Here is a 116,723-nt window from a genome sequence, read left to right on the forward strand (position 1 = left end):
TCACTCCATCTTTCCCTAGGATTTATGACTCTGTTCTTCCTCACCATGATCTCCAAATTTTATGCTCCTCAGTTCTTTGCCAGGTCATCACCTCATTCACTGGCTACACTATTCTGAATTTTGGTCAATCACTTTAACTGTACACTTGCCACCTTCTTCTATTAATCATGCCTTGCCAAATCCCAGTCTTAGATTACTTGAACCACCTGAATCCTTCACTCTTGTTCGTGTGCTGCTGAGCCAAGTTGGAGAAAAGTCCCAAAAATTGTTGACTGGGTCTGCTAAAATTTTGTTACATGGTGATCTTAACCAGTCTTTTACTATAGCAAGGGAATTCTTTTATACCTATTATATTCACCCTCCCACCCCTCACAAATGTGTACTTACAGTAAGTACCATAATTATGTTTATTGACAATCTTATTATTCCTCTAGCCTCCCAGGTTACCCCCTGCTCCCTTTCTACTGAGGTTCTCAACTCATACTTCACTGAAAAAAAATGTAGCCATTCACCGAAGACCTTTCCTTTATCTTACATCAGGAAGATATCATCTACCACTATCTCTGGCTTCACCCCTGCCTCTAATGAAGAGATGCCTTTTCTCCTTGTCAAGGCAAATCCCTCTCTACTTACATCCTTCATCCCATCTGTCTTCAGCAGACTGATGCGTCTTCTCTGTCCCTCCCAAATCTGTGTCTTTTTGTTCAATGGCTACTTTCATGTTGCCTGCAAATTCACTCTTCCCCAATCTTTAAAAGTCCTCATATTTTTCACTTTATGCATTCTGTGGTTCTCCCCATCCCCTCTTTGGGTCTATGTCTTCTCGCACAACATGACTAATATGGCAATGTTTTGCATGACTGAACATGTATAACCTATATCAAATTGCTTACTGCCTCGGGGGTGGGGAGGTGAGGGATAAATGAGATTTGGAACTCAAATTTAAAAAAAAACATTAAAAATTGTAAAGACAAAGTATTTTTTAAATACCCTTCACTTGATCTTACTCCCCTTGCTAGCATCTTTTATCTCTTCTCAGCGAAATTCCTTTAGGAAGGCATCTGCAATCAATGCTTCACTTCCACCCCTCTTGATTCTAAACCCTCTGCAGTCTGGCTTCTGGTCTCATTTCTCTGTAACTTCTTTTTTTTTGGGGGGGGGGGTAAGGCAAATGGGGTTAAATGGCTTGCTCAAGGCCACACAGCTAGGTCATTATTAAGTGTCTGAGACCGGATTTGAACCCAGGTACTCCTGACTCCAGGGCCGGTGCTTTATCCACTGTGCCACCTAGCTGCCCCTGTAACTTTTTTAAAGTAACCAATCCCCTCCCCTCCCTGCCACTTCCAATTTTTAATTACAAATCATCTGGCCTTTTCTCAATTCTTCTCTTTCTTGACCTTGCTAGTTTTTGACTTTTTGGATTACTTTTTTCCTGGATACACTTTTCTACTCCTCCCAAGGTTTTTGTGATATTGCCTTCTCCTGGTTCTCCTCCTGATTGCTCTGAGCCTCATTTTTGGTACACTCTTCATCTATTATCACACCCACTAACTGTTAAGATTCTTTTCCTCTTTCTGTAAAGTTCCCTTGATCTCATTAGCTCATAAGGATTCAAATATCTCTATGCTCTATGATTCAAAAATCTGCACATCTGGTCCTAACCTCTCTCCTGTTAACCATTCTCATGTCATTACCTCTTGGACATCTTGAAGTAGACATCTCCTAAGTATCTCAAACTGAACATGCCTATTACGGAATTTATTGCTTCTCCCCAAATTTTCCATCTTAAATTCCCTATTATTCTTCAGAGCACCAATATCTGTCACCTAGGCTCAAAACCTAGATGTCATCTTTCTCTTTGTATCTTCTCTCCCATGACATGGTTGCTATTCTGGTACAGACTCATCATCTCATTCCTTAACCACTGCAGGTGATTGATTACCTTACCCTTCTCAGGTCCCTATACTATGCAATGGGTAGAGTGCCAGCCCTGAAGTCAGGAGGACTGGAGTTCAAATCCAGTCTGACTTTTAACATCACTTAACCCTGATTGCCTTACATCCAGGGTTATCTCCCATCATCCTGATTCATATCTGGCCACTGAACTTTGATGGCTCTGGAGGCTTGCCATGACATCCCTTCCCCAATGTCACGTTCTTCAAAAATAAAAGACAAAACAATAAGAGCCATCTTTTTGGCTTCCTGCCTCCAGTCCAATTCTTCCTCCACTCAGCTGTCAAAACAGGTCTAACCATATCATATCCCCTACTCGGAAAACTTCAATGACTCCCTATTACATCCAAGATCAAATATAAAAATCTCACTTTCAAAGCCCTTCACAAACCTGGCCCCTTCGGACCATTTTAGTGTTTATACTTTTCTTCCCTCTACAAAACTAGGGACCCAAGCTTTTTCACTATTCCTCAAACTCCATCTTCCAACTCTGCACCTTTCATAACTGGGGGGCTCTTCCTTATCTAGCCTCTGAGGAAACCTTCTCTGGTTCTCCCTACTGCTATTGCCTTTCCTTTGGGATTATCTCCCATTTATGCTCTATCATGAACGTATAGTTTTTGTTGTTTTGTTTTATGTTGTTTCCTCCAGTAGAACGTGAGCTCCTTGAGCACAGAAACTTTATTTTTACCTTTGCAGCTCCAGCACTTAACAGAAAGTCATAGTGAGTGTGTAATAAACACTTATTGATCGAATAAGGTGGATCAGCTCATCAGACTTACATTTGTTCCATTCCTGTATCCTCTACATCTCTGGGTCTTTTCATTCAGCTGAACCTTCTTTTATATCCTGTCTCTCCCCCCAATACTTATATAGCTTATAACTTCCCTGAGGACTTGGACTATTTCATTTTTTGTCCCTATCTATTACCTTGCATGTTAAATTTTTTTTTCATCTTGCACATTTTAATAAATATATGATTCAATTGAGTAAATTAGTTTCTCTGCCTTTCTTTCTACAAATGCTTCTGGCCCCAGTTCAGGTCTCTGACCCTGCTCCAATCAGCTGCACACTCAAACTCCTTGTCCTGACATCTCTTCTGCTTCTCAGTCTCTCTCCAGATATTCAGTGGGACTGTGCTTCCTGATTCAGGTTCAGAGCTATTCAGATGGACACTGACATGCAATCTGGATGCTGGTATTAACATGCCAAAAAGCATCACTGTCAACTAGCTTCCCCACTGCTCTCATTCTAAGAAAAGCCAAGGAAATTGGGCAAAGTGAGGGGGGATCTGAGACATCATCAATAATAAGAGAAGACTCAGCACAGACAAAAAGGAAAAAAGCTTTGGAACTTTATTCTCTTTGATAATCTTTCAACTGAAAATGGTAGATTTTGTATCAATATTTCCAGAAATGCACAAACCTATTCACAGGGAAATCTGAATTTACAAAGACATGAAATTAGAACTACATGAAATAATAATACAGGATGTTAACTTTCTACTTAGAGTAAATTTCAATAAAAATCCTGGTAAAATTATGTTTGTTTCAGGTCAATTAGCTCAGAATTCATAGAATGACTCTTGAGTTAACAGAAATTTTTATTTCCGTATACAAAATTACAATACACAGAACGTGTACAAGTACAATACAGTTTTAAATTGTTAGTAACTATCACCTAGAACAAAAATCTTATAGTAAAAAAGGACATGGAAATTAAAATAAGTCAAAATTTTTAATTGAAAAATTTATGACAAGTTCTAGAAGAGACACTTCAAATTTTTACCATAAAATTGCTATTTAAAAAATGAATTTGGTTAGGAAGAGGAAACAGGTTTTCAAATCATTTTAAATCCCAATGGATCTAAGTAAAAAGGTAACTCCAATGCGTCAGGTTGAGAGGTAGAGAGGTGTCACTGTAATCACAATCTTCTATTGGTTCCAGGTTTTCTGAGGTAATTAGCTGTGTGTCAAGTTGTAAAAATAAGAATATTGGCAAACATGACAAATTACACTAATGACCTCTTTCCTCTCATCAATAGGTCCCAAACTTAATTAGATGCATCCGAATTAACACTGCCTGGGTCCCCGGCAGGTGAAGTGATAGATGATGGGGTGGTAGCATCCTGCCAGCTGCCATTTGTCTGGAAATAAATAGAAGATTAATGGAGAAGGGAAGTCAAAATAGGGCTAATCATGTGTCAGCAACATAAGAGTCTTCCTGCCCAGATCTCAGAACTAGGAAAGGGTAGGATCAATTTTGTCCAATGAAACTGTTCTGCTATATGCAATGTCAACATTTTTTTTCTTCTTCCCTTTCAGAAAAAACATTTAAGTACTGAGCTCCTCAGTCCTGTAATTGGACTATGAGGCTTGAAAAATGAGTAAGGAGCTCTTGAAATTAGCTTTTTGTGGCAGAAGACCAATACAAAACCCAGAGAAGATGGACTTTTCTGGGTGAAGAAACAACGTCAAAAGAAGATCTAGGGTCGGCTAGGTGGCTAAGTGGATAGAGCACCAGCCCTGAGTTCAAATCCGGCCTTAGGCACTTAATAATTACCTAGCTGTGTGGCTTTGGGCAGGCCACTTAACCCCATTTGCCTTGCAAAAACTAAAATTATCTAGCCACCTGTTTTGGCAATGACAATATCATTAATATTATGTCAGTGAGCTACATCTTCAGCTTTGACTTTTTAAAAATGGGCATCCAGTAAAAAAGGTTCACAAATACCAACACTTAAAAAGGAGAGTAAAGGATCAAGTCTTCACTAGAAAAATGAGAGTAAATACTAAAGAGAGAAAAAATTCCAGCGAAAAGCAAAGTAAGAGAGTTTTTGCTAGAAAAAAGATCATGCAAGATATCAGAAGATACTACAGGATAACAAGATAAACATCTGTTTTACATAGGAAAAATCAGACTAAAACTAATCAGACTTTTTGTAGACTATTCAAAAAACAAGTATCTTTACTTTGTGAACTTTACTTTTGAACTTCCAATTTATATCTCTGGGTTTTTCCCAGATCACTGCTTGGTTCTTGTCCTTCATTATGGAAGACCACCAAAATGGAATCACTATATTTGAGACCAATTATAGTATGTCGACTGTGGCTGATCAGATAAATACGAGTTCGGAATGCTCTACCTACCACAGGTTGGGCACAAATAGTCTATGTGAACACTGGGGGTGCTTACTCTAAACTTTGTGTGTAACGTTTTGTTTCCTTTGAGCTGCTTCAATTCTGCCTTCCTCATAGAGCACAGCACCCTCACTGATGAGGGCATGCCATGCTAGGCGGTCCTGTGCCAGTATATCCCATGCTGTACAATCAAATCTAAAGTTCTTCAGGGTGTCCTGATATCACAAAATGCCACTGTATTACTATACTTTAGCATAAACAATCCTTAGGAAACCTAAGCATTGTGATACTAGTTTAACGGAAGAAAAGATTAGCAACCAAAATTACATTATGGATGCATCTTAGACTAGAGAAGACCAATTCTCCAACTAGATATACCAATGGCTCTCGTGAAGAAAGGAAGAGGGGTTGTGTTTGAGAATGTGTACTTGAGAGTCAAGAGATTTTTATTCTGTACATATAGCCTCAAACAGACATTGCCCCATAGGTGGTGAAATACTTATTTGTAAACTTCAGTGAAGGATTCTGTAACTCACATCAATTCGTTGCGTCGTATACAAAGGGTTTCCAACAAGGGAGTCGTATCTGCTCGTCTGGTGTATAACATGATGTAAAGAATCCATCTGTAACAACACCAACATAACCCTATCATTTCATATGTTCCAGCTAATTTCAAAGGGGGAAAAACCCCTACGGTAAAATTATCATATTTCTACAACCTAGGCCTTACATTCTAATCACCCCCACACTTACTCAGAATGTTGTGGGGAGGGAGTAAGGAGTAGATGTGTAACAAGGAGAATGACAGCTAGGTGGCGCAGCAGATGGAGTGTGGGACTTGTCATCAGGAAAAGTGCTGAATACAGGTCTAGCCCCAGCATTTACTAACACAGGTCACTACAGGATAACCTCCTAGACTGTTTCCTCATCCAAATAAAATGGACAATCACAGCAATCACTTCACAGGTTGTGATCAAACAAGATCAGTCCATCACCTAAGAGTTTAGTTATCATCCTCAAAACTGAGAAGCTTCCGGGTCCCTGAAACAAAGGCCTTGAATGGGAGGGTGTCAGGGGTTTTCAGCCCCCAAAGTAGCTCCAGCTTTCACCTCAGATGAAGCTGCAGAGGGCAGGGCTTCCAAATCCATCTGTACCCAAATCTCTTCACCAATAAATTTAGGTTGAGGAGGGAAGGCATTCTTCCCTATTGGGCCCAAAGGATAGGGCAGGGCAGGGCAGGGTTTGATTAAGCAGCAGAGAAAAGCAAATCAAGGTCTCAAGACATAGGACTTTCCTCACTAAAACCTGAGGTATGGGGGGGGGGGGGGGATTCCAGGAGAGAGGCCAGTTCTCTTTTAATGCAAAGATTCTATGGTTCTGAAACTGTACAAGTGGTATCTGTATCTATTTTCTTGAAACACTTCTTCAGAATTCAAGCCAAAATTTCAGAGTTGAAAGAGATCTTCATTGTTGTCTAGTGCACACAAGCCCTCCATAACACATCTGCTAAGCAGTCATCCGCCAAGGAGGAGGCAGCCCCTTCTACTTTGGATAGCTAGTTCAAGTTCTTATCATCTCTCATGTGAATTATTACAACAATCTCCTAATTCTGGTGCCAGCCTCAAATTAAACAGATGCCAGTGACATTTCTACATAGAGGGCTGGTTCTGTCATTCCTGTGGAAGCACATAGCACTAAAGGCCTAAATGATGTTGCTATGATGACAATGTCTTAGAGTCTGAAGTCCCTGGGCACACCTGAACCAAAGACCTAATTAATTTTCCTTCATGCAATAGAGATCAGGTCTGGATTTAGGATTTCAGAGATTTGAGGAATCACTATACAATGCAGGTTTGTACCCTGCCTCACCACTGAGAGATTGAATTGCCAGTGTGGGTCAGAAACTGAATTTGAACACAGGTTTTCCTAATTCCAAAAGTAGCTCTATTCACTAAGCTAAGGTAGATCTTAATTCCTTTAAATTTAGAGAATTAGTCTGGTTACTAAAGCTTAGGTGATGGTGGTAATATCTTTGTGCTCTAGCTAATCAAACTAAGAGTGGTAGTCTTTTTTGTTTAATCCAAATGAGGGGTTTCTCTTTGTTCATCTTTGACCATATTGAAAGATTTGAAGACAGTGCAATTGGTAACATTACTATTGTTCTATAAATTAAAAACCCTTTAAGTATGTACCTTTATTTTACTGGTGGCAGACTTCTGTCTCTTGTTTCCTATATACTATAAGAATAAAAACAGAAATGGCTGAGGTCAGAGGGAATTGCAATTATCAGGAGCTCAGTGGGTCTGTAGGTCTAGACCTCTCAGTCACTCAATAAACACTTATTAAAATGCCCAAGAGTGCCTAGCACCATGCTGAGCTTAGGAGATAACAAAATGCAAAAGACAATCCTGTTCTTGATGATTTTAGAGCTTGATGCAAACAGTCTATTCACAGACAAGAGGTACAGAGATAAACTGTACAGAGGTAACCATGAAAAAAGGCACTAAACAGATTGGGAAAGGCTTCTGGAAGGGAGGGAGCCTTTAGCTGAGACCAGAAGGAAGTTGGGGAAGCCCAGGGGCAGAAAGAAGAATATGCCAGGTATGGGAATAGCTGGTGAAAATGTCCAGAAAGGGGAGATGGAGGATCTTGTGAGGGGAACAAGAAGGTTGTCACTGGACTGTGGAGTTGAGTTTGAGGAGGGGAAGGGGTGTAAGAAGATGGGAAAAGTAGGAATGGACAAGCAGGATTTTATATGTGGTTCTTATGGTAATAGGCAGTCCTGGAAATTGAAATGGCAAATGTGTTTTAGGGAAATGAATTTGACAGGTGAATTGAGAATGGCATGGAGTGGGAAAGAGACTTGAGGCATGAGCTAAGCTAAGGATCTTACTGGGGTCGTGGCACTGTCAGAAGAGGTAAGGAACTTCTAAGTTAACAAGTTAACAGTTATCTCTGGCTAGGACCCAGGGCTCCACTCACCAGTCTAAGCCCTCCCCCATTGCTGCCCTGCTGCACTCTCTCCCCCCCTCCCCCAACTGTCCTTTTATGTGTAGTCTTCCCTTATTAGAATGAAAGCACTTGGGGAGCAAGGAATTTTCAGATTTCTATTTCCTATGCTTGGTACCTAGCACACAATAAATATCTCATAAATGCCCTTTTCATTTATTCATTCAAAGTAGAGATTTTTTTTTTTACATTCCTCTGCTTCATAAACATCTCTATCATCCTGAAGATCAAAATTTGTGAAAATTATGTTTCTGATCAAAAACTGCTCATAAATAACTGGTTATAAATCATGTTGTCTCTAGGTAAAAAAATGTCAATCTGCTATGTCAAGGCCTACTCTTCTCCTTAACTTGTTGACTGCGTCTGTCAAAACTATCTGGTAGGCCTTAAAAGCAATACATTCCTTTATCTTGATCAATAAATCACAAGATCTTGAATGAAGAGAGATAAATTCTTTTTTGTTTGTAAACATTCCCTAACTAGCTTAAGTGGGATTCTTATGCATAGGAATTTGAAGCAAATATTATACCTTATTAAAGGATCATATTGTATAACTATGCCATCTATATGAAATCTCATTGGTTGTCTCAGTTTTATGACTGTCCTTTCTGTATAAATATGCCTCACAAACTTTGTATTGTGGTTGACATTTTAAAAATTTTTATTTTTTTTTTGCAAGGCAATGGGGTTGAGTGACTTGCCCAAAGTCACACAGCTAGGCAATTATTAACTCTATGAGGCCAGATTTGAACTCAGGTACTCCTGGCTCCAGGGCCAGTGCTCTATCCACTGCACCACCAAGCCACCCTAGATTGACACTTTTAATGATGTTTTCCATCTATAGGTTTTTAGAGAATAAAATTTCATATTTAACCTCATTTTCTCTTATTTCAATTATAGCCTGAAATAAAGTATCTTTCACGCACTCTTCAATTCCGCCAAAAAGGTAGTTTTTTTCTTTGCCCAGGCCATGCCCCAGACCTGGGCTGCACTCTCTTCTTACAGTTTAAGATTTCTGAATTCTTCAAAGACCACTCAAAAAACCTCTAGAAGGTTTTCTCATCCCACTACAACCTTATTCTCTCAAAAACTTCCCTTTTGATTCATTTTTATGTATTTAGATGGGTGCACATTGTTTCCTTGATAGAACAGGGACTGTCTCAATTTTGAGTTGGTATCCCCAGTGCTGGTCCAAGGATATGTATCCTCCTTCTGCCCTTTGGAGCCAAACAGAATGAGTTTAATCCTTCTTCTAAGAGATAATTCTTCAAACATTTTATTTCTTCAAATTATTGTTTTTATAAGTCAAACATTCAAAAATCTTTCTCTCTTCCCTTCACTGTCAAAACCCTAAAAAAAGCTGTCTCTACTCATTTCCTCTATTTTCTGATACCCTGATTCCTTCTCAAACTTTTATAATCTAATTTACCATCAACCACCCAAGTTACCAAGGATTTATTAATTGCTAAAACTAATGCCTTTTTTTCAATCTTTATCCTTCTTGACCTTTCTTTCAGTCATGTATGATCCTGCTAACCACTAATACCTCCTGGATATTTGCTGCTCCCTCGTTTTCCATATATCTCTGTCCTGGTTCCTACTTGTCTAACCATTCTTTTTCACTGTCCCTTTACTGGATTATCTAATATAGCTCTTCTTTTTTTCACACTTTTTCAATGACTTCATCTACCTCCATAAACACACTTGTCTGTACCCATCTCCACTCACACTGCCATCACTGTAATTAAGATCTCATCATTTCTCACCTGGACTACTTTGACAGTTTCCTGACTGACATCACAAAAATAGCAAAAATGGCCAAAGGGTCATGGACATTTCTACAGGTCTGACCAGGTCACCTTTCTACTCCTCCCCCACCCAATCCCAGTCCAATTCAGAAGCTGCCTTCCCATTTCTCTTTAGGAAACTGGTTAAGTCATTTACTCCTGATGGGCCTTCCATCTGGGGTCATCTCCAATCATCCTGGATCCATATCTGGCCACTGGACCCAGATGACTCTGGTGGAGAAAGTAAGGCTGGTGACTTAGCAGAGCAACCCCCCCCCCCAACTCAATTCCAATTCACTTGTTATGCTATCACCTCCCGATATCATGGTCTACTTCTGAGAACAAAGAACAAACATCATCATCATGATGACAAAATACGCACCCTCTCATTTAGCATTTAAGTTCTTTGTAAATCTGGCTCCAAATTTTCTTTCCCAACTAATTTCACATTGAAGTCTCCACCCTGCACAGAGAGCAGAGCTTCTGTCTCCTGCCTGTGAGTCTCACCCAGGAAGCTCTTCCTCCACTTATGCCTATTAAAGTTCCTAGCCCTGCTCTGGGTCTAGTTCAAGTGAAAGCTGTTGGGGGTTCTCCCCCAATCCCTAGAAATTTCTTTCCTTGGTTGCCTGTACAGATTTCTGAAAGTAACAATGGTTTTACTTTTTATTTTCTTCTTGCCCAGCATGAGTCAATTTCCTTGAACTACATCAAACCCTCACTTTTCTGGCATTTTTCCTCTTTCCTCCACCTAATTATTTTGCATCCATCTTCTTTCTTTCTCTTTTGCTCCCCCCACTCCCATGACTCTTACCAATCACTGTGCCTGCAGCCCTCTCCTGCATTTAAGCAGCTAATCAGCAGACAGCCTGCACAGATTCTACAGAGAGCCATCCCCTCCTTTTTATCCCCATCGATACTCTCCCAGCCCCAGCTTACATCCTTCAGTGTCTTTCTAATCAGTCCATCACTAGACCTGTCCCAGTTCTCTGGAACATACTGCTACATACTGTTACATACTGTTTCATCCCACGTTAAATGCTTCTATTTGCCAGGTCCCCAGTTTTGCATTAGGGATAGAAAAACAAAAGTCAAACAGTCCCTGGTCTTGAGGAGCTGACATTGGAAGACAACATATAAATATGTGTTAAATATATTCAAAGACACAGAGGAGTTTTCATATCATCAGGTTTGGGAGAGGTCAGCAGTGTAGTAAGTGCTGGGGGAGGGGGGATCTGTAGTTTTCTGTGTAGAAAGTGACATAGAGCCTTACTCAGCAGCACCTGACTAGGGCCTACAAGGGGAGCTCTGAAGGCTTTGCTGAGGCACCACTTTCCCCAGCCTTCTTATTCAGTTCATCTTCAAAAACCCTTTTTTCCTCACTCACACCAAACTGTCTACTTACTTTTACCCATACTTTGAATTTTCTCACCCCAAACATTCTCATCCTGGAGTGGAATTCTGCACCTCTATCACCTCCTCTATGAAGCTTTTTTCTATTTCCTGGTCAAAAAGAGAACGTCCTCCTCTAAACTGAGCACATCTAGCTTTTTGCTTATTGTCTGTACCTTTCTAGAATGTCATTTTATCGAATAAGTTAAGCTATTTGAAAAGAAAAGTTAAGTCCTACATCTTATTTCTTCTTATGGTCCATAATGCTGAAAACAATGACTTGGAAATAATTAATATTCAATTAACCAATTGACAAGGATTTAATAAGCATCTACCTTAGGCACTAGACTAAACACTAGAGATACAATGACAAAAGCAAAATCATCCTCCCCTCAAGGAACTTGTTTTCTATCAGGATAGATAACATGTATACAAAGATATGCCTACATCATAAAAAAAAGTCAATTCTGTTATAAGGACTTGTTTTGAAATGCAAATTTGTTCCAATGTGCCTGATATATAACAGAATATGAATTTTGAGTTTACTTATGTATGGTTTCATCTGAGAAAAAGTGAGAATATAGAAGACTGCACAGCTTTACAGTAACTCATAAGCTACAACCCTTCTAATGTCCATTTCCATGAGCAAACTTTTGGTCTTTTTCAAGGTAAATGTCCACATTTACTGTTTATCTTCTGCAAGAGGAGCAGTGAGTGGAGGAGGACTGGTCTATACCATTCCTTCACCCCCACTTTCCAACATGACCTGTGGATTCCAAAGACTGAAGTTTCAGCCTATCCAATTTGTTTGAGACTGTCAGCATGGGTCCTGTGGAAACAGAGGTGCAAACCAAGTGGCAGTGCTAGGTCACTGACACTACTGCTATTTAATGTAGTATCTGAAACAAAACAAACAGGGCTACCATTTTGATTAGGTTCCTGTCTTTTTTTCAATGTCATTGACAAAAGTTTTTGTTCCTGACTCATGTGGTACAACTTTGCATAGCATGGTGATGTTTAGGGATGTTGCATTATAGTAAAACTAGCTATGGTGGGGTGGCTAGGTGGCACAGTGGATAGAGCAGTGAGTGGAGAAGGACTGGTTTATACCATTCCTTCACCCCCACTTTCCTGGAGTCAGGAGTACCTGAGTTCAAATCCAGACTCAGACATTTAATAATTACCTAGTTGTGAGGCCTTGGGCAAGCCACTTAAACCCCATTTGCCTTGCAAAAACCTACAAAGAAAAAAAAAACTAGCTATATGGGGGTTGGAGTTACAGGGATGAGAGGTAGAGCTTCACACAGAAAGTAAGAGATGTCTCAAAGGAGACAAGGGATTCTAGGAGGTGGAAGCGAAGAAAACGTTGGCTGATTGATACAAACTTATCCTCCTAGACCAGAAGGACATAATCCAAACACTGCTTCCCATCTGCAGTAAACTTACCCAAACACCCAAGCTGCAGGCATGGTACTACATTTTCTGGAAGGTTAACCTAGGATGGCATATGTCACAGATTTAAGAAAGCTATTGATTTTTAGAGGACAGAAAAATGTTGGAAAAAAAATCAAGAGTTTAGAAATCTAGGACTTTCTCTGCAATTCCATGTCCTTAAAGTTGACCAGCAGAGAGTCTCAAATCTCTAGAGAAAAGCTCTTCTAGAGACTATTATGACAAGTATAGATGACTTAGGGTCTCCAAACTCACCTGTGACTGCACACTGGCTCCCACTGGGGAGCTCTGGTAGGTTAGTGACTGTAGGTTAATAAAGGAGTCCCCAGAATTTGTCATCTTGAAAGAGCCAGAGGAGCCTGAAAAAGGCAAAAAAAGTCATGCAGACACAATTATATCTGCCTAGTTGTTCAGTGTAGTTTGGCAGGAAGTTAGTAGACATTTCTGGGCTGGCATCCAGCCTTCACTTCTGTTTAGAGCTATTAGTTTAAAGCTCTAAATGGGTAGGTCAGATGAAGAACTGGACCCAAGTTAATCAAGTGTTTTATTTTTATCACCATCACAGCAGACACCTCATCTTAGGTAAGTGCCTCCCAATAAGGAGTCACTGAAAGACTGTTGTGGAGAAGAGGAGCTTTGGGCCTCTTTAAAAGGTGCATCTCAATTTTTTCATCCACTTGCTCTAAGAGAGGAAGCAGTGGCATTCCCACACAGACCAGAGATCATTCATCCTTATACAAAGGCATCTCTTGTTCCAGGTGAAATAGAATGACCAGAAGCAAAAATCAACTGGAGTGTACTTGGCAGCACCTACTATTGCAGAGAAGTCAAGCCAAGTCAACTCTGATGGAGTAGTTCCTCACTCACCAGAGGAAGGAGTAGATGGGGAATTTGCCTGGTTTCCTTGGGTCACCACAGTAGCTGCATCCACTGCTGTCTTTGCTGCATAAATATTAGCTTCTTCTTGAAATTTCCCCATGTTCTTTTTGTACCGGATTCTCTTGTTGCCAAACCAATTAGACACCTGTGGACAGAGAAAGGGCTAGTAAAGGCTATCCCTAGGATTTTTAATCCATTTATGGCCAGGACAAGACTTCCTTTGAGTGTTTATGAGAAACATGCAGTATCGAGGTCAGTTGCCTCTTCTGCCCCAGATAATAACACATGCCATTGTACCTACTTCCCTACATATATATATATATAATTTGTTACGTGTCAAAGGGGCAAAAGAAGAGTCAGCAACTTGAAGAGATGGAAGGGCTCAGATGCATGGCTGAAAATTAGGAAGCCTACTGTTAGCATTTATTAGGCAGTGTGACTATAGGTAAATCATATGATGTCTCTGAACTTCAGTTTCTGGAAAACGGGGACAAAAATATCCATAATACTTACCTTATAGAAATGTTGCATTGCTCTAATGAGATAATATGTGTAATAATGATAGCTAGCATTTATATGACATTTTTAAGAGTTGCAAAACATTTTACAGGTTATCTTACACTTCTTAAAAATTTAAGTTGCTTTATAAATGTTAGTTATGATTATTTTATCATCAATATCACCTACTTGATTAAAATGATTATTCCATTACAAATGTGTATAAAGAAAAATATCACTAAATCTTCATGAAATACTGGACAGTTCTGGATCTGTTTCTTCAACAAATGGAAAAATGACTGGATTAGCTGACCTTTGAGTTCTCTTCTAGTTCTTGAATTCTCTTCTATTCTAAAAGCTTCCCACTTGCTTGACATCTTTTAGCAGAATGGATGACTTAGTGATGAAATGGCCACAGCTGGGCCTCCCATCTGTCCCCTCCCGATTTGGCCTGTCCAGCCCTTGGAAGGCCAGTCACCTGGGAGACAGTGATGCCGCCCTTCTTGGCTAACTCTTCTTTGGCTTCTTCACTGGGGTAAGGGTTGCTCAGGTGAGAATAAAAATACTCATTCAGGACTTCTGTTGCTTGCTTGCTGAAATTACGCCGCTTTCGCCTGGAAAAAAAAAAAAACAGACTGATCAGAGAGTCCTTTATCCTTCAGTTCACATTAAAAATACTTTGCCTATGGTACTATATATATTTGAGTTATTACTTGAGCTAAGGGAGTAGAGTTGTCTGAAGCAAAGAGAAGTCAAGGGACTTGCCAGCTTCCAAAAACATGTAATTGTCTGAGTCATTACTATAAATATTTTCTAAAACTCCAATATTCAAGACTTTTTTTTTGGGGGGGGGGGTTTGCAAGGCATGTGGGGTTAAGTGGCTTGCCCAAGGCCACACAGCTTGGTAATCATTATTAAGTGTCTGAGGCTGGATTTGAACTCAGGTACTCCTGACTCTAGGGTTGGTGCTCTATCCACTGTGCCACCTAGCCACCTCTATCCAATATTCAAGACTCTTGAAAAAATCCTTATATCAATGAAATCAATTTTCCTAAGAGATCTTGTACTTCATTCAGCATTTTTAGCATAGTACCTGGCACAGAGTAGGTGCTGAATATGCCAGTCTAGAAAATATCTGTGTAGCCTGATGGTCACTCAGTGCAAAAACCTGCACCTTCTCTGAATTCTCATACCCAGTAATACATGAGACATTCAGAGAAGGGTCTAGAAATGTGGCTAGGAGACAATCTGGCAGAACCAGGGCAGAATGCTGTGCCTGTACACTCCTCCTTACCGGGCATCTAGAAACCGGGAACGCAGGATCATCACGGCTTCACATGTGCTCTGCTTCAGCTGCATCTGGATGGTACTGAATTTCCCATGGATAATGTTGACCATTCGTTCAATTTCTTTGGGTGAAATTGGTCTTGTTCTACTTTGTTCCCTAAGAAGGTTCATGACATGAGTAGTAAACTCACTGCAGGCCTGGAGGAAACACACAGACAAATAACAATATAACTCCCAGAGATGAACAGTCACCACTAAAATCTAATCTCAGCACATGGGGATGACTCCACAACACTGGACATGCCCCCAGGTCTCTGCTTCCTCTTCTACCACATGGCAACCATCAGACCCCTAAGGTTTTCAAACACTGGCCTGCTGAATGTAACCAGTGTCAAGTGATTTTTATCTTAGCTATATTCAGAGCAGCAGAAGAAAGTGTTTTCAACCAAATCTGGCATCTCTGTAAAGTTGTACTAAATTAAGCGTATTCCCTATTCTGTGCTACAAAAGAAACAAGATTATCTGATTTGGTTTTGGTTTTGACAAATGCGCATTCACATGATAAAAACTCTTCCATGCAGAAAGATCACCTGTTCATATTTCTCTAGCTCAGAGTGGTATATCTGTCGGATCTGTGACAGCTTGGCCCTGTAGTCAGAGTGTTCAATGCTATTGTCATTTGGACAGCCACCTGATGTTGCTGCTACAGCCGACGGTCCTCCTCTTCCTCTTTTCTCAGGCCCGGAGACACCCTCTGCCAGCAACATGTTATCTAGTCTCATTAGCTGAGCATCTGGGGGGTCCTCTTCCTGAATACCACGAATACTTAACACTAGATGAACAGAAAGATGGAACAAATCATTATTCATTTTCTGAAGGGAAAACAAAATTGACAATAGGAAAGTTCTTTATTTTTTTCATCAAATCATTTAGAGGAAAAATAATTTTATTTAATAACCAAATTTCGTTCTGTCAGTAATGTTCTTTCTAAATTCTTAACATAAATTCCAGAGACCTTGGGTAGACTTAGAATTGTTCTGCTCTAGAAGAGAGTCAAATTTTCAGGAAGCAAAGTTAAAAGTGCTTACTTGGTGAAGGAGAAAATAGATACAAGATTGTTCACAATCTGATTTAAATGCTAAAGAAAAAAATATGTTTAAAGACTTTTAAAATACAAAGTCATTACTCAATCAGTACTTTTCCCTTTACTCCCCTGTAAGTCAATCTTCTCTTAAAACTCAGAGGTTTCAGATTTATTACCAAAAGACATGAAAGGAATAGTCCTAAGAGTGCTGTGCAATTCAACATTTTCATTCAATTTTGAAACCTTTTTGTTAGCTCTTTGATATCTTTTATGACTACCCTGAAATTTTAGTGATACTGCATTGAGCTAAAAGGATTAAACTTAACTCAAAGAACATCTTTGATATGTTTAGTTAATTTATCAAATAATCTAAATATGCAACAAGTTTTCTGACCCAGGAGACTGACTTGATGAAAACCAAATGCTTATAGGCTTGATCAAAAAGCCCAATACCCTGAAACAGAAGATCATAATACTATGAACAGAACACTAATCTACTGAATTAATTATAGCTTCAGGGACAACTATACACTTTCTAATATTTTTGTACATTTAAATCATTTGAAAAAAATTAAAAATAAATAGGAGATTTCAGGAACATTCAATATACTTTCTGAGGTCACTTTAAAGATGGCTCTTCAAACACTACTCAATTTTTGTTTTAGTTCTTTTTTCTGCTTTTCTGACCTTTGTAAATGTACATGGCTGACCCATGCTGGAATGAGGGTAAAGTCAACTTTTTATACTATTGTTATTAATATAATGGCTTGGTGTAAGTTCACAAACCCGGTTCTTTTCTTTGAACCCAAACAAAATTTCCAAAATTTAGAGCACTCATTCCCATTTGTTACAAGCCAGATAAGTATGAATTCTGTAGTACTTTTCCTATAACCTAAGGCAATAACAAATTGTTTATACTTTTTGCTTGGTACATTAAAAGAATCTTATAAATACTGTAGAAAATACAAGGCCCTCTTCTTGAAGAGCACAAAATCAGTTGTGACAACTTTGGAAGCTTCACTACTCAATGAAACTTCAGCACTCTAGGAACCGACCAATCATAAATCTTTCAATTTCTGCTACTGTGTATTTTCAATTTGTTTGAAGAACTGTGAATATTTTACAAAGTTATATAAATTCATTTTGAACTATCAGTTGTTTTAGGATATTCACAAAATGATGTGACTAATTCTACATTAAACCCTACCCACAAGCAGTACTTTCTTCCTGAGTGCTCTATTTCTAAAGGAGTGTAATCTTTCTCCCAGGTTAACTCACTCAGAAATTTTTAAAAATTAAATGACAGGGGGAAGCTAGGTAGCACAGTGGATAGAGTACCTGTCCTAGAATCAGGATGACCTGAGTTCAAATCCTACCTCAGACACATAATTACCTAGCTGTGTGACCTTGGGCAAGTCACTTAACCCCACTGCTCTGCAAAAATAAATGAATGACTGAATGAATAAATAACACCTCAGGGTGAAAGTAGAGCAGCAAAAACAAACAAAAGTTGCTGCAGAGGTCTGTTCCTTCTGGGGCAACCAGAAGAGGCAGTCTGATAGTATTTACATTGTTTCCTTACTGAGTGAAGCAAGACTAGTTCTCCAGCTCACAGGAATTTTTACTTTTTCTGGGTCAGTGTGGAAAGTCCAGCATCTGAGCTGGGGAAGAGAGGGAACCTTTGCTGCAGAGGCAGTAACAAGGGAGTACTGCTGGTTGTGGATGCTCACAATAGAATTGAATTCCTGGTCTTGATTCCAAGCCAGAGGAAGAACTGAAGGTTACAGTCACTGGATGGTTCTCAAGGAGTAAGATCATTTCCAGCACAATGTGCTAAGGGGCCCCAGCTGTGGTTTGGAGGGGGAGGGGAAAGGAATGCGGAGACTGGGCCCAGGACAAAGCTCCTGCAGTCAGAGACACCATCTCCCACACCCCAGAACTAGAGGTGGATATAATAACAAGCTGCTAAAAAAATGTTTTTAAATGAGCAAGCAAAGGCAAAGAATCTAACCATAGACAATTACTATGGGAATAGAGAAGACTGGGGCAAGTTGCTGAAGGAAAAAAAGCTTCACCTCCCTCAAAGAATACAGTCAAATGGTTGTCTGCTCAAAAAAAAAAAAAAAAAAAAATCAGAGAAGGGGCAGCTAGGTGGCGCAGTGGATAAAGCACCGGACCTGGAGTCAGGAGTACCTGGGTTCAAATCCGGTCTCAGACACTTAATAATTACCTAGCTGTGTGGCCTTGGGCAAGCCACTTAACCCCATTTGCCTTGCAAAAACCTAAAAAAAAAAAAATAAATCAGAGAACTCAAAAAAGTCTTTAAATGGAAAAGGTGATCCAGAATCTTAAGAAAATCACTCTGAATATTAAAACTGGGTAAGGGAAGCTATGAAGCTATGAAAGACCAAGAAATAATAAAATAAAATGTAAACAATAAAAAAATAGAAAAGGTGAAATACCCCACAAAAAACTGTAACAAATCTGAAGAACAGATCAAGAAGAGAAAACATAATAATCAGACTCCCTGAAAGTTATGATTAAAAAAAAATCATAAAATGATACAAGAACTAAAAATTGTCCTGAAGTGTTAAAACAAGGGAAAGTAGAAATAGAAAAAATTTAATTGATCACCACCTGGAAGGGATCCTAGGAGGAAAATTAACAGGAATATCAGAACTAAATTCTAAAACCTCCAGGTTAAGGAGAAAATATTAATAACAAGGAAAAACCAATTCAGATATGGTAGAACTACGAGTAGAATTACACAAGACCTAGCAGTGACTACATTAAAAAAGAATGCAGATCTTGGAACACAACATATTGAAGAGCAAAGGAATTGAGGTTGTGGCCCAAAATATCATACCCAGAAAAGCTTAAACATAATCCTGAATGAAAAAAATGAATATTCAATGAATTGCCAGACTTTCAGGATTTTGTTGCAAAAAGATCTGAACTTATTAGTAAACTTGACATGTAAGAATCAAGAGAAATATAAGATAATTATCAAAGATGAATTACGAGGCACTTAATAGAATAAATTGCTTACTATCTACACTTGGAAATGTAAACAATGTCTTAAGATTGTTATTAGTAGGGGTGGCTAGGTGGCAAAGTGGATAGAGCATCGGCCCTGGAGTCAGGAGTACCTGAGTTCAAATCCAGCCTCAGACACTTAATAATTACCTAGTTGTGTGGCCCTGGGCAAGCCACTTAACCCCATTGCCTAGCAACCCCCCCCCCCCCAAAAGTTGTTATTAGTAATTGGGTAGTCAGAAGGAAAGAGGGGTAGAGCTGAGGACAAGACTCTTAAAAAAGTAAAATGGTCTAAGGAAAGATTTATTTTATTTTATTGTTTTTTGAATTTTGAATATATTGAATAATGAATTTTGAATTCCCCACCCACCCACCACAGGAGGCAGTCTGATAGTATTTACATTGTTTCCTTGCTATACATTGATCAAAACTGAATGTGATGAGAAATCATATCCTTAAGGAAAAAAAATAAAATATAAGAGATAGCAAAATTTCATAATAAGATAGTTTTTTAAAAAAATTAAAGGTAATAGTATTTGGTCTTTATTCAAACTCCACAATTTCCTCTTTGTATACCAATGGTATTCTCCATCACAAATACTGTCCCTGATTGTTGTACTGATGAAATAAGCAAGTCCATCAAGGTTGATCATTGCCCTCATGTTGCTGTTAGGATGTACAATGTTCTTCTGGTTCTGCTCATCTCACTCAGCATCAGTTCATGCAATTCCTTTCAGAGTTCTCTGAATTCCCAACCCTCCTGGTTTCTAATAGAACAATATCCATATTCTTCCATATGTCCCATAATGTACATAGGACGTTCACTCAATTTCCAATTCTTTGCCACCACAAACAGGGTAGCCATGAATATTTTTGTACAACTGATGTTTTTACCCTTTTTCATGATCTCTTCAGGGTATAGACCCAGTAGTGGTATTGCTGGATCAAAGGGCATACACATTTTTATTGCCCTTTGGTTATAATCCCAGATTGCTTTCCAGAAAGGTCGTATGAGTTCAAAGCTCCACCAATAATGCATTAGTGTCTCATATTTTCCAGATCCCTTCCAGCATTGATCATTGTCTTTTCTGGTCATAATGGCCAGTCTGAGGGGTGTGAGGTGGTACCTCAGAGACACTTAATTTGCATTTCTCTAATCAGTAATGATTTAGAGAAATTTTTCATATGACTATGGATTGCTTTGATTTCCTCATCTGTAAATTACCTCTGCATATCCTTTGACCATTTGTCAAGGGGAATGGCTTGGTTTTTGCTTTTATAAATTTGACTCAGTTCTCTATATTTTAGAAATGAGTCCTTTGTCAGAATACTAGTTGTAAAAATTGTTTAGGAAAAGATTAAAGGTTTGTAGATCAGTGAGGAAGGGGATATAGAAAGGTGTGTAATGAGATTCTTTGAAGGGCAATTGAATAAAGTACCCATTAGAAGTGAAGTAGAAGAATGAGGAGGAGTTGTTGCTTCCAGAAAATGTTATAAAAATGACAGATATACACAAACCAAATATATATATATATATATATATATATATATACATACATATATATATATATACACACACACATACACACCCCCATATATAACTGTCTATATATTTTTATATATATTATATATATATAGGTATGTGTATGTATAGAAGTGTGTTTATGTTTGTGCATATGCCTATATATGTGTATATGTATATATCCATGCTTAATTATAGCTGTCCTAAGGGGGAAGTAGTAGGAAAAATATAAACAGTACATTGCAGAGAACAGAAGAAACCCTACAAGGAAGCAAAGAAAAGATGGACAACTTTGAACACAATACTTAATATTATAAAGGATTTCTAAAAATTGAAATTGGTTGCTTTATATTATGAATCCTCTCCTCTCATCCTGTCATGCTGCACACCTGACAATTTTTTTATTTTGTAAAATAAAAAAACACAACAAAAAAGTGCAAAAAATTTAGATTCCCTTAAAAATCTAACCATCTCCCCAATCTACAATATTGAAATTATCAAAGAAGTGACATGACATATAATAAAAGTAATTTTTTAGCAATATTGGCATTCTTTAATACCATTATTAAAGGAATGAAGGATGGAGTGAAGGGGAAGAAATGGGAGGAGGTTATTAAAATACTTTAAGAAAGAATGGAGGGGCGGCTAGGTGGCGCAGTGGACAGAGCACAGGCCCTGGAGTCAGGAGGACCTGGGTTCAAATCCAGTCTCAGACACTTAATAATTACCTAGCCGTGTGGCCTTGGGCAAGCCACTTAACCCCGTTTGCCTTGCAAAAACCTAAAAACAAAACAAAACAAAAAAAATAAAGAATGGAAAGAAATGCTATTAATATTTGAAAAGCACATCTCTCAATCTCAAATTTTCTCCCTAAACTCTCTCTCCATCTCCCCTTCTACTTAAAAAAGATGACAACCTACTAGTTCACTCAAATAGTCAGTCAGTCAGTCAACAAGTACTAAGCTTTCCCTGCCTTCAAGAAACTAAATAGACAACATGTAAATAGAGAAGATTTGTTATTGTTTTTTGCCCAAAGATGATCATGGGTGTCGGGAGGGTGATGCCATGACAAGCATATGAACTGGGTATTTAAGTGAGGGGTTGCTGTACTAAATCACCTTTCTCCTCAGGAGCCATCTGGGTCCAGTGACCATATGTGGATCAGGAAGATCAGATATGGTCCTGGATGTGAGACAATCAGGGTTAAGTGACTTGCTCAAAATCACAGAGCTAGGGGTGGCTAGGTGGCACAGTGGATAGAGCACCAGCCTGGAGTCAGGAGTACCTGAGTTCAAATCCTCAGACACTTAATTACCTAGCTGTGTGGCCTTGGGCAAGCCACTTAACCCCATTTGCCTTGCAAGAAACCAAATATACCAAATATATCTATATATATACACACACACACACATATATATGTATATATATATATATGTATGTATGTATGTATATACATATACATATATATACGTATATATATATGAAAGGAATCTCAGCAGCTACCTAGTCCAAACCCTACCTGAAATGCCTACTCATTACAGCATATCTGACAAGTAGTCATTCCATCTCTGTTTGAAAACCTCCAAGGAGGGGGAACTACCACCTACTTTTCTCTCTAGTCTATCCCATCTGAGGCAGTTCTAATTGTTATGGTCTTTTTTTCTCTGGATACCAAGCTAGGGGGTCTCTAAAAAATTTTCAATCATACTAATTCCTCCTTCATATGACAAACTTTCAAATGGCTTAAGACAGCTGGAATGGTCTCCCTACATCTTTTCTTTTCAATCCAAAAATGCTCAGTTCCTTCATTTTGCTCTTCATGTGATATGGACCCAAGGCCTTTCAATATCCTAGCTGCCCTCCTCTGGACAGTGTCCAGATTCTCTTTTCAAACAGCAGTACTCAGAATGGAACACAATACCCCAGGAAAGGTCTAATGAGGGTAGAGTAAAATGGAACTCTCATGTGTCTATGCTATCTTAGTGCAGGCCAAGGTTGCAAGGCACTTTGCATCATTGAATTGTTGATTCATTTGATCCTGCATTCCACTAAAACCCTCAAATCATTTTCATAATGACTCAATTAATGATGCACTCACTTTGTTTTCAATTTGTGCTACAATGTAAGAGCTACTATCTATCTACCTTTTAGGGTATTGGCTTAACAATTTCTCTCATTCCAGGTTACTTTCCAGAATATTTTAGATCAATTCACAGTTCCAAAAGCATTATACAGAGCCTGTCCTCCAGTTATATTCTATTTTTGTCATCTTGGTTTTTATTTTTTAATTTAATAGGTATGGGATAGAACTCCATTGTTTTAGTTTGTATTTTCTTATTTGGAGTGACTTGCAGACTTTTCTTTTTCTTTTAAATAAATTTATTTTTCCAAGTACATTTAAAGATAATTTTCAACATTGATTTTATTTTGTAAAATTTTGAGTTCCACATTTTTCTCCTTCCCCCTAATTCACTCCCCCATCCCCTGGACAGTGAGCAATTTGATAGAGATTATACATGTATAATATTTCCATATTAATCATGTTGTGAAAGAATAGAACAAAAGGGAAAAAATCATGAGAAGGAAAAAGCCCATATAAAACAAACTTTTTAAAATGAAAAATGCATTAATCTGAATTCAGACTCCATAGTTCCACCTCTGATATAGATGGTATTTTCCATCACAAGCTCTTTAGAATTGTCTTTGATCACTGTATTGCTGAGGAAAGCTAGACTTTTTCTTATAGTTGTTGCTTTCATATAGCAGTTTGCCTTTGCTTCTTTTAAGAATTACCTATTCATATATTTTGATCTACTGAATAAATATTCTTGTTCTATATTTGAATCAATTTCCTACACAGCTTAGCTATCAAAACCTTTATCTAATTCTCTTTTGACCATCAATTAACTTTTTCTCTTCCATCTTTGTGTAGTTAATAATAGAAATGTATAGAGTATTGGACTTGGATGCAGGAAAGCCTAAATTTGAATCCTTTATCAGATATTTATTAACTGGTTTCTCAGCCCTGGTTTGCTCATTTAAAGATTGGGGAAAATTATGAAGGATGCAATAGCAATTACTTTTGTGTTATACTGTGTGGATTATATGAAATATACATATGAAGCATGAAGTAATCTTAAAATGCTATATAAATGTTATATATTATTATGCAAAACTTAAAATTTTATGTAATCAAAATTGACCATTTTATCTCCTGTGATCTTGTCTTTTCTTTGGTCAAGAACTTTTTAAAATCACAGCTGTGAAAGATATCTCCTCTGTTGCTCTAGTTCATTTAAAACAAGGATTTAGGGTTTATTATAATATATGGTATAAACCTAATCTCTACCACATTGCTTTCTAGTTTTCCTGGCATATTTTTTCCTACTAAATTCCCAGTAAAATTTTTCCCTATTATTCCAGCAGCTGGAATTCTTGGCTTTATTAAATACTATGCTACTATGCTCAAATGCTTTTTTTGAGTACAAAAACTGTTTCACTTATCAGCTTTTCCAAAAAATCAGTACCAGGTAGTTTTGATGCCTGATTATTATGTTGATGCTTTGTATTAGTTTGGGATCTGTTGCTGCTAAGCTTCCTTATATCTTCCCTTCCTCTCTTTTAGAATTTCCTTTAGTTTCTTTCCTTTTTTTCTTGCAGATGAATTTTATGATTTTTTTCCTAGTTCTATAACATAACCCTTAAGAAGTTTGATATAAAACATTTTTGTGATTTTATATCCTACTTTGCTAAATTTATTATTTCAAGTAATTTTTAGATGGATCTTTAGAGTTTTCATCTTATACATCAGGTAAATCATATCACTTGCAAAATTGGTTTTTCTCCAACTCTGCTTAAACTCATTTCTTTTTCTTATCTTATTGCTATTTATTTCTAAAAGCACGGTGGAAAAATCTGCCTCCCCATAATCTTATTGTAATGGTATCCTATGTCTCTCCATTATAAATAATAATAGTTTATAGTTTTAGACAGATATTATTTAACATATTAAAGAATTGTCCATTTATTTTTCCTTCCTTAGGCCAACCACACTATAGGTTTCTTTCATTCTTTCTCCTCCCAGAGGCTCACAAATTAAAATTCTCACTAATTTTCAATTTCTCTCACCACTACAAATTGTCCAAGTCTCTCCATACTTAAAAAAATTTAAAACCTTAAGTGACCACAACACTTGTTCAAGCCTCTCTTTTCATGGACGAATTTTAGAGAAGGATATGCACTCTTATTGCTTCCACCTCCATTTCTCTCATTCACTTCTTAATCTGTTGCTGACATTGTTCTCTTGGTTCTCCTCCTTTCTGTCTGATAACTCCATTTACTATTGAGAGTATGGTTTTGTCTACATCGTTTCTCAGAGATCCAATCAACTCCCATGGATTTAATCAATATTTCTATGAAAATCCACCATCACCAGCATCATTCATGTCAGTCTTCTCTTCATTTATGTACTAGTTCAGATCCTTCATTCTTTTATGTCAAGAACTTATATCCTATGGATCAGCGTCTTTATTGATAAATGCTTCTCATGATCCACTCCAGCTTTTATTTTTTTAATTAAATTTTATTTTCCCTCATCATATTCCATCCAAGTGTTTTATGAACTTCTTATGAAATAAACTGTTACTTAGACCTTCCCAGTTCATTTCCTACTCGAGGGTTGCAAGGTTTCAACTTGTCCCATGCCCCACAACTACCAAACAGCTTCTTTTTCCAAGTTTTCTCCCCCCCCGCACAAAATTATAGACTCTTTAAGGACCCAAGACTATCTTTTCTTTTGGTATTTTTTGTAGCCCTCAGCACTTAATATCATGTCTGGCATATAACAGGCATTTAATAAATGTTTACTGACTCTTGATTGACTCTTTGATATTAAGTCCTAATAATTCATTAAGTTTCTATTAACTCTGTGACCACTAAAAAATACAATGAATTCATCATTGTTTATCTACTCACACTGTACATAGTACTCTGCCCATTGTCCCTTGCCTTAAGGACTAACAATTAACAAAATAATATAGAAAATCAAAAGACCTGGGGAGTTCCAGTTTTGTCATTTACTTGTTGTGTGACAATGAATCATTTAACCTCTCATCTTCAATTTCCTGAACCTTAAAATAAGGACATTGGACCTTTATGGTCCCTTTTAACCCTTTCAAACCAAAAAAGCAGAAGAAAGTCACCTTCCCTTAAATAAATGAAAAATTCTCTGAATGACAAGTTAGAGACAAATCCAGAGGAAGCTTCATGAAGTGTGATGAGGTAAGTTTTAAAATTAAAAGAAATGTTCACCCTTCTTGGGGAATGATGAACAACTACAGAATGAAAGTCAGTAACTATGGTGAATTTAAGCAAGTATTTAAAAATATTTTTAAAACACAAACAAAAATGTTCAACTTCTCAGCAAACATTTATTAAGTGCTTGTCAAAAAATCACCTTTAATTAAATATTGTGATTGCTTTATCATTATATCTGAACCTGATTGAAACAAAAAATAAGGCATGATCCCTAAATTCAGTAAGGGAAATGAAATACATATACAAATAACTACAGTACAAAAAAAAAAAAAACAACAAAGCAAGGTACAGTCCATTCCGCAAGAGAAGAGGAAGGACAATTTCTGATGGAGAAGAATCAAAGAGTTTCATGGCTTCATAGGTCTCAAAGTAGAGGTGTCAAGGATGATGACAATTCAGATTTAGTCACTGAGTCTGGAAAAGGCTACCAGTTGTTTTTTTTTTTTTTTGAGGTGGGCAGGCAATTGAGGTTATATAACTTACCCAGGGTCACACAGCTAATAAGTATCTGAGGCCACATTTGAACTCAGATCCTACTGACTCCATAGCCAGTGCTCTATCCACTGTACCACCTAGCTGGACCTTCAAATTTCATTTAACTTCATTCAATATAGGGCTGGTACCTCTGGTGTGAGGGATGCTGAGCTCTTTATAAGGTTGTTTTCCACTTCTGGTATCCACCTAATTCTCACCTGTGCCTCCAAGAAGCTGTGGCAAGCAAAGTGGCCACACTCCAGTAAACTGTTTCAGCAGATAGGCTAAACTAGTCAGGGTAATTGAGAGGTCTCAAACCCATGGGCAAACTGGGGGCGGGGGGAGGTTGTCTATCTCAAGAGTGTGAAGACTTCCCCTGATGGAATGAACAGATGAGAACAATGCATTCCAATGGCCATGAAGGTAGCTGAAAGCAGGTGTTGTGGATCACTTAGAGCTTAGTTAGACATTGAAGATGCCAAGGTCATTCACTGCATCGAGAGCCATCACCAGTTGTCTTGACTCTGCCCTGCCATTGAACAGTGATGACTTTGTATAAAGTGAGGCTGACAACTTTATGCAACTCTGCCTCACTTAAATCCAATTTCCTCATGAATCAAAAGGCACCTCAAAATCCTATGGTGACAGGTAAGTAACAAAATAGTAGGTGCAGATACATTGGGAGCTATAGTCATAGTCCTGTATACAGGTAGCCTAGGCCATAGATTGGAAGTAGTTGTGGGATTTGGCAGCACCCTAGGTATTTGAACAATCTTTTAAAGATTGCACCGCTCATCTAAAGAGTCCTAAAAATTGTCTGCTTACCCAACCCAGGCCTGATTACCATGGGAGGTGGGAATCCCACCCTATGGTCAAAACTCAAAAAAATGTACAAAAACTTCTGCAAAGATGATTCCACTCACCACTGGCACATTCAGTAGACCTGAAAGACAAACTACTCTCGTTGCAGGAGAACTCAACAAGTATTGCATTCAAATTGCAGCCCTGCATGAAACAAGGCTGGTGAATGAAAGGCCAGATTACTGAAATTGAAGCTAAAGACATGTATTTCTTGAGTGGCCACGGTGAAGGGGAACACCATGAAGCTGGTGTAGGTTGTGCAATCAAAATTTATTTTGTCAGTAAGTTTGCATGCTTAACAAAAAGAGTGAATGACAGGCTCATGACAACATGATTGCCAATCATAGGAAAATGCCATGCTACCTTGGCTCCCACCATGATGAATCCTGATGGCATCAAAGAAAAATTTTATGAAGACCTAGAGACCCTTCTCATCAATAAGCCAAAGGAGGACAAGCTTATAATTCTGGGTGACTTTAATGCTAGAGAGGGTTCAGATTACCAGATATGGCAGAGAGTCCTTGGAAGGAATGGAGTTGGAAAGAGCAATAGCAATGATTACCTACTACTGAAGACTGGTGTATCTCATGACCTTCCGTCTCTCAGTTACCATAAATACCATAAAGCCATGCAGCAAACATTAGCATATGTTTGTAAGGTACAGAGTACCAGACTGATCATAAACTTGTCCTCTCCAAACTAAATATATTAAAGAATTGGCCCAAGGCAAAATGACTACCAGAAGAAATAATGTCAACAGATTAGAAAGATTCTCTGAGATGGATTTGCTCATTCCACCAGTGCAACAACCAGGGACAATTTTGGACTATCTGCAATGGAGAATGTCATCTGTATCCAGAGAAAGAATTGTGGAGTTTTAACAAAGACCAAAGACTATCACCTTCAATTTAGAAAAAAAAAAAAACCAACACCATTATCTTATGTAATTTTGCTATCTCTTATACTTTATTTTTCTTCCTTAAGGCTATGATTTCTCTCTCATCACATTCAACTGAGATCAATGTATACCATGGAAACACTGTAAAGATTAAGACTGCCTTCTGTAGGGGGCAGGGGTAGGGAAGCAAGAATGGGGGGGGGGAATTGTAAAACTCAAAATAAATAAAATCCTCCCCAAAAAAAGGTTCTTTGAGCTATTCCTGCCAACACACGGTTGAAACAGAAAAAGAATGGGCAGCCTTCAGAGAGTTTACAGTATTGCATGTACTCATCTTAGAACATTTGAAAACATCAAGACTGGTTTGAGAAATTCAGAAGCTGCTAAACCAAACAAACAAACAAACAAACAAACCCAGAGAACTCCATAAGGTTTAGCAGTAGGATAATGCTATTTCTAAGAAGGCAGCATTTAATTCCATCAAAAGAAATGTACAAATGAAACTTGGGTGAGATACAGGATTCTTGGCTCAGTAAGAAGACAGTTTTATGCTGACAGTAACAATCCAAAGTGTTTTTTTTTATAATGCCCCAAAGGCTATTTATAGGCCTAAGGCTTATGGTGCATTTCAAGTACTCAGTGTGGATAGAGCCACAATGATTAGTGATAGGGACATGATTCTAGAAAGATTGGCTGAACACTTTTAGTGTTCTCAGTGGACTGTCAAAAATCAATGCTGAAGCCAATAACCATTTATCCCAGGTTGAAGTCAATTTCTCCCTAGCTGAAGTTCTACTGAACTTCATGTGGCAAAGTACCTGGTGCTGATTTTATTCTGGCTGAGATTTGGGGGTGTTGTGGATCATAACCCTTTATCATTATATCTGAACCTGATTGAAACAAAAAATAAGGCATGATCCCTAAATTCAGTAAGGGAAATGAAATACATATACAAATAACTACAGTACAAAAAAAAAACCAACAAAGCAAGGTACAGTCCATTCCGCAAGAGAAGAGGAAGGACAATTTCTGATGGAGAAGAATCAAAGAGTTTCATGGCTTCATAGGTCTCAAAGTAGAGGTGTCTAGACAGTCTCAAGGATGGATTGATATGGTAGACAGGAAGACTTAAGGATCCTCCAACTTAATGGAAGGATTACAGTTGTTTACTCATATGGTGCTCATCATCCAAGAAGAAGGCTCAGCCATGTCTACTCTATAGGGCAAAGGCATGGATCTCGGTAGAAAAGTGTAATGGCATTTAAATGGGGAAAGAGAATGGTGTTACTTTCTTGTCAGAATGGAAGAAGGGCACGAAGGTAGTATCAGGAAAAATTACAAGTGAAGGGTCCATTATCCATTAAAAAATTGACTGAAATTTTCCAGGTTCTATGGCAAGAGGATATTATCCCCCAGGAGCTCATTTCTATAAAGATGCAAGATTCTTGCCAGTCCTTAATAGACTGATCCTTCACCTAGAAGATGGTCAGTCATTTACCTGAGAACTAGTGTGGCTTCAGAAAGGGCTGAGAAATAGTCAATATGGTCTTTGCTGCCTGACAATTCCAGCAGAAATACCAGGAGCACTGTACACAATGTTTGTAGATCTGACCAAGGCCTCTGATACTATCAAGTCATGAAGCCTTATGGAAAATTATCAAAATTTGGTTGCCAAGAGAAGTTCATCACTACTGTATGTCAGTTTCAGGACAGCATGCTTGCCTGGGTTCTGGATAAAGGAAGATGCTCTCAAGCTTAAAATATTTTCAGCAATACTATCAAATATTTTCCATGTGGATAAACACATCAAGGTCAGCTATTACAGTGTTCAACTTGAAAAGGCTACAAACCAAGACTAAAGTGGAGGAAATGTTGGTGCATGAATTTCTTGTTTGCAGATGATTGTGCACTAAATGCAGTATCTGAAGCTGAGATGCAATAAATAATGGATCTATTCTCTGCTGCTTGTGCTAATTTTGGTCTAATACCATCAAGAAAACACACCCATTCAGCCAGCACCACATCATCCATCACTTATAACAAATAGAGAACTTTTAAATACTGTGGACAACTTCACTTACCTTGACAGCGTACTACTTTCCAGGAATAAACACAATGATAATGAGGTTGACACATTGCCAGAGCTAGCTTGGTATTTGGAAAGCTCCAAAGGAAAATGTGGAAGAGAAAAGGCATTAGATTATTTACCAAACTGGTCTACAGAGTCTTTGTGCTGACACAGGGGCAAGCACTCACAAGGTAGTCAGAAAAATGGATACAAGGACACTCTCAAAGACTCACTTAAGAACTCTGGAACTGATTGTGCAACCTCAAAGACATTGGCACAGGACTGCCTAGCATGGCATGCCCTCAGCAAAAAAGATGCTGTTATATGAGCAAAGCAGAATTGTGGTAGTTCAAAAGAAACTCGACATGCATTAATTTAGAAAATCTACCCCAAATGTCATATGGACTCTTTATGCCCGAACTGTGAGAGATTATTCCAAGTTCTTATTGGTTTGATCAGCCACAGTCAGACTCTTAACACAGTGGTATCATTTTGGTCCTTTTAGGAAACAAAGGACAACAACCAACCTACCAGTTATTTACATATTAATTCTCCAATTAGGTGAGCTACTAGAGGGCAAGGTCAATGTTTTTATTTTTTTTTTTGTATCCTCAGGGATTAACACAGTACTTTGTATAGAACATGCAATAGATGGGCTTGTTGATTAACTGGAAGATGGACTAGATTAACTAAAAGCATTTACTGTGTATCAAGCATTATACTAAACACTATTCTAAATGTGGGGGATGAAAAAATACAAATTCAAGACAAGTTACTGCTCTCAAGGAGTTCTCATTCTAATTGGGGAAGACAATTCATATTGGATAGCAAACTGCAGGTTGTATGGTAAGATCTGAAATTCCAAGGGTGAATCAGCAGGTTAGTTATCCATTAGAGTTCTGAGATCCTTATCTGAGCAGGTCAGTGGCAGTGTCTAGACAGTCTCAAGGATGGATTGATATGGTAGACAGGAAGACCTAAGGATCCTCCAAATTAATGGAAGGATTACAGTTGTTTACTCATATGGTGCTCATCATCCAAGAAGAAGGCTCAGCCATGTCTACTCTATAGGGCAAAGGCATGGATCTCGGTAGAAAAGTGTAATGGCATTTAAATGGGGAAAGAGAATGGTGTTACTTTCTTGTCAGAATGGAAGAAGGGCACGAAGGTAGTATCAGGAAAAATTACAAGTGAAGGGAACTCCATGGCACTTGCTTTGTCAGAATCTTTAGTATCAAATTGTTTGAGGGAAGCCTGAAGCATGGGAAAACAAAGTCTGAAAAATGGAAAGCCAATTAGGATACTATGTGCAGGAGCCCACAACAGAAGTAACAAAGCCTTGAACTAAGATGAATGGAGATGGGGGAAGTGAGGTATTAGAAATATTAGGGATACAGAATTGACAAGACTTAGCTACTGACTGGATATGGAGGTAGAGAGGCAGTGAGGGAGAATGAAGAGTTGAGGATGACTTTCATTTTAGACATGAGGTGTCTAAAGGACATTTTATTGAAGATGTAGAGTAGGGGTTTGGGAATTATCTGAAGAAAGATACTAACAACCTACTGAAGCTGATAAAGTCATCCAAAAAAAAGGCAAAGAGAAAAAAAGGGTCAAAGACATAATTTTGGTAGTATCCATATTAATGGACAGGAATTGGATAGTGATTTAGCAAAGAATTCTGATAAAGAGCAGCCTAAGGTACAACGAGGCAAACCAAGAGGGAAGACCATAATACCAAGGGCGTAGGTGGGAAACAGTGGTCAACAGTGTCAAGAGGTCAAAAAGGATTAGGTTTGAGAAAGGCCAGATTAGTATCCAGTTATTTCTGGAGCATAAAACATAAATAGGACTAGCCATAGTGATCTCTATGATAAATGATTTGGTAGAAATACCCTTATTAAGCTTTTTTTTTTTTTTTTGGTTGGAGAGGGGAGGCAATTGGGGTTAAGTAACTTGTCCAGAGTCACTTGATTATTAAGTATCTGAGCCAAATTTGAAATCAGGTCCTACTGACTCCAGTCCCACTAAGCCTACTAACTGCTCTGAAATATCCTTATTTTTAAAGAAAATTAAGTGGAAATTGTTTTTTAAACAATCTTGCCTCTAGGAGATTCAGAAAGAATGCCACTCATAGGTCAGGAAGGCTATGAGACCATGTAATTCAAATTCGTCATTTTATAGATGTGGAGAAAAAGAAGGTTTATTTCAGTGAAGTGATCTGCCCAAGGATTCATAGCCTTGGGTAAATCACAAAGAAAATGTGGACATGTAAGAATGGAGTGACAATATAAAAGCTTATGGTCCATATACTCCCAAGCATAATTCAAATCACAGGCCTCTCTCTCTCAGTTATCAATCATAAATCACCAACAAGAGTTGAACACCAAAATATCACCAAAAAATCAGAAATTGCTATGATCAATATGGTTGAGACATTTGTATATGAATCTTTCTTTTGCCATTTGAAAATTAATTTTGTCAAAGCCATTCCACATATACAGCTCTGCCTACAAATTCTGCCTTGGTACCAGTCTCCCAGCTGCAGCTTAATTTTCTGTCACTTGTCTAATTATGGTAATTAGACATTAGTTATCATCAATTACACAGGAGCTCATTTCAAGTTGACTGCTGAAAAGCATCTCAAACATGCTCTTCAAATCCCACAGAGACATTCTGATTAGCTGGCAATGGCAAGACACAAGTAACCACAGAGGAATTCAATTCAGGAATATAGTCTTTTCATCTATCCACAGACAGATAAGAAATGGATTTTTTATTAGGTGTTCAAATAAGAAAATTTAACTTTGAATATTCACATTCATAAAATGTTTTAAGGTTTACAAAGCAATCAATAGTGCAAGTATTATTAACCCTATTTTAACAATTAAAACCTGGAGACAGGGATTTTTAACCAGTCTACTTAAGGTCAAACAGGCAGTAAATGTCAAGACTGAACTTGAACTCAAGTCTTATAAATTAAAAACCTAGAGTTCTTCCATTACATCCATATAATTCATTAACTTTAGCAAAAACCTTCTTTTCCAATGTTTACTGCAAATCTGTTAGAATGAGAGGCATTGTGGTATTTGGAAGAAAAAAAAAAAAGCACTGGGCTTGGATCCAGTGAAGAGCCAGGTTTGAATCTGAACAAAGCAAGAAAGCAAGTCACAGAACATCTCTATACCTGTTTCCTCCTTCTGGGGATGTTGTTGTTCTGTTGTTTGAGTCATACCCAACTCTTCCTGACTTCATTTGGGGGTTTTCTTAGCAAAGATAACAGAGTAGTTTGCCATTTCATTTTACAGAAAAGGAAACTGACAACTAAGGCAAAGTGACTAAGACCAGAGTAACATAGCTATTAAATGTCTGAGGCCAGATTTGAAATCAGGTCTTCCAGACTTCAGATCAAATGCTCTATTCCAAAGGGCCACTATGCTGACCAAAATAGGGATAATAGTGAATAACACTATCCCTTAGAGTCCATGAAAATCAGAGAATTTACTTTGCATACCTGAAAACACTCTGTAAATATTTAGTATGTATTATTATTACTGTTGTTGTTAGAAATCCTAGAGATACTATTCAAAATCCTGCAATCACATTTATCTCTGGTGTTTTTTGACTTTGTATACCTGGTATCTAACCCAGTGACCTGTGCATAAAGACTTGATAAATGCTTAATAAATGGACTAGACTGAAGTGCTGTTAATTCTATATACACACAATGCCTTTTTTGTCCATTTATCCCCTTCATCTCCACTCACACTGCTTAAGCCATAGTTCAGGAATCTCTGGAACTTCAATTAACCTATGAGTTACCTATTTGTAAAGGGATGGTACTTGATATAATAATTTCATGGAAAGGTCAGAAACGAGAACTACTACATTTCTTAAGTTATGTCTCACCCAAGACAAGAATCTATAAGGAATCCTAACAAGATACCACTTTCAAGAACCACTTTCATTTTTTCTCAGGGTGGTGTCCTTCTAAAATATCCCATCTGTTTCATGACATATAAAACAGAGACAACTGAGGTAAAGAGTCACATGTATAGGCATTCCAACTCCTTCAAAGAAGGCTATTAAGTCATTTTAAAACATATACCTTTCATATTCTCCACTAAAATAGGATTCTATTTCACCATCTATGAAATGGTATATTATTGCACAGCACTCTATTTTCCTCAGTGATATGCTCTTCCTTGGGGCTGGATTTTTTTTTAACCTCTTCATTCCCATTCCTTCCACCTTACTAGTACCTGATCCCTCCTCAAACTACCTTATATTTATTTAGCTTTGAATATATTGAAAATCCAGTAAAATGTGAGCTCTTTGGGGCAGGTAAAGTTTCTCATTTTCTTTGTATCCTTAACATCTAGTACAGTGCCTCATCATATACAGTACAGTAGGTATTAATAACAAATCTGGAAATCACCATCCCAGTCACCTACCTGGCTCAAGCTGTTTTGTTTTCTATAACAAATTTTGCTATGTTATATATGTTGTAAATAGGAAATTTTATGGCCTACATATTGCTATTTAACAAATACCATTATGAACATGCAGTTGCTGCAATCGATTTCAATCCTATTTAAAACACTAGAAAATTTGGTGTAACATAAAGGTGCCCTAAAATGAAACATTAAGGTAACTTTTGAAAATTTTTTTCTAATTATAAGCTACTATAAAATATTCTTTTAACCACATTTCTGGACCTTGATATCATTCACCATGCTAAAATTGTCCTCATGCCAAAAATGTGGCAATAAAACACATTCTGTGGTCATTTTCAACTTTAAATTATAAGGTCATAACCTGTTCCCACTTTTCCAGTTTAATGTCATACTAGTTCCTCTCCATGTATTCCCAATTCCAGTCAAACAGGATTGTCAATTGTTGAGTCATACTATATTCCACTTTTGATGTCTGTGTTTTTGCCTAAATGGTTATCTGAGCCTGGAATGCCATCCTTCCTTTCCTCAGCTTTTCAGACTCCCTAGATTTCTTTCTTTCTTTCTTTCTTTCTTTCTTTCTTTCTTTCTTTCTTTCTTTCTTTTTAGTTTTTTGCAAGGCAATGGGGTTAAGCGGCTTGCGCAAGGCCACACAGCTAGGTAATTATTAAGTGTCTGAGGCCGAATTTGAACTCAATTGTAAGGATGTAATCAGACCTTAGTTATGCTTTAAGAAATCTAGGGAGTTGGGGGCGGCTAGGTGGTGCAGTGGATAGAGCACCGGCCTTGGAGTCAGGAGGATCTGAGAGTAAATCCAGGTTCAGAAACTTAATAATGATCTAGCTGCATAACTTTGGGCAAGTCAGCCTATGCTGCTGCATGGCAATCCTTTTTCATCTGACTCTAAATCATTCTCCAAAGAAGTTATTACAAACCTCTTCCTTTTCCTTGAACCTTCTCTCTCTCTCTCTCTCTCTCTCTCTCTCTCTCTCTCTCTCTCTCTCTCTCTCTCTTTCTGTGTGTGTGTGTGTGTGTGTACCCTCCTTCCTCTTTTCTCTCAGCAAAGGACCCTTCTTCATCACATTTCAAATCCCTTCTTTATCACATCCCCTTCTCATTCTCATCTCCTTGTCTCTTGTGCAGATGAAAATATGGCTCTTTAAAGACAATCACTCCTCTTCTCTGGATTTCATTCCCCGCTATTTCTGGTAGGAACTAGCTTATCACTTCCAGTCTTTCACTCATTTTCAAACTCTCCTAATGCACTGGTTTCTACCCTTATTTACCCTAAACTTCTCACTTCAAACATGTCCAGGTCTCTCCTAACCTTTAAAAAACTTTTACTTGCCTCTACCATCCAATCAAGCTAATATATCTTTTTTCCCTTTCATAGTCAAACACCCTTAGTAAGCTTATCAGTTGCTATAGGCTCAAAAAAATGTAGTTAATCTACCTATATCCAGGCCTTCATCTCTCTCCTAGACTCCAGTTAAAACATCACCATTTGTCTTTAAATATCACCAGTTGCCTGCAAGAAACTTCCAACTGGCTGTCCCATCAGCTATTTCAACCCAACATATACAAAATGGAATTTATTATGTCTCCCCTAAAACCCATTCCTTTTCCAATTATCTTTACTTCCATTAACTTTATCACTATCTAGGTTTGTAACCTTGAAGTGATATTTGAAGCTCATCTCCCTCCATTTCCAGTTGCCAAATCTTATTCATTCTACCTCCTCAATAACTGTCTTCTTCTTGCCACTGATCTAGCCTCTTCCCTGGTTCAGGTCCTAATTACCTCCCTTCTAGACTATGGTAATAACTTCTAAACTAGTCTTCCTGCTTCCAGTCTCATTATTCTTCAATCTATTCTGCATAAACCAAAATGGATATTCCTAAAACACAGGCAATGGGTTTTGAGCAGAGGAATGACATGCTTAGAGGTGTACATGAGGAAAATTAATCAGGCAGCAGCACAAAGGATGAGTTAGAAAGAGAAGTTAGCTATAAGATCACATAAGAAGGGACTGCAATAGTCTAGGAGAAAAATGAAAGGCAGTGGAAATAGAAAGTAGATGCATATGTGAGATTTATTGTAGCAATAGAAGTATATAATTCCTTGGTGGAAGATTTCCAAAAATTCACAAAAAACAAAATAAGAAAGAAGCCAGTAATAAAATATATTGTCTTAGATATTAAAATATGCTTCAAGAAGAAATAATAATAAGCAAAGTAAACTAACAAAAGGAGGCACATTTGAGTCTACAGATATTGAGACTTCATGAGTTGGGACCCATGACTGGAATATAGTTCTGGAAGGATAATATCTTATTCAAAGGAAGAAGATATAAAAAGAGGGTAGAGACAGAACTGCTTTGACTACTAACAGACATATTTTCATGTAGAGAAATCAATTGGGTAATCAGCAATAGAGGCAGAAAAAATAAGGAAATTTATTATCAAAGAAATTATAACTACAGATCATCTGAAAAGGCAGAGAAAAAAGTTGTTTTGCAAACAATTCATAGGCCTAGCAAGAAGAGGTACATGGTTTAGTAGTAATGTGGACTTAAATTATGCAGACACAGAACTACTCATTTGTTGGTCTGCTTTAATGATAATTTCATCCTTCTAAAGGTGAAAGAAATGGCTTTTAACAACATACAAATAATGAGAATCTTCCCTTTGGTAGAAAAGTCAAGAATAGTATGATATCTAGACTCTGACAAAAATTTTAGATTGTGAAGAGCAGGATACAAGGAAAGGATCCAAGGCAAATACAGGCAATTAATCAACAAACATTTATTAAATGATTACTAAACGATAAACACTGAGTGAGGTGTTGGGGAAAAAAAGAGGAAAAACAAATAAAATAGTTCATTACATCTCTTAACTGCCTATTAGACATGTTGAACTGGATATTCCATAGATATCTTCAAAACTAAACTCATTTTCCCATTATTGGGTACCATACTATACTCCCAGTCATCAGGCATGGGTGTCAAATCCTCACTCTCATCACCCATAGTAGGCAGTTGATAAAAAGGCAGAATCAAAGGATTTGACATCTCTTAAATAAAACCCATTCTCTTCTCTCACAATGCCATTAACCATCTAGACTACAGCCATCAAGTTGGTTTGCCTACTTCAAGTCTCTCCCTATTCTACTCCATTCTCCAATCAGCTATAAAAGTGATCTTCCTAAAGCTCAGTCTGACTATGTCACTCCTCTATTCAATAAGCAACAATGGCTCCCATTATTTCCAGGATCAAATATAAAATGATCCATTTAATTTTTAAAGCTTTTTCTAATTCATAATCCACTAACTCTGGAATTCAGTGACACTGGCCTTGGTTTCCTGGAAAAAAGACAATTATCTTCCAAATCTGATTATTTTCCACTGGTCATTTCCTATTCCTGGAAAACCCTCCTCATCTCTACCTTCTGGCTTCCCTGACATCCTCCAAGTCCCAGTTAAAATCCCATATTCAACAGGAAGGCTTCTACAGGAAGCCTTTCCCAATTCCCCTTATGCTAGTGCCTACTTCCTCTTTCTTGATTATTTTCAATTTATTCTACACACATCTTGTTTCCACATAGATGTTTTCATATTGTCATCCTTTTTATACTGTGAGCTCCTTATTTTTTCCCTTACTTTATATCCTTAGCTCTTTAGACATAAGTGTTTGTTTCTTGTCACCACTATGCCACCCAGTTTGATCCTAATGAAATTAGTTATGGTTTTGAGTACATGGGGATAAAGTTCGTGCAACACCTGCTCTGGCCCCTCCAAATGGGCTCCTGGGTTTGTGATGATTGCAAATCATCCAAGCCAGAAAGGTTAGTGATATCACCACGGCAACTGGTGACTAAAAAAGGCTACGGATCACAGTGAAACTCATCACTGAGAACAGATAAGCTCAGAATGAGGTTGAACCTTCTGCCTTAGCCTCAATCATCAAAGCTTTGAAAGAATTTTTCCAGAACAGAAAGAAGCAAAAAATATTAAAGACTGGAAATATCAGCTGTGATGATTTTATCAACATTGTTCAACACACGAGGCATTGATCCCTGGCAAAAAACACTTCTCTGGAACCATTAAAGAGACCTGGGGACTGCTTAGTATGTGGGCTACAACATCAATAGCAGTGCTATAGAATGTTCATCTATTTAAAGAGTCACAAAGGAGACAACTATAATAAATGAACATTTGACAAAAAAGAAAAGAAAAAGGAAAAAATGACCCAGAAAATATAAGACTGAGTCAGGATGTGAAGAGCTTTAAATGGTTAATTGAAAAGGTTATAGCTGATTCTAGTGATTTTAAAAAAAAAAAGTTATCAAAAGGGAGAAGAGTTGCTATAGTCAAATCTATTCTTTAGGGAAAATATTTGAGCAATTTTGATTAGGACAGGCTGAATTGGAGAGACTGAGAGCAGAAGGACCAATTATGAGCAATTAATTACAATATTCTATATGAGAGGTGATGAGGTCCTGAATCATTGTGGGAGCTGTATGAGAAGAGAAGTATATACATGTAAGAGATTTTGTGGAGGTAAAATATGTTGAAATTTTGTGACTGCCTTAATGAGAAAAAGCAAGAAGCTGAAATTAACTCAAAGATGGTGGACCTAGTTAACTGGAAGGAGGTGGTGTCCTGGGAAGAAACAAGAAAGGAAGTAGGAGAGATATTGAGTTCTGTTTTGGACATTAAGATGAAGACACTCAGCTCAAAATTTCCAAAAAGTAGGTAGTGATACAGAACTGATGGATGAGAGACTAAGGCTGAATAAATACATAGGTTTGGGTTCTATTTATACAAGGGGTTGATGAAATTACCAAGTAAGGCACTATATGGAGATGAGTGAAAACAAGGCAGAGTCCTGGGGAACCACCTTCAATTTGAGGGCATGACATAGAAGATGATGCAGGGAAGGACCTCAGAAGGAAAGGAGAGAGACAAGTAGGATGATCTTACAAAATCTAAAATTCTATAGGAGAGTTAGGTCAGGAAGAATGCTAAACTCAAGAATTAAAATGTGATGATGCAAGAAGGAAACAACTCTAAGGAGGAAAAAAAGTGGTAATTGACTAAAGAACCGATGAAGGCAAATTTTATTTATTTTTAAAGCAAAGACCTCTTAATTCCTTTAAATTACAAAGTCTTCCCCTTCCTTTTCTCCCTCCCTATCCAAAAAGAAAAACAAAGCTTATAACCAATGTGTAATAGTCATGTAAGTAAAACTTGTCCATATTAACCATTACTTACACACACACACACACACACACACACACACACACACAAAGAAAGAAAGAAACGAAACAAAGAAAAAAACAAGCTACAATCTGCACTGAGTTTATCATTTCTTTATCTGGAGGTGGATAGTATATCGGCAACTTTTAAAAAGACCTATTCAGAAGATCAAAGGACAAGTGATGATGATGTTTGTCCTTTGTTTTCAGAGAAGGCCATGACATCAGAGAGGTGATGCCATGACAAACAAACTGGATCTGAGTGAAGGGTGCTGTGCTAAGTCACCAGTCTCTTTCTCCTTGAGTTATCTGGGTCCAGTGGCCAGATATGAATCAGGATGAGTAGAATATCCCTGGATAAGGGACTATCAAAGTTAAGTGACCTGCCCAAGATCACAAAACTAGTTCAGTGTCTGACACTGGATTCAAACTCAGGTCCTCTTGACTCCTTGGTCTATGCTCTATCCACTACACCATCTAGCTGCCCTACAAATAACCAAAATAACCTGAAAGAAGAGTGTGAGGGGGGTGGCTAGGTGGTGCAGTGGATAAAGCACCCGCCCTGGAGTCAGGAGTACCTGGGTTCAAATCTGGTCTCAGACACTTAATAATTACCTAGCCATATGGCCTTGGGCAAGCCACTTAACCCCACTGCCTTGCAAAAACCTAAAAAAAAGAAGAAGAGGGTGAGGAACACTAAATGTTCAAAATGAGGTGAGGCTGACAAAGAATGCCAAGGACCAAGGTTTTGGTTTGTTTTGTGCTACAAGGAGGAAAAGAAAAGAGGTGGGATAATAACAGACAGCAAAGCTATTCAAAACTTACTTCACTTGTTTTTTCTTCTGAGAATCATCATCTTTGGCCTTGTAAAAGATTGGAAAAAAAAGAGGACTAAAGGGATGATGAATGATCAATGTGCACGTAAGTATTGGGGATACAAATGTAGGCAGTTCCTGCCTTCAAAGAATTTAAAAGGAGAAAGACTACACATAGGGAATTAGATGGGAGGGTAAGGTGGATTCAAGTGCAGCAACCAGATTTGGAAATGGTCCCAAAATGTAAAGGCTTGGTTCCCAGAAGAAACCAAACATCAACAAGGCAATATGAAAACAACACCTAACCGCACTCGGTAAAATTCAAGCTATTAGGCTGAGACAAATTTTATTTCAATCTTTTCAGAAGTGACTGATGTGACTGCTGTGCCACTGTGAGGATTCTCTGAAAAATCATGCAAAACAGATGAAAAGGAGAGGAGAAAGAGAACAGAATTGAATAAGGAAAAATATTGGCCCAATTTTCAAAATAGGGAAGAATGAGGTTTGCAAGCTATAAAGCAAGGAATCTGCCTTAAAGGCAAAACTTTGGAACATAAGAGTACGCTTAATGAACATCTAGAAAAGCAAGTGTATTGATCACTAGAAATCATGTTTCATCAAGAACAGGTCATGTCAGATTAGCCTTATTTCCTTTCATGACAGTTACTAGCCTGATAGATGGGGAATACTTTAGATAGTTTTCCCAGGAATGAACAAATTTCACAAAGTCCCTCAGGTTATTCTGTGTAATTTGGACAAATGTAGATTAGCAATCTGTCAGTCTTTACTTTGTTTCATGTTGTACCTTGATCCAAATTGGGTGTGATGAGAGAGAAATCACATCCTTAAAGAAGAGACAAGAAGTCTATAAGATATGTTTTTTTTTTCTAAATTAAAGGGAATAGTCCTTGAACACATCTCCTTATCTGGATACAGATGACACTCTCCTTTGCAGACAGCCCAAAATTGTTCCCAATTGTTGCACTGATGGAATTGAGCGAGTCCTTCAAGGTTGACCACGGACAGATGTAGATTAGATGGTAGTACATTTAAGTAGATTTGATACTTGTTGAGTGACTGAATGGTTGGAGCAATCATTAACAGTTAGATTATCTTGGAAGGTGTCTAATACCATGGTTCTTTGTATTGTTAAAATATCTTAAATCAATGATTTGAATGAAAGCATTAGATATCACACTTAGTAAATCTGCAAATGAAATAAAACTAGAATAGCTAACAAAGAACAGCAGGATTAAAAAGACTTCAAAAGCTTAAATACTGTAATGAATCTAATAAGATTAAATTTAATGTGATAAAATATGGTATTACAACTTGAACAATTCTTCAAAATTTAGTTTTACAAGATGCAGAAAGCATAACTAAGTATTAGCAGTTCATATGAAAAAGATGTGAAAGTTAGCAGACTCCAAGTCCAAAATGAGTCACCAGTGGGATTCAACAGTAAGGCAGTTAATACAATCTTTGATAATATCCTTAGGAGCCAATGTCCATGATTAAGAAGTGGAAAGGTCAGGGTGGCTAGGTGGTGCAGTGGATAAAGCACGGGCCTTGGAGTCAGGAGTACCTGGGTTCAAATCTGGTCTCAAACACTTAATAATTACCTAGCTGTGTGGCCTTGGGCAAGCCACTTAACCCTGTTTGCCTTGCAAAAGCCTAAAAAAAAAAAAATGGAAAAGGCCCACTTTACTATGCCGTAATCATAACAGAGAATATCGAGTCAATGAAAAACTGAAGTATGTTCAAATGAGGGCAATCAGGATAGTGGAGGGTTTCAGCTCCATGTTATATGAGGAAGACTTAAGATATCTGTCTTTAGTTATCTGAAGGACTATAATGTTTAAGAATAAACTTTCCCAAGAGAGCAGATCTAGAAGTAAACTACAAAGAGAGATTTAGGCTTGATAAGGACTTTTATTTTATTTATTCGTTCATTTATTTGCTCATTTATTAATGGGTTTTTTTTTGACAAGGCAATGGGGTCAAGTGACTTGCCCAAGGTCACACAGCTGGGTAATTAGTGTCTGAGGTTTGAATTCAGGAACTCCTGACTCCAGAGCTGGTGCTCTATCTACTGTGCATACCTAGCTGGCCCTAAGGAAAGAATTTTTAACAGAGCTATCTGAAAATGGAGTAAACTGACTTGGGAAAAATCCCTCTCACAAGAGATCTTCAAGCCAAGCCTGGATGACCACTCATCAGGTATATCTTTTAAAAATTCAATTTTATTCTGTTTTCAGTCTGAATTCTCTCTTTCCCAACTCACCCTCACTCACCTATTGAGAAAGCACCAAAATTAGAATCCATTACATATACAAATAGTCATTAATATGAGACTTTTCATGAGGTTCAAGTTGAATTAGAAGATCTCCGAGGTTCTTTCTGCTGTTGAGATTCTGAATGTGTAATAAGATATGGCAACTTACTAACTTCTTTTTCCTTCCAAAAATAATACCCACATTTGGTATTCAGGTTACTAGTGGTACCTAATGAATTCAGGCAGAAAAGCATGTTTTTTTTTTTGGGGGGGGGAGCGAAAGACAATAAATTCCATTTAGGATATTCTAGGTTTGAGATGATGAGTGAGACATCTGAGAGGGATGGCAACAGTAAAATTGAAACTGCAAGTCCATAGTATGGGAATGGGAACAGGATTGAAGATAGAAATCTGGAAATTAAATGCATATATTCTAGAACAGAAAATGATTTCAAAATCATGCAGCCTAATCCCCTAATTTTAGAGATTAGCAAAATGAAATACAGAGAGAGTGACCTGCCCAACATCCTAGAAGTAGTAGGTAGCAGAACCAGGATTCGAATGCAGGTTTTCTGACTTAAAATATTTTTTCCCCCACTATATTACTGTCAACTCCACATACAATTATACTTAAGTGATATCAGGCTTGCCTTTTTACCAGATATTTCACATTTTCTTCAAGTTTTTCAATCTTTTCACATTGTTCTACCACTTCTTGCTGTCATTTGATCTATACTTCTTTTCATTGACTCTATTTCTTCACTGATGTCTACCACTTTTTAAAATTTATTTTTATTAAAGATATTGAGTTTTACAATTCCCCCCCCCACGGAAAGCAATCTGTCAGTCTTTACTTTGTTTCCCTGTCATACCTTGATCCAAGTTTACCACTTTCTCTTTTAAGTTATTTATTGAACTTCCAATTCTTTCCTCTAGTTCTTTTATTTCATTCTTTATATCTTGCTTCATTTCTTCTAGGAATTCTCGAAGTCCTTGTGGAAAATCCATCTCTTCCTTTATTGTAGAATTGCTTCCTTTTTCTGGGAAACCTTTAGGTTTAATACTGGTTGTTGTTTTCATCTTTGATGTCTCTGTTTCTACAGATTTAATTTCTGAATTGAGGTTTTGTGTTAGGGTCCTATTATGTCCCCTAATGTATTGCTTCTGGATGAATTGACTAACCAAGAAGGGTCTTGCCTTTAATCCCTTGGGTTCTTGCACTGACTTCCACATCCTGTGATTGGACTGTTTGGATCTTTGAAGTTTATAGCTGAATACTATTGGCCTTCTTCCAGGTCTCAGAGTTCCTGAACCTGAGTTTCTTGGTGTGATATCTATGGGTTCCTATCACCACAGTATTCTTCTGATTACAAGATCATGGGTTTTTATAATGGAAAAAAAAAGGCCTGGATGATTTGGGGTGGGGGAGAGAAGAGGGTCAGTTCTCAGACAGGAGAAGTCACTGAAGTGCAATTTCTCACTGGATTTCAATGTAGAGAGAGGCTTTTAGGGATTGTTGGAGCAGATATACAGGAGATAGCTGGTTGTCTTTGAATCTCAAAATCCAGAGATAATCTTTAATTCTAGTAACTTCTTCAAAATGTTGGAGGAATTCTTGTCCAAATATGAGCTGTCTTAGATGACTTCTTCGGAACTATGAGACTCTTTTAACTACTCAAAAAGAGCAAGTCTGGTCGTTCCTCTTCTCTCTGGTATCAGAAGAATTCCTATTCCAAACTCAGTTTCCTCAAAAAAGTCAGGTCCAGTGATTTTTCAGACCAGAGGAAATCACAAGACTTAACAGAGTTAGAATTTACCTTTCTTCTTCAGTAGGCAAGTCACATCTCCAGTAAGGCTTTCCTTCACCTACTAGGGGCCTGCCTTTTTAAAGGACCACATATTCCTTTTCTTCAAATTACTCTGGCAAGCAAAATACAACTAGTTGCTCAAGTCTTCCTAAGTTGGGGGCTGTCTCTTATTAAGATCTACTAAATCACTTTCATAGAAATCATAGACTTGTAGAATTGGAAGGGATTTCCATAACCCATTCAGTTCAACTTATATTTCAGTTTCCACCTAACATTTTTTTCAATCACAAATCTCATGTCTTCCTGTTTGCAGACTGGATTTTTATAGAAAAAGCACAAAACAGGGATTCTAGCTCTTGAAAACCATACAATTTAATGGGAGAGATAAGATTTAACAAATGGAACAAGCAACCCTCTTTAAAAAATAAAAGTATACATAATTGAGCACTAAATTACCTAAAATGGACTATAAAAACTTAAGCTCTTTTCAGATAGTTTCCTCATTTGTAAAATGAATGGCCTGGACCCTAAAGGTTCTAGGACAATGATCCAAAGATAATAGTTCAGAAAAGGTTGTAGCCAAGTTGTATAAGATGGATTATAAAAAGGTAAAAAAGGAGCAATTATATCATAAAAACAGGGTGTGAAAGGAAGAAGGATTATAGAGGAAACAGATGAAGGTGGAGAGTGGTAATATCATAACCTTCCTCTCATTGGGTTAAAGAGGAAACAACATATACATCTGAAGGTTTAGAAGTCTTCTAAACTTCTAGAGAGGTGAGAAAACTGAGGGGATAGGGTGGGGAAGGGATTTGGCTTGCCCAAGGCTACACAGCTAGGTGATTATTAAGTGTCTGAGGCCAGATTTGAACTCAGGTATTCCTGACTCCAGGGCCGGTGCTCTATCCACTTCACCACCTAGCTGTCCCTGGGGAAGGGATTTTTAAGGGGATTAAAAACCATAAACAATTTCTACCATATTTTCTCCTGAGAGCCTTCCCACCAAGGCTTGGCTCACATTCAGAGCTAAAAAGGTCTTTGTAGAGTAGCTTTGAAACCTAGCAATCATCTAACATAGCTCTGTAAGAAAGTAAATTTTGAGCTACAAACCCCAATTCACAATGGATCTTTTGGAATATAAGTTTTTAGCACTGCCTATATTTTTGGAGACAAAGATATGATAAATTAGTTTCTTAAAAGAGAACTTAGATATATTTTTGTTTTAAGTTTGCTGAAATTTCTCATTCATCAATATACTTATTTTAACAAACACTCATCAGTCAGGAAAATCATTGCCATAACACATGGCATTGTGCATTCTCCAACATAACACTCACTAAATGTTCATCAAAATGTAGAATAATTATACTAAGTCAAATGAAATTCCCATCATTTCTAATTAATCGGTAATTAAAATACATAACCACCCAAGGTGCTGAAACCTCACTCAATATGCAAATTAAATTCATTACAATATATTTACATATCATTAATTAAAAATCTGCAATTCTGTAATGAACTGTATGAGATTGCTGATGCCAAAATAAAAATGATATGTCATTTTGTTTAGGCTTGTTTTGCTCTCCAGATATTTTTGCACATGGCAACAGTGCTAAAGAAGGTAGTCTCAAAATTTGTAGAAAAGGCCATGTCAAAGTTTCAGGTCCTTCTTTACTTTTCAAAATAAGAATTCATAAATGTGTGAACAACTTAAATTTGTAGATTAAGTTAAGAATATTCCAATTTAACTAAAAGGCAACATAAGAAAACTATGAAGAAATGTTTCCCATCAGAAGAATCAGAACCTTTGACCAGAACTCTTATTTTTTTCTACTATATCAAGGATGCCCAAGCTTATGTAGCCTAATATAAAAATCACAGGATTTTCCTGACTTTGGTTCTGCAAATAATTTGTCCAAATAATTTGATAATCTGGAAAGAATCAGTGGACCTGAGTTAAAATTCTGCCCCTGATGCTTACTACCTGTGTGTTTGTGAGCAAGGTCACTTAATCTTGCCCTCACCTCAATTCCTCATCTGTAAAATGAGAGATTTGGCTCCATGACTTCTGAGGTCACTTCAAGCTAAAGCTATGACTGCTGACCTCTCACTCACAATCCTCTATCCTTCAATCTTTTACCTCTCCCCTTCTTTATATTAAGTCTAAATTGTCTTAGATTCCACCCAAAGTTACTAATCATGTTGTATAAAGCCAAGAACATCTTTAATCCTTCCTTCCATGAGAAAGATGTTAAATACAATGTGTGAAGAAGTCAGCATTCATATGCTTCCTTCTGAACACTATCTTTGTTAAAGATATGACTTGTTTGCCATAGGATACCTTTATCTCCTGCTTTCAGTACACTAAAACTCTCCAATAACTATTTCTCATAATGAATAATCACTTAGCTTTGTGTCTTCTGAAATTTGTTATGTATATACTTCATTTCTTTATTTACTAGAAATGTGATTTCGTCATTATAGGACACACGACAACTTTTTTCTACCAATTCAAATCAATGACCTTCTCTACAATGTTCAAGCTCTTAAAGAATTCCTTGGGGGGCAGCTAGGTGGCGTAGTGGATAAAGCACCAGCCTTGGAGTCAGGAGTACCTGGGTTCAAATCCCATCTCAGACACTTAATAATTACCTAGCTGTGTGGCCTTGGGCAAGCCACTTAACCCCATTTGCCTTGCAAACACTAAAAACTAAAAAAAAAAAAAAAAAAAAAAAAAAAAAAAGAATTCCTTGGGGCACTGAGAGATTAAGTGAACCTATGTGTGACCTATGGTCACAGAGCCCATTTACATATCAGAAGGATTTGAACCCAGATCTTCTTGTCTTCAAGGCCAAATCTCTTTCCACTATGCCATGCTGTCCCCTCATGTCTTTCCCAAGCAATTAATAAAAAAGGTTAAATATCTAAGGGTCAAGAGAATAGACTATCTTTACTACAGAAGTCCCTGCAACTTGACATTCATCTGTTAGTGATGTCTCTGGTTTGAGTCATTTAAATAGTTCCCAATTCACCCATTGATTTCCGTCTAATGCAGTCTTTATCCCTTTATCTTGTGTATATAAATAATATAAGAGACTGTATGAAATGCTTTGATGAAATGCAAGTAGATTATCTCTATTCCTTTGTTCTACCAGTCTCTAGTAGCCTTCTCAAAAAAGGCAATGAGGTTAATCTGGTATGACCTGTTCTTGACAAAGCTATGTTGTTTGAATGACTGCTGTTTCTTTTATACATGTTTATTAATATTTCATTAATACTTTTTAAAGAAATGACAAATGTCATTTAATTAAAATGAAAAAACAAAAGAATAGACAAAGAGTACAATTCTGTAAAGGAAAAGAACATTAAAAAGGTGACAGCCGAGAAATTAAAGCTACTAATTTTGATCTTGGAAAATGGATATTCTTTTGATAGAGAAGTAGGGGGTGATGGAGGAAGACTGGTATATATATTCTCAAAAGCAGTAACAAAATTATTTTTCTCTGTTACAAGGGAGTATTCAATTTCTGGAGAGGCAAAGGACAGAAACCCAGAAATAACTTTGATGGAAAAATGAGGAATTTTGTGAGCAGGGGAGCTATTTTTACAGTCATTGTTTAATTCTTAAGTCCTAACCCCCTTTTTATAATAGTTTTTCCAACACTATCCTTGACATTCACCCCTCAGGTTCAATTCACTCTGAATTTTAGTGCTCCTAATAGTCTTCTTAGAAGACCATCCAAAAGAAACCCATCCTTTCCTTATCCATGTTTTTATTCATGGTGGGTTTTTTTTGGGGGGGTTGTTGCAAGGCAATGGGGTTAAGTGACTTGCCCAAGGTCAAACAGCTAAGGTATTTTTCGATACCTAGCTGCCCCTATAGATGCTTTTTAAAAATTTAAGTTAGTGACCTACTTCCTTATGCATCCATAATGGTCTCCCTATTCTTTGCCTGTGAATTGATAATTACTAATTAATAATTACCAAATTATTAGTGTAAGGCCTCTTCAATGTGTATGAAGGCCATGATTGAGGCAATGACTGGTATATGAACTCACCATTTGGAGTATGCCTTATGTGATTTGGCTGTATTTCTGACATCCCAGGAACTAGCCATTCCTGGGGAAGACAAAAACAGGATTGGGAGGACTGGCTATTCTCCCAGTACTGATGTTTAATAAAAATAAGCCTTACAGCCCTATAAATGGCATTTCCTTAAAAAAAATAACATATTAATTCAATCTGTAGCTGAAGCCAAAAGGGAATTGGATCCCATTCAACTTAGATGGCACTGAGCCTTCTTTGTCCTCAAAGGTATAAAAGTTCTAAGCCCCTTCTCCTCTCTGGGATCTCATCCATGGAGGAGACTTCCTGCCTCGAATCCTCTCCCATTCGAAAACTCATAGGCCGACACCCCAGGGATCCCCCAGCCCCAAGAAAATGAGTTGGTGCTCCTCCGAATTGGTGATGTTTTCTTTATCTTTCTCTTCTACTTTTATTAATAGTATTAATAATCCTTTGTCTTTTATGTATTACTTGCTGTATTGGATGTTATTGTAAGCAATCTATTCCTTGTATTGTGTAATTAAAATACTTTTGTTTTCACTGATGTCAGCGAGAGTGTCATTTACAGGAACGAATCCGAACCTCATTAAAATCACAATACAGCCCGTTAATAATTTCTGCTTAAGGATTTAGAATTTTATTCCTGAGAGCTTCTCATCCTTCCTAGGCCAAGGAGGGACCTCAGTATCTCACAGCAGATATTTTTTGAAACCTAATCTGAAAGGACAGCATAGAGGAGAGAGAAAGAGAAGGATTTAGATTCAAGAAAACTCAGATCAAAGTCTGTCTGTCTCTGGTATTTATTAGCTGTGTAACCATGGACCAGTGATTCGGCTTCCAAAGTTATGACAGATCTCTCAGTTGCCAAATTCAAAGGTCCCCCCCCCAATTCTTATTCTCCTTGACCTGTCTGTATCCTTTGGCATGGCTGATCATTCTCTCCTCCTTGATACTTTCTTCTCTCTTTCCTGGTTCTCCTACTTGATTGCTCCTTCCCTATCTCCTCTTTCAGAACATAACCTTTAACTATAGGTGTCCCTCTGGGTTTTGTCCTGGGTCCTCTTCTATTCCCCACTTGATCTCATCAGTTTCCAGTGGATTTAATCATCATTTCTATGCTGATTATGGTCAAATTTATCTTTTCTATTTGAATGTTTCTGCTGACCTCCAGTCTTCTCCCATTTCCAATAGCCTTTCAGACTCAAGACTGGATGTCCAGTAGATAACTTAAATTCAATATATTCAAAACAGAACTCATGATCTTTCTCCTAAATGCTTCCTACTTTAAAAGGTCTTCCTTTTAATCCTTCAGGCTCATATCCTAGGGAGTCATCCTAGATTTCTCACTGTGTCTCACTCCCCAAATTCAAAATGTTGCCAAGGCCTGCTGATTTCACCTTTGTAACATTTCTCGAAGAGGTCCCCTTCTTTCCTTTGATATTGTCACACCTCTGGTGCAGGTTCTCATCATCTCACCCCTTGATTACTGCAATGAACTACTGAGTGAGATTTGCCTGCTTCAGGTCTCTCCTTCCTCTAATCTACTGGCTGGTGATTCTTTTATTCTTGAAGAGGATCATAACATCAGGAATGGGATGTCAAGACATGGAGATGAATTGAATTTAAGTGAGGGAAGGCTGTGCAAAAGTCCCTGGTCTCAATTATCCACTAAAGTGATTTTCCTAAAGCACAAGATGGATCATGGCTCACCCCCACCCCCACCCCCACCCCCCACAATCTCCCTATTCAATAAACTCTGGTAGCTACCTATTGCTTCCAGGAGCAAACACAACAGGTTCTGTTTGGCATTCAAAGACTTTCATAGGCTAGTCCCCATCTATCTTTCCAGACTTCTACTTTACTCCCTGACATGCACTCTTCCACGCACAAGTCAATCCATCTCTTGGCTCTGGGTATTCCCTCTGGTTATATTCCATGCTTGAAATGTTCTTCCTCTTCTACTCTTTAACTACTGACCTCCTGGCCTTTTAGTACCAACTAAAATCCACCCTTTTTTTTAGGTTTTTTCAAGGCAAACAGGGTTAAGTGGCTTGCCCAAGGCCACACAGCTAGGTAATTATTAAGTGTCTGAGATCGGATTTGAACCCAGGTACTCCTGACTCCAGGGCCAGTGCTTTATCCACTACGCCACCTAGCTGCCCCTAAAATCCACCTTTTATAAGAAGCCTTCCCTAACCCTTCTTTAGTCTCAGTGTTTTCTCTTTGCTAATTATTTCCTATTTATCTTGGATAGAATCTATTCTGATTATATTTGTTGCATGTTGTTTCCCCCATTAGAATGTTATCTCCTTGAGAATAGTAACTGTCTTTTGCCTCTTTTTGTATCTTTCCTTGGGCCAAGCACAGGGCTAGGCACATAGGTACTTAACAAATGTTTACTGATTGATTTAATGTAAATCTGTAAAATGGGAAAAACTTGGGGCAGCTAGGTGGTGCAGTGGATAGTGTACCAGTCTTGGGAGTCAGGAAGATCTGAATTCAAATCTGACCTCAGACACTTAATAATTGCCTAGCTGTGTGACCTTGGGCAAGTCACTTAATCCCATTGCCTTAAATAAATTGCTTCCCTGAAAGTATTGTTGTGAGGATCTGAGACATTAAATAGTACTTCTAAAACTTCAAAATGCTAAAATGAGTCAGTATTTATTATATATACTTCTATAATATTTATATAGTGATATATTACATAACTTATTTTGTATATATACAATATTTAATTATATGTAATTTAATATATGGCTTATATATTAATATATAACATATATAATACCTATATAATTATATACCATAATTAGTACATTATGAGACTCGGTTTTCTGCTTATTTTTCACAACTTTTCACAATTTTCACAACAAATAGTATAAAAGTATCGGTGAAGGGCGGCTAGGTGGCGTAGTGGATAAAGCACTGGCCCTGGAGTCAGGAGTACGTGGGTTCAAATCCGGTCTCAGACACTTAATAATTACCTAGCTGTGTGGCCTTGGGCAAGCCACTTAACCCCATTGCCTTGCAAAAACCTAAAAAAAAAAAGTATCGGTGACATCTGGAAAAGATTATGAGATAGTAATATACAGCTGGAAAGATCCTTTAGAAAAAAAATTACTGACATTAACAATAACATAGAATAAAAGGTAATTACACTCAATATTTTAATCGTATTTGTTTCAAATATATTTTCTTTTGAATTGTTTATAGAAGGCAATACCCAAACTCTTCACTCTAAATGTCTGCACTAATGAGAAAATTGGCATGAAGGAGAGAAAAGGTCAAGGATAATAAACTTTTGTGTCTGCTATACTGGCAGTACTGAAACAGTACATCATAAAAAAATTAAAGTTATTTAAAATTAGAACTTGACTTAATCAAGCACTCTGTGTAAGATAGGAGTTGAATATCCTTAAGAGATCATGAAAAAGGGTAAAAACATCACTTGTACAAAAATATTCATAGCAGCTCTGTTTGTGGAAGCAAAGAATTGGAAATCAAGTGAAAGTCCATCAATTGGCAAATGACTTTACAAACTGTGGTATATGTATGTCATGGAACACTACTGTTCTATTAGAAACCAGGAGGGATGGGAATTCAGAAGCCTGGAAAGACTTGCATGAACTGATTGATGCTGAGTGAGATAAGCAGAACCAGAACACTGTACATTGTAACAGCAACATGGGGGTGATGATCAACCTTAATGGACTTGCTCATTTCATCAGAGCAATAATGAGGGGCAATTTTATGCTATCTGTGATGGAGAATACCATCTGTATCCAGAGAAAGAACTGTAGAGTTTAAACAAAGACTAAAGACTATTACTTCCAATTAAAAAAAAAAAGTTGTCTTATGTACTACATATTTTGTGTTATATTTTATTTTTTTCTCAAGGATATGATTTTTCTCTTAACATATTCACTTTAAAAAAATTTATTTATTTAAGGCAATGGAGTTAAGTGACTTGGCCAAGATCACACAGCTAGTGTGATTAAGTGTCTGAGGCCACATTTGAACTCAGGTCCTCCTGACTCCAAGATCAGTACTCTATCCACTATGCCACCTAGCTGCCCCTTGGACAGCTGCCCTCTTTTGTAAAGAGAATCAACTTTGGAAGATTTACTATCTTTGGCCAACAATTCCAAAGAAATCATGATGAAATATAGTACCCATCTCCAGATAGCTGAATGAATTTAAGAATGAGGCATATTTTCTTTATCTTTTTTCTTTTAAATTTTGGACATAGGTAACTCAGGAATTTGTTTTACAAGACTTTACATATTTGTGAGGAAGGTTGCTTTTCTTGTCCAGTGTAGGAAGAAGGAAGGGAAAGGAAGATAATTCAAAAAAAATGTTTTGGTAAATTTTTTATTCATTTTAAACTTAAAATACAAAATGAGAAATGAAAAAAGGGAACATTTCCATGTATACAGAAGAATATGAGGATTCAATATGAAATAAGTTTCATTTCAAAAAACCTATATAATAAAAGCTACATTGTTTTCAAAGCTACCTGGTTTTTCTTTGCTTCCTTCTAGGTGTATACTGAAATTTTTCACTTTATTTTTTCCTCCTACTCCTCCAGTCCCCAAAAGGCTACAATTACACAGACACAGACACACACACACACAACCTATAGATGCATACACACATGTAAGACCACAGATACTCTGCTTATTTTCACTTCTCTTTTTATCTGAAGGTGGACAGCATTTTCCTTCATACATCCAAGTCTTATCATGATTTTTGAAATCAATCAGTTTATTATTTACTACAGTATTCCAACATAATCATATCCTATCTAAAAGCTCATCTATGAAAATTTTTTATCCCAATTCTCTGCAATCCTATTCCTGGCTACAATGGTTTCATGTATATAAGAAAATTTTAAGTAGATATAAAGAAATTTTTTTTAAATACTTGAAATTGGGGCAGCTAGGTATCTCAGTGGATAGAGCACCAGCCCTGGAACCTGAGTTCAAATCTGGCCTCAGACACTTAATAATTACCTAGTTGTGTGGCCTTGGGCAAGCCACTTAACCCTGTTTGCCTTGCAAAAAAACCCTAAAAAAAAATACTTGAAATTATCCACTTTACACTTCAATAATGCTTCTATCTTATGATATAGCTTAAGTTACAATACTTCTAAATCTCCTTCCTTTACATATTTTCCTCCTACTTTCTTTGAAATTTCTGACTTTTTGGTCAGAAATTTTATTTTTTCTAAGTAAAATAATGTTTGAAGTAATTTGAATGAGATAGCACTGAATAGATTAGTTTTTTTATCATTTTTAAAAATTAATATATTGACTTTACAAACTCATGAACAGTAAATATTACTACAATTATTTAAATCTGCCTTTGTATAAGTGTTTTATGTTTATGTTCACGTAGTTCCTGTGTTTGTTTTAGCTGGTATACTCTCAGGTTTTGTATACTGATTATTTTTAAAAGTCTAAAACACTGAATAATATTGGTGACACAGTGTGGTTTCCCCTATTTTTCTCTTTTAATTAAATCAATTTTAGCTTTATCATGATTTCTACCCCCCTCCTTTTTTTACATAATAAATTATACTCCAATTTTATCAATGTGTATCTCACATTTTTATTGTGTTTCTTGAAATCAACATATTGTTGGGGTGGCTAGGTGGCACAGTGGATAGAGCACCAGCCCTAGAGTCAGAAGTACCTGAGTTCAAATTCGGCCTCAGACACTTAATAATTACCTAGCTGTGTGGCCTTGGGCAAGCCACTTAACCCCATTGCCTTGCAAAAAACAAAAAACAAAAAACAAAAGAAATCAACATATTGTTGAATTCAGATTTTTAATCTGTTGTTTCTGTATTATGGGTAAACCTATTCCATTTAAATTCTAAGTGATAATTACTTTTTATATGTATTTCCCTCCTATTTTTTCCTTACTATCCTTCATGCCCCATTTACCTTATCCTTCCCCACTCTAATTTACTTTTACCTGTCACCTTGCCTTCCTATTCCTTCACCTACCCATCCTTCTAAGAGTCCCTCCCTTATCCTCTTCCCCAACCCTATCCCCTCACCTTATTTCTTTTTAAATTTAGAAGATTTTTATTCCCTTCTAGATAAAATAGGTTGTTCCCACTTTAACCAATGAGATTAAAGTTCCAGCATTACCTGCCTTCCTCCTAACTTGCTTCAGACTTGAAAATTAAAAAAAAAAAATTAAAGGAGGGTCACTGTTAAGTGAGTGGAGGGTAAACTGAAGTGGGGAATAACAGGAAGCAGGGAGACAACCCAAAGTGTTGAGATGATAAAAGACCTACACCAAGACAGTAGCAGTGTCACAAGAAAGAAGGGGACATATATATACACAAGAGATAATTTGAAGGTTAAATCAATCAATTGGCAACAGATGAGTGAGTGAGAAGAGAATAATGCAAGTCTGAGTTTGTGTGATTGGAAGATATTGATTCTCTCAAAGATAGCAAGGAAGTTTGGAAGAGGGGAGGGTTTAGATGAAAAAAAATGAGTTCCAGGGACAGCTAGGTGGTGCAGTGCATAGAGCACCATCCCTGGAGTCAGGAGGACCTGAATTCAAATCCAGTCTCAGACACTTAATAACTGCCTAGCTATATGACCTTGAGTAAGTCACTTAACCCTATTGTCTTAAATAAAAGTTTTTTTTATGAATGCTTTAAAAAAATGAGTTATATTTTTGATTATCTACACTATATCTAGTTCAAGATGGAATACTGGAAGTAAAGAGAGATGTCAGGGCTGAACAAACAGATCTGAGAATCATCTGGATGGAAATAATAACTGATTCATTTCCATCAATTGAATAACTGAAATGAAAGTTTATGAGATCATCAAAAGCATAGAGGAGAAAAATGAAAAAGGTCCAGCACAAAGTCTTGGAGAATACCTAGCAGGCATATATCCTAGATGAAGATACATCAAAAGAAAATGAGGAGTGATCAGACAAGTAAGAGAACTAAGAGAAAGCAATGTCATAAAAACTTAAGAGAAAAAAAGAGGATGATCAGAATGTCAAAGCTGCAGAGAGGAAATGGATCACATGCATTTCAAAATGTCAACAAACCAGACAGTTTAGTTTCTTTAGCACCTCTGCACAAGGGATCATAATTTTGTATTAGAAACAACATGACACAGTTAATGGAAGGGGAGGGTCACTGATTTAATACCACCAAAGTTCTGTAATAAAATCTAGATCAACCTACTTAAGCTAGTACACTGCTCATAGAAAAACAATGAATTGTGGTCAGCAAGAAATAAGATGTTCCATTATGTTATAAATTATTTATAGTAATTTCTTTGAAAGAGGATTTTTTTTTTGTTTTGTCTTATGTTTGTGCTATCACAGCAAAATTAAGAACTTGCTTGGCAAAAATACAATCCTGGCAAAGTAAAGCTTTGCTGGATAGTCATTAAAATGACTTCTGATTGTTTAAACGTACAGCAAGTCCAGCAACTGTTCTAAAGGACAAAATCTAGTACCTGAAATATATTTCAATCAAGAGAGTTAAGCCTGAAGCAACACAAAGTAAATGGGCATAAGCTCCAGGAATGAGTCAGTATAAGCTTGGAAGAAGTTTATATGCTCCATTCTACCTGTCCAGACTTTTATTACACATTACTCCTCTTCCTACATTTTACATTCCAGCTCAACTGGCCTATTTCCTGTTTCTAGAACTCAGCATTCTAGTTGTTTTTTTAGTTTCTTCTTATAGCTTTTCCCATCATACCTGAAGAGTTCTTCTTCACCTTTCCCTTAATTCCATTTCCTTCACAGTTCAGCTCAAAGACCACCTTCTATATGAGGACCTTTCCTGAAATCCCAAACTACCTGGGCCTCCTCATTATTCTCTATTTACTTTCTAGATAGATAAATGAGTCCGTATTACTTCTTGCCAAGAGAAATTAGGTTCCACAAATACCTATAGGTATATACAATACTCTATACTTCTTTAGTATAAAAGGATTTGACATTTACTAAGTGCCTACTGAGTGAAAGAAAAAAGTGGGATGTCAGTCAGAAAGAAAGAGTTTAGCCTGGAGGTAGATGAATACAAGCAGCCTCATGCACTCGCTCGAGTGCTCTGGCTCTCTCTCTGTTCTCTCTGATTGACACAACATACATACACACACACACACACACACACACACACACACACACACACGTGCGCATGTGCAAAACAAACCACCATTGTATTTGATTACCTGTATATGACTATAATGGAAATGTCTTGGATTAATTCTAAACTTGACTTACTCAAACAATTGAATAATTAACAAAGTGAAAAATTAGAAACGAGTTTTTAGAATTCATAAAGTGGAACTTTAAGTTAAGTTCGATATATTCTCATTATAAATCTAATTGTTAAAATATTTCTTCACAAGGACAAGGATCATTTTCTTTGGTATCATCTAATCTCCTTTTGGCATTATATAATAAATTCTACAAATTATCCTCATGATGCTGAATCTCCTAAGTTTAACAACAATGTAAAACTGTAATTAATGCTCTGAAGAAAGAGTTACCATCAAAAGCATTTAAGTGGCCACAAGTTCACGCACTGTACTTGGGAGTTATACAAATTAAAATTATATGCAAAAGTCACTGCCCTCTAGGGAGCAACAATCTAGAAACTAAGAGAAATAAGAATCCAGTTAGAGGGACCAATGAATTTAAAGCTGAATAGACAGATCCTTTAAACATAAATCCACATAATCTCATAGAGGCAGGACTATGCCCCCAAACTACATTTCCTAGATTAGATTCTAAAAAGAAGCTGTATGATAATTGCATTATTTTATTTTATAATGGTTAAAAAGTAATCAAGTGACAGAAAAGAGGAAAATATTGACAACTTCTTTAGGGATGATTATATATTAGAGCACAGATATGTGTGCAACTTTTTTTAAGTATAATATTTTCTTGCCCTTTTCAGATTCTTAGGCAATAGAAATTTCATACATTTTTTTTTCAAACTAATCATTCAATAGAGGGAACATTGCTTAGCCAATCTATTATGCAGAAAACTGAAGAAACAACAAAAGAAGTATGAGGAGGGATTTGGGGGACAAGCATTTCTTAAATCAATTCACTGGTAGAAAAAGAAGCTTGTGTGATTAGGTCACAAAGAGAGTCTAACCCTTCTGCTACAATATGTCCAGGCTTTTGTTTGCTGAAAGCTATAACATCTGCTCCCCATAATTTAAATAAGGAATAGACAGGTTATCAGACATTCACAAATCTGTAAGACCAAAAGAAATTCAGTGTAACCAAGCTGCAAAGGTTTTAAAAATCAAGTACATTTACCAGTGAAAAGTACATCAAAGATAATCAGAGTGATTTTTTTGTGTGTGCAAGTACTTTCACAAACACCTGTATAAGTATAAATGCTTTGAAAGTAAAGGTGAAAGTGAATGCTATGCTCTTCCAATTCAACTTAAATAACCAAATACTGAAATATGATCTTATAAGCACTCACAAAGAAGATAATTTGTGCAACTTTCTTAATAGAGAAGGCTAATTTTCAACCTACTGATGGCAGTCTGAGGAAGTTAAAGGTCTCGATTTTATTCAAATGACATAATACAGTCACAAGCTACATCCTCCTTTCAAGCTAATTCATCCTAGAAAGACTAATTAATTCAAGTAACAATCTTTACTGTCAATTTTCATTGTACTTTGTCGATTTGATCTTTTATTTTCTCTCCTAGACTCTTGTTTTCTATTTTTTTGGTTTAAAAAATTATTTAGCATTTTATTTTTTAGCAATTTATTTCTTCCTCAATTACAATTTTTGATATTTGCTATTTAAAATACTGAGTTCATTTTACCTTGATTTGATTTTGTATTTTCTCTCCTAGACTGTTTTTAATTTTAATTTAAAAAATTTAGCTTTTTTATTTTTTAGTAATTTATTATTTTCCCCAATTACTATTTCTGACATATTATTTAAAATTGTGAGTTCCAAATTTTCTCCCTCCTTCCTCCACTGATTCTTGTTTTTCTAATTAAAATCACAGTGCTTGCTTTGACAATACAAAATCTGATTATAAATACAATTGCTGACTTTTACACATGGCTTGATAGTTTAAACAGAGCTTCACTCACATTCATCCCATCACTTTATACTCATGACAATCCCCTTCAATAGACAGTGTAAGTAAGCACTGTTATTCCTATTTTACAGATGGGAAAACTGAAAAATAGAAAGGTTGTGACAAAGTTACATATACAGTAAGTGATGCAGTCAAGACTTCTCTCTCCAGGGCTCACTCTACTATACCAGAGCAGCCTCTAGTTTCTAGTTCCATAATTCCTCTTTCAAAACACCAAACCATCATGCCCTCTGCCATTGCCCCTCTGCGTCTTAGCTTCCTTCAAGACATGGTTCAAGTTCCATATCCTCTCCAAGCCTTTCCAGGGGTCCTTCCCTCCCTGCCATCCACTTTATGTATATGCATTGAATCTAGCTGCTAGGTATCCAGCTCTTTACATGTTGCCTGTCTCTGAGAATAAGGCATGTTCTGGCCTTTTCTTGTATAACCAACACTAAGCAAAGAGCCCTAGCACACAGCAAGTTCTTAAAATTGTTAATTTATAGATGCCTCTAGTCCTGGCCTTGCTTATCAAACACCATGTTCTTTATATAGAAATGGTCCAAGGCTCTGCTCCTTTCCTCCCCCAGACTGCTGTAAATCTCCTCCAATGGCCAGGCTCCCTGCCAGGCTCCCTCCCTGCCACCCCCTCCCCCCCCCTGCTGAGGTTACTCAGGACAATACTCTCCAGGACTGTTCAATATTTCCTGTGACTATCAAAGACCTGAAGTTGTTCTTTGGAATATAATCAGAATAATACTTCTTTTTCTCTTTGCTTGGTCTTAAAACAAAGTTGAACTAATCACCATTATAATAAGGTTATATATACCAAACCTGTTACAGATAAGCCATAAAAAAATAATTCACCCACCACCAAAGGCATGCCAAGCTAAGAAAAGTTTTAAGATTTGGTCAGAAACCTACAAATCATGTAAAAGTATTGTTCTCCAAGCCCAATAGAAGCATACTGGACCATTTCTACCATCACTACCCCACAAAGAATAACTTACCTGTCTTTTCCTTGATCTCACAGAGCACACTAAAGAGAGCAGGCTTCATTCGATGGCAATTCAAAGCATGTTTTCTGAAAAGAAAGTTGGATGGATACTTAAAAAAAAGAAAAGATGGATATCAGATCCAAAATCAATCTAACAATTATTAGGTACCTACTTTATCAAGTGGCATTGGGAATACAAATACAAAATGAAAGCCCCTACCTTTAAGAACTCTCTATCTACTGAGAAACACAACATACATACATTCTGAATATAAGTTGTATATACATATACTCATGTATATACAACATATATTCAGAATAAATCTGTTGGGCTCTGTATATGAAAAAAGCAAACAGCACCTGGTGGGGGATGGTGGGGAGGGAGAAAGAAATCACAAGACCAAGGTCACTTTATAGATAGATGCCTCTAGTCCTGGCCTTGCTTATCAAACACTATGTTCTTTATATAGAAATGGTCCAAGGTTCCTTTCCTCCTCCAGACTGCTGTAAATCTCTTCTGATGGCCAGGCTCCTTCCCTGCCTCCCCTTCCCCCTCCCCGTGCTGAGGTTACTCAGGGCAATCTCACCCTCCTTTCCCAGGCTCCTTTTTCCGGAGCACTGTATGAGTTCCATTCTGAGGTCTGGTGTGGCCAACATTTTTGAAGTGCTTCAAGTGTTACACCTCTTCTTCCTTTCCTAACAAGGATCCTGGGAAGTCAGCAGTACCCATGTCTCAGAATCTCAATTAGAGGAGACTTTAAGAGGTCATCAGGTATTTGACAAAAAATTCTCTATACAACAACTGCAACAAGTGTTCCTGTAGTCTTTATCTGAATGTCTCTGAGAAGGAATCCTAAGGATTATCTACAAATAAGGAAAGTAATGAGTAGAGTGAGAAATAGTACTGCACCACAAAGCTCTCAGCCTAGTATTTTTTAAAACTATGACATGAGAGCAAATAATGCTCAACAAACTGTGTCAATTTTTAATCTACTTTACATTTCTAATGTTAAAATGTTTTAAGTGAAACCTTAATGGGTTTGTTTTGAAATGTGCTAGTATTTACTATTTAAACTTTTTAGGAGCTAAATATTTTACAGCTAAAATAGGAACAGAAGTAGAAGAAACTTGGTTAAGTGTTATCAATTGCTGTTGAAATGGCATAAACAGCTATGTATTCTCTTTAACATGGAAGAATGAAAATAGTCAAGTTCTCTTCAAATGAGTTTCTGCTGCTCTTGATCACCTCAGCAACTCACCTGAAAAGAACTTAATTCCAACACTTGAAGAATCTTCCATGATTTCATGGTATGGTTACTCCTTTAGGCAACCCAGATTGCACCATCTCCCACTTATTTCATGTCACATTGGTCATTTCATGATTTGGAGTGGTTAAAAATTTCTTCACCCCAGTGGCCAACTTTCTGGTGCCAATTCTCTCCAAACTTAACCAAGGAGGCTCTACAGGGCTTCTGCTTGAGCCTTTCTATCTTGTCAGGACCACAGGGCACTGGGCTGCACTGACATTGCCTTCTGGAATCCAATATGAAGTAGAACTCCAGGAAAGTGAAGGGAAGTTATTAGTTAAAAATAAAACAAAAACTGCTCCTTACTATTAGAGAAGATATGAAAAGAGGAGAGAGAGCACAATGATATAATCTGTCCATGTGTATATTATAAGATTCCCTCTTAAAATTCTTGTGTGAGAGGCTGCATGATGCAGTGGATGGAGAACTGGTCTTAAATTCTGATGACCTGCCTACTCTCTAATACCTGAGCTTGGTGGCCCTGCGCAAAGCAATGAACCTTTTAATGCTCCCAAGGAGGTTCCTTACTGGGTTTTTCATAAAACAGTGAAATCAAAGGCCAGGATCAGAAAAATTCTGCATTGGTGTCAACCACTTGGTGAAATAAAAAATAAATGAAACTGGAAGCCAGGACACCTGGGGCCCAATCCAGTCATATGCCACTAACTGTAACCTTGGGTAAAGTACTTAATTTTGCCATTCTTTAGTGTCCTCCTTTACAAACAATGATTAAAAAATCTCTAAGTTCACTTCCAGCTTTATGATCATATGAAAAGTCCTGAACAAAGAATTATGCACTAGAATAATATTCTATAGACCTTTGTAACAAAGTTCCAACCAGTCAGAATCCTCTCCAATGTCCGTCCTGAATGGGTAAAATGATCAGCATGTTTCATTTTAAATATAAATTAACATGCTTTATTCCCCAAATGTAAAAATCAAGATAAATTCTGGCCTCCACAAGTTTTATAATTTAATTTTTAGCTTGGACTGTACTCCCCACCCTCCACACAAATAAAAAACATTTTGAGTATTTAATTTGTTAAGACAAACATCTGGATACTATGGCAACAATTCTATCAAGACTATATGCAATCTTACAAAATATCTCAAAGAAATGTTCCACCTTCATTTCAAGATATGTTTGGCTCTATACTGGAGACAGGAACTTCCAACAAGTACCTATTATAGACAAAGCACTGATAATGTTTTTCCTTCATTCTTGAAGAAGACTATGACTTCAGGGAAGTGAGGCCATGATATGCAAGTAAACTGGACTTGAATGGGGGGGGGGGGGGGGAGAATGCTGTGCTAAGTCACCAGCCTCACTGTCTTGTCGAAAAGTCTTCTGGATGTGAGGCATAGGGTTAAGTGACTTGCCTAAGGTCACACAGTCAGTGTCAAGTGTCTGAGGATGAATTTGAACTTAGATCCTCCTGACTCCAAGACAGGTATTCTATCTGCTGCACCACCTAGCTGTCCTAAAGTGCTAGACAAAGCAATAAACTTGAAGAGTAGAGACTAAAAGAAGTAGAAAACATGATCCCTAAACTCACAAAGCTTAAGGAAAGATACTCATAGAGATACAGAAAATTCCACTTACAAAGCAAAGCAAACAGGTGCCAAATAATAGAATTTAATACAGAAAATTTACATGCTGAGGGAGAAGATAAGATACCTTAGAAGAACTGAGTTACAAGAAGAATTGTATTACACACTTAATAAAACTGTATATACATATCAAGAAAGTGAATTAGAGAAAAGTTATTCTTGGTCCTTCACAACCGGCACTCTTCCAATATAGACAAGACAATTCCAATTTAGAGAAGACTGAAAGTGCAATAATTTGGGGGAATTGTACTTTTACATTTTTCTTTAAAGCATTGTGTGTGTGTGTGTGTGTGTGTGGATGTGTACATACACATATATGACTTCATATATCGGCACAAATGAACATATTTATTTATATATTTTTTCAGAAGCAAACTGAATCTTGTTTATATTTCTAATTAATTCAACACTATTTTAAAAGGGTTGTTACTAAAATTCTAGATTCAAAACAATACCTCAAAACACCTAAAAATGCAAAAAAAAGTTTTTAATTGAAGAGAATTACTATTATCACTGCAGGTCACATTTCTTCCAAGGATAGTCCAAAACCAACATAGTCTAAACCAAGCTGGGGCCATTAGGGGTTATCAGAAACATCATGGAAGATCAATATCAAAACCCAGCAAACTGTGTGAGAACAAAGACAGCTGACAGCTAAAGCTTAGTGGCTGCTTTGTCCTCCCTTAAGTCTTTAACTGACTAGCTGGACCTAAGGAGTCCTTAGTATAACTAAAGCAATTGATAAATTCCACAAATATTTATTATGTTCCTCTTAGAAAGAAGGCATCATGCTCAGGCCAAGGTATACAAAAATGGAAAAAAAACAACAGAGTTCACACCTAATCAGGCTCCCCACCCCATCCCTACTCCCAAATTTAATGGTTGAATAGGAGGATCAATATAAATAACCCAATTCAGAAGTCCACCACAGGATCATAAACATGGAACCAAAAAGACCATCAGAAGTTATCAACTCCAATCTCCCTTTCAAAGACAAAGAAATTGAGCCCCAAGCTCACACAGATAGTAAGTAGTAGAGCTGTGATTTGTATTTGGATACTAAGCCCAGCATTCTCTTCTTGCTTGCAATAAGTAACTTTTCGAATTTTTTTAAAATTTCACACTTCCACAGACTTTTAAGGTCCACAAGATTTATTCCACAAATAAATACAAATATGCACACAATTCACTGGGATACTGGCTCTAAGAATATTTTTTAAATTCTTATCTACATTTTTTAATACCTTCAACTTACAAATTAAAATTGAATTTGTATTTTAAAAGATCAGGAATCAATCTACAAAATTAATTAATCTACAAAAGAGTAGAATCAGAGCCTTAGTAGTCATCTAGTAAGTTCCCACATGAAACTGGCATCTCTAACATTCTTGATAGTCTCTGAAGACCTTATGAATAGAGAATTTTCTGTTTTCCAAAGCAGCACATTCTGGGGTTTAGGACACTTCTAAGTCTGGAAGTATTTTTAATAATGGGTCAAAATCTGACTCCTTGTAACTTCTATTCATTTTTGACCTGGTTATGTCCTCTTGGGACAGGAATAATTTTAAAAAATTTTGCTTTAAGACAACTTTTAGATATTTGAATAAAGAGCTCATTATGCCTGCAAGTCCTTGTCTGTTCTGTGGTCATCCTCATCATACTCCACACCAGTTTATAAATGTCCTTCCTATAATGTGAGGAGCCCAATAAATGCAGTTAATAAAACTACACATTTATACAACAAATACTGTAAGAACTCCTAATTCAAGGACTAATTCATAAAGAACCAAAAATTCACAGAAACTTTATCTGCAAATTTATAAAGAAAAATTAATTTCATTAATTTGCTTTAAAAAATAAATACCAAATGTTTTTCACTTTCAGGAACACAAAAGTCAAGTTTTATATTCCAAATATATACAAAAATACATAAAAAATTAGAAAAAAATCATCTGGTATGTGTTCACACTTATTACACGGATATATATATGTATACACATGAATGTAAAAGTGAATGTACTTCATAAAGTTTTTTTTAACCCTATATTATTCTTAAAAATTGCTCAGAAGTCATTTTGCATTCTCCACTGAGGTCATATCTGCCACTGGAATGATATTGTATAGAATTCAAGTTAAAAGTTACCAGTATGAAAAGTTATCTTAGACCCACAGAAGCCTGGTGTACCTGAATTTAAAATCAACTAAAAACATTAAAATAGGTTACAAATTCAATGTCTTGGTCACCAGCAGTAAATCCAAAACTGCTTTATTATTTGTGCTTAATATTCTGACATTCACCAGCAAAGAAAGTCACAATACATCATTTAAATGATTCAAAATAATATTAATATGGACCATTAAATCTACATTCAGATCATCACATTTCACATAAAAGAACTAAATAAACAGTAATAATACTACTGAGTACCATTACTCCAAAGCTTTTCCATTAGATAAACCTTGGTTGACTCTTCCTCTCTATCCCTGTCCCATAGTTTCCTATCTCTAGTCACTGACTCATCCTACCTTACCTGGCCTGGACTATATACTCCTCATCCTTGCCTGTGCAAACAACTCTCTTTCTCTCTCCATTGGTACTTAAGTGCACTTCTTACCTGAAGCTTTTCCTCAACTCTATCCCCACCCAAGGTGCAAGTAACTTCTTCCTTTTAAAATTTTTCATAGCATTATGTCTGGATCAATCCTTGACTTTATGGACTAAGTACTTTTAACAAATATCTCACAACAACCCTGGGAGGTAGAGTCTCCCTTTTTATAGCTGAAGAAACTGAGGTAAAGTGACTTGCTCAGATTCACACAGTTAAGAAATGTGTGATTTGAAGAAGGATTTGAACTCTGCTCTTTCTGAAACAAAACTTGATACCAGACCATTCCACCCACAGTTGTCTCAATGCGTTAAAGTTTGTAAAGTGCTTAATATATTCTCTCATCCGGGCTTTCCTACATTCTTGTAAGATAGCTACTACTGGTATTATCTCCACTTTACAGATGAAGAAACCATGGGTCAAAGAGACATAAATGACTTGTCCACAATCTCAAAGCCACTAAATATCAGAGGTATGATCCAAACTCAGCTTTCCTTCTATTACAATTCTATTTTCTGAATGAAAATCTAAATTAATGAATGAACCCCAAATCTGGAAGCACTCTATAGTTACATACAGAAACAGAAGCAATTTAGAATTGACATTAGACTCCTGGGCCAGATTTAATGTGGGCAGGCCTTGAATGGTAAGCACCATGATTCTGTAATACACTATTACTGAAATGGCCAGATTCAGAGCTTCCACTAGTCCCTGGTGCAGTTGCTGTCCTCTACTTCCTTTTCCATTAGTCTTCTCCAGTATTCTTAATTCTCATTTACATTCCTGACTCTTCAGCTATTCCAAACCTAGAGATTTCATATACCATTGCCAAAGATTCCTGCTCTTTAACAATGTCAACATTATTCTATTCTCTAGCTCTAAAAAGGCTACTTCAAGCAAACTCTGCCTAACTGAAGTCATTTGTTAGTGCAAGTCATTGGTATCAGTCTGACTTAAATCTAGTCTCAACAACTCTAGAATGCTCAGATTCAAAAAAACGTTACCTATTGATTTGGCTAATTTATTTTAAATTTACTTCAATGCTATGTATTACATACTGAATATTCCAACACTTTTGGCAAAAAAAAAAGTTTTTCAGAAGAAAAAACAAATTTTGTCTGATTAAAAATGACCCATTCTGAAAAGAACTGGTAAGGGGGGAGTAAGTCCTATAACAAAAAGGCACTTTGCAAACCTTAAAGAAGTTAGCATTAGCAGTTTAGCAAGAATTCAAACTAGGAAAAAAAGATGAAAAAAATGTTTGCCTTACTGATACCAAGATGTAATAAAATTATTATTAAAAATTAACTTCTTAGTTATCCTCCTAAGATGATGTTTCTTTCCTATAATTCTTTAACCTACTAAGGAAATACCAGCTTTGAAGTAGAACAATTCATTGTGGGCCACTGTTGAGAGTATACATTTGTTTAAATCTTTGAGTGGGGCCACTAAGAGGATCACAGTCCTTTGGAGATTGTTAACCTCTACTATCAAAAGGAACTGTTTTGTGTGCATTTGGAAGAATGTTACAATGCTTCTTAAGGGTATAAAACCGAATTGTTCATCAAGAGAGAAGAGGAGGGAGTAGTCAGTCATCTTTCCCTCACCTCCTCTGCCCAAACTTTAAATGCGGGGCACTGCCCTCCCCCTTTGGTTGGCTGACTTTTATGCGGATCACTTAACGTGGACGGAAGCACTAAAGCTAGTCCAAGGTCATGCAGTCGGTGAAACGGGTCAAAACACCCCGGGGAAAAAAGCCCGAGCGAGCCCGGGCAGAACAACCATCTTATCAGCCGCTGGAAATGAAGCACAAGGAGGATGGGAAGGTGTGGCTGGGTTTTGCTCTTTCCTCGGGCAGGAGGGGGCAGGTACCCCTGGGACGAGGCCGCGGGTCCACGGAAGTCCTGGAGGGAGTGGCTACACACCTGCTCCACGTACTTGGAGGTGTGGAAAAATTCGTGGTTGCCCCTTGCTCTTCCTGGGTAGGTGCTCCCGCTCCTGTGCCCACAGAGCTGGCATGTGGCGGAGGTAACGGGGCGGGAAGCCTCCCCGGCGCGGGTCCACGCTCAACACGTGTCCCGCGTCCCGTGGCTCGTGCCGGGAACACTCGGGTCTGGGTCCTCCCGGTCCGCCGCTCGCCGCGGCGCAGGTAGGAAGCGCCCATGGCACCCAGGCACGGCGGGGAGGCGACAAAGAAAGGCACCCCGGCAGCGGGCAGCCCGGGCACCGGGCGGGAGCGGGGCTTCGCCAACTCTCCTCCAGGGCGCGGACGCGGGGCAGGGCACACGCGTGGCGCCCCACTTCCCACCCGGCCGCCGCCGGGGCAGATAAAGTTTGGGGAAACTCCCCCCGGGGCGGCGGGCGGGCTCCGGGCGCGCCCCGCCCCCACCCGCCGGCCCCGCGCCCCCTCGGCGCCCCCTCCCCCACCCTCCCCTCCCCCGTACCGGGCCTGCGCCTCGTCCAGGCTCTGGTCCGTGATGGCCATGATCTGCTGCAGGATGTCGCCGGTGTCCTGGCGCGGGCCGGGCCCCGGGGCGGGCTGCGGGGGCCCCGGCGGCAGGCGGTGCGGGGCGGCGGGCTCCAGCTCCTCGGCGTCGGGCGGCGGCAGCGGCAGGGGCGGGATCCCGGAGAGCGCCCCCGCGGGGTGCGAGGCCGCGGCCGCCGCCGCCGCCGCCAGCAGCCGGGACGGGTCGTCCATGGCCCGGAGGCGCGGAGGGAGGGGGCGCCCGCGGGGCCTCCGGCGGCGTCGTCGGCGACCAACAGCCCCGCGCCTCGCGGCCGCCTCGCGCGCTCCGACAGGCCCCGCCGCGGGGGCGCGCGCCTGGCCCCGCCCCCGGCCGGCCGGCCGCTTTCCGCCCCCGCGGCGCGCGCCAGCGCGAGCCCGCCCCCGGCCCCGCCCCGCGCCGCAGGGAGGCCGCCGGCTCCGTCGCCCGGGCGACCGCCCGCCCCGCCCCCCGAGGGGCGGGGCCAAGGCCCGGCTTCAGGTACGCCCGGCCGCGCCCCTCCCCCGCGTTGTGCGCCGAGCCCCGAGGGACGCCGGGCTGGGCCGAGCGGAGGGGCCCACCGAGGCCGGCCCCGAGCTCAGGGCGGCATGGGCTGGCCGAACCCCAGTCTGAGGCCGTCTCCTGGGGAGCTGAGACGCCCTCCCTTCTAAGGAGCAGCCAGGCCCGGGGCCCGGGGGAGGAGGAGGTGGCCCCTTGGGGGCACAGCCCCCCATCCTGCCCCCAGGGGTGCAGGCCTACTCCGGGAGACGGGGGGGGGGGGGGGCAAACCCAGGGCTGGCTGGGGGGGCGGGGCTGCGAGCCCCTCCCCCTCCCCATCTGCTCCCAGAGCCCCCTCCCTCCTCAGACGATCTCAGATAGAGATGGCTTCTAGACAAAGCAAGATGGAGAAGCTTTGTCACTGCTGGGCCCAGGGCTAGGAAGGGTCACACCCTCTGGAAACTGGAGGCCCCAGGTTTCCAGGGGGACCAGTGAGATGAAGGGATAGAGCCTTTAATTGTGGATCCGGAGGAGATAAAAGGGAGATAGGACTGGGGCAGGGCTATTCCAGGCAAGACTCCACTCTCACATCTGTGCAAGGGCCAGAAATGCTTAGTTTAGGTCAATACTGGGAAGGCTTCAGTCAATGGAGGAGGGGGGAAGGGAGACAAAGTCCCCAGCTCCGGCTTATGGGGAAGGATGGGGGGAGGAGAGACCGCCGGTTCAGCCACCTGTTTTCCCCACAGAATAAGATTCAACCAGATTATAAATCCATGGTCCTTATTAATTAATCCCTCTGATCCAGGCAGCATGTCCATACCAAGAATTAAGGAGAGCCCTATCCCAGCCCCCAAGAGTTAAACAGTCAAGTGTTCGTAAAAATTGTCAAATAAATGCATCTCTCTTGTCCCCATGGGGAGGGGGGAAGGAGTACAGACAAGCCTAGGATTACATCAAGGCAATCAATGGGGAATACTGGCCCTGACCTTGATAGAGTTTATAACCACCGTAGTCCAGCTTCATCTCATTTGAAGGGGTTAAATAAGCCTCATCCTTCCTTAGAGGCAGTGCACTATTCATTACCCTAGTTCACAGCAGTCAATTCCCATCCCAATCCCAATCATCAGTCCTGTCCCACCGGTGTATAGAGACAGCTAAAGGGTGGAATCCACCAAGGGGTGGCCGCTTTCAGGAAGACTGACCCTCATTCCAGGTCTTGGCCCGTTTTGGGGCATATGGTGGGAAGAACTCTTCAAGCAGCCACAGAGTAGACGGCGGAAGGTGCTCCGCATCTCTGCATCCCGGCAGGAATAGACAACGGGGTTGACCAGTGAGTTAGCCTCAGCCAAAAGCAGGAAGTACTTCTCCACAGCTAACACATTGCATGCGTCACAGCCCAGCCCATCCAGAAGCAATACCACTTGGCCAGGTGTCCAGCAGACCACAAATGCCCCTAGGGACAGAAAGCAAATTGGTGGTTGTCAGTGTGGACTTGCTCACTCTGGGGAAGCTCTGAGTTGGGGTGGGTCAGTAACTCAGAAGAGTGGCTCATAGTGGGGCATTCATTCTAGAAGGGAGAATCAGTTACTTCCAGTGAAACCATTCACTTTCCCAGGATTGGGGGGGGAATATGTCACCACTGCCAGGTGGTCAATCAATATTAAGAGAGGGTAGGTCATTAGGGTGGAGGGCAATCTAACCATTTTAAAAGGGAATGTCATACCAGCAGCAGGTCAGTTAGAAGGGGTTGGACAGTCCCTCTAAAAGGGTTGGTTTCTCTGATGGGAAAGATCACTACAGGTGAGACAGTCACTTTGGGGGACAGGGAATCAGTGAATGGGTCAGTCTCTGAAGGGAGGAGATCCACGTTGTAGATAAAGTTCCCTCACCCAGAATGATGACCACTGTCTTGACTAGGGCAACTGTGGTCTCCCGATAGCGTGGGTGGAAGCCAGCGTGTTGTGACATGCGATTCATGCGCCTTCGCACATAGAAGAAGATGCGTGCATAGACAGCAGCCATAAGCAGGAAGGCCAGCAGGTTGCCAAGGGCCCAGGCAGTCAGGAAGGTGCGGCTGTAGAGCGGGGCCAGGCGGGCACAGTAGTCCAGGTTACACAGGCAGTTCCAGTAGGAGGGCAAAAGTGCCAGGCCCAGTGCAACCACCCAACTGCCAGCCATGAGCAGCAGCACGCGGCCTCTCGGTAGAAGGCTCAGGGGCTGCACCGCCATGACGCTGCGGTGCCGCTCCACCGCGATGGCCAGCAGATTCACAACAGAAGCACTGAGGCTAGCGTCCAGCAGGGCCTGCCGCAAAAACCAGACCTTCACTGAGAGCTGGGCAGTGCGGGGGCCTGTGTGCAGCATGAGGAACAGGTAAGCCAATCCTGCAAACAGATCGGCTGCAGCCAGGTTCCCTAGCAGATAATAAATGGGTTGGTGTAGCCGCCGGTTGGAAATTATGGCCACGATAACCAGCAGGTTTGTCAGTAGAACCACTACACTGACGGTAAGCCCTAGGACTACCATTAGTACATCCTTGGGCTGCCAGTGCAGACTCAGCTGCTTCCCACTGTGGTTGTAGAAGAAGCTCACAGATTCATTATCGTAACAGTGATCCATGACTACAGCCAAAGCCTGGGGATATAAGAAGCTAATGGTCAGTGAAAACAAAGGGAGAGGGGGTAGTCACTGTGAGGACACAAGAGGCTAATAGTGTTGGGACGTGGTGGAGGCAGAGGTCAGAGAACAGTAAGAAGATAAGGGGGTTGGCAAGTGAAAGAATATGTATGAGGGGTAGCTAGGGTGACCAATGTGAGAGAGAGGCCAGTCAATAAGAGAAGTCAGGAAATAGTATGATGAAAGGACATAGAAGAGGCAGCAGTAGTCACTATGGAGACAAGCTAGGAGGCTGGGAAAAATTAGACAGGTGAGGGGCAGTAAGTAAGGGGAATCAGTTAAAGAAATGATGCAGGAGCACAATGTAGTGGTCAGTATTTGAAAAGGAAAAGACCAGTAGGTGGTCACTTCTAGGAGAAAAGACCACTATCGCCTAAAGATCAGCATAGTACCTTTGATTTAGAAGATAACTGAGTAGTGATTCAACACTAGATGCCAGGCACAATTATCCCTGGGATCATAAAAAGAAAGGCAAAAACAGTCCTAGTACAAGGAGCTTAATATACTAATGAACATATTACTAAATAGGCATAGGCAAGTTGGAGGCAGCTAGGTGACTCAGTAAATATAGCCCTGGGCCCAGAGTCGGGAAATAATCCAAATAATCTTAATCCACCGGAGATGAAAATGGTAAACCTCTCCAGTATCTTTGACAAGAAAACCCCATGAACAGTATTGGTATACTATGGTCCACAGGGTCACATATAGTCAGACACGGCTGAACAATATATAAATTAGTAACAGAAAATTAGTAGCAAAAGCTAGCAGCAGGGAAGGAGAAAGGGGATGTGAAACTCAGAAAGGTTTTCTGCAGAAAGGTAGCAGTCAGGCTGAGTCATCCAGGGATGCTGGGACAGGGGAGGAAAAAAGAATTCCAAGCATGGGGGACATCCAATACAAAGATAGAGGTGAGAAAAGGAATTACGAGGAATGAAAGTAAAGTGTGAAGACTAGAAGAATCAGAAGCGGGGCTAGGTTGTAAAAAGCTTTTATTGCCAAACCAAAGACGTCTTACTTGAGCCTGGAGGTAAAAGGGAACAATTGGAGTTTTAAGTGTGTAGGAGAGTGCCAAAAAGTTGAGTGGAAGTTGTCTTGTAATAGGGAGAAACTTGAGGCAGGAAGCCCAACTAACAGGCTATTGCAATAGTCCAGGTGAGAGGTGATGAAGGCCTGTATGGGTTGGTGGCTGTGTCAGGGGAAAGTAGACATTAACAAGGGATTTGGGAAAAGAACTAGCAGGATTTGGTAACAGACTGGGTGAGTAGAATGCGAGAAGCCCAGAATGCTATTAAGATTGGGTATGAGTGATGGGGAGGATGGTAGTGCCCTTAAGAAAATTGAGAAGTTGGGGGGAGAGAAAGGTTGAGGGGGTTATTGAGCTACTTTGGACACACTTGAGTTAGAGAAAGTTCCAGGATATAGAATTGCCCAAAAAGATGATTTAAGAGAGCAGAGAGAAAAACAAGGGGCCGGACATAATAGATTTGGGAAAGATTTTCATAGAACTGAATCCAGGAGAGCTAGTGAGGCCAAAAAGGAAAGGAAAAAAAAAAGGGGGCCCAGGAGAGAGCCCAAAGGTAAACGCATCTACAGAACAAGGATGAAGATCCAGCAAAGGAGACTTGAGGAGCAGTCAGGAGAGACAAGCCAGTTTCCCAGTAGAAGGCGACTGGCCTCTGCTGGGAACAGGGAGTTATGTAGAAAGGAGGAGAAGGGAAGGGAGGGGAAGTTAGAGATCTCCAGCTGCTGCCTGGGAGGTGATAGGAGAAACTTTCATGCGCTTTGAGAGAGGGGTCCTCCCCAAAGACTCCCTAAGAGCAATAAGTAAGCCTGAAACCAAAGGAGCCCCCGCCCCAAAAGGCTCGATGGCCTTGGGCTCTATCCCTGGGCAGGGCAGCTTTGTCAGGCAGAGTTTTTGCCCCTCTCCCCCCCCCCCAAACTGGCCAGCAGGCAGCTTTGGAGACCCTAACGGACGCCCCCCCCTTCCCAACCCAACCCCGCAGGCTGCCGCGCTTCCCTCTCCCGGCCAGGACCGGCAAACATTCCGGTCCCTCGGGCCGACACGGTTCCCGGCTCCCGGAGCCCCAACAGGAGAGCCCGCCTCCTAGTTCCAAACTTTTCCCACACTCCTCCCGACCCCCTTCCCCTCCTCCAACTCTTCACAACCCTCCGGTCCCTCCTCCCCCCGGATGCCAAAGAGGGCGCCAACCCCCCACCCCGCCCTTCCCGGCCAAACCCCTCCTGCAAGTAGCGCCCCAAGTCCAGGTGCGGAGTCCCCGGCTCCGGGCCGGGCCGCCGCGGCGCCCGCCCTCCGGGTCCGCCCGCCACAAAGCCCTTCCGGCGGTCTTCCCCATCCCGGGCCCGCCACCGAGCCCCCTCCCCAGCCAACCGCTGACCCGAAGCCGCCTCCGGCAGTCTCGCTGCACCCGGGCCCGCGGCGGAGCCCCGGTCACGGAGTCCCCAGCCTGCACCCCACACCCAGCCGACGGGCCCCCCCTCCCCAGAGCCGAGAGACCTGAGACCACCTGGAGCCGGTTTCTCCGCGTGCGGCCCTGTGGGCGGGGCCGGGGCGGCCGGGAGGGGCTGGGGGCGGGGGGCGGCGCCCAGAGACTGCCGCGGATCTCGGCCCTGCCCAGCTTCTCTGGGCCGAGCCCGGGCCGAGCTTGGCCGGCCCACCTGCGGCCCGGGGCTGCTGGGAGGCCCGGGTTGCGGTTACACTAGTGAAACTTAATAAATGTTTGCCGGCAAGTTTGCGCCGTGGCCTCCCACTGAGCAACGGGTGGGTGGGGTGGCACGGGCGGGTCCCAGGCGGGGGCACCTCCGGCTCTCCCCGGGCACGGTGCCACCCACACCCCTCACACCAGCCCCAGAGGGTCTCTGGACCTCGCCCCTTGGCCGGGGCTGTTCGGATCACCAGTCTGTGCCTTCCTGGATCCCTCACTGGCCGGTCACCTCTGCCCCATATATCACCGAGTAAGAGTCAGAAACAAGGAAGGCAGAGAAATTTATTAACTGCTGGTTAGTGACAGCAATGGAGGCTCCCACCGCGCTTGAATGACCAGAAATTACCTGCGTGGACCCTGAGGCTCCCAGGATGGGGAAGAAGAGGTTTAAGTCACAAGTGGTCCTCGGCTTCCTCAATCTGGGACTCCATCTCAAACTGGGATTCTGCCTGGGGCTGGGACTGATAGGGCAGGGGTTGGGACTGAGGTTGCGGTGCAGGCCAGGAGCAAGATTCCCTACCATCTTGGGACCCCTCTCTCTGGATTTTGGAGAGGAGTCTGGCAGTTTCCTGGGTAATCTCAAAGTGCTTTGGCAGTTTGGCTCGGCGAAAGGGGCTGCCTTCGGGGGAAGCATTGGTCCAAGACCCCTGGCCCCGAAGGCTTCCATAGCGGTCCTTGTTAGGGGTTTCTTCACAGAGTTTAGAAGCCACCAGGGCCAGACTGGACAACTGGTGGATGACTGGCTTGACTCCCCCGGCCCGGGGATATTTCACAGGTTGGCGACTGAAGTGGCCCCGAGACTGTGTCCCTAGTGGGGTTTCCTCACGAACTTGATTGGAATCTGACAGGGAACAGGGGGACTGATTAGTTTTAGCCTCCCTAAATCTTCATCCAAGATTATTCCTACATAAACATTTCTCATAGAATTATTCTCTGGAGTATTGTACCACTTTGACACCAACAGTTATCCTGAGATCATTACCCCAAGTTCTATAGGCAACTTAGTGGGGCTCAGTGGATCTGGATCTGGGGTCAGGAATTAAGTTCAGTCACGTCTATGGACCATAGTGTCCATGGGATTTTCTTGGCAAAGATACTGGAGTGGTTTGCCATTTCCTTCTCCATAGATTAAGGTAAAATGAGATTAAGTGACTTACCCAGGGTCACACAGTTCAGTGTCTGACATTGGATTTGAACTCAGGTCTTCCTGATTCCAGGCCACTAAGTCATCTAATAGCCTTGGGGGCAGTTAGGAATATTTGTGTTCAAATAGATACTTCTAAGTTGTGTGACTGAACAAGGCACTTAATGCCTTATTTTACTCATCTGTAAAATGGGGATCATAGTATCTATCTCCAAAAAATGCTTTGTAAACCTACGTAAACAATAGCAATTACCACTAGTAATTATATCATCTAGGGCAACATGTGTGCCAGACTTCTCAGGGATACTCAACCTCCTAGCCCTTCCCCAGTTCCTCCCAGAGTAACCCCCAAATCTTTGAGGCAGAGCCACGTCTACCTAAGACCTCCCAGACTCATTTTAAACACCCTCAGCCATACTGCACTCACCTTCTCTCTCTTCTGAGGAGCTCCCAACAACCCACTCAATGAGTTCACCCTTGGATGGTGACGTCTATGAAAAGAAGCATCAATTTAACGTTACCAAGAGAGAAACTCAAAAGTCTCTAAAATGGGGCTGAGATATGAGAGTTTATCTGAGACCTTATCCTGGCTATATACAAAGAGATGAATTTCTTCTCAGTGAGTCTAAGGACAGTCTCACTGCACAATGTTAGAATCCGGAGTGTTCAGAACCCCTCACAAATCTCACTCTCTATTTGGAAATCCTTTGGGAGTTTCTTGAAAAGCTAAAGGTTTCTCCCCTTAAGCAGATTTTAAGTAAAACAACCATTTTTAGAGGAAATATCTCTTGATAATGTTGGAATTTGGGCCAACATTTCTAGGATATACCACTCCTCACCTCTACCATTCCTTGTGGGACTCAGAATGTCATTTCCTCTTCACTATTATACTATTCCCCATCATCTCCCATACTATAGCCTCTATAGTCACTAAATGGACACCCCACCCCACCCCCAACTGTTAGCACACTCTTCATTCTTCTGTTACCCAAATGTTCCCGTTCCCCTCCCCCATTACCCTTAAACTGTTGCTTCATCACTTCCCTTGACTCAGCCCAGGCTCTCTGACAGGGTATAGGACCTCCAGAGAGGTTATGCAGTAGAGAAAGCTGGAGACTGACTAAAAATGGACCCTACCTCATCAGATGATGCTTGCACTCCTAAAGTTTCAGATCCTTCTTCAGCAGAGGTCTGTGTGGCAGGACCAAGAGTTCCAGAGTCAGATATTTCTGCAGTGGTAGGAGGGAGTTCTTCCATTCCAAAGACATGCTCATAGTGGACAATTAGGAACTCAACCATCTGTGCCTGGTATCCTGAGTCCAGGAGGCAGGCCACTGGGTTGGTGCTGACCCCACCCTGGCCTTTTGGTGGTCGAAGCAGCGTTGGGCCAAATACGATGCCCAGGTTGTTGGCTGACATCTTGTTTTCCTCAAACCTTGAGGCCACCCTAGAAAAAGACCTGGGTTCAGAGGGTTCCTACCTAGAGACCTTTGCCTAACCCCGATCTTAGCCCCAGCACCAACCCTACCTGAACAGATGGGCCACTAGGTGTCGGAGAGTATTGTAGTTAGAACCAGGCAACTGTCTCAGGAGAGTTCTCAGGGCACTGACAGACTCAGCTGCAGGGTCAGTACCCGGGCCCGGGTCAAGATTGAGTTCAGATTCAGAGCTCCCTGAGGCATCTGATGATACACCTGGTTGCAGGGTCTTAGCCAGAGATATGAAGTCATCATAGAATTGGGAGGGGATGATAGGATCTGTGAGCTGGGAGAACAAGGAGTGTTCTGGCTTTACCCCACAGAACAGATTGCTGCTCCACTCTCCTATCCCTCATGGGCTCCCATCTTCCCCACCTGATTTCTGTCCCTTAGTCTCCCAAATCCATACCCAACCGTTGTCCTCCACCATCCTCCTTGGATCCCTGATGCCCCTTCCCATCTGGCCTGAGCCCCACCTCCTTAAGGAAGTGCTTGAGTACTCCTGTGACATCGTGGGGAGAGTTACCCGACAACTCCACCAAGGCCCAACCATTTTCAAAGGCCTGACAAAGCCGCTCCACTCGAACACGGGACCCGCTGATCCGATAAATACCCTGAGGATTAGAGTTTTAAGCCATGAAGCCAAGTTGCCACTTAAAGACCTGAATCATCAGGGCTCACAGTCCATCGGGAATCAAGGTCCGACTGAAGGTCACTAAGAGTCAGGGCCTGATCCTAGACTGGGACCCTCACCCCCTGCCTAGAATATACACCTTTCTTCAAAAGGATCACTGGTTCCCATGTGTCACATCTTAAAGGAAATCTATCTGATCTCCTTAATTGCTAACCCCCCCCAATTATGTATTTTTTTGTTTAATTTTTTAATTTATACATTGGATTCTCAAGGGCAGGGACTGTAATTTTTGTCATTGAATCCCCAGTGTGCTAGCATAGTGCCTGAATCACAATGGGCCCTTAAATGTTTAATAAATAGAATTGACTTGGCAATGACACACAGTAGGCCCACAAATGCCTATTAATGAAATAGAATTGACTTGGCACAGTGACACCCATTAGGCCTTAATGCTCATAGAATTGACTTGGCACCTGTACGCCGAGAGCCCGGTACTCAATTTCAGCAGTGCATTTGATGACCAAGAAGGGCACCTCCTCTGGGAAGTCCCGGGGCAGCTGCAGAAAGTCAACTCCAAAGAGCTGAGTTCGGGCCGGGAGCTTCCTGTGGCCACACGTGATCAGTAAGGACTGCAGGCAACGCTTGTGGCAGGCCAGAAAACACTGGAGGTTCAGGAAGGGGTTGAGAGTCAGTAGGAATCATGGAAAGGCTGGGAGTCACCAAGGGGCAAGAGGTCAGACACAAGAGGTCAGGGTCACAATACCTCCTCACATTCGATCCCGCTGACCATGAAGGTCTCACATTCTCGGCACTTAGCCGGCCCTCGAAGCTTTCGAAAACGGTGGGTCTGAGCTGCACTGGACAGTGTCCACTTCTTAAAGGGGCAAGATGTCTCATTGTCTGCTCCATCCCCAAGCTCTAGGGGTCAGTAAGGAAGGGACATTCAGGTTCAAGCCAGTTCTGGCTCCTGATTCTCCTCTTTTTGAAGTCATCTGAGAATTCAGGATCTAGGCCTCGTTTAGGGGGGTGAGTCTTGAGGATAAGAGAGAAGTTTTCACTTTTTTTTCAAACCCATGGGGCTGAAGGGATGATGTCCATGGTTAAAACCTCACCAGGGCTGGATGTAGGAGAATCCAAAGACCGAGACTCACTGCTTCCACCTACGCTGTCCACATCGCTGCCTAGAGATATGCCCAGGCTCCCTAGTTGAAAAGGAAGGCAGGTTGTGGCTATAAAGCCTTCAGTGCACCCCATCACCTCACTCCCATCTCCCCAAAACATTTCCCCATACATTATTCCTTGTTCCCTCACCCTTACCATGGTCCCCAGGCTCCTCCCAGAGGTTGAGCTCTGATAAGGATTCATTGGACTGCAAGGATTGCTGGGATGGAACCTTCTTTCGAGCATCCAGAGGGGAACTAAAGGGAGTTATGGATGAATGCTGAGCCTGGTCAGACACTAGAATCATGTCATCCAAACCCCCTTGCCCTGACCTAGTATTAAGCTGATAGATGACTATCTCCTGAGTAATGATTTATAGACTCACCCCCACCTGTGTGCTGAGGCCACAAATTCCTGGAAGGAGAAATCTGGTGGAGCTGGAGGAGGGGGCTCTGGCCACAGTGTCTGTACAAACTCAAGGTACTGCTGGCCAGGCTCAAAAGGTGAACAGCAATCACTAAGTGCTGAGAAACCCTGGGGTCCTCGTTGAGCCAGGTCCCCTCGAAGACTGAAGAGGTACAGGGACACCTAAGGAAGCACATAGATCCCTTACAGGTCACCCAAAAACATCCCCTCTCCCATGTTCTCAAATTTTCAGAGGCCCCAAGCACTCCCCAAGAGAACAGACTTCTCAGAGACACTCCCAATACTCACTCACCTTCTTGAGCTCCACATCTCCCTGAAGCAACATCTGTCGGACACCAGATACAATTCTCTGTTTTGTAGCCTCCAGATCCCGCAGTCGGAGATTAGCCTCCCGGATGCAGGTATGATAATGAGCTTCAGCCTCCTGTGCCTGGGGAAATCGAGGTATATATATAGAGAGAGAAGGGAAATTGAAGCCCAGGGAGTGAAAGGAAAGAGAGCCACAGGGAAAGATGCTCCCGCTGAGCACGGCTGTGCCCTCACCTTGGTCTGGGCCTCCTCCCGTGACCGGCGTCGGCGCTCTTGCTGCTTACCAGAAACCTCAGAAAGGACCAAGATTCGAGCCTGTACATCCTCACTCCTCTGCAGGTACTGGAGCCGAGCTCGTCGTAAGGTCATCACTGCTTCACTCTGGGTCAAAGGTCAGGATCAGTGGTGATAGGGATCAGGAATGAGCAGGAACACCCACCCCCTCCCTGTTTCCCCCTCACCATCCTCTTCTGTTCACGAGCCCATTGGGCCTTCATCTCTTTCCGTTTTTTCTCTATTTCATTTCTCTGGGCCATCAGGGGCTGTAGGGACAGAGACAAGGGTTGGGTGGAACCTCTTTGAGAAAAGCCTACCATTCTGGGCCTCCCTACCAGCTCATCTCTCACCAGAAGTCAGTAAGGATGGGCACATATTTATCCACATATATTCATCTATATATACAAACATACATACATCCACCACCCACAGACCTGGTAATAATTATGTTTCTGCTGTGCCAGTATCTGCAGCGTCAGGTCTCCAAGGGTCAAGTCCTGCTCCAAGAAGAGGCCATAGACATCTCGGAGTGGTCCTGGAGGATGCTGAGAAAGGGGTAGAAACCAAGAGGGGAAGTTAAAGGACCCGACCGATAGGGCTGGATAGAACCTTTGAGACCTCCCAGGTCAACTGACCCTCTAGGTCCAAGATCACCAGAGACCTGCATGATGGGAGGATGGGACAGGGGAAGGGGGCACGGACTCTGAGTAGAGTTAATAGGACCATACCTGCTGGTGGATGGACACCTTTGCTGCCTCAGCAAGCTTCATGATGTTCTTGGAAAACTCTAACTCTGGAAAGGGAAAAATGAAACCATGTCTGAGATTAGGGGCCACGGTTGAGAGTGAATCAGAAGTGGAGGCAGACAAAGAGAGTGGCAAGATCAAAGTAGTGGATTAAAAACTGGGGTTCACCAGTTAGGGTTTGTGTCCAAAGGCAGAATGGTGATAAAAGCTGAGGTCAGGGGACAGGGGTCAGGGGGTCAGGGTTAGGATCTGTCCAGAATCACCATAGCTTGCTCTCTTTTCAGTCCAGCTCAGAATCTCTTTTATGTGTCTGCTCCACATCTTGGCATAGTCCAGGGCTGCCTCCACGCCTCCTTCGCCACGCACAAGCCGGACGTCCAGTTCTTCTCCTGGGAAAAGGGGGCCAATGAAGGGACCGAGCCCATCCTTAACCCAAGCCCCGGGCCCAGTCCTTGACCTCAGCCTGTACCTGTGAGGGGGGGGATGTCTCCAGGGAAGGAGCAGCTCCAGTTTGGGGTCTCGTTAGTCTAGGGGAAAAGCTCAGTGTTTGTTTGGTGGTCGCTAGGCCCCCAGGACCTAGGGATGAATTTTAGAGGTCTCAGCAGACCCCTCTTACCTGCTCTCCTGGCTCAGGGGCATCCACTGGCTCCGAGTCCCCAACCAACATTTCCACAGCCCTGGGGGTGAGGTAAGAGAGGAGACGGACAGGGCTGAGTCTGCGTGGAGCGGGGCTTCTGGGGTTAGGGTGGGCCCCAGGAGAATTCTGGGATGGGGGTTCGCTCTCCCCCAGCCCCGCAGCCCCCACTCACGCATTTCCCAAGGAAATCTCCAGATTGTCCAGACTCCTGAAGATGTCACTGTAGCGATTCCTGCCCCCGACAGCGGCCGGGGTCGGGGAGACACCTGGAGGCGGGGCAGGGGGTCAGGCGCACCGGGCCCCCCCCCCCCCCCCGGGCCGGCACGTGCGGGGCCTCGGCCCCCCCCCCCCGCCCGGCGCCCCGGCGGAGGGGGCGCGGCGCCGGCCCTTCCCCCACCCCACTCCGTGCGCGGCAGCGGCAGAGGCACTCCCCCCGCCCCCCGGCCTCCTACCGAGCGGGGCTCCTTCCATGGCCGCGGGCGCAGGCCCGGGGGGCTGCTCGGTGGAGGCGGCCGGACGCGGCCGGGCGGAGGCCAGCCTTTCCCCTCCCCCGCCCCCCAGGCTTCCTGCTTCCGTATGGGGACCCGCCCCCCCCACAGGGCGGGGACGCCCCGGGCGGGAAGTTCGCCCCCGCCCCCGCGCCGGGCCCGCCCGAGCCCCCGGGAAGCCGCCCCCCGGCCGGGCCCGCTCACCTCGCACGGCGGCCGCCAGGGCGGCCGCGGCCCCCCGGAGCCCCGGGCCCGCCAGCGCGGGGTGCCGGCTCTGCAGCTCGGCCACCGCCCGCAGCAGGTCCGCGAGGGGCGCCTCGAGCGCGCCGGGCCCGGCCGGGGAGGGCGCGTGATGCTGCGGCCCGGGCCCCCGCGCGCCCGCGGCCCCGCGGCCCCGCTCCCGGCCCTCCCGGCACAGCGCCCGAAAGCGGAGGAATTCCCTGTTGATGAGGCGGAGGTGAGCCGAGACCCGGCGCAGCTGGCCGGGGGAGCCCCAGCCCGGGGCCAGGCTGGCCATGGGCCGGGCAGCGCCCCCGGCGGCGGCCCCCCCCGGCCCGGCTCCGAGCTTTCCGGTAGATGTGGACCATGGGCCGCCCCGGGGGCGTGGGGGCCTCACGGTCTCCCTGTGGGAGCCTGCTCCTGGGTGGCCGCGCAGGTCGGGACGGATGCAGGGGGCTGCCCCAGCCGGGCCACGGCCAGGGGTGGCTGGGCCGCATTCCAGCTCTTGGCTGGCAAGCCACGCATTAACCCCTCCCTGGCTGGGGAGGAACCTTGTAAAGAGGAGAGGCGCAGCTGCTGGGGCTGGAAATCTGGGGCAGGGAGGGAGGCCCAACAGCCCCAGACCGAAGCCTCCTCATCTGCGGCCCCATGGAGTTTCCAGTCATTAGAGGTAAAGGGAGAAGGGATGACCTCTGACATGGGGGTTGGAGTGTGTGTGTGTGTGTGGGGGGGTATCTGCACTCTCTTTGGTTGGCTCCGGGGTCATAGAGATAACCCTCTCTTCAATAAAAAAAAGTTAGGGGAGAGTTAATGAAGGCCAAAAGGGTTCAAAAACAGTCCAGGAGGTACCAGCTAGACCAGTTGTTGGGAATGGACAGAGGGTGGGACTCTGGGTGAGGAAGGAAGCCTTAAAAAAACCAGCCAAGCAGGCTGAGATGGCGTCACTTGTCTGCACTGCCCTCCTCCCCCCTTCCCAATGTGGGGATTCCTCTCAAGAGAGGAGCCTTTTCCAGTTCCAAATCTCTTATCCTATGATAACAACAGACAGTTGAGGCATAGATTAATTTTAAAATACGCTGATGCTGCTTTATTTACCAAAGGGGGAGGGAATAGAGCAGGGGGCCACAGTACAAAAGATTCCCACTTAAGTCTGTCCTAGATCGTCACTTAGAACACTGACAGGGAGGGGGCGGTCACTGCTCCTCCCTCCAAAATCTGGGTTCATCCAGGTTCCCCCCTGGAGTGACATGGTCGCCTGTCCATGGTCCTGGGAGGGAGGGCCCTAGGTTCCGGCTCATGAAGGCACTTTCATCTTCGGGCTCCCCAAGAAGAACTGAAGGACACGGTCTACCAGAAGAGCCACACAGAAGTCGAACAGCAGGACCTGAGCGATCACCAGCTTGAACTAGAGGACACAAAGGGAGCAACAGAAGGGATAAGAGAATCCACATAACTCTACTAGAAACTTCCCGGGGCATCTGGGGGAGGAATGGGATAATGGAAACTCCAAGGTTCTGGACCAGAAGGTTTTACAAAGTCAAATGTTCACTGGGGGAAACCCCAAAGGACTAAAATGGGGCACCAGAGTCAGTACCAGCTCCTTACCTCCACAGGGATGTCCACAAGCCCAAACTGGCTGTTGAAGTCAGGGGAAGAGCTCAACAGGAGACCAGCAACAGCAGCAGTGGATATACCGAGGCTCCACAGAAGGGGCTTGTTCTCCCGAAGGCTTTCCATGAATGGGGGACCCTGGGGGAGGCCAGGGTCACTCAAATCCCTTGCCCTAATATTCTCCTGGGGCTCAATGTAGTCAGTGGGGTAAGATAGTGGCAATTAGGGTCTTCCCAGGACGGATATCACAAGGAGGATATATTGGTAGAGAATGGGGGTCTTATAGGGTTGGGGGTATCAATAAGAATCAGGGAGCCTATAGGGTTAGCTCAGTAGGAGAGGCCTCACCTTATAGTTGATGGCAAAAGTGGCCATCTGCATGGCCATGGCCATGATATACACAGTGCTGTTGACCAGGCTTGGCTCAAACTCTTTGTACAAATCCACAAATTCCTCCTTCCTACAGAAGAAGGGAGGATTAGAATTCTATAGGCATGTATTAAGACAAAAGTCATCACCCTCTAAATCCTGACAGAGCTATCAGAGTTGTTGGGAACAGATGAAAGGAGAAGGCACAAGACTACTCACTTGCCAGGGCTTCGGGCCTGAGCTCCCTTATACAGGTAGATGAGACTCAGAAAATGCACCAGGAACTGCAGCAGCACAGTGAGGACAGTGTACAAGTTGAAGATATTGGGCAGTGGCCTTTCTGGTGACAGTGTCTTCAAGGGCTGGAGGGTTAAAAAGGTCTCTGTTCATCTTTGCTCTGGAGAGGATGAAGCAAGACAAAACCCAGACTCCCGAGGAAAAAAAGAGGATACACCTATTTCCTTCTATTACAACTGACCTCTTTCAGAATCCTTCCCTCATCAACCCTTGACTTTCAGACCTCATAATGCATTAGAGTTCACAGGATTAAAAAAAACCCAAAACAAAAAAACCCTTTGTGACTGTCTTTGACCCCCCCCCACCCCAATCCATTCTATTCTGACTGCAGCAGCTCTAATCCCTGCAGACCAGGCAATGGCTGTCTCCCACAATGTTTGTCCGCTTGCCTGCATTGCCTTACAAACCTTGGATCGGGAGATGAAGAGGAAGCAGCCAGCCAGCAGCAGACCCTGAAGTGTGGCCTGGAAGTCACTGAATTTGACCCCTTCCAGGTAGAGGACACTCTGGCTGTAGGCGAGGATGAGCGCATTCAGCGCAAGGATTTTGAACATCTGTAGCGTGGTCACCAGAGTGCACCGGCCTTGTTTGATGACATGGCAGACTGGGAACATGACAGAAAAAGAGGGGAGGACTTGCTCAGTCAGGCTTGGGGATTAGAAAGGGGTCAACACTAAAAAAATCTCCTTTCCCTGAAGGAATGAGGTTAGAGTGATGACTAGCACGGAGCCATAGTTAAGGGGGGGGGGGGGGAGAAGGCAGCAGTGAAAGGTCATCAAGTATTAGGGGCCAATCACCAGGAGTAGGCAGGAATACAGATAAGCAACAGAATGGGTTAGGGCGAATGAACGAACACAGGATGAAGAGTTGGTTTCTCTTAATAAAAGGGGGCAGGAAGGATCAGTAATCATTAAGCCATGTCCCTTGGGGCCTAAATACTCACTGCATTGAATGGAAGAGAGCTTTGAGGTGAAGGGGGCTGCTATGCTGGCATCTCCCAGTTTTACAACAGGGGCATGGTCTTCTTCTAGGTCCCTGAGCACCTGGTTGAGACGCTCCTGTAGATAGGAAGAGAAACAGACACACACAAGTTATGGTTCAGAAGGGCCCATTTTCTATCCCCCCATCCCCTTATCCTAGACTTCCCTGGCAATCTCACATACCCTCTGGAGATTCAGTTGCTCCTCCCGTGCAGGCCGATGCTTAACCAGCCTGGAGGTCATCCTCACATTGCCGCTGCTCAGAGAGAGTCTCGCATCAGTGGTATTATCCCTGGGTCTTCGACGCTTCTCAAATATTCTTTCTGGGGCATTGGCCAATAGGGCAACTCCTGAAAAGTACAAGTAAGGCTGGGAAGGAAGGATATATGCACCCTCTTTCTTTTATAAAAGATATTGGGGGATTCTGAGGAAGAAGGTAAAGCATTTTGGCCATAAGAAGAATAGCCACACAGCTACAGTCATTATTATATGCTCCCTAAAATCCACCATGCCACCTCAACAAATTTCCATCTGACTTAAATGAATATCCCACTTTCCCCCACACCCTTACACTAGAAACTCTATATAGGTAGGTAGATATATGACTTCCTATTCAGACTGGGGGGTCTCACCCACCACCCTTTCCCTTACCCACATCCGCATGCTTCAATGCCCCAACATCATTGGTGCCATCCCCACACATCAGGGTTACGTAGCCAAGCTCCTTTAGGCTAGTGATGACAAACTCCTAGGACAGGAGGGGGAGTGGTCAGCAAGAGGGAAGCCTATAATGATCCCTTCTCTCCCACCCCGGCCAAGCTCCAAGATCACCTTCTGTTTGGGGGAGACTCGAGCAAACACCTGTACATGGGGAATGAGCTTGAGCAGGTAGTGATGGTCAGAAACCTGGAGGTGAGCAAGGCCATCTCCTGTGAGGCACAATGCGTAATTGGAAGTCAGCTCCTTTGTGGAGCTCTGGATGAGTGAGAAGTTGATGGTGCCATCAATGGACTGCCACCGCCACTCAGAGCCTGCAACACATAAGAAGTCACATGGTAACTTAAGTGAATTATCTCCTTCCTTGGCCTTTGGGATATTGCGAAACTAGTGATTTTCCTACTCCTTAGCACTTCTCTACCACCTTTACTGGCTTCCTTTCCTTCTAACCTCAAACTATGGGAATCCCACATGGCATCTTTCCACATACTCTCTCCTAGATCTGATAATTTCCCTGCCTTCAACTTCTACCACTATGCAAATGATTCCCAAATCTTATCTCCCTTCCCCAATGCAGTTTCCATATTTCCTTCATTTTAAATTTTTTATTCTGAATTTCACAGATAATAAATGAAATTAACATTTCCACATGCCACAGAAAAAGATTATACACAAAACTGCAAATCACTGTAACAGGTGGCTTGCCTTCCAAATATATAATTAATTCACTATATAATTTTTGAAGCTATCCTGCTTGTCTATGTTTCCTTTTGGCCTTCATTCTGCTCTCTTCTATGCACTTTAAAAAAATGCTTTAATGACCTTTCATTTTTCTTTTTGATCATTCATGTTAATCTCCTTTCTTCCTTTTATCACTCCCCTCCTTATAAATGATTATACAAAGTGCAGCACAATAAACTCCCTCAATGACCTTGTTCAAAAAGGTCTCTTATTCTGCATCAATATGCTCCTTCATTAGGCTTCTGGTAGGCCACTGTCTTGACCAGCATTCTCGGATCTTCCAAAACTGTTTTTTCTTTATAATGTTTTTTTTTTTTGTATAGATGCTGCAGGTTTTACTCACCCCAATGCCTGAGTTCATACAAGTCTCGTAAACCAGCTCTTTCATCATTTCCTATGTTGCAATCACATGCCATGTTGTGTTTGGCCATTCTCAATTCATGAGTAGCCCCTTAGTCTTTGCTACAAACAGACCATATTTCCAACCAACACCTCTGGACAAAGTCACACAACTGTGTGGGATGTATCCACTACAAATTTATGTTGACTAATCTCAAAAGATTTTCATTACCTCATAAAGATCCTTTAATGTTTCCCTTATTGCTTACTGACAAGTAATCACTGGAAACTTCTCAAGCCCTCTACCATAATCACCTCTATCCCCCCTCACTTTATTGAGAACTGAAGCTGTTAAGTTTGCTCCACTCCCCATCATCCCATTTTAGCCAGGGACCTGACAATCATTTACTTGTGCTGTGGATGCCAACTCCACCTACCAATTTCCTTCTGGAGTTCACCCTTTCACTCATTTCTTCCTCATTTACTGGAGTCCTTCCTACAGTCTACAAATATTCCTAGGTCCCCTTATCCTTAGAAAAAAGGTTTTACTCAAGTTATCATCTCATCTCTTCCCCACATACAAATACTTAGAAAAAGCTATGTGGGGGGCGGCTAGGTGGCGAAGTGGATAAAGCACCAGCCAGGAGTACCTGGGTTCAAATCCGGTCTCAGACGCTTAATAATTACCTAGCTGTATGGCCTTTGGGCAAGCCACTTAACCCCATTTGCCTTGCAAAAACCTTAAAAAAAAAAGAGCTATGCCTGTTGCCTCTACTCACTCTCATCCCACTTAACTTCTCTGCCCCATAATCAGGCTTTTAACCCCATCTCTTAAACTAAAACTTTTCCCCTACAAGATTTTACTTTCTTTATATACTATGATTGGTCCTTTCTAAGTTCTTGTCTTCTGTACCATTATTCTAGACTACCCTCCTCTCCATCAACTTTTGGGATTCTTCACTTCTGATTTTCCTCTCCCTACCTGACCACATTTTCTGAGTCTCCTTTGCTGGATCATCACCTGTGGCCTAACAGGAAGGGGTACTCCAAGGCTTGATCTTGCATACTCCTCTCCTGGTCACCTCATCAGCTTCCCAGATTTCAATGAACATCTTTATGCAGTAGACACCTGAATATGCCTGTTCTAATTCCTCTTTTGAACACCTTCCTGCAGTACCTTCTTCAATGCTTCCAATCTCTAATCTCTTCAACCCTTTTTGGATAGCCATCAAAATCATTTCCCTAAACCAAAGGGTTGACATTGTTCCTCTGCTAAAATTTCTTCAGTAGTTATTACCTCCAGGTTAAAATAATCACATCTTGCCCTAGCATTTAGTCTTTCACTGGGAGTTTCAGGGAAACCTGGGAAAATTTTTATGAAGTGATGACAGGAAAAAAGAGGACAAAAAAGACTTTGAAAGAAGTGAGGGTTGAAAAAAATTAAAAGAAATGAAACAGGAGGTTCACCTTTATTTAAGTGCACCCAGAAGGCCAGAATGAAACACAAGCAGGACAGTTTTGAAGTTGAAATAATTACATACTACAAGGAAAAGCAAGCTGCATAGATCAGAGATTCAGTTTCATATACAATTCTTTTTTTTAAAAAATGTTACTTTGGGGGACAGCTAAGTGGCACAGTGAAATAGAGCACCAGTCTTGGAGTCAGAGGACCTGAGTTGAAACCCAGCCTCAGACACTTAATAATTACCTAGATGTATGATCTTAGATAAGTCACTTAACCCCATTGCCTTGGGGTTTTTTTGTTTTGGGTTTTTTTTAGGGGTTTTATTTTTTGCAAGGCAAATGGGGTTACGTGGCTAGCCCAAGGCCACACAGCTAGGTAATTATTAAGTGTCTGAGGTCCAATTTGAACCCAGGTACTCCTGACTCCAGGGCCAGGGCAGTGCTTTATCCACTGCGCCACCTAGCTGCCCCTCATTGCCTTTTTAAAAATGTTACTTTGTATCTGGGAATGCTTATTTTATTTGGGGTTAGAATAAAAAAAAATTCTTTTATAATCTGTCTCCAAATTGATTTCACTTTATCTCCCTATCATAAAAGTTTTATGACAGCCCAATGGGCTTTCTTCTACCTATCCTCCCCTCCTGTGTCTCTGCCATGGCAGACACTGTCTCCCATGCCCCAAATGCCCTCCTTTCTCTTTTCTACTTCCTGGAATCTTTGGGTTCCTTTGAGTGTTAATAGTCTGCACCCACCTACCTGAATAACTTTTCTAAACTTGATTACAGCTTTCTCCCCCCTCGAATTATTTTGTATTTACTTTTGTGTGGAATGTAAGTTCTTTCGGTACAGGGATGTTTTTGTTTTTGAATGTCAGTGACTAGAATAGAGAAGGAATTTATTAAATGTCTTTTGGATTAAATATCCTAGGGCGGCTAAGTGGCGTAGTGGATAAAGCACCAGCCCTGGAGTCAGGAGTACCTGGGTTCAAATCCGGTCTCAGACAATTAATAATTACCTAGTCGTGTGGCCTTGGGCAAGCCACTTAAACCCGTTTGACTTGAAAAAAAAAATCTAAAAATCTAAAAAAAAAATCTAAAAATCTAAAAATCTAAATATCCTATAGTCATCTCAATAACTCACCATTTTCTCCAACTCCATCCAACCGATCCATTTAGATTTTCCTGGCTCTACCAATGTCATTACTATCCTCCCCATTATCCCTTTCTTTCATCCTTTAAAGATTCAATCACAAACTCCTCCTGATGCTACCACTCCAGTGCTAGCCTTCATCACTGTGTCTGGATTGCTGCATTATCCTGTCTCCCTACCTCAAGTCTCTCCTACTCATATCTATACAGGGTGGCAGACCAAACTTAGAATCATAGATGGTTCATACCATAGATTCCTCCTGGTTTAACTTCATTTTACAAAACTGAATAAACTTATTCCTAAAAGGTGAACTATACAACAGCTAGTGTCCATTCAACTTACTTAACATTTTAACATGTATTAAAGCACCAACTTTGTGCAAGGACCTTTATACAAAGCCAAAGACAAAATCCCCAGATCTCCAAGAACATAATTATACAAAAGGGAGATTTAAAAGATATAGAGATACAGTAATACAAATATATACAAAGTTATATGAAGTAACTTTGAGCCGAGAATACTAATGGCAAGAGAGAAATCAGAAGGCTTCAGTGATAGCTATGTCTGAAACCAGGAATTCCAATGGCCCAGGGGAGTACTACAGCAGGCCAGTTTATATAAAAGAAGAGGGCATGAAGGAAAGTCATAAGAAGATTGGAAAATGGAGGAGCTGTGCTGTAGCTGGCAATCCAAGAAGCCACTGAAAAACTGTGAAGAGTGGAATGACATGGTCAGATCTGTGTTTCAGGAATAAGAAGGTTAAAAGTTATGTGGGAGAAATCTAATTAGGAGATGTGATGAAGGTTGGAAACAGCAGAGTAGACTGTGAGAGAAAAGAAGAGGTTCAAGAGATGTTGTACAGGGAGCCTTGACAAGACCTGAAAACTGATAAGACATTGGGAAAGGTGGGCTTGATGGTTGTAAATCTTAAGTGATTGGCAGAACAGTACTAGAACTATAAACAGAAAGGGTCAAAGGAAATAAAAGGAGTTCTGCTTTGAACATGTTGAGTTTAAAATACCTATGAGACATCCTAATGGAGAGGTTCAGCAAATAGAGTATAACGAAGGACAGACATTGAAGAGAAAGATCAAGATGGATATGCAGATTTGAGTCACACACAGAGATGATAATTAAATCAATGGGGACTAAGGAGATCATTCAGAGAATGCAAACAGATAACAGAGCCCAGAACAGTCTTGGGAACCATCCACACTTAGCTGTGGCTGAGTTGACATCTTCCTGGCCTCTGTTCTGAGCTCTAGATTTGGAGTTAGTTCTTTAGCCATAGGAAGAACTGTTTTCAATTGTCTTGAGGTATTTTTACCTGGATCCTGCACTGGCACTTTAAACTCAATCCATCTCAAAAGAAGTCTTTTTCCCCTAACAGTGGCACTGCAGCTCTGCCAGTTTTCCATGCTCATAATGTTTGTCCTTCATTTTCAAAGAAGACCACAACATCAGGGAGGTGATGCTATGACAAGCACATGAGTTGGCTTTGAGTTGAGAAGGGGAGGGGGCTCTGCTAAGTCACCAATTTCACTTTCTCCTTCAAAGCCATCTGGGTCCAGTGGCCAGATATGAATCAGGATGACTGGAGATGGCCCTGGATGCAAGACAATAAGGGTTAAATGACTTGCCCAAGGTCACAAGTAAGAGTCAAGTGTCTTGAGGCTGGATTTAAACTCAAGGCTCCCCCTGACTTATTCAGCTTTGTTCATTAGAGGAGAGTCAAAAGATATTTCGGAGAGATCTAAGACAGAAGATTCAGAACTGACTGAACTCAACAGAGTCCCACCACTCACTATTGGGCTAACATCAACTTGAAAAGGTCACAAGTAGAGTATCTCAAACCTTAGCCCAGGGCAATTTCAAATTTTTCTTAATGATTTGACCATGAAACCAGGAGGGGGTAGATGACAACAGCTCTCACAGGACATGAACATCTTGGTGACTAGCTAAATTTAATAAAGCGAAATTTTACAAGGATTTATAAATGTAACATTTCATAGAGATTTAAAAAATTTTATAAGTATGATCTAGGGGTGAATGTCTTAAGTATGTGAAAACAATTTGGGAGTCTTAGGGGATCCCAAGCATAATGAACCAGTGTTACTTAGCAGTCAAAAAAGCCAAAGAAGATGTGACCCTGGGCTTCATTATTGGGGGGGGGGGGCAGCACCAAAGTGAGTGAACTAATAATCTAACTTCAATGTAACATGGTCAAACAGGAAGGACTGTTAAATTCTGGGCACTACTACTTAGAAAGGACACTGACACACCAGAACAACTCCAGGAGAAAGCAACAGGAAAGTGAGGGAGTAAGAAGTCACCCCATAAAAAGACTGAAGGGAAGTAAGGAAGGACATGCAAGAAAACTTAAAAAGTGGTAGTGGGGAGAAGCAGTGTTTGATTACTTAAATGGGCTACCATGGCAAAGTATTACCACTTGTCAGGATGCCCATAGATGGCAAAGAAAGGTATAAGTGACAGAGATAGATTTGATTGTCATGTTAAAAAATCCCAAACTGGGAAAGCTAGGTGGTGCAATGGACAGAGCACTGGCCTGGAGTTGGGAGGACCTGAGTTCAAATCCAACCACAGACATTTCATAATTACCCATTACCTTGGGCAAATCACTTACCCCCCCACCTTGTAAAAAAATCAAAAACAAAAAAAAAAACCAAACCTATAGTCACCTTACTTAGGAAACATTTGCAAGTCAATGCAGGTGTTTTTGTCAAGGAGTTACCTGGCCAGGTCTGTGCCCAAGAGATTTTTCAGGAAGATGTACCAAAACTGGTTTGGAGAAGAGAATGAATGGAGTTGGGAAAACAGCTTCAAAGAAAGGTGGAAATGAGGAGCTAGGCATATGAGGAAAAAGAGAAATGGAAATGGATCCAGGAGAACCTGATAATTGACTTGCTATCAGATAAGAAGGATGAATAGCCCAACCATTATGAACACAGAAGGGGGCCACTAGGTGGCGCAGTGGATAAAGTACTAGCTTTGGAATCAGGAGGATGAGAGTTCGAATTCAGTCTCAGACACTTGACTCTTACTGTGTGACCTTGAACAAGTCACACAACCCTGATTATCTCATATCCAGGGCCATCTCCAGTCATCCTGATTCTTATCTAGCCCACTGGACCCAGATGTCTGTAGGAGAAAGTGAGATTGGTGACTTAGCATAGTACCCCCTCACTCAATTCCAACTCATGTGCTTGTCATGGCATCACCAACCTGATGTTGTGGTCTTCTTCAAAAATAAAGGACAAACATTATTATGATTATAAGGAAAAAAATTTCTTCAAAAACAGAGCTGTCTGCTAAGTGGAATAGGCAATGAGGATGAGTTTTTCCCTCACCAGAGGTCTTCAAGCTAAGGATGAACATAGAATTTATAGGATTTTTATTCAGATAAAATACAACTCGATGGTTTTGGAGTCCTATGATTCCTATTATTTTTCTCCCTGAAGGAGGTTTCCAATCAAACAAGGGCAGCTCTCTTCTTCCTGAAACATGCTGTGCTCTCATCTCGGAGTGTTCAGGCTCTTCCCTCAGCCTGAAATATCTTCTTTCTTTTTGCATGTTTCATTTTGACTTCTCCTTTACAGTCCTACACAAGTCACCTCTGATGTAAAAGTCTTCCTGGAGCCTGCCTGGATGGTAACAAACTTCCTCTTTGTACTTCAGATAATTTTCTTTTTAAACCCTTTTAAAGCACAAATACTGATTTTTGTCAGTATCTTTTCCTCCTCTTAAACGGAGTTTCTCAAAGATAGGAACAATATATCTTCTCAATAAATAGTGATGTTTTGTCCTTCATTCTCACAGAAGACCATGACATCAGGAAGGTGATGTCATGACAAGCACGTAAAAGTCACCAGTCCCACTTCCCACTTTCTCATCTAGAGCCATCTGGGTCCAGTGGCCAGATATGGATCAGGACAACTAGAGATATCCCTGGATACCAAGCAATCAAAGTTAAGTGACTTGCCTAAGGTCACACAGCTAGTAAGGGGCAAATATCTGAGGCCAGATTCGAATGTTTTATTCTCCTGACTCCAAGACCAGAGCTCTATCCACTGCATATCCTTTTCTGAGTTACTCCAGAACTGTACACTGTAGCAGAAATTACATCTATATAAACTCTAATTGAATCACATGAGTCTCATTTTTCTAGCCACAGACCTGGGCTCTCCCACAACTTAGATGACCCAAAGGGGAGTCATTCACCACATACTGAACTAAAAACTGATGAGGTTGAGCTGTAATTGTCAGTCAATAAGTGATAAACAAGGATGGACTGCTTGAAGTTTTGTGTGGCCCTGCAGGAGGCCCCCGGAAACATACTCCCATTTACAGTGGAGCCTGCCACGGTCCTTACTCTACCTCTCTGACCACACTGCTTCCTACTACCAGGAGACATCCTGACACCTGCATAGAATCCAAAACTTACCTTTCTGGCTGGGGGCCTGCAGTATTAATGTGTGCTCCTTCTCAATGAAGTGCAGCTCCTGGGCCACATGACAGGCTGTAAGTGGGTTATCACCTGTGATCATGACCACCTGGAGAAACAGTTCATGACTTATGAGGGGAGTGACCAGGATGAACTAGGAGGAGGGACAAAAAGTTGGTAAACACAATTGGGAAAGCAGAGGGTCTGGATTCAGGAGGATCTGAGTCCAAATCTAGCCTCTGACACTTACTGGCTGAGTAACCCTGGGTCAGTCCCTTTATTCTGCTTACAAAGCCAGAAGATTGGATTTCTCAGCCCCCAAAGGACTCTTCCAGCTGATTCTAGGATCCTATGAAGTCTGAGTCAGGACAGAGAGGGAGTTGGGGTCTCAAGGGAGGAAGCATCCATACCCTGTGCGATGCGTTCTGGATCTCCCGAATCACTGCTTTGGAGTCAGCTTTGAGTGGGCATGAGACTACAATAAAGCCCACAAATTTCAGGTCACATTCAAGAGTTTCACGCTTGACCTCTCGTACCTAGGAAGGAGTCACAGAGGGGAGAGGTGAGTTAACATAATGGAAAGAGGACTTGGCTACACAAACATGCCTCTGTGCTATAGCAGAGCAGGAAGGTCAAATACCTGCTGATGAGTGAGATGGCCCAGTTCCTTATATCCCAGGGCGAGGATACGAGCCCCTTCCCTGGAGATCTCAGTATGAATGCTCTGATAGTCACTTGGGCACTGAGTGAACTAGAGGAGAAAGAAAAATTGAGTTATAAACTGACCAACCCAGCCACAGAGGTCTCTGGCCACCCCTGTGGCCACTAGTCCCCAAGGGTGGAACCCATGTAGTGCCTGAGTCTCACTTTTCTCAGGTACATGGTCAGCCCTGTGGGAAAGCACCAGGGTGGTGCTCACCATGGAATGCAGGGTCTCAGGGGCCCCCTTCACTGCAGCGATGTAACACAGATCGGTGGACCCCATCTTCTCGTAGGAGGCTAGCACAGACATTCGCTTCAGGGCACTGGCAAAATGAAAGCGCTGGTGAATTTTCAGTCCCTGAGTTTTAATACTTCTGGGGAAAACTTTCTCATCTGGAAACAAATAAGCAGGAGTCCTGAGGGGTTTCACTCATTAGGCAGCAAGGATACCATCCCTCCACCCCAATCCACTCTGCTCATGTCCCATTGCCTCCTAGCACTGCTGCTCTGGTCTCCAAAGAGGCAGGTCTGAGCCAAACTAAAACTCCACCCACTTGCCCCTATGTGACCTGGACATAAATTCTAACCCAAACAGGAGAATTCCTCATGTGCCCACTCCCAAGATAGTGTCCTGAGCAAGTTGTGGCATCAGGTGCCAACTCACCTTTGGTAAGAGTCCACTCCACAGCTGTCAGCATGGCTTTCTCTAGAGGATCTCCTACCAAGGAGCCATCATCCAGTAGCACTAAGGAGTGGCATGTGGCCAGGGCCCGGTGTGTTTCTACAGGAATATTGGACACTGGCGTCACCTCCTTCCCATCTCTGCAACGATGGGAAACAGCCAGCCAGGTTATAGTGTGGAGACAGGGCTGCAAAGTGACTCTCCCAACCTCCACCCCAAAGAGAAGAGGGATGACTAGGCATCCAGTCTCCCAGTCTGGCTCTTCAGTCCAAAGGAAAGCCTTGAACAGGAAGATGAGGGATTTGAGGAAGGTGGAAAAGATCCAACAAGCTCTTTCCTGAGGCTGAACCATTAGTGACAAATCTCCGCCATGGGGACTAGAATCTTCCCTAGACTGTCTTAGCTATACCTTTTCTTCCATGTGGTCATCTACACCTGAGACACTAAGGCCCTTGAATCTTGGGACAGGTTAAGTTTGTGAAGACACTTAAAGAGTGCTTTCTACCCTAGGCCACAGATCAGCCCACCCTGGTCACTCACTTGAGCCCAGCCACACCCCGCACCACAAGGCTGTCACTGGTCAGGGTGCCTGTCTTGTCAAAGCAGCACACTTGGACTTTTCCTGCAAAGGGGATCCGGAATGGTTCTGTGCAATACATGTCTGCAGGAAACAAGGAGGGGTAAAGGCCTCTGGGGTTGTTTCCACAGCAGGTCAACCCCACCCCCCACCCACTCCCACCCACCCAAGTCACTCACAGAGTTTGGCCAAGGCAATAAGAGAAGTGTTGACCGCCAGAGACAGCTCAATGGGAAGCTCTGGGGGCACAACTGAAGTCAGGATCAGAGTGCATTCCAGAAACAGCTTGTATCGGTTCCTACTAGGGTCCTTAGTGCCTGGAAAGGAGACAGATAACATTATCTACATAATTACGGTCAGAGTGAAAGCAAAGCACAAAAGTGAGCCCTGGCCAAACGTGCAAGCCCAGGGAACAGGACAGTTTACCTTCAATCCAAACATATGCTGCTGCTGCAACTGCAAAAACAAGCAGGAAGAGGATGAAGATAAAAGTTTCTAGGTTGTTAGCAGTCACTCTCTTCACTCCAAAAAGGATTGTTCGAAGCAGTTTGCCCTGGGAGAAGCAGATTAAAGATTCTTTAATTAAAATAATGGAGATGGAGAGCCTTGCTCTTTTCTTCACTCCCCACCCCAATACAGAGTGAGGCAGTTTTTTTTTTCTGTGCCTGGGGCCTCAAAGACCAATTAGATACCAAATCCTAAACCAAGGGCAGAGACTCAGAAGTAATGAAAATATTTCACAGCAATATCAGGGAAAATGTGTCTTGACCTAATGGCATGATTAGAAAACGTAAAGGATTTCTCTCTCTCCTACCTGGAACCTACTGCTACATCCTACTCTCATCTACCCCCCACCTGGAGCCACTACTAAATCACCCTCCTATCCACCCCATTAAATGCTGTTACCTGTGATGTATTGAAGCCAGTCCTCAAAACATAAGCCACACAACCATTGTCGACTGCTGCAGGAGATAACCAGGGAATTAAAAGGTTATGTGACCTCCAGGAGGAAGAACACCCTCTGGCATTTACCAAGGATCTTTACCAACTGTCACATATTTTCTATACATTATATTATCTCTTTAGAGAGTAAGAAAAACAGTGAAGAGTAGGGAAAATCAATGTTTGATTATCCTTATGTAGCCCTGCAGAAGAACAGAAGTATGGATAACTCAGAAATCCCCTCTTTATCATTCGTGAACACACATCCAAACCATACTGCATAGACTTTGAACCACAGATCAAAACTGGTAAGAGAGTCAGATCCAGGTTGGGGGCGGGGGCGGGGGGGGGGGGGGGAGAGCTACATCAGCCAAGAGACATTTTCATGGTGGGGGACGGGAAAAGAAATGTCTGACCAGGTAGGTCATGCAAAGTGGGAAAGGGAGATAAACCTACGTTTCAGCCCTGTGGTGGCTTTCTGAGGAGCAATATGCTGCACAACCTTGGTGCCCCCAAAGATTACATGGAGGCGTGAATCAGCTTGTATGTCCAGTACATGGTCTGGATCCAGGTCCTCAATTGGTTCCTACAATGAGATTAACAGTGGCCTTCAGGATTTAATTGTCTCCCAGATCCCTAGATCCCATCTGAACTTCCATTCCTCTTGCCTTACCTTCATCTGGGGTACTGACTCCCCAGTGAGCATAGCCTCATCCACAATGCAGCGGCCCCGAAGCAGCAGCACATCACAGGGGACTAGATTCTCATGGGGGGAGCGACCTATTGGATAGAAGGGATAATATCATGAGAAGATAAAGTCCACCTGATTTTTAACTCCCCTTCCACCATATACAAGGAAGAAACATGAAAGGGCCCAGCTTCGCCAAGTCAGGACTGAGGATAATATATCTCAGGATAATAATGGCAGTCAGAACACTTGGGTTCTAATCCTGAGTCTATCACTAAATCAATGCACCACCATCTCAAAATGCCTTCATCCTTCTAGGTCTTAATCTCCCCCACCCCCACCCCACCTAGAAAAGGAAGTGACTGGGATAAATTATCCCAGCTTTCAAACTCTATCATAGTCAGGAGTAGGAAGAGAAGAGGGAAGAGGCTGTGGCTGGGCACTCGATCCCTTGGCACCCAGAATGTTACCGATGGAGACGATGTCTCCGGGTATGATCTCATCACTGGAAATTGGTCTCCACTTTCGGCTCCGATAAACCTGCCAGAATGTGATGAGACAAGGGTGAATAAGCAGCAACTAGCAGTTCCCACCCTCATCCCATTCCAATCTTGACTTGAGTCTAGTCATAGTCAAGCTCCCCGGGAGTTTTGCCCAGAAGAATTCCTAGGTGAGCTAGCTGTCTTAAAGCTGAGCTAATGCAACCTGCCCTGTACTATACCTGGATCATGTATGGCTTATTCCCCATCTTCCGAATCTCTGACATGTTTCTCATCTGCTGCTGTACCAGGGAAGCTTCAAAGGCAACCAGCATGGACAGGGTGAAGACGCTGTAGTACCAGTACTCATCAAGGCACCAGAGCCCCACACAGAACACCTGAGGAGGACCAGGAGACATGGGAGCACAGTCAGGCCAGGCCCTGGACAGGAGGAAGGGACTTGGCCCCTGGAGGGACAGGGCAGGGGCTTCAGGGGTTGAGCAGGCAGTGGAGACTGACCGGCCTGCTGATTTCTCAGGCTGAGGTGCCTGTCACTGTGTGAACTAACAAGGTTTCACTTTTCCCCAAGTGAAACAACAGATCCTTAGAAGCTTCAGCAAAACACAAGCTCCTTGAGGGCAGAGATGGTTTTCATTTTGTCTTTTGATTCCCAGTGCTTACCACGGTGCCCTGTACATAGTAGGTGCCTAATAAATGCTTGTTGGGTTGGACTGGAGAGGAGAGGGCATGCACAGCAGCCCCAGCACCAGGGGCTGAACCTCCGAGACAACAGAGGTACCTTTACCTGAAACACAAAGAAGGGGGCTGTGGCTCTCTCTTTAAACAGCTCCGAGAATTCAGGCACCACCATCTCCGCCCTGAAAAGGAGACCAGCCCCCCAACCCCCCAGAAACGTCAAGTTTCTGAAGGGGGGGTGGGCAGTCCCCCAACCCCAGACCAACACCCCTACTTCAATAACAGCTGCCCCATTGGCTGACTCTCCAGGAAGGCCTAAGCCTCCAGACTTTCCTAAGCCAGCTGTTTATTTTATTATCATTATCCTCAATGCACACTCACTGAAGTCCAGCTTTTACAGAACACCATGCTAGGCCCTGCCCTCAAGAAGCTCAGTCAAGCTGGTGAAGAGATGGGGGACAGAAGGTGCCAAGGGGAGAGAATGTTGGGATTTCAGACAAGAAAGGGAACGGAAGGACAGATGTGAAAATCTCCATGAATAAGGGGTTTTCGAGCTGGATCTCTAAGGATGAAAAAATATAGAGAAACACTGAGAAAATGAAACAATCCAATTATGGGAAATAAGGAAGAGCAGGAAAGTTGAGCAATGCTCACAGTGCCTGGGGTGGATAGAAGTAAAGGAAGGAGACCAGTCTGGCCCAAGATGAAGGTTTCTAGAGAGGAGCAGCAGTAGCTAAAAGTCAGCCACAAGGTCAAGGAGTTCAGATATCTCAGAGGCCATGGAGAGCTATTAAATGCTCCTGTGCAGGAGGATAGCACTGTAGCACATAAGAAACCCAAAAGCCATGTGTGGCAAGGATGAGTAAAGCAGACAACATGACTTCAAACATGTCACCCTAACTTTCAATGCTTTGGAAAGATTAGTCTGACATTAGTGCACAGGGTGAACTGGAAAGAATACCACCAGGAATAAGGGAGACCTGACAACAATCAATCTGGAACACTTGAAAACAGAGACTTGACGGACTCCTCCTAAGAGAAATCCATTAACCCCAATTCAAGGAGAGAGAGAGTAGTTTAGGTACCAAGTAATTCTAGGGGCTAAGTGACAGCATATAGGAAAGGGGAGAACTTTTCCAAGGTGAGCAGACAACTCACTTGTTGGTACCATATTTCTTTTCAGCTGCTCGGATTTCTGCATCTTCCTGAAAACCCCGGGCATTCTGGTAGATGGAAAAGGGGTTTCCCACAGGAAATGCCACTGGAAGGAACTTCTTTTTCTCCCCTCTGTCATAGGAGTATTTGATCTTCTGAAACTCAAAGGACAGTATCTCCTGCCCACCTTCTCCCTGGAGGAACAGGCCTGAGTTACTGTGTGTGTGTGTATATACAGTGGAGGGGAACCTCCCCAGAAGACCTAGAAGTTTCATCCAAGATGCGGCTCTAGAAACCATACCGAATTTATGATGCTCTTTACCTTATCCCGATGCAAGGCTACGAGTTCAGCTGATCCATTGTTGGGAGTTGGGACCACCTTCACCAGGGTTGCTTTGCTGTGATTATATTCCTGTAAGTAATAATTAAGACTTAAGTCCCAAGTAAAATAGATCTAAGGCATAAGGTGATTCCTATCTTGTCCAGTGCTGGGAAAACAAATCTACCAGTTTAAAAACTAAATGAAACAGAGGGAAGTCCTATCCTAGGTTTTTGGCCCTACGCCCGGTGTATTCTTCTATGACAGTCCCAGGCAACTCTAGGACTGAAAGAAGACCTAGTCTCTTGTTCCTTCTGGGAGCAACCCTTATCCCCGACCTTGTTCTTCAGCTCTGAGACTTCTCCTTTAGGAGATACACTCCCTTGCTCTGAGAATAAATAATATCAAATGATTTAGGACTGGTTTATGAGTGAGCATTTGCTCTTCTCTTCCTAGTACCTTAGAGAGTAAAGTCTTCCAACAGGTCAGTGAGTATTCCTGGCCGAAGCCTCACGCCTGCCTCCAGACACCTGAGAGCGCCAGGAGGCAGAACAGGTGTGCGGCTGCCAAGAGTAAAGCTACTGACGACCAGCTGCTGCCACGCGTGCCAGGCCAGGGCCTGTGGGCCTCACACTAGATGTGCCACGGGGAAGGAGTCTAATCAAACTAGGATTAGAAGCGGCAGCAGTGGCGGGCCGGGGCCTTGGCCCCGGGCCAGGGAAGCCTTCCTCTGCTAGTCCTCCCAGGTGGTCTTGGGAGAGTGACAGGCCGGGCTGGGAGCACCGGGAGGGGCCGCCCTCAGCACGTGCGGGCCCGAGGGGTCCGGGGCAGCGCGGGAAGCCGGGGGGAGGCGGGAAGGACGTGGCCTGATGGGAGGCGCTTCGCCCTCCTCTTCGCCAAAGTCCACGCCGCGCTCGGCCCCCACCCGGACGCGCGCACTTACCGGAGCACACGTGAGCGCGCAGTGCGCGTGCACGGACCAGTGGCCGGAGAGGACGGTGAGGGCGTGCGCGAGCCCGATGGCCGCCAGGGTGAGCAAAGCCGCCTCCGGGACCTCCGTCCAGCCGCCCGTCCAGCCCCAGCAGCCGGCGGCCGCGGCGCCCAGCCAGGCCGGGTAGAGGAATCCCACGAAGGGCAGCACCGTGAGGCGGCGCAGGCGGCCCAGGCGTCGGTACGGCCACACCGCGGCCACCAGCTCGTCCCCGCCCGCCACCAGCGCAGGCCCTGCGGGCAGCGACAGCGGCCGCGCAGCCGCCGGCCTCCGACTCGGGCCGCTACCGCCATCCGAGCCCGCCGCCGCCGCCATCTTCCCCAGCTCGGCACTCGCTTCCGGGGACAGGCGCCGGCTCACTTCCGGTATCCCCCTTCCGCGGCTCCTGCACGCCGCCATTGCCGGCCGCGACCGGAAGGGGAGGAACCCAAGGCCTTGCCGGGCACCTCGACTACCCGAAGCGGCGGCGGTGAGATGTGAGTAGTAGCGGGAGCCCCGGCCGGCCGCTGGAGCTCTGGAACCCGCCGGGGCCTTCCCTCCCCTGCTTTCCGCTCCCCCTGCTTAGGGAGAGCAGGGCAGCGACGAAGGGGCTCGCCATTTCTGGGCCTGGTGGAACCCTCCCGGGCCCGGCTCTCCCCAGGCCCCGCCTCCCTCCCGGGCCCGGCCTCTCCCCAGGCCCCGCCTCCCTCCCGGGCCCGGCCTCTCCCCCGGGCCCCGCCTCTCCCCCGGGCCCCGCCTCCCTCCCGGGCCCCGCCTCCACTTGCTGCACTTCCGTCCCGCAGGCAGGCGGCCCTGGAGGTGACGGCGCGCTACTGCAGCCGGGAGCTGGAGCAGTACGGCCAGTGCGTGGCTGCCAAGCCCCAGTCGTGGCAGCGGGACTGCCACCACCTCAAGATGAGCATCGCGCAGTGCACCTCCTCCCAGTGAGTCTGGGCGGCGGCGGGGGGGCGGGGGGAAGCGGGGCTCCGCCTGCCCGGAGGCCCGGCCTTCCTGACGCTGCCTTCTTCCCCTCCGCCGCCTCTGCCCAGCCCCATCATTCGTCAGATCCGTCAGGACTGTGCGGAGCCTTTTGAAGCCTTTGAGCTGTGTCTTCGACAGAACGAGGCCGCCGTGAGCAACTGCTCCGAGCACGTGCGGAGATTCCTGCAGTGTGCCGAACGGGTGCAGGCCCCCGCAGAGGTGGGCTTGGGGGGCTCGGGAGGGTCCGGTTGGAGGGTGGGGCCTTGCCCCCAAACTTCGCTCCATGTAGATTTGGGAAGGGAAGGGCAGATGAGCGACCCCCCATCATTTTCCTCCACAGCCGAACCCCATTCAGGCAAAGTGAACCCAGTTTTTCTTGGGCCTTGGACATCTTGAGCTAGTGTGAACCTGGGATTTTCTCTGGAGAGCCCTTAGACAAGGATTGGTCTCTGAAGGCTGACCTGACTGCAGTACTGAGCTCACACCTCATCAACCAAATAAAGACATTTATTTGTATGGAAAACTATGTCTGAGCAAACCTCTCCATCCTTCAGTAATTGCCTAAGAAAGAACAAACAGGTTTTGTTTTTTAATTTAGGAATTTACTGTATGAATTGCTGTCTTTGGAAAAGTCTTAATTGGAAAGATAACTCACCATGAAGACAGTTACTGCACCTGGCCTGGTCATGCCACCAGACTCGGTAGGAGTTTGGAAGTACCATCTTATTGGGGATGGGTATCTAAAGCAAAATACATGCTGGCATAGGGAAAGAGAATAAAGGTAGACTTGGATCTGGAATAAACCCGAAAAGCCCATTAGTCCAATGTGTTAGTCCAGGAGATGAATCAGTATCTTAACTGCCATATAGTCTACTCAAGAATCACCATTTTCTCACACCCAGCAAATGGTTATACTGCTACTACTTTAAGATCTACCAGGAGAAACCTACTTTCTTTCAGGACAGCCCATTTTACCTTTTCAGTAACTGTTAGGCCCAGAGTGACACAATATAAGTGGCAGGAGCCCAAGTTTGTACATTGTTTTCAAATTTTACTCATTACACCACACTTCAGTCTCTCACAGTTCCCTCAGATTCCCCATTAGTCTTTGCTATAATTTCAGCAAATAGCTTTACTCTCTCCACTCTGCCATAGCATCTATCTTTGCCTCATTTTCCCTTTTCTGCCTACATGTAATATTTTCTCTGCTTCAGAAAGTTGTTCTAAGCTAAGTTCACCATTTCTCTTTTTTCCTGCCTATGAACAACTGTCCTTGTTTCTGTCTTAAGGCTCAGTCATAGCAGAGCCCTGAAATGAGTCATTGTCATTTTTGTAGATGAAGAGTGACTAGAGTTACATAGAGACTGGTACTAGAATTGTCCTGAAATTTTGACATTTTTATTCAGTCTGAAAAAAGGGTATGCACAAAAAAATTTCCTTGGAGACATATGGCACTTGGGTCATCATCTTCCCACTGAGGCTCTCAAGAAAAATCTTCAGGATGACAAACCCGGAAAGTCACTGAAGGGAGTCAGAGGCAGCAGATGAAATGAGCTAGGACATAGACCTAACTTCTAGCCCCAACTATTCTATTAACTGTGTAACCTTGGAAGTCAGTTCAATTTTTAGAAATGATTCTAGGGTCCCTTTCAGCTATGTGAATCTAATGTGCTTTTGGTACTTGTTGATATTAGAATACAGATTTTGAGGATCTTAGGAACCTCATGGTCTTTGCAAAGAAATAAAGGCAGCTTCCCCTCTGTGCTGCTCCCTCCTCTGTAATTTGGCCACATTATGCGAGGGCACCAAGTCATGGGATACTGTGACCTCAGGTAAATCCTGTTTCACTCTCTGAAATGGACCAAAATCCTAATCAGAGGATTTTTTTTTAAAGTTTAACATAAACAAGGAAGCTTTGGGACTAAAGCAGAAATAGAGGAGCAATCATATCAACCATAACTATCCCCCACCTCCAACTCTCCACACTTTGGGAGGCGATTCTATAGGACTTCCAAATGTATGAGTTCCCAATAATTCCTGTGTTTAAATCAAACCAGAATTTAGTATCTAGATCCATGATTGCCACTTCAACTACCCACCTTCCAACATGTACTAAATATAAAAGTTGTCTCATAAGTTTATGATTCCCCAACCAATGTTAGGAAGAGCCTAATCAATGAGCTACCCTATGTCCTTACTCAGAATTTAGAAATCACTACAGGTCAACAGATTGCTCAAATTCCTATTTCTCCCAATCTTGTTTCCCTTATCTCTGACAGAAACAGAGATCTGGTTTTTCAGCTGATTTCTTCTTTCCTAATATCCATTGACATCTACCCATGGCCCCATCAGCTTCAGTACTTCCCTCCCCACACACACTAGGGAAGAATGTCACTACATCCTTATCTTCTGCCAGGTTCCTTGAGCTCCAATTTTTGAAGGCATTCTTCAGTAGGACCTGAGGACAGCCCTATAAAGCTACTTTAGACTTTTCTGATACCCTTTTACTCTGCAAAACAATGTGATTAAATCACTGGAAATCAGTTTTACAATCTCTTGTTCTCCCCTATTCTACCCCCTGCTCCAACAGTCAATTAGTCTCAGAAATCAATTTGCTGACTGACTGAATACCTCATCTATCTAAAATTTGAGATAATTTCAGGGTCTCTTCCAGTTTTGATGACAAAGAATTTTCTTATATGTGTATGCGTTGAATTTTTATAAAGAATATAAAACTCTTGAGAGCTGGGTCTCCCTTTTGGCTTTGGATCAGTCCATTTTCTTCTATCCCTAACAGAAAATGTTTATTAAGTGATTGTTGGTAGACAGAGTGAGCAACTGTTTCAGAGATTCTGGCCTAACTCAAGTGGCTCAGGAAAAAACTCCCTCTAGCCCCAAGTCAGCAGGTCCAGGTTATCCCACTCCCCAAAACAAACCCCAGAATAACAAGATATTAGTCTAAGGTCAAACAAAAAAATCCAATTGTAGGAATTGAAGCATGGGGAATTTTTTTATGAAGAGCTGGGCCAAAGATCCAGTCTTTTTGAAGGAATGATTGTGTTTGAAAGCCTTTGTTACAGTATCACACTGCTAAGCATTGGGGGAAACAAAAAGCCCCAGTCTTCAAGAAGTTGACATTCTAAGGACACTTTGGTCTAGAAAGTTATAGAGACAGTGACTGAGGACAGAGAAGTGGGTTGCCATTCCTAAGAACTATGACAGGGATGGTTTTATCATTTCAGAAGGGAAATACATGGGACAAGTATCCTTGGAACTGCCAGACTACAGGTGAGCCCATCCAGAAAATGATCATATGTAAGTGTCTGTATATTAAGGCAAAGCTGGATGCTGCCTAATGAGGCAAATACCTATCATAAATAACAGCAGGTCTCAGGGCAGACATTTCAGAAATGAAAGAGTGAAAGTTTCTAGGGCATGGTTTTCCAATTCAAGTGCCTGGGGAATGGGGAGTGAAGTGGAGAATTAGCTGCAGCATATCCCCTCCCCTATGCCCTAAGAAGAGGAGGAAAAGAAGGAAGAATACAGATACCTTCTGCCCAGGTTCAAGACTGGGCTTGGTTTGCTCAAGGCCAAACCAAGAAGTGAAAATGGGATGGCCAAAAAGACAAAAGCAGCAACCAACCCCAGTCAGGAAGCTCCATTCTTGCAACCTCATTCCATTCTTGAGTTGGGAATCTTGAGTGCCATCAAAAATTCAGAATGACTGAAATGTCTCAAACATGCTTTGACTATCAAACTCCTTCTTGGGCAACCCTTGACCATAAATGCCCTCTGTCCTATGTCCTGAGGGAGAAGGACGACTCCTTGGGAGAAAGGATAGGAGTGGAGGTAGGGAAGGAAAAGGGAGAGAAAGTTAGAGATACTGAGAAGTCTCCTAAGCCTCAGCCCTTTCTCAGCCAAAGCAGAAATGCTTAAAAGATCCTTCAACTCGGAATTCTGTATCAGAATATAGGATTTAGAGCTAGAAGGGACTTATGTGATTTTTTTAAACTCAATCCTGTTACCTTTTAGATTAAGAAACTGGTGCAGAGAGGGGAAAACAGTTTGCCGGAAGTCACATAGCAGTAGAATGCCTTGACTCCACTACCTCACATGTTTGAGTGGACCTTGAATACTTCTGGTCTAAAGGTGTTGAAGGGCTGTCAACTTCAGTCTCCCAGTCCCCAGCCTTCCAAGGGTAAGTCCTCAACAATGATCATACAGTGGGTCAGTCTCTCCCTAAGAATAGCCTCGTCTGCTGACCCCAGTCTAAGGCCCTGAAGTTTGAGGATTCTGAGATTAGGCAATATGGGACAAGAAGTGAGGATATCCCTGGCTGAAAGCTCATCAGGGTCAGAGGGTGGTCCCATGAGACTCAGGATCTCCAGGCCCTGCCTCTCCCTCAAGCCAGTCAGGCCCCTGGCCGTGAGCCCGGCCACAGTCACCCTGAACTCCCGAAGTTTGGGCAGGAGGCCAGTCATGCACTGCAGGACTCCATCGGCCGGCACAGAGCAGCCACTCAGCTCCAGTAGCTGGAGGTTGCCGAGGCTGGGCAGGGCATCGAGAAGGCCGCGGAGGGTGACCCTGTAGGTGATCCTCAGCACCAGGGAGCTCAGCGCCTCCAGCCGAGACAGGCCCCGGAGCTGCGTGTCTGAGAAGGCCGGGACCCGGTTGAGCACCAGGCGCTCCAGGTGGGGCAGACTTGAGGGGTCATTCCCCGGGGGAAACCAGGACTGGGGGATCTCACACAACTCCAACTCCAGGGAGCGAAGGGAGGGCGGCAGGCAGGAGAAGGGCATTTTGCGGAGGTCCTCCTCTACCAGGCTGAGGCAGGTGAGGTGCGGGCAGCACTTCCCCAGCTCCTGCAGCAAGGCCGGGGTCAGCAGCGAGCCCCGGGGCACGGAGAGCAGGCGGCCGCGCACCCTCAACATCCTCAGCCCCGAGCCTAGGTAGTGCCGCTGCAGGTGCCACAGCACGCCGGGCCCGACCTGTGGGAGGCAAGGCGGGGACGGCCGGGCCCTGATCCACGGAGGCCGGAACAAGCGCCCCCCTCCCCCCGGCCCGGCCCGGCCCGGCCCCAAAGACCAGGCTCTTACCCTGTAAGGGCTCAGATCCAAGCGCTTCCACAGAGTCTTGTCCAGAACCAGCCGGCGCCAGCGCTTACACACCCTGGGGGAGGGGGAGGCCCAGAAAGTCAAGGCCGGCCCCGCCCGACCTCCGGGCCCCCCGGGACACCGCCCCCGCCCCCCAGCCCGGCCCTGACGGAAGGCGGGGCCAAGCCCGGCGCGGCCGCACCTGGAGCTCCGGAGTCGGTCCCGGACGGGGACGAAAGAGAGAATCTCCACAAGCAGACAGTCCGGCAGCTCCGAAGCCGTCGCCATCGCAACTCCGCGGGAACTTCCGCTTCCGCCTTCCGGTGGCCGTAAAGTGCGGGCGGCGCCGTCGTGCGCGGCGAGGAAGGGCCGGGGCCGGAGCGCGGGGGCCGAGGAGCTGCGACTGGGGCCGGGGCCGAGGGCCAGGGCGGGCAGACCGAGCGGAGCCGGGCCACAGCCGGGGCCGACCGGGGAAGTCAAGGGTGAGCCCCCGGGGCGGGCGCAGGGCGAGGGCACCGGGAGCCGGGGGCGTCAGCGGGGCGAGGCCGGGGGAGAGCGGGCCTGGAGGCGGGGGGGAGCGGGGAGGACCCGGCCCCAGACCCATCTGATCCCTCCCGGTCCCCAGAGCCATGATCGAGGTTGTGTGTAACGACCGGCTGGGCAAGAAGGTCCGCGTCAAGTGCAAGTATCCTGCCGCGGGGGGGGCGGGGGGGCGGGGCGGGCGGCGGCCCGGGGGTGCCTCTCTTGCTTTCCCTTAACCTTGGCCCAGCACGGATGACACCATCGGAGACCTGAAGAAGCTGATCGCGGCTCAGACCGGCACCCGCTGGAACAAGATCGTCCTGAAGAAATGGTGAGCGCGGCCCGGGCGGGCCCGGGGGTGGGCGGGCCTGGATTCCGGGGCCAGACCGAACCCTTACTTTAGAGAAGGAAGGAGGCCCGATGGACGGCTCTGGCACTGCTAACTAGCATTTCTTTCCAGGTACACAATCTTCAAGGACCACGTTTCCCTGGGTGACTGTATCCTTTAGGTGATAGCTCTCAAGAAACAAAGGGGCCTGGGAATTGTCAGGGACATTCCTTATCCTTGCCCCCGCCCCACCCGGGCCCCCCCACATGCATACGGCATACACACACACACACACACACTGTCTGTGTCTGTTTCTCTCTCTGGTCAGTAGCAGCCTGGGGGTAGGGGAGAGGATTTGAAGAGGTTAAGGATAGAACAGTTCAATTTCCATGACTCTTATATGTCAGATGAGATCCATGATGGAATGAACTTGGAGCTTTATTATCAGTAGGGGCAGCCGGCCTGCCAATTCTGCAATCTACCCCTCCATTTTTAAAATCTCCATAATAAAAGTAATTTACATGCTACTGCTGCTTCTGAGTGTATGTTGTTTTTGTACTCTGAATAATTATAAAGCTGGAGACTGGAAGTGAAACACTTGTTAGAAACCAAAATTTAATGAGGGACACCTGGCCAGCTAGTGCATCAAAAGAGAAACTACACAGTTCATTTACATTGTCATTAAAAGGATGGCCATGGGGATAGGGAGAGGGGATAAATATTTTTAAACTTATTTATATAGTATTTTATTTTTCCCCAGTCACATGCAAAAACAATTTTAATATTTGAAAGCAGGCCATTTTCAATGGATTAGGATAGGTTCAAAAGAAACAGCACTAAATGACTGCAGCAATCTGCTATTTGACAAATCCAAAGACATCACTATTTGACAAAAATTGTTGGGAAAACTGGAAAATAGTATGGTAAAAAAAGTGCAAAATGAATGATTTTGACTTTATTTAAAAAGTTTTTGCACTAATAAAATCAATGCTGCCAAAATTAGAAGAAAAGTAGAAAGCTGGGAAACAATCTTCACAACCAGAAGTTCTGATAAAGGTCTCATTTCTAAAATATATAGAGAATTGCATCAAATTTATAAGATCACAAGTCATTCCCCAAGTGGTAAATGGTCAAAGGATATGAACCAAGTTTTCAAAGACATTAAAGTTATATATAATCATATAAAAAAATGCTTCATTGATTACAGAAATGCAAATTAAAATAACAATGAGGTATCATCATCTCACACCTATTAGATTAGCCCAGATGAGAAACAGGGAAGATGATCAATGCTGGAGAAGTGTGGAAGGATTGGGACATTATTGCATTGCTGATGGAGTTGTGAATGGATCCAGCCCTTCTGGAGAGCCAATACAGAACTATTCCCAAAGAGCAAAAAAACTTTGACCCAGCAATTCCAATTCTAGGACTATATACAGAAGAAATTGTAAAAAATGGGACATGTTCCAAAATATTCACAGCAGCTCTCTTTGTAGTAAAAAAAGAATTAGAGGGGCAGCTAGGTGGCATAGTGGATAAAGCACTGGCCCTGGAGTCAGGAGTACCTGGGTTCAAATCCGGCCTCAGACACTTAATAATTACTGAGCTGTGTCGCCTTGGGCAAGCCACTTAACGCCATTTGCCTTGCAAAAACCTAAAAAAAATTTAAGAAACCATAGAATCTAGAGAAGCATGGAATGACTTATGGGATCTGTTGGTGAGCAACAGGAGTAGAGCCAAGAAAACAATGTACACATCAACATGAGATGAACAACCTTGATGGAAGCAACTCCTCTCAACAGTCCAGAGAGCTAGGACAACTATGTGTGACTAGTTATGGACTATATTACCCCCAACCAGAGGAAGAAAAAACAATGCACAGGAAAAAAAAACGCTCCAAATCTGATGAACACTTTATAAAAATTATCTATTTCTCCCTTAATCCTAATAATAAAAATTATCTCATGTATCTCTTTCCCTTAATCCTAATTCCTCATGCCAGAAATTACTAATTTGTAAATGTCTTTAACAAAATACATATGTAAAATGCTAACCTGACCCTTACTGAGGGGAGGGGGATGGGAAGGAAGAGTGGAGGGAAATTTTGTAACTTGGAAATATGCATGTACCAATGAATGAAAATAATTTTAAAAAAAGTAAGGGGCAGCTAGGTGGCATAGTGGTTAAAGCACCAGCCCTGGAGTCAGGAGTACCTGGGTTCAAATCCGGTCTCAGACACTTAATAATAACCTAGCTGTGTGGCCTTGGCAAGCCACTTAACCCCATTTGCCTTACAAAAAAACAGAAAGAAAGAAAGAAAGAAAGAAAGAAAGCAATTTGACATAGGCCATAAATGTGTGGTCATGCAAAACATGCCACAACAATAAAAATGTGAAAGAAAACAAGACACCCCCCCCAAAAAAAAACCTTCAAAAAAATAGCAAAAAAAAAGGAAGCTTCAATCTGTATTCTCAAAACTCAGTTCTTTCTCTGGGGATGGATAATATTCCTTATCATAATTTCTTCCTCGCTTGCCTTGAGTCATTGTATGTCTGAGAAAAGCCAAGTCATTCACAGCCAATCATCCCATAGTACTGTTGTTTCTCTGTATACTTTGTATCATAAGTATTCCTCAAGTTTGCATTTGCATCAAATTAGAAACTCTCCAGTTTTCTCTTGAGAGAATCCTGCTCATTTCTCACCACAAAATAGCATTCTATCACAATTACACAACAGATTGCTCAGCCATTTCCCAATTAATGGGCATCCTCTCAATTTCCAATTCCTTGCTACAGAAATGAGTTGCCACGAATATCCTTGAACATGTAAGTCCTTTTCCTTTTTGCTTTTAATTTCTTTGGGGATACAGTCCTAGTAGGGGCACTGGTAGGTCAAAGGGCATACAGGTTTTATGGCCCCTTGGTCATAATTTCAAACTGCTCTACAGAATGGTTGAATCAGTTCAAAATGTCATTTTCCTTTTCCCTTATTGCCCAGACTAATAAGTATAAGGTAGTACCTCAGAACTGTTTTATTTTGCATTTCTCCAATCAATAGAGTTACATTTTATTTGGTTATAGGTAATATTGACATTCTCATCTGAAAGCTGTTCATATCCTTTGAGAATTCAGCAACTCTTATTTTATAAAGTTGACTCAGTTCCCTAGAAGTTTGAGAAATGAGATCTTTATCAGAGAAACAATTCAAAATGTTTTTTCAGTTACTATTGCTAACTGTATTTCTATCCATCCTATTCCTACCCCTCTTTATTCTCTCTCCTTTCACCCTGTCCCTCTTCAAAAGTGTTTTGCTTCTATCTCCTCCTCCAATTCTTCCCTCTCTTCCATCACTCTCTCCCTCTTATCCCCTTCCCTTCCTACTTTTCTGGAGGGTAAGATTTCTATATACCCAGTTGAGTGTGTATGTTATTCCTTCTTTGAGCCAATTCTGTTGAGTAAATTTCACTCAACGCATCCTCAATTCCCCCTTCAAAACATTTTCTTGTGTCTTTGTGAAATAATTTACCCCATTCTACTTCCCCCTTTTCTCCTAGTACATTTTTCTCTGACCTCTTAATTTTATTTTTTAGATATCATCCCTTCATAATCAGTTCACCCCTGTGCTCTTGCTTTCTCTATAACAATCCTAATTCCCATAATAATGAAAAATTTCTCAGTATCATCTTCCCATGTAAGAATATAAACAGTTTGGGCAGCTAGGTGGCACAGTGGATAGAGAACCGGCTCTGGAGTCAGGAGTACCTGAGTTCAAATGTGACCTCAAACACTTAACAATTACCTAGCTGTGTGGCCTTGGGCAAGCCACTTAACCCCATTGCCTAGCAAAAACCTAAAATAAATAAATAAATAAATAAATAAATATATATGTATATATATATATATATATATATATACAGTTCAACATCAAGTCCCTTATGATTTCTCTGTCCCGATTACCTTTTTATGCTTCTCTTTTATTTGAAGATCAAATTTTCTGTTCAATTCTGGGTCTTTTGATCAGGAAAGTTTAAATGTCCCCTGTTTCTTTGAATATCCCTCTTTTCCCTGAAACAATATGCTCAGTTATGCTGAGTAATTGATTCTTGGTTATGATCCAAGCTCTTTTGCCTTTAAAAATATCATATTCCAAGCCCTACAATCCTTTAATGTAGAGCTGCTAAATCTCTTATTATTCTTTCTGTGACTCCATGATGCTCGAATTGTTTTTTTTTTTCTGGCTGCTTGCAATTTCTCCTTGACCAGGAGTTCTGGAATTTGTCTATAATATTCATTTAGGATCTCTTTCAAGAGGTGATCAGTGAATTCTTTCCATTTCAATTTTACTCTGGAGCTAGAATATCAGGGTAGTTTTCCTTGATAATTTTTTTTTCTTACAGTTCTTGCAAGGAAATGGGGTTAAGTGACTTACCCAGGGTCACACAGCTATAAATTTTGTGTCTGATATTTGATTTGAACTCAGGTCCTCCTCACACTAGGGTCAGTCCTCTATTTACTATACCACCTAGCTGCCCCTTTGATAATTTCTTCAAAGATGATATTTAAGGGTGGCTAGGTGGTGCAGTGGATAGAGCACTGGCCCTGGAGTCAGGAGGACCTGAGTTCAAATGTGACCTCAGACACTTAATAATTATCTAGCTGTGTGGCCTTGGGCAAGCCACTTAACCCCATTGCCTTGAAAAAACTTGAAAAAAAAGATGATATTTAAGCTCTTTTTTGGATCATGGCCTTCAGCTAGTTCAATAATTTTAAAATTGTCTCCTGGATCTATTTTCCAGGACAGTTATTTTTCCAAATAAGTATTTCACATTATCTTCTATTTTTCATTCTTTTAATTTTTATTTCTTGATTTCTCATGAAGTCATTTGCTTCCCATTGTTCAATTCTAATTTCTAAGGATTTTTTTTTTAGTGAGCTCTCAAAAGTACCTCCTTTTTCACTTAATCAATCCTGCTTTTTAAGGAGTTTTTTCTTAAGAGGATTTTTGTACCTCTTTTCCCATTTGGCCAATTCTACTTTTTAAGGTATTCTCTTCATTGCTTTTTTTTAAATTAATTTTTATTAAAGATATTATTTGAGTTTTATATTTTCCCCCCAATCTTACTTCCCTTTCCCCCACCCCACCCCCATGGAAAGCAATCTGTCAGTCTTTACTTTGTTTCCATGTTGTACCTTGATCCAAATTGGGTGTGATGAGAGAGAAATCATATCCTTAGATAAGAGACAAGAATTCTAAGAGGTAACAAGATCAGACAATGAGATATGTTTTTTTCTAAATTAAGGAGAATAGTCCTTGAACTTTGTTCAAACTCCACAGTTCCTTAACTAGATACAGATGGTACTCTCCTTTACAGACAGCCCAAAATTGCTCCCGATTGTTGCACTGATGGAATGAGCAAGTCCTTCAAGATTGATCATCATTCCCATGTTGCTGTTAGGGTATACAGTGTTTTTCTGGTTCTGCTCATCTCACTCAGCATCAGTTCATGCAAATCCCTCTAGGCTTCCCTGAAATCCCATCCCTCCTGGTTTCTAATAGAACAATAGTATTCCATGACATACATATACCACAGTTTGCTAAGCCATTCCCCAATTGAAGGACATTTAATTGATTTCCAATTCTCTGCCACCACAAACAGGGCTGCTATAAATATTTTTGTACAAGTAATGTTTTTACCCTTTTTCTTCATCTCTTCAGGATATAGACCCAGTAGTGGTATTGCTGGGTCAAAGGGTATGCACATTTTTGTTGCCCTTTGGGCATAGTTCCAAATAGCTCTCCAGAAAGCTTGGATGAGTTCACAGCTCTACCAACAGTGTAATAGTGTCCCAGATTTCCCACCCTTCCAACAATGATCATTATCCTTTCTGGTCATATTGGCCAATCTGAGAGGTGTAAGGTGGTACCTCAGAGAAGCTTTAATTTGCATTTCTCTAATAATTATCTTCATTGCTTTTTTGAACCTCTTTTACCATTTGGTCTAGTCTGTTTTTTAAGGTGCTATTTTTCTCAGTGTTTTGGGGGGTTTCCTTTACCAAGCTGCTGGCTCATTTTTCATGATTTTCTTCCATTACTCATTTCTCTTGCTAATTTTTCCTCTACCTCTCTTACTATATTTCCAAAATCTTTTTTCAGCTCTTCAAGTGGCAAGAGATTAATTCAAATTTTTCTTGAAGTCTTTGGATGTAGCAACTTTGTCTATTTTCTGAGTGTGAATGAACTTTCTTGTCAACATAGTAACTTTCTATGATCAGATTTTTTTCCCTGTTATTTGCTCATTTTCCCAGCCTATAACTTGATTTTTTTTTACTTATTTAAGGCAATGGGGTTAAGTGACTTGCCTAAAGTCACACAACTAGATAATTATTGTCTGAGAGAAGATTTAAACTCATGTCCTCCTGAGTATAGGTTCTATCTACTGTACCACCTAGCTGCCCTATAATTGATTTTAATTTTTTGTTACAAGTAGGGCCCTGCTTCCAGAATGAAGAGTATACTGTCCCAAACTTCTAGGGGTTCTGTGTAGCTATTTTCAGAGATATTTTATTATTTTTCCAAGGTGGTATGATCTAAGGAATGGTATTTACTACTCTCCTGGCCTGTACTGTGGTTGACCACAAGCATTCTCTTCTGCCCTGGAACTATGGGGAGGATTCCTTCTCCACCGAGTCCAAGCTCTTGGAATACTAATACTCTTACTTGCCCTGGGACTACCACCCAAGATTGTGACCAAGATCTGAGTATGGGCAGAGCAATAGACCTATAGAGGTCTTCTAATCAGTTGTTCTGTGGACTGAGAACTCTGAAAGCAGCTGTTGCCACTTCCCACTGCTGATTCAAGGCCTGCTTCAAGTTTACTCTGGCCCATGGTCTGTGCTGGTGTGGCTGGTGCTAGATGGACTCTACTCTTCTTTTACCTGGGGAAATAGACCTTTCCTGCCCATCTTCCAAGTTTCTTGGGTTGGAAATTTGTTTCACTCTATCTTTTTTATGGGTTCTGTTGCTCTAGAATTTGTTTAGAATCATTATTTAAAGATAATTGGAGGTTTGAGAGGAGGCAGAGCTTGGGTGAGTCCCTGCCTTTTTACTCTGCCATCTTGGCCTATAGTTCAAGAGGAGTTGGGGTTTTGGGAGGGGGGTTTGGCAAGGCAATGGGGTTAAGTATTTGCCCAAGGTCACACAGCTAGGTAATTATTAAGTCTCTGAGGTCAGATTTGAACTCCTGACTCCAGGGCTGGTGCTCTATCCACTGTGCCACCTAGCTGCTCAAGTAGAGTTATTTTTAACTAAAAGCAATGCAGCAAAACTAGAAAGAGAAAATTGTTTTTCTAAGATATTATTGACTTAGCAGCCCTGTTTGTGGTGGCAAAGAATTGGAAATTAAGTAAATGTCCTTCAATTGGGGAATGGCTTAGCAAACTGTGGTATATGTATGTCATGGAACACTATTGTTCTATTAGAAACCAGGAGGGATGGGAATTCAGGGAAGCCCAGAGGGATTTGCATGAACTGATGGTGAGTGAGATGAGCAGACCCAGAAAAACACTGTACACCCTAACAGCAATGTGGGGGCAATGATTAACCTTGATGGACTCACTCATTCCATCAGTGCAATAATCAGGGACAATTTGGGGCTGTCTGCAATGGAGAATACCATCTGTATCCAGAGAAAGAACTGTGGAGTTTGAACAAAGACCAAGGACTACTTTCTTTAATTTAGAAAAAAAACACCCTGATATCTTATTATCTGATCTTGCTATCTCTTATACTTTATGTTTCTTCCTTAAGGATATGATTTCTCTCACATTTGGATCAATGTATACCATGGAAACAATGTAAAGATTGGCAAATTGCCTTCTGTGGAGGGTAGGGAAGGAAAGTAAAATTAGGGGAAAAATTGTAAAACTCAAAATAAATAAAATCTTTAAGAGAAAAAAAGGTGTTATTGGCTGCAATAATTCAGATAAGCACATCCTTCCCTATTGATCCACACTTTTTTTAAGTTTTTTTTTTTGCAAGGCAAATGGGGTTAAGGGTTTCATTTTCTCTATATAGGTTAACTGAAAATGTATATATCCAGTCCCAGTTTCTTCCTGAGCTCCAGTTCCATATTACCAGCTATCTCTTGGATATTCTTTTTTTATTTTTTTAGATTTTTTTTTCAAGGCAATGGGGTTAAGTGGCTTGCCCAAGGCCACACAGCTAGGTAATTATTAAGTGTCTGAGGCTGGATTTGAACTCAGGTATTCCTGACTCCAAGGCCAGTGCTCTATCCACTGCGCCACCTAGCCGCCCCAGATATTTTTTTAAGATTTTTTTTCTTTTTTGGTTTTGTTTTGTTTTTTGCAAGGCAATGGGGTTAAATGACTTGCTCAAGGTCTCACACAGCTAGGCAATTATTAAGAGTCTGAGACTGGATTTGAACTCAGGTCTTCCTGACTCCAGGGCCAGTGCTCTATCCATTTTGCCACCTATCCACCCCAGCTATCTCTTGGATATTCTAAAGTAGATATTCTAGAAACTCGAACTCATATTTAAAGCATATGTCATTATCTTTTTCCAAAACCCAAATCTCATTT

General features: G+C 42.0%; 7 protein-coding genes across 12 annotated transcripts; 2 read left to right on the forward strand and 5 right to left on the reverse strand.

Annotated features, from left to right (window-relative positions):
* Positions 1–3,290: 3,290 nt before the first annotated feature.
* On the reverse strand, positions 3,291–68,738 carry LOC141500249 (pre-B-cell leukemia transcription factor 4-like). Of its 2 annotated transcripts, XM_074203306.1 has the most exons (10): positions 68,410–68,738; positions 60,455–60,528; positions 15,985–16,226; positions 15,402–15,592; positions 14,586–14,721; positions 13,598–13,754; positions 12,986–13,089; positions 7,286–7,330; positions 5,630–5,716; positions 3,291–4,099 (listed from the first exon to the last, which is right to left on the reverse strand). In XM_074203306.1, exons 1-10 carry the CDS (start codon positions 68,661–68,663, stop codon positions 4,007–4,009), a joined length of 1,383 nt encoding a protein of 460 aa, XP_074059407.1. In that variant the 5' UTR covers positions 68,664–68,738; the 3' UTR covers positions 3,291–4,006. The 2 variants fall into 2 exon arrangements, with proteins under 2 accessions (XP_074059407.1, XP_074059408.1); XM_074203307.1 differs by lacking the exon at positions 7,286–7,330 and having other exon boundaries at positions 68,410–68,736.
* A 576-nt stretch (positions 68,739–69,314) lies between these two features.
* On the reverse strand, positions 69,315–74,185 carry LPAR2 (lysophosphatidic acid receptor 2). 2 transcript variants are annotated; one of them, XM_074203308.1, is made up of 3 exons: positions 74,138–74,185; positions 70,836–71,580; positions 69,315–70,399 (listed from the first exon to the last, which is right to left on the reverse strand). In XM_074203308.1, the coding sequence occupies exons 2-3, from the start codon at positions 71,563–71,565 to the stop codon at positions 70,101–70,103; spliced, it is 1,029 nt and encodes a 342-aa protein (XP_074059409.1). In that variant the 5' UTR covers positions 71,566–71,580; positions 74,138–74,185; the 3' UTR covers positions 69,315–70,100. The 2 variants fall into 2 exon arrangements, with proteins under 2 accessions (XP_074059409.1, XP_074059410.1); XM_074203309.1 differs by lacking the exon at positions 74,138–74,185 and adding an exon at positions 74,019–74,105.
* Positions 74,186–74,590: 405 nt separating this feature from the next.
* Positions 74,591–81,688, reverse strand: GMIP (GEM interacting protein). Of its 3 annotated transcripts, none has more exons than XM_074203312.1 (20): positions 81,609–81,688; positions 81,329–81,422; positions 81,136–81,196; positions 80,989–81,046; positions 80,783–80,908; positions 80,502–80,566; positions 80,208–80,318; positions 79,959–80,039; positions 79,732–79,878; positions 79,481–79,618; positions 79,154–79,350; positions 78,919–79,019; positions 78,714–78,803; positions 78,365–78,519; positions 78,075–78,263; positions 77,444–77,581; positions 77,018–77,253; positions 76,627–76,936; positions 75,917–75,980; positions 74,591–75,186 (listed from the first exon to the last, which is right to left on the reverse strand). In XM_074203312.1, exons 1-20 carry the CDS (start codon positions 81,625–81,627, stop codon positions 74,738–74,740), a joined length of 2,829 nt encoding a protein of 942 aa, XP_074059413.1. In that variant the 5' UTR covers positions 81,628–81,688; the 3' UTR covers positions 74,591–74,737. The 3 variants fall into 3 exon arrangements, with proteins under 3 accessions (XP_074059413.1, XP_074059412.1, XP_074059414.1); XM_074203311.1 differs by having other exon boundaries at positions 79,148–79,350; XM_074203313.1 differs by lacking the exons at positions 81,329–81,422; positions 81,609–81,688 and having other exon boundaries at positions 79,148–79,350; positions 81,136–81,322.
* A 1,235-nt stretch (positions 81,689–82,923) lies between these two features.
* Positions 82,924–101,842, reverse strand: ATP13A1 (ATPase 13A1). The gene is made up of 26 exons (XM_074203310.1): positions 101,176–101,842; positions 100,236–100,325; positions 99,917–100,107; positions 98,868–98,940; positions 98,305–98,460; positions 98,054–98,123; positions 97,569–97,675; positions 97,352–97,481; positions 96,860–96,915; positions 96,380–96,506; positions 96,133–96,270; positions 95,917–96,037; positions 95,359–95,516; positions 94,912–95,087; positions 94,633–94,743; positions 94,403–94,528; positions 93,993–94,101; positions 85,952–86,151; positions 85,772–85,868; positions 85,304–85,470; positions 85,084–85,198; positions 84,548–84,744; positions 84,063–84,205; positions 83,823–83,934; positions 83,469–83,612; positions 82,924–83,268 (listed from the first exon to the last, which is right to left on the reverse strand). The coding sequence occupies exons 1-26, from the start codon at positions 101,620–101,622 to the stop codon at positions 83,158–83,160; spliced, it is 3,672 nt and encodes a 1,223-aa protein (XP_074059411.1). The 5' UTR covers positions 101,623–101,842; the 3' UTR covers positions 82,924–83,157.
* CHCHD5 (coiled-coil-helix-coiled-coil-helix domain containing 5) lies at positions 101,189–102,706 on the forward strand. Its single transcript, XM_074203317.1, has 4 exons — positions 101,189–101,699; positions 102,006–102,146; positions 102,252–102,402; positions 102,524–102,706. Coding segments are annotated over exons 1-4 (318 nt in total). The 5' UTR covers positions 101,189–101,697; the 3' UTR covers positions 102,548–102,706.
* Positions 102,707–102,846: 140 nt separating this feature from the next.
* FBXL12 (F-box and leucine rich repeat protein 12) lies at positions 102,847–107,927 on the reverse strand. 2 transcript variants are annotated; one of them, XM_074203316.1, is made up of 3 exons: positions 107,479–107,924; positions 107,280–107,352; positions 102,847–107,171 (listed from the first exon to the last, which is right to left on the reverse strand). In XM_074203316.1, exons 1-3 carry the CDS (start codon positions 107,562–107,564, stop codon positions 106,353–106,355), a joined length of 978 nt encoding a protein of 325 aa, XP_074059417.1. In that variant the 5' UTR covers positions 107,565–107,924; the 3' UTR covers positions 102,847–106,352. The 2 variants fall into 2 exon arrangements, with proteins under 2 accessions (XP_074059417.1, XP_074059416.1); XM_074203315.1 differs by having other exon boundaries at positions 102,847–107,352; positions 107,479–107,927.
* Positions 107,513–110,516, forward strand: UBL5 (ubiquitin like 5). The gene is made up of 5 exons (XM_074203318.1): positions 107,513–107,758; positions 107,902–107,961; positions 108,046–108,129; positions 108,259–108,296; positions 108,534–110,516. The coding sequence occupies exons 2-5, from the start codon at positions 107,906–107,908 to the stop codon at positions 108,575–108,577; spliced, it is 222 nt and encodes a 73-aa protein (XP_074059419.1). The 5' UTR covers positions 107,513–107,758; positions 107,902–107,905; the 3' UTR covers positions 108,578–110,516.
* The last annotated feature ends 6,207 nt before the right edge of the window (positions 110,517–116,723 follow it).

The sequence above is a fragment of the Macrotis lagotis genome, chromosome X (assembly GCF_037893015.1).
Source record: "Macrotis lagotis isolate mMagLag1 chromosome X, bilby.v1.9.chrom.fasta, whole genome shotgun sequence".
NCBI classification, from domain to species: domain Eukaryota; kingdom Metazoa; phylum Chordata; class Mammalia; order Peramelemorphia; family Peramelidae; genus Macrotis; species Macrotis lagotis.

Excerpts from the sequence above, each read along its gene's own strand:
- LOC141500249 (XM_074203306.1), bottom strand. The coding sequence starts at position 68,663 with ATGGACGACCCGTCCCGGCTGCTGGCGGCGGCGGCGGCGGCCGCGGCC. Across the intron at positions 16,227-60,454 it reads TGAGATCAAGGAAAAGACAG|TGTTAAGTATTCGTGGTATT; the intron begins GTAAGTTATTCT and ends CTGTTCATCTAG. Across the intron at positions 13,090-13,597 it reads CCCATCTACTCCTTCCTCTG|GCTCCTCTGGCTCTTTCAAG; the intron begins GTGAGTGAGGAA and ends TGCCTTTTTCAG.
- LPAR2 (XM_074203308.1), bottom strand. The coding sequence starts at position 71,565 with ATGGATCACTGTTACGATAATGAATCTGTGAGCTTCTTCTACAACCAC. Across the intron at positions 70,400-70,835 it reads GACAGTGGTCATCATTCTGG|GGGCATTTGTGGTCTGCTGG; the intron begins GTGAGGGAACTT and ends TTCTGTCCCTAG.
- GMIP (XM_074203311.1), bottom strand. Across the intron at positions 77,582-78,074 it reads ACCGGGCTCTCGGCGTACAG|GGTATTTATCGGATCAGCGG; the intron begins GTGCCAAGTCAA and ends TCTAATCCTCAG. Across the intron at positions 75,187-75,916 it reads CTCCTCAGAAGAGAGAGAAG|ATTCCAATCAAGTTCGTGAG; the intron begins GTGAGTGCAGTA and ends GTTCCCTGTCAG.
- ATP13A1 (XM_074203310.1), bottom strand. The coding sequence starts at position 101,622 with ATGGCGGCGTGCAGGAGCCGCGGAAGGGGGATACCGGAAGTGAGCCGG. Across the intron at positions 85,869-85,951 it reads GAGTCTCCCCCAAACAGAAG|GAGTTTGTCATCACTAGCCT; the intron begins GTGATCTTGGAG and ends CTCCTGTCCTAG. Across the intron at positions 83,935-84,062 it reads CAGGCCCGAAGCCCTGGCAA|GAAGGAGGAATTTGTGGATT; the intron begins GTGAGTAGTCTT and ends CTTCTTCTGTAG.
- CHCHD5 (XM_074203317.1), top strand. Across the intron at positions 102,147-102,251 it reads GCGCAGTGCACCTCCTCCCA|CCCCATCATTCGTCAGATCC; the intron begins GTGAGTCTGGGC and ends GCCTCTGCCCAG. Across the intron at positions 102,403-102,523 it reads GGGTGCAGGCCCCCGCAGAG|CCGAACCCCATTCAGGCAAA; the intron begins GTGGGCTTGGGG and ends TTTCCTCCACAG.
- FBXL12 (XM_074203315.1), bottom strand. The coding sequence starts at position 107,564 with ATGGCGACGGCTTCGGAGCTGCCGGACTGTCTGCTTGTGGAGATTCTC. Across the intron at positions 107,353-107,478 it reads GACCGACTCCGGAGCTCCAG|GGTGTGTAAGCGCTGGCGCC; the intron begins GTGCGGCCGCGC and ends CCCCTCCCCCAG.
- UBL5 (XM_074203318.1), top strand. The coding sequence starts at position 107,906 with ATGATCGAGGTTGTGTGTAACGACCGGCTGGGCAAGAAGGTCCGCGTC. Across the intron at positions 107,962-108,045 it reads AAGGTCCGCGTCAAGTGCAA|CACGGATGACACCATCGGAG; the intron begins GTATCCTGCCGC and ends ACCTTGGCCCAG. Across the intron at positions 108,130-108,258 it reads AAGATCGTCCTGAAGAAATG|GTACACAATCTTCAAGGACC; the intron begins GTGAGCGCGGCC and ends ATTTCTTTCCAG.